At 41.3% G+C, this 144179-nt stretch overlaps 4 protein-coding genes and 3 gene segments (V, D, J or C); 4 read left to right on the top strand and 3 right to left on the bottom strand.

Moving 5' to 3' along the window:
• Nucleotides 1-5436: 5436 nt before the first annotated feature.
• LOC141803216 (fMet-Leu-Phe receptor-like) lies at nt 5437-12672 on the bottom strand. The gene is made up of 3 exons (XM_074687175.1): nt 12544-12672; nt 8155-8335; nt 5437-6988 (listed from the first exon to the last, which is right to left on the bottom strand). The coding sequence occupies exons 2-3, from the start codon at nt 8326-8328 to the stop codon at nt 6125-6127; spliced, it is 1038 nt and encodes a 345-aa protein (XP_074543276.1). The 5' UTR covers nt 8329-8335; nt 12544-12672; the 3' UTR covers nt 5437-6124.
• Nucleotides 12673-17502: 4830 nt separating this feature from the next.
• On the top strand, nt 17503-24575 carry LOC141803292 (myelin-associated glycoprotein-like). Its single transcript, XM_074687254.1, has 7 exons — nt 17503-17552; nt 17986-18067; nt 18178-18368; nt 18495-18648; nt 20559-20716; nt 20835-20988; nt 24424-24575. The coding sequence occupies exons 1-7, from the start codon at nt 17511-17513 to the stop codon at nt 24573-24575; spliced, it is 933 nt and encodes a 310-aa protein (XP_074543355.1). The 5' UTR covers nt 17503-17510.
• Nucleotides 24576-50620: 26045 nt separating this feature from the next.
• Nucleotides 50621-54086, top strand: LOC141803291 (uncharacterized). Its single transcript, XM_074687253.1, has 4 exons — nt 50621-50890; nt 50990-51085; nt 51186-51353; nt 53916-54086. Exons 1-4 carry the CDS (start codon nt 50621-50623, stop codon nt 54084-54086), a joined length of 705 nt encoding a protein of 234 aa, XP_074543354.1.
• Nucleotides 54087-64645: 10559 nt separating this feature from the next.
• LOC141803290 (serine/threonine-protein kinase SBK2-like) lies at nt 64646-67896 on the top strand. The gene is made up of 5 exons (XM_074687252.1): nt 64646-64735; nt 65386-65530; nt 65614-65816; nt 65910-66071; nt 67273-67896. The coding sequence occupies exons 1-5, from the start codon at nt 64646-64648 to the stop codon at nt 67894-67896; spliced, it is 1224 nt and encodes a 407-aa protein (XP_074543353.1).
• Nucleotides 67897-82855: 14959 nt separating this feature from the next.
• Nucleotides 82856-85711, bottom strand: LOC141803289 (Ig kappa-b4 chain C region-like). The segment is given in 3 exon segments: nt 82856-83452; nt 84654-84792; nt 85664-85711. Coding segments are annotated over 3 exon segments (510 nt in total).
• A 7908-nt stretch (nt 85712-93619) lies between these two features.
• Nucleotides 93620-128665, bottom strand: LOC141802778 (Ig kappa chain V-III region MOPC 63-like). The segment is given in 4 exon segments: nt 93620-94034; nt 95129-95162; nt 128181-128506; nt 128614-128665. Coding segments are annotated over 4 exon segments (735 nt in total).
• LOC141802779 (Ig kappa chain V-III region MOPC 63-like) lies at nt 112219-141940 on the top strand. The segment is given in 5 exon segments: nt 112219-112270; nt 112378-112668; nt 133240-133267; nt 140450-140487; nt 141585-141940. Coding segments are annotated over 5 exon segments (732 nt in total).
• The last annotated feature ends 2239 nt before the right edge of the window (nt 141941-144179 follow it).

Raw genomic sequence — 144179 nt, 5'->3', positions numbered from 1 at the left:
GAGGCCATGGCGGTGGAGTGTATTGCCTATTGTTTTCTCTGTAACAATTGTACCTGCTGCCTCCAAGTCTTTCTGGAGCACTTTCAGGGTGGTCCTTGGCTGGTTGAGTACTCTTCTGACTATCTTTCTGACTCCCTGGTCAGAAATCTTCAAGGAGCTCCTGTGCGTGGCCTGTTGATGGTGAGATGGTGCTTCTTCCACTTGTGAATAATGGCCCCAACGGTGCTGACTGGAATATTCAGGTGCTTTGATATAAGTCTGTAACCAGTTCCATTCTGATGCTGAGCAACAATCAGGTTGGTTTGCACTAATTGGAAGTTCAAGTAATAATTACTGACAGATTTCAGGTGGTATGGTGCATTTCCTTGCCAAAGTATACAGCCTTTCCATGGTGTGTTCAATACTTTTTTCCTGTGTTATCGTACTTAATTCCACATAATCATTATTTATGGACCTGAACGTTGTGATTTCTTTTCATGTGTGGATTATCTGAGTTAATACCAATGTCTGGTAGAAATTTTGTTTGAATTGCAGCTTTGGAAATAAATGTGATGAGAAAAAAGTTGACGTGTTCAATACTTATTTTCCCCACAGTATATATTTTTGTAAACTCAGACACCCCCTTTGGCCAGACATGAACTTGGGAGCTCAGCTGTAGCCAAACCCAGTTTTTAAAGGCATTTCCATCTCCTGCATGCCTCTCTTTATGTCACAGCTCCATTGTTTGGCTTTAATTGCTGTATTTAAACTATCACTGTTCTACTTTTGAAGGCGTGTTTGACTCTGAAACGATTGCTGAAAATAACGCTGAAGACTTCGAGGTCGAGAGGCATCACTGACGTATGATTTCAACATACGTGCAACTGTTTTGTTTATGTTGTTGTCCTCGTGCCTTCAGCCGAGTTTTTTTTTTTTTTTTTAGTTTTCTCCGTTCAACATTTCTGAGCTGTTCTTATTAAGAACTTCAGTGGGAAAAAGCATCTTTTCTATGTGTGTTTGTGTGTTTACTTCCTTAAAGCTGCTCCAGTTTAAAGAGGGTCATATCCTCTTTTTTATTTTTTATTTTTTGTAACCTAGTTTGTTTTTATATAATGTCACACTTCAGCTTTCCAGGGAAGTTAGATAAGATAAATTAAAACCTCGGCATGTTACCAAGTGTTGAAATATTCTGTTTACAGAAGTGGATCATCATCTTGTGAATGTTTTAGTTTTGCCAAAGGACTTTTTTAAATTTTGAGGGTCTCTTGAGACATTTAATTTGTCAGACCGTATTTGTCAGAATTTTACACAATCAAAGAGCATTTTTCTGTCCATCACATAAAGTTTTATTTTACAGTAAAGTACCTCCACCACCTCATTGAAATATACACAGAGTCATAATGTGTTAATATGTTACAGAAATGTACATTACCAAAGCAGATCTGAGCTTATTAACATTAACATTATTATCAGTCATTGCAGTGGTTTTTAATCAAAGTCAGCTCAGGTTATGAAACATCTGCTTCACTATACGACAAACCAAAATACCATAAAACATAAAGAACAAAGAGACTTAAAGATAAACAGTTTAAACACAGAGACATGTAACTCTGTGGCAGAACAAACACGCAGCAGCTGTGTTTTATGACCCGGTTGCTGAGGAATCGTGTCCATCATGCAGTTTATTATCTTTCTGCATGTGTTGTGCTCTGAACTTCTGTGTGGCACTGTCCAAGTCATCTTACCTAAAATGATATAAACAAGACGTGGTAACTTCCTGTCACTTGATGCTTTTTAAAATCTCAAATGCATGACTTGCTTTCTCATGAACACATCTTTGTATCACATAATTTTGACTGCTACTTTTTTTTTTTTTGATTCGACTGAATTTTGCAACAGATGAGCAAAATGACTGAGCCTTTCAGACGTGAAGATGATGTTAACCGGACGGTGAGAGACTGCAAAATCAAGGTGAATCTGAAAATGTATGGATGTGAACTACAGGCCCTGAGGCAGCACTGCATCAAAAACAGACATGACTCTGTAGTGGAAGTCACTACATGAGCTTTAACGCTACGAACAAAAAGCAGCCACAGATACAGGTTCAGATTGTGACATGCAAAGAGGAAACCACGTTAACATGAAAGACCAGAGAGTTCTCTAGGAGGTAGATAGTAAACTGTCCCATGGCGAGATGAATCAATGCTTCCCTTTGAATAGGAGGGATAAAATAATTTTTTCCTTTCTTTTTTCGTCATTTTTGTGTTTAGAGTGGGTCATTACCTCGTAAGGCTCATTTGTTGGTCACAGACACCAAACTGGTTTTGTCTTCAGGGATATTTTTCAGCTCCTGTGTCTGTCTGGAGATCCTACATGTAGCCATGGCTGCATTGTTTAGCAGTCTGTAGCATTTCAATGCTAACTGGTGCAAGGCCTGATGTTTCCCCACAAGGTGAGGAGAAAGAGGTGAGGACGACATACTGGTTCTCAGGTGAGTGACGACACTGGCCTGTCCTTCCATTCATTGTTATTGGGAACGTAGGATCTATCTTCATTAAGATGGACAAGCTAGCTGTGCTAACCCAGCAACAGAGAGAATACCAGAGGGCAGAGTAGCATCGTGCTATCCATAAAAATGGCCAATGGCTCTAACACCGTTGGAAGAACTTCACCTGCTGTGAGCAGACAGGATCCAGGAGACAGAGACTGAACAGACTGCTGAAGAAGCTCAGTCCTGGACCCTGTGGAGGTGGAGGCTGGCTGAACTGGACAATGATGGACAAGCTGTCAGCATCTATTTTCTTATAGTCCTTTTTGCACTTTCTATACACTTTCTTACTTTTGTTTTCTTGACTGCTGCTGTGACTCCTCCTGAATTTTCCCTCAAGGATAAATAAAGTATTTTCTATTCTAAACCACAACCACATTCTGCATGTCTTACAACAGCATGGCTCAGCAGTAGAGGAGTCCAGATGCTGAAGTGGTCTCCTTGTAGTTGCTACACGCCACTTCACTGAAAAAAAAAATGGTGGATTTATGAGGCAAGAGGAGGGAAACAAAAAATTTCAAAACACTAAAACTGGTCTTGGTTCCTCTAAAAATAACACTTTCTGTAAAAGAAGAAGTGATGCAAACACTAGTAAACATCCTGCTCTCCTACTGCATCAAATTCAATGAATGAAGATTTTTCAGGAAATAATACAGAACCTCTGCCCTCATGCACAAACTTAATAACACTCCCTGATAAGTCCTCCAACTGAGCCACACCCCTGCCTTTGTCTTGTTATCATGAGTGTAAATCACCTGAAAATGACTGAAACTGCATTTTTGTGACTTTTGAAGGATTAAATTTGACTATAAAAGACTTGGCTTTCATTTCTCGTTTCCTTTTCACAGAAAACTCTAAGGTAACACGAAGGTATAGATTCACTTGAAAGTTTCAGTTCATCTGTCCTTCATTGTGACCTTTTAAACTGCAGACAGTGGAATGACTAAAGAGATTACTTTTTCCTTTAACAGTCTCACTTCCCCCTGACCTCCTTCCTCTGCCTCCAGACTGCACACGGTTCCTCTTTTTTTTCATCTAAGACTTTAACCATGAACCATCGCTGGAAAATATGAGTCCAGATCTCTTCATGTCAACATCACAACTTCACAGCATTGTCGTAGAAGTTTCACTGGTACAACACAGCAAAAACTACTGTTACACAATGAAATACAGGTCTCTACATTTTATACAACATCAGTACTATATTTTTGTGCTAAAACATAAACAGAGCCAGCTCTTTTGATAAAAAAATCCAAACTGTGTGAACTCAGTGACATTACAATAGGGCCGGGTATTGCTAAGAACCTCACGATTCAATTTCAATTTAGATTCTTAAGGTTGAGATTTGATATTGATTTGATACTTCATGTTGCTTGAGATTCAAATCAGTATCAATTTGAATCACGACCCAAACAATCAAATTGCAACCTAAAGAATCAAATCAGGGTTGAATCCGATTGCAACCTATCCCCTTGGAATTAAATTTGATGCTGATTTTATCCATTGAATGTTGATTCGATTCTTCAGGTTGCAATTCGATATGATATTTATGCGATACTTAAGGTTACGATTTGATTCAATACTGATTTGATTCTTAAGGTTGCGATTTGCTTCGATTGGATCTTGATTTGATTCTTAAGGTTGCAAAAGAATAAAACCAATGTGCAATTGAATAACAACCTAAAGAATCAAATCAGTATCGATTCGATTCAATGCTGATTTTTATCCATAGGATATTAATTTGATGTTTTAGGTTGCATATCTGTTTGATATTGAAGTGATTCTTCAGGTAACGATTTGATTCAATATTGGTTCAATTCTTCAGGTTGTAATTTGATTTGATATTGATCTGATTCTTGTGGTCGTGATTCACTTCTATTCAATATTGATTTGATTCTTTAATTTGCAATTCGATTCAACACTGATTTGACTCTTAAGGTTGCGAAATGATTCGATTCCATATTGATTTGATTCTTTAGGTTGCGATTCGATTTGATATTGATTTGATTCTTCAGGTAACGATTTGATTCAATATTGGTTTAGTTCTTCAGTTTGCAATTTGATTCAATATTGATTTGATTCTTTAGGTTGCATTTCCCTTTGATTGGATATTGATTTGATTCTTTAGGTTGCGATTCGATTCCATATTGGTTTGATTCTTCAGGTAACGCTTTGATTCAATATTGGTTTAGTTCTTCAGTTTGCAATTTGATTCAATATGGATTTGATTCTTTAGGTTGCATTTCCCTTTGATTGGATATTGATTTGATTCTTTAGGTTGTGTTTCAATTTGGTACTGATTCAATACTTTAGATTACAATTCACTTCAATTAGATATCAATTCGATTTGATATCGTTTTCCATTTTTATGCTTCGAACCTTAATTTTCATGCCGATATGAACATATGTGGTATGTCACCTCACATTCTGGAACATTAAAACAGCCCAAATGTCAGACTTTCAGGCTGAAGGAGCCAGCTTTTGATTTGGCTGACATTTAGTTATTGTTTGGTCTTGTGCGGCCCTCGTCAATACAACTTGCCAGGAGGTGAATCGATTCAAAGGATTTGCTAAATTGATATTGAATTGGGCAAAGAAACATTGCGTTGCATTGATTCATCAATATTTTTATCCACTCCTACACAACAAACCTACAGTTTACAAAAAATATAATTTACATCCTAAAAATATAACAAAAGAAACAAACAAAAAGCAAAAGACAACAACAAAAAAAGAAAAACAACAAAACAAAACAAAAAACAAAAAACAAAAAAGTGTCTTGTATTCTAAGTTTTACAGTACTTACTTTTGTCTGAAAAATAATTCTTTGTACTCAAAATCTGGGAGGCTGTAGATGAATGTACAATATTTTTATAAAGTAAAGTGAAAAAATAAAAAGAACTTTTATATTATGTGAGATATACTGGAGACATTTTTTTGGTTTGCATTGATTGAATTTAAAAGTGGCTAGATTTACATGCAGTCAATATTCAGGTTAAGGTCAATATTCCAGTTTCTGAAACATTCAGAATAACCTGTTTACACTCGAGAGTAAACACGGTTATTCCTGTTTACAGCAAGGCACGGAAAACATCACACCCAACGTCATTTTCGCTTCTTCTTCCTGTATCCATAGCAACAGCAGCAACAACAGCAGCAGTCGCACGGTGGACTTCTTGAACTTAAAATACCAAGATTCCTTGCACACAGAACATGGGCAGAACACAAATTAATGTTCCTTTGGATGGGTATATCCTGATAGACGTATTCATGACCAAATATTCTGGTCAGAAAAGGCGTAACCCTGGGTTTTTTTTGGGTTATTGGTGTTAACATGGCTGTGTGTAACCTGGTTATTGCTAATATTCTGAAAATGAAAGGGTTGCATGTAAACGTAGCCACTGATGAAACAGATGTACTGTGACATTGTCAGTGCCATAAAGAAAAAAAAAAGTTTTTTTTTCTTCTCAGCATAAAACAATAAAGGTCCCTTAAATGCCTTTTTATGGTGACTTAAGCTGGTCAACCATGAAAACAAACCATTACAGCCCCTAAAGAGAAAAAAACTATTTGTGTTGAAGAACCTCAGGCAGCAGGTCAGACTTTATCCACCTCGTCTGACGCCTGAGTCCGTCCTTTTGATCCACAGCTGTCATCCAAAGAGCGGTCGTTGGATTGGGTGGTCTGCCCGTCCACGTCATCAGCCAGAGCCCTCTTATACACTCCCGCCAGACTCTGCCTGAAGCGCCCCCTCACCTCCAAGCCCATGCAGAAGTAGAGCAGCGGGTTCACGCAGCTGTTGAAGTAGGCGATGCCGGACGCCAGTGGGTGCCAGATCTTCACCACGAGGTTCTTACTGTTCACCATCTTCACCAGCAGGAGGCAGTGGTACGGCGCCCAGCACAGGAAGAATGCAACCACTAGTGAAGCTAATATGCGTAAGGGGCGGGACTTCCCTGAGAGACGGGTACGTCGGATGCCGAGTCCAGCCAGGATGTAGCAGATGAGGATGACCATGAACGGAAGCAAGAATCCGCACAGGAAGCGGATAGAGTACAGAGCCATTTTGGCGCTGCTGTCCGCGTCTTTGGTGTCCACAGAGCATTTACTGAGGTTGTTCTTCCCCAGGGAGATCTGGCGGTAGGCAAAATACGGCGTGCTGAAGATGATGGCCACAATCCAGACACACAACGCTACCAACCTGGCGACCCATAGGGTGCGATGTTTCTTGGTAAAGACGGGCTTCCAGACGCAGAGCACTCGGTCCAAACTGATGACGGCCAACAGGAAGACGGAGCAGAACATGTTGGCGTACTTGAAGAAGCCGTTGAACTTGCAGAGGAAGATGCCAAAGGGCCAGTGGTCGAAGAAGAGCTTCTTTATGAGGGAGAAGACTCGGGTGAAGCAGAAGATCAGGTCTGCCACTGCCAGGTTGACGAGCCACACGTTGGTGACCTTTGGCTGGGGAGGAGGAGAAATGAAAATGCAGGTGACGACAGTTAAAAAGAGAGAACAGAAGAAATAAACCCTTTTGATTGTTCTACAGTTCTACAGTTTCATTTAGCAGATGCTTTGTCCAAAGCAGCGAACAACACAAGCAAAAATGTAGACAGAAGGGAAACCTAGTTAGCACGACAAAGTGCTACAAGTTATTTGGCTTCAGATGTAAATAAGTGCAAGAATTTTGTTCCTCATGTAGAAAAAAGTGGCCATAACTAACCACAGTTAATGGCTGTGGAAATATAACTCAACCTTCAACAACATTCATCAATCAATGCCAAATATTGACTAAGAGCTGAAACCCAACACCAAGACAAGATAAGGAGTCTTATCTTATCTGAATCCACCATGAGTACAGGACTTTGCAGCATTTAGCAAGTTACAATGGCAAGGAAAAACTCCCTTTTAACGGGCAGAAACCGCGGACAGAACCAGACTCATGTTTGACAGACATCTGTCTCGACTGTGATGATCATTTGTCCTGACGCGTGCATTTGGCCCATCATATAAATAAATAAAAATAAAATATAAATCTTCAACCAATCAGTAAAGGATGGGCCAAATCCAAATTTGTTCAATGTTGCAAATAGGAACCTCCAGTTAACCCGGTCAAATGCCTTTTCTGCATTTAAGGAGATGATAGTGGATTCTAGATTGTGTGTGGTGGAATAATCTATCAGATTTATTAGCCTGCGCATATTAGTGGAAGATACTGTTTTGTTAGCCAGAAGAAGAGCTTTGAATTGGGTATTTGGGGGTTATTTTCTCTGGTAAGTATTTAGTTAAGTCTAGATTTTATTCGCAGACTTTAAACTTCATGGATGCATTCTCCATGGATTTTTGAAGCTAAAAACTTAAGAAACAATAAGTTATAATTACAATTACATACTATACAGCATGTGCTGATAGAGAAATGAGGTCCTCAGACTAAAAATGTTTTTGTGTCTGGCAGAAAAAATGTTATTATTTATGCTCTAAAGTTAGCGAGAAAGAGCGGGTATAAGGTTTCCCGTGTTTCTGCAGCCACCCCCAAGTTGACATTTGAAGAACTGTTTTTAACACTTTCACTAACACTGGCTATAATAGTTCTCCTCAGTGAGTGATCTAACTGTAAACTGTTGATCCACCTTGAGTTTGAATCCAGCCACCCAGATCACGATGGAGTTCCCCGTGATGCCGAGCACGACGGTCAGCGTGTACAGCACGATGCTCACGTTGTCCATAATGGCGTCGATGTCGACTGCCGTCATCTGGTCATCCTTGGATGTTTCCAGGTTGTGAAGAGAAACGTTGGGAGACATTGTGTAACTGCAAGAAACACAAGGATCTTTTGTATTATGACAACTTTCGACACCTTTGGTTTGAACACACTTAGTGAAGCAGTTTGTAGGCGTGAATAACAAATGTCTCAAGAAATAATCAATTGGAGGAAATGTTTTGAAATCACCAGATATCATCATAAAACTTTTCACTTAAAATATCGAACCTTCTGATGTTACTTGAAACTCTAGTGTTGTGTTGTTCCTGTTTTCCAGCAGCTCTGACAGGCCCTGAAAGTAGGCCACCGCTCAACCACGAGTTCTCTATTTCAGAAGCTTTTTTATGTCGGATAGGATGTGGTTTATTTCCTCTTTTAGATTAATACTAAAAACACCAAATGTGACTAAAATTCCTCCACTGCCTGATGATTTGTCAAGGTGAAAAAGTAGAGCGACAGGATTTGGAAAAACTCTCCTGATCATGAGCTTCCATCCTCACATGATGCTACACAGAGGGTAGAGGATGACTCTGGGAATAAACGGAGTGGACGAGTCAGAAATACCAAACTGAGTCACTGTGCATCAGAGTCTAACTGTAGATATGCTGTAAATGTGTTTGCATGTTAGAGTTTCTTGATAGTTTGGTCTGACTGCTAAAAATAAGACATGGGGATATAAGTTCAGTGTACTGCATACCGTTAACTACTGCATACTGATAAATCAGATTATGTTGATTTTATTTTGAATTTACCAAAATGGAAAAAAAGAGACAAACAATAAAACCAACCAAAATACAACAACAACAACAACAGCAACAACAAACAGTACTCTATATTTTAACAAATACTGTAGTTGATAGCCAGTAGCAGCTACTTGTTGCTTTCCAACATTAATCTGCTCCAACATATAACAGTTGCTTTTCTGAGTGAACAGCATCAATACTGAAGTTAGCATCATGAGCTCAAAGTAGCTACTTCTTTGATGTGCTGCTTGCCTTAGGCTAGAATGTCAACACCTTGCAGGCCGCCGCTAGCTAGCTAGCAGGAGTTACATGTTGCCGTTTCAAGTGTAACATAAACTTAATCTGCTCCAGCTCTTAGTTTTTCTCATCTGAACTTTAAATTAGCATCATAAAGGCCACTATTACTACTTGCAGGCAGTTGCTAGCTAGCATAGTGTCTAAATGGGCTAAATTAGTTGTAGGAGTTAGTGTAATGAGTTAAAAAAGGAGGCTACCTCTTTTATCTGATATGTTCCACAGGTAATTTTCCCTTCAACCATAGAGCAGATTTGTCTTTCTATGTTGTTTTTGCACATCTGATCTAGCTGTATTATTACCATGCTGTTTTTTCCTGGGCTGTGGGCTGCAGGCCAATAGTTGGTTTAGCTGTCCAGCAGCTGCTAACTAGCATAAGTTGTATGTGTATTGTGTTGTTTTGCTCACGTTTTGTTAAGGAATTGAATTCTAAGGGACAGTTGATGTTTTTTAGAAATGTAATTTCTACATTAAATAATAATAATAATAATAATAATAATAATAATAATAATAATAATAATAAAACATTTATTTTTTTTAATCAATTTTATTGTATTTTTTTATTGTATTTTTTTATTACTTATTTATTTATTTATTTATTTATTTATTTATTTTAGCTTTGAACACCAACAAAGGCAGAGTACAAAACATCTTGGAGGTAAATAAAATAGTTATGACCGAACATAACTGAAAACATAAAAAATAGAAGATTTGAATTGAATAAATAAATAGATAAATAAATGAATAAATAAATAAATAAATCATTAAATAAAATATTTTTATTATTTAAAAAATAAAATAAAATATCCTCACATGTAAGTGCATATAAATGCTGAATTGAGAAAATTTATCAGGTTCTTTTAGTTTAAAATGGGATACGTTTTTCCCAGGCTATTGTGAAGCCTCACACTCATGAGAAATATCAAGCCAATTTAAAAACAATGTCAAAAAGGTGACGTAGATGTTAGCTTTAAGAGCGAGGCCAGTTGTATAAGCTGTATCTTACAAACAAAACTTACTAAACTCTAGTGGGAAAAAGAAACCATTATCTAATAGTTTGTAATCCAAGTTTATTTTGCCCCAATCCTATTGGAACTCTAAGGCTTATTATTTTTTCTTCTAATCTGTAATAAATCCCAAACTAGGTGCCATCAAAAGTCTCCAAAAGTCACCAACATTTGCCCAAAAATTCAATCATGACGAAAACTTAATGACAGCTGTGCTTTTGTATAGATATGTGCTCTATAGAGCCCTCTTGTTTCCATTGATCTTCCATTTTATTCTGTTCTAAATGCAATGCAATGTGCAATAAATCAATATAAGCAAATTAAAGTTTCTTTACTGGACAGAATCACTGTTCTGTGCAACAAGCTGGGAATCTTTTATAAGAAGCAGATGTTTAAAATCTACAACCATCACTGTGTGCAGCGCATTGAGAGGAAGTACAAACCACAGACGGAAAACTTTAATGAGACCAATACTGCGAATCAAACACCACAGTTAAAACTCATTCTTAGTCAAAACCCCAAACCACAAACCACAACGTGAGGAAGATCATTTGAAGCTATTATGTTTTAAGCTCTACGGTGATAATTAATCTGTCTGAAGCAGAATCAGTGAGATGATCGCAGCCTTACAAGTTATTCAAGTCAGTTTGTCATCGCCTAACGCCCCGACCTAAATCCACAGATCATAACGCAGCTTCAGCTTTCAGGGTGAAAAGGAGAGAATAACCTGAGCTTAAAACAGCCTTCCTGTTTTCAACAAGTCTAACTTTGCACGGGAACATAAGCTGAGCAGCTCATTGCGTACGCATGAGAAAAAACTTCACAGTTTCAATCCTGAAGTGTTTATTAAATCAGAGCCAGTAACACTTTCAGATCTCGCATTTAAAAAAAATGTTGATGATTTGAGGCCAAAAGGGGTCAAAGTACTAACTTTTTCAAAATGACCAGATTCTTAATTCTTGCATTTAACTTCTTTCTGTCAAGTGATTGTGCATGTGGATGTATTTGGCTCAAATGTTTGTATTTTTGACAACTTTTAATTCCCTCCACAGCCACAATATGACAAGGTGTTCCACAGGGTTATGTTCCGGGTCCTTTGGCATTTTTTTTTTGAAGTCATATGGCTTCTTTTGTTGAAATAATCCACTTGCAGTGTATGATTTACACCAAAATATCAAATTACTGGATCTCTACACACAGCTAAAAACTCAAAGGGTTGCATAGTAGTGTATGATGATCTTTCATTTCTCTCTTACAGTAAAAATACAAAAAGAATAAAATAAAATAAATAAATAAAAAATCACAATGGAGACAAGTTATTGTAATTTCATGAACTACCTAGCCAAAAAATGCTACAAAGCTAGCTGCCAGAGACTCTGCACTGCAAACAGTGGTAACCCAGAGAACTACTTTAATAATGCATTAGTTCAGTAATTCAGTTTCTTTTAACAAGCAAGTGAACTTAATAACTGAATTTCAGTAACTCACTCTTATTTACTTACATGTAAAATCAACTGTTATGCAGATGATGTTAAAGTTTATGTTTCAGTGACTGATGAAAAATGAGATAAATAAATGCCTTTTTTTGTTGATTTAAAGATCTTTTAACAGAGTTAAAATCCTAAAATGTGTAAAAATGAAGGTCAATTATCCAGGACATGATTGGGTAAGGAAACATTTGGCCAATAATTGTCAATATTGAAAGCAAACGTCAAGACAGTTGGAAGCATTGATGCTTTTTCTTATGGTAATTATTTAATTATTTATGACCAGGTTTTGTAGTTTCTCGTTAGATAAACAGTCATCAGAAATTATCAAGAAACTGAATCAAAATGAAATGGGAGATAAGGCAAGAAAACTTTTCTCAGAAATAAATAATGAGAAAAGTTTCATCCACTAATAGCAGGATGGGTGTTAATAACCCCAGAAACTACGTCAGCTGTGGTCAATGAAAAACCACAGACTCTGCTTTAACAGAGGATGATATGACTCTAGGAAACTTCGTTCACAGCCTTGTTCACATCAGATCAAGTCTGACCACAATTATCTCTCTGTGGGTTACAAGATTAGATTAGATGAAGCCTTTCACACGAGAGCTGATACGTCTTTCTGCTTCTTTAGGTTTGAAAACTTCTTCATATTTTGATTTTTTTTCTTTTTTACCTTAAAAAAACATTTCTACAAACTTTAACAGCTGCTGTCTTGATGTCTTACCTGCTGGAGTTTCGCAGCGCTGAGGTCAGCTGCTTCAGGCTCAGCGGTCAGACGAAGAAGTGAGGACTCATTCTGATGAACCGTGTGCTTTTGTGTGTTCGTGCATCATTGTGTCACTGCTACTTTAAGTGGTTTCTCTGCATGTATGTGTGCGTCCTCCCTCCCTCTGTCTCTATCACACACACGCACATACACACACAGACCCTTCCTCTTTCTCTTTCTCTATTTTTAATATGTGTGTGTGTGTGTGTGTGTTTGGCCTGGTCTTCCTGTCTGGCTTCTTCTCGTTTTCTCACAGCCACACATTCTGTCTGTCTTTCCTCTACTTGACCCCCATACGCACACACACTGACACACACATGCATCAACACACACAGTGAACAACAATCTTGTGAGAAAAGAAAGACCCTCTCCGTCCTCGGCTTGTCCAACAGGGGCCAACGACCTTTTATCTTATTAGTACCGATAACGTCAAGCGGTCTTCGTTGTCTATGAGGGAAAAAACTCCATCAAGGTACAATGCTTGACTTGACCTGAGCCACATTTCTTCCTGATTTTCACTGGAACACTAAAACCTCCTTTTTATGGACCAACAGGTCATAAAATCCCAGCCTTTTATGGTGAATATCCTCCTCAGCTTGGAGACACTAATGACTTCTACAAGATAAAAAAGAGACAAAACGATGGAACGGGGAAACAAGGATTAAACCAACACAGACATGCTGGAGAGTTCCACTTAAGATTTTCCCAGCGCAAATACCCAAGAAAACTAAAATCTATCTTTATCTGTGACCATTTGGAGTTTAACCAACTCTCCTTTTCACCCCTGTTACTGAAATATTTCATAACGTCAGCCACTTCCCTTTCCGTCCTGTCCCCAGCTGATGGGGTCACTGGTAACAGATTATAACCTCCTGGTGTTGCAAAAGGTCAGGTCAGAAATCCCACACAGAGGGAAGTCGTGTTTCTCAAACCCTCTGGAAAGCGTGTTTAGTGAAGTCATACATCGCAGCCTGGGTACCAGGGGTGCAAAAGTTCACAGCTTTATGTGGTTACCGGATTAAAAACAAAACAAAACAAAAAAACTTACGCTGACTCGACTCTCAAGTCCCTCCCACATAGAAAAGTGATGCTAGAGGTCGGGGTGTCAAACTCATTCTCACTGAGGGCCACATCAGCAGAATGGTTTCCCTTGAAGGGCCTGATGTAACAGTAAGACAGTACAAAGTGTAGCTAAATGTAACCAAATTTGGTGGTTTTTTTTTAATTATTATTATACCTTTATTTAACCAGATAAAGACCCATTGAGATCAAGATCTCATTTACAAGGGTGACCTGGCCAAGAGGTCAGCAGCACACGTCATAATTATGCAAGTTCATGTTAAAGTTTAAGGCAATGAATAGCAAATCACAACAATAAATAAGGCAGGGCACTGACTAAATAAGTTGAAGGAGAACAGTAACAATTTAGATATATATAACAAAGGTATTGCTCATAGGATTAAAAAAAAACAACTTCATAGTGAAAGTAGTTTAAAGAACAACAGATTAAAAACACAAGCATTGCTCATATGATTCTCGCTGTCTTGTGAGTAAAATAGAACAAAAAGTTGTAAGTGACACCAGTTCTGACATTTTCAGTTCCGTCTGTATAGTATTCCAGGCTGTGGGGGCTGCATAGTTAAAACCCCGTTTCCCCAGTTCAGTTCGGACTCTGGGCACATTAAAGGGGAAGAATTGCACAAGAGCGGAGGGCATAGGTGCTCCTTGATTTCTGCAGAAGAGAACAGAGGTAGGAGGGAACCAGACTGAGGAGAGATTAATGAAACTACTGTTTCAAAAATGCACCCTCTTAAAAAGTCTTTGCAGCACAGGCGATGTCTTCAGCCATAATAAAGCTAGCTGTCACTGCCTACCGCATTGTTTTTGGTTGTGGCTTTCTTGAACACATCCTGCTGCGATTGCAGTTTGCATTTTAAATCTTGCTTTATTTCTTTTCTTTCTTGAAGACTCACTTTAACGCACTTGGTACCATGTTTGGTGTAAAATGCAGACCTACATTATACTCTTTGATAACCACCACGGCCTCATAACACAAAAGACATACTGGTTTTTCTCCTTGAAGCACAAACATACACTCACTGGCCACTTTATTAGCTATACCTTGCTAGTCCCGGGTCGGACCCCCTTTTGCCCTCAGAACTGCCTTAATCCTTGGTGGTATAGATCCAACAAGGTCCTGGAAACATTCCTCAGAGAGTTTGGTCCATATTGACATGATAGCATCACACAGTTGCTGCAGATTTGTCGTCTGAACATCCATGATGAGAATCTCCCGTTCCACCACATCCCAAAGGTGCTCTATTGGATTGAGATCTGGGGACTGTGGAGGACATTTGAGTACAGGGAACTCATTGTCATGTTGAAGAAAGCAGTCTGAGATGATTCCAGCTTTATGACATGGAGCGTTATCCTGCTGGAAGTATCCATCAGAAGATGGGTACACTGTGCTCATAAAGGGATGGACATGGTCAGCAACAATACTCAGGTAGGCTGTGGACTTTAAACCATGCTCAGTTGGTACTAAGGGGCCCAAAGTGAGCCAAGAAAATATCCCCCACACCATTACACCAGCAGCAGCAGCCTGAACCGTTGATACAAGGCAGGATGGATCCATGCTTTCATGTTGTTGAGGCCAAATTCTGACCCTACCATCTGAATGTGGAGCAGAAATCCAGACTCATCAGACCAGGCAACGTTTTTCCAATCTTCTATTGTCCAGTTTTGGTGTTGCTGTGTGAATTGTAGCCTCAGTTTCCTGTTCTTAGCTGACAGGAGGGTCACCCGGTGTGGTCTTCTGCTGCTGTAGCCCATCTGCCTCAAGGTTGGACGTGTTGTGTGTTCAGAGATGCTCTTCTGCAGACCTCGGTTGTAACCAGTGGTTATTTGAGTTACTGTTGCCTTTCTATCAGCTCCAACCAGTCTGTCCATTCTCCTCTGACCTCTGGCATCAACAAGGTATTTTGGCCCATAGAACTGCTGCTCACTGGATATTTTCTCTTTTTGGGACCATTCTCTGTAAACCCTAGAGATGGTTGTTGGTTAAAATCCCAGTAGATCAGCAGTTTCTGAAATACTCAGACCAACTACCATGCCACGTTCAAAGTCCCTTAAATCACCTTTCTTCCTCATTCTGATGCTCGCTTTGAACTGCAGCAAATCGTCTTCACCATGTCTACATGACTAAATGCATTGAGCTGCTGCCTTGTGATTGGCTGATTAGAAATTTGGGTTAACGAGCAGTTGGACAAGTGTGCCTAATAAAGTGGCCGGTAAGTGTGTTTTCACTTCCCCAACTGCACCAGCTTTTCTCTTTCTGGACATTCTAGGATCATTGCTTTATTTTTCAATTCCACTAGTTTGGGTGATGTGAAAACACTGCAATCTAGTGGCGGGATGTCCTTACTTCACGGGCAACATAATTGGTAGGTATCATGGGAAACAGAGTTTATGGTGAATGCACCCTTTTAACTCATCTATTATAAGAAAATCAGACCTTTTAAGCTCTGGCGAGCCACATAAAATGGCTTGGTGGGCCACATTTGACCTGCAGGCCGTGAGTTTGACACATATGCAAAAGGTGGTTGCTTGGCGAGTGAGTTTGTTCAAGTAGTCATGGTCGGAGGTAGTGGGTGTGCGCTGCCGCTGACACTGAGCCAAGGAGGAGGAGCTGAGTTTGAATGTGTGTTGAATGTTGTGTTGACTAACAAGTAACAAAAATTCCTGCAGACCCTACCTTTGACTTTGCATATCTTATCATTGATGAATGTTTTAATCCTCTGATGCATGCCTGTAACTTTCAGAAAAAAAAACAAATATTTAGAAGGGAAAAGAAAGAAAAGAATACTTTATTCTTCTTCATGCCCTAAGAAGAATGAATATACTGAAGGAATAAATCTTAACCCGGCTGATTTTTAAGAGAAAATAACTTTAAGACAGCTGTTCCCTGCAGGGACCACATTGTGCCACAAGATTCATTCAGTTTAGAGGATATGGTTATTTAATGCTACAAAGAGTTCAGTTCTGAAAACCAAACACCAGATGCAGGAAACTTCATCTGGGCTTTTGTGAAAAATGAACTTCTGTAAGTCTCAGAATCAGATTAAAGTTTTACTGCCAAGTACATTTGCACATACAAGGAATTTGACTTGGTGTGTTGGTGCTAACACTTAACAGGAAAATAATGAAAATGCAGACAGAATATAGAAAATGTTGAGACATAAGATATACAAATGAGCAAAAATATATATAAAAAAATGATAAAATAAAATAAATATAATAACTATATATATATGTATATATATATATATATATATATATATATATATATATATATATATATATATATATATATATATATATATATATATATATATATATATATATATGGGGATATTTAGAGAAAAATGAAATAATAATAATAATAATGAGAAACAATGGATATGAGGTGTAGCTGGAGCTGTGCAATTTAATGTTCAGTGGGCTCTGTGGTTGTCCTTACACATCATGCAAGAAAAACTCTTTAAAAACTACAACCAACCAAAGGAAAGGAAATGTATTTCCTGTTTATGTGCTCATCTGGCGCCCTCTGGTGGCTCAAACATGCAGTTATAAAAGTGTGTTTCAATAAGTGCGCCCTGTGTTTACATCTGATTCTCCTTCTTATGCTGCCCCCTGGTGGCTCCACGTCACGAACTGTAGCGCAAGCTTCTTTTAGGTTTGCTTTAAGAAAAAAAAAACAAAAACTGTCTCTCTGAACCTCAAACAGACACAGAAGAATTTCCCAAGCTGTGTTGCAGAATCACTTCTTTTTTTCAGCTTTTCCTTCATTGCCCCACGTTCCTGCCTGTTTGGTTCCTCCTTTAAATTTATTCCTCTTTCACTGAGTAAACAGGTGAACACAACTGATGAAGTCTGCTCACGATCAGCTGCTCCTCACCGTTCAGCAGGTTTGGCTTCACTTTGTAGATGTGTGTGTTTTTTTGTGTCGTGTAATATTTGGGGGAACTGTTTTCACATCAGTTATATCATACGTCTTTTTGTGTTTTACATAATGTATTTTTGTGGACTAGACTTCCTCAAACAAAAATCTGTTGAAACAGTGTTTCTTTGAAAAAAACTATGAATAGTGTCGTTTTCTGATTTTTCAATTTTTCTCCTTGGACTTTGTGCTTACAGAAATTTAGTGTGCGTTAGTTCAAGTTAAAGCCTCATCAAGAACAAGTTCAGTGTCATTTTTTGTCTGTTTTGATTCAATTTCACTGTTTCCTGTCTGGATGGATTGTGATTTTCAGATTCATTGTGAGAACGTAACTCTTCCTCAAGAAGAAAATGATGCTTTTGACTTGTTTTCTCGTTTTTTATCTTGTGTAAAACTTAAAGGTGCATCTCGTTTCCAAAGCCCTCTTATCTCCTGACATGGGTGTTGGTCTGCTGGTGATTTTGTTTGTTTCTCTGATGCAAGGTTTGTAGTTCCCCAATTGGACGTCTAAGCTTCCCTCTTAATGAAAAAAAGTGAAGTAACTGAACAAGATTTGTTATGGTTTTTGATTTGAGGCCATTGTTCCCCTCCAGGTGTCTCCTGCAAAACCTGGGAAGTGAATCTGCCCAGCAGACTTGAGGGTATCACTGAGTCCTGTATCACGGTCCCATGTGGTTTCATGGTTCCTGAAAGTTACGAACCAGAAGTCCTGAACTGCTCAAATGGAGTGGTTTGGCGGAGAGGAAGCAAATATGGTCCTCAAGTCTTTCCAAACAAGATACAAGTATGTTCTGTGTTTCTTTTTTCACCACCTGAGGACATGAAACTAATGGAGATGACCTCTCATAAAGGTAATATCTGCTGTTTGACCTTTTGTATCTAAATTCAGCTTTGTGCTTGTTTCTTTCAGGGGTACATAGCTGGAGATGTAACACAGAAAAACTGCACCACTGTGTTCCAGCTCATGCCAAAGAACTACAGCGACGTGTACTTCCTGAGGCTGGAATGTCCGAACACCGTTAAATACACGTATGATAAAGGAGTCATCATCAATACTCGCCCTGGTATGAACCATGTATTCATGGTACTAACTGGGTTTTCCTCCTGTCTAAATTCTTGCTTGTGTTGTACGTCACTTAAACTGTAAACTGTCAATCAAATCAAACCATGCTCCCCCAACAAGCTTTACCCCATCTGTGCCGACAACTTCACACAGAAAGCAACAAAGAAGCAGATAGTGTTTTGTGTGATCAAATGTCAACTGATGACAGGAAAAAAATGGTGTAAAGCTCCAGCTTATGCGGAATGTTGTAAGACTACAACTGGGAGGGCACACCTCCACCCTCTTTTATGAGCATACATGAAGAGCAAAGGCAGGCAGAGCAGCAGCAAAGACTCATGTTGTACCAAACATACTGAGCATCAGTTAGAAAACAAATGACACTGATCAAATCAGACACAGCCTGAGAGGAGGAGGAGCTGGGATGGAGGAAGTTTGTGAAGCGGTGTTACAGCCCTGGCCGTTTTGTGTTTCTTCTTCCTTTTGTTCTTGTTCTTCTGATGCGTGGTGTAAGAGTCAGGACAATGAGACCTCTCTATGTGCGTGATCTGGTCACTGCCACCATTGCTTCATGTTAGACTACACCTCTTGAAAACCATCTGCAGCGATGGTGACAAGCATTGTGCTCTGGCAGCAGTAGGATCCTGCTCTGTCGGCCTCCAACTCTCGTTAATATGTATTAGTTCAGCTTGAAATTTCTGAGACTGGAGTCTATTTTGTGTTGAATTTTGGTTTGAGAGGTAGATCATTACCTTTTCCTTCTGTGATTACTTTTCTTTTCAGTCTGAGGTTGTTTTGTTTAGTTTGGTTTAGGGTTTGACTTGTTTGTTTTTGCGTTTTGTGTGACTTAATAATGGTGTAAAGCTCACAGACAATCTTCTCTCCTTAGAAGATGATAAATAACTTTAGTAATGACGTAAAGTTTCTTATAGAGGACTCTCCTGATTTCAGTGTTCAGCCTTAAATGACTTCCAGCCCAGAAATTTATAAACAAAGCAAAGAACCTGTCAAATATGTCACTTATGTAGGGGGTCTCTGTTTCACTGTTAATAGAATAGAAAGGAATAGAATAGACAATACTTTATTTATCCCCAAAGGGAAATTCAGGAGGAGTCACAGCATCAACCAAGAAAATAAAAGTAAGAAAGTGTATAAAAGTGTAAAAAGCTCCATAAGAAAATAGATGCTGACAGCTTGTCCATCATTGTCCAGTCAGCCAGCCTCCACCTCCACAGGGTCCAGGACTGAGCTTCTTCAGCAGTCTGTTCAGTCTCTGTCTCCTGGATCCTGTCTGCTCACAGCAGGTGAAGTGTCTGGTGTTAGCTCTGTTAGCCATGTCTGTGAATAGCATGATGCTGCATGTTGCTGGGTTAGCATGGTTAGCTCGTCCATCTTATTGGAGATAGATCTTATGTTCCCAATAACGATGGATGGAAGGACAGGTCCATGTTGTCACTTCTTAGCTCACACCTGAGAACCAGCACGTTATCCTCACCTCCTTCTCCTCACCTTGTGGGGAAACATCTGGCCTTGCACCAGTTAGCATTGACATGCTACAAGCTGATTTCACATGTAAACAATGCACCTTCTAGGTAGTGCTGCTGATCTGTTACCAGCAAGTCTCAGTTTCACTGTAAACATTAAGTTACCTACAAGCTTCACCCTAAAGAAACTAATTCACCTGGTTTAAACCTCTGCGTTGATTCAACGCTGTGCCCAGCTCCACATGTTTCTGCTTTGATGTGGTGTTTGGTGACTTCATGTAAAAGTTTGAACCAAACTTTACTATGATAGATGTTTGTCTTTGGCTGAAGAGCCTGATGACAGAAAATGTTAAAATCAGACTGAATATCGACCTGCTGCTTTTCTGTTTTTCTAACTCTGCTGTCTCCTCCTTTCCATCCTCCCTGACAGTCCCATCTCCCCCCATCATGACCCCTGTGGGGCAGGTGTCAGAGGGACACCTGGTATCTCTGTCGTGCTCGGCCCCGGTGTTCTGCTCCGCCCTGCCTCCTTCTCTCACCTGGCTGCCCGCCGACATCACATGGCAAGAGACGACACAGCTGCAGCAGGTGGGGTATCATCACTAATTCATCAGTTAAAAACAGATCTGGATGCTACTCTTTAAAATCTCCAAGATTTAACAAATTTTTCTTTATTTGAGCTATTTTCTTTTATTTTGAAAAGCAGGTTTCTGATGGACTGGTGGTCATGGCGTCCACTGTGACCTTCTTCGCCTCAGCCCTACATCACAACCGGAGCGTCGCCTGCTGTGTTTCCTACCCACTGACAAAAGGGGGCAGCACCAATTCATCTGCAACCACTCAGAGACTCAACGTCCTGTGTGAGTCACTCTGTGTGTGTGTGTGTGTGTGTGTGTGTGTGTGTGTGTGTGTGTGTGTGTGTGTGTGTGTGTGTGTGTGTGTGTGTGTTACATTTTAAATCATGGATTAAAAACAGGCCAGTGTGTAAAAAGTAAGACTATTTCAGTATCACTGAGAAGGTCCTCAGAAGGCCTTTAAAACGAGCAAGTTGGTGCAATCTCAAATTGTTTTAGGGCGTTTTTGTTGAAGAGACAGGGAGTACTGTGGGAGTTGGTATATATATATATATATATATATATATATATATATATATATATATATATATATATATATATATATATATATATATATATATATATTTACAAATACCCAAAAAATCTAGAGGGTAAGATAAGTAAATTTGTACATATAATTTGTACGTATTATATTATGTATAATACATGAATAAATAAATAAAATAATATATAATATAATAATATAAAATAAAGTTGGATAAATAATGTGGTAAAATGAGAAAGTGTAACTTCAGGTGTATAGTAAAATGAGCTAAAATAGGATAATAAAAGGAAAAGCATTAAACAAAGAATAAAATCCCAATTAAAAACTCTGAACTGAAATGCAGAAATAAAAGAAAATAAAGGGGTTAAAATATTACTAATATATTAATATTACTTAATAATAAATACAATCAGCTCAAAGCCAGATTAAAAAGGTAAGTCTTGAGTTTTCTTTTGAAAATATGAACAGTAGGTGATGCTCTATGGCATGGAAAGGCTGTCTGTCTGTGCTCCACGGCACAGATCTCCTGTCTGTGCCTGGCTGCCTAGCTTAACTAGACTTGAGACAATTAGTCATATTTACTAAACTTTTTTAAGTACAATTGTTTTCCTTGATTCTTTTAAGTAAGCTCAACTTATCACATTTTTACTGTGCAATAAAGTATAAAAACACCTTGTCAGATTTTTCTTTTGGGTTTTGCAAAATTATTGAGTTGAAACAACAGAAAACTATAAGTTAATTGAACCTAACTTAATTTCAAAGATCCAAATTTATTTAGGTGTGACCAATTGAAGCGATTTGATTAAATTGGTCAAACTGTTTTCTTTTTTCACCGCAAACAAACAGCACCATAGTGGTTAAAAAATTATTTTCTTCTTTCTGAATTAAACCCAGATATCACTGAATGGTGTCTTCATCATCCTCCATTATTAAACCACACTGACACTGATTTACGATAAGTGTCACGACTTGTTTGAACACGACAGCCTGAAGGATTTTTCTCTACACAGGCGTAAGTGTTTCATGGATGGGAGAGTTTTTAAACTTGTTTAAACTTGATGCAGGCGGAAGAAAAGAAGCCCTTTGGTTGTGCACGCACAACAAAACCTTTGTCAGTGAGCTGCAGGCAGGGATGTGAAAGAAACGCTCTGTTCAGTGTCAGTCCTGCATCAAAATTACGTAAACAAGAGTGTCAGATTTTAAAATATGATCTGGATGACGCCTCAGTGGTGTTGACAGGAACTGTGCTGGACTTTTTGATGACTTGATCATACCTGAATATGGACGGATGCAATTCTGAAAAGCAAGCAGGCTATCCTGTCACAGTAAAAATGCAAGTATTTTCAGAGAGTAAGCCTAACAAAGCTGTAATGCATTTTTCAAGCAGTTTAGACTTGTTAGCTGGTACAAAAGATGTAAGATGATCAAAAAAGTGGGTCACCTGAAAAAAAGTTTCGGAAACACTAGCCATGGTTATAGGAGGAGTTTATCGTCTTTCTGAATGGAATCTCTCTGAATGACTTTTCCAAAAACAATAGTATACATGGAAAGGAATACTTCAATCTCTGGTCTACATGCGCTGCATAGTCAAACAGAATAGTCAATGGGGCACGCGCAAACAAACTTAAACTAATTGAGGAACGTCTCTTGTTGCGTCTTACATAATATCTGAGCATACACTGAAAGAACACACCTTGACTACTTTCCATTTGAGTGGATACATGATACCTCAATCAGTTTGGAGAAAGGAATATTCCACCCCTGTGAAACTTAAATGTCCATTCGGATTGGCACTTTTCTTTCGGAATGAGGTGTATACACAGGTTAAATTCTTTCTGTTTGAGCAAATAAACCGAATGCAAGCTGAATATTTGGGTCCATGTGTACCTGGCTATTGATCTAGCCAACTAAGCATGATTAATTGCTGCAGCAATTATTTAACCAGGTAAAAAACCCATTGAGATCATGATCTCTTTCACAAGGGTGACCTGACCAAGAGGTCAGCAACACACGTCATGGGAAAAGCATATTGTTAGAAACAATATACAACATAACAATGGTTAGAAATACATTTTTTGGTGAATTAGAGAAGTGCAGTAAAGGGCAGAAGATTATTAAACATACAAATGAAAAAAAATAAACATAGGATATACTTCAACCTTCAACAGCAGTTGGTGATTAGTGCTAAAAAATTCACTAAGAGCTGAGTCTGAGGTCTTCTGACTCAGGGGCCGTTTACACGACAACGGTTGAATGGTGAAACGCAAAAGTTTGTTGCGTTTCAGCCTCGTGTTTACATGGAAACGGCGTTTCAGTCGACCTGGAACAAACACTTTAAAAAACGGCCTCCAGAGTGGGATTTTTCTGAAACGCTCCCAACACCGTTGTCGTGTAAACAGTAAGCCGGTGTTTTCAGTGGAAACGCTGACGTCACACTCTGCCTCGCGCGTGCTCAGACAACAGCATCGTTGTTATGATCGTCGATGGAGATCTCCCAAAAGCGGCTTCTGGACAAGACAGTTGTAGCACCACCTACAGGCCTGGCATGCTTACTACAGCGTTTCAGTCCATCTGCGTTTCTGTGTAAACTGAGATTTTTTTCACTGCGTTTTAGCATTTTCGGATGAAACGTTGTCGTGTAAACGGGGCCCCAGTCTACCCCTGAGGACAAAGAGGAGAAGGCTCAGATTAAGGGCCTAAGTGTTCCCTGAACAGATGAGTCTTCAGACATCTCTTAAAGTAGAAAGGAACTCTGTGGATCGTATAGAGTTAGGCAATTCGCCATTTGGGAACAACTGAGGAGAAGAGTCTGGCTAGTGATTTGGAGCCACGCTGGGCTGGGAGCACCAGGCGTCTTTCACAAGCAGAGCGTAGTGGGTCAGAAGGAGTGTAGACCTAGATGAGGGACCCCAGGTAGGCAGGAGCTGTTCTTGTCAGTGTTTTGTAAGCCAGGAGAAGAGCTTTGAATTTGACTTGAGCTGCTACTGGAAGCCAGTGAAGAGAGATTGAGAAGAAGGTTGACATTTCTTTACCCCTTTATGTTACAAACCTGCTTCCCAAGAGGGGTTTGTAATGAACGGTTCAGATTTCCTTGCCTTAATATCTCTTCAATAACTAAAGATGTAGTTTGTTTTTATGATTTCACTTTGGCTCGATCCCTTTCTGCTTTCATTCAGATGCTCCTCGATCAACAACAGCAGCCCTCAGCCCATCTGGTCCTGTTTCCGAGGGCGACACTGTGTCCTTCTTCTGTTCCAGTGATGCAAACCCTCCTGTGAGCCTTTACACCTGGTACAGACTCGATGAAGGACAGGTAATCTGGTTTTAGAGCTTTGTTTTAGGATTACTGTCTCTTTATTATGTTAGGTCTTTAGTGGGGCACAGAAAAGCACTGAAAAAGTGAAAGTCCTGCCTCTCCGTGGTGACTGTTTTTCATATTAAAGCAGCTCTTGGTTTAGCAGCAGTCAGCTTTATTCCAGTGTTTTATAGTCCATGTATCATCTCCCCTCACAGCTGAGTAAGAGGGCTGAGGGAGAAATGCTGATCCTTCAGGTCAGACTGAATGACACAGGGGTGTATGTGTGTGAAGCCAGGACCAAGGCGGGCTCTGAGAGGTCCTCACCTGTGTTTCTGGAGGTCACCACTTCAGGTGAGCGCCGTCTCATAACTCCTCCATGAGTCATCTGTGTGTGTGTGTGTGTGTGTGTGTGTGTGTGTGATTTCTAGGCTCTGCAGTGAGGCTCGGGCTTTGACTCTGCTCTGAAAACGTTCTGCAGTTCGGCTCTCATGATTCAGAAACGGATCAATGATGAATCAGCGAACTGCGACAGCATTAGTAGTTCAGATTTAAATGGCCTAATCATGATTCACCAGCTGCTGATGCAGGAAAAATACAACAGAATGTAAACAAGGGAAAGTTTTCAGCAGCAGTAAGAGTCCAGTCAGATTTTCAGTGGTAGATGTAGATGAGTATGATGTCATGTGAGATTTTTAGTTTTAGTTTTATTATTCCAATTCATGTAAAGAAAGGGACTTTATCTCAGTTAAATTCATTATTTAATGTCAAAAACACTACTCATTCCTTGTGTCTTGCTGCTGTTTTCAGGTGGTGGTTATGACACTCTGGTTGGTTCCTATATTTTACATGGAGTGCTGTTGATCCTCTTGATCCTGGTTGTTGCTGTGGGTGTGACAAAGTATCAGAGGTAAGCTCAGAGCAATGTGCCTTAAAACCTTTTACTTCTGAAAACGCCAAGTAATGAAACAACACATGGGAAATCTAGATCCTGCATCATTAAGTGGCACATGGCTGTGACTGTTGAGCCCTTGACTCTGTAGTGGAAGTCACCGTATGGGCTCAAAATAACTCCAAAAATACCACAGTATGAGATCACGGTTGTCCCGGGAAAAGAGGAAACTTCAGGAATCATGGATTTGACCCAGACACACAGGCAACTTCTCTTTGCTTGTACAAGACTGAGATGAAGTGGAAAACTATCCCATGGTCTGACAAATCCAAATATGACATTCTTTTTGGAAATGATGACACTTCAATAGTTAAGTCCCACCAGATCTGGCTCAGATCTGATGTGTTTTGATATAGGTCAATACTGAAGATGAGTTTAATTTCTGGAACAAAGCATTGATTTGCACAGAGCAGGTGGACAAGCTCTAATAGGACAGGAAGTCAGGCATTATATCTACTAAACATCCAGTGACTTTCAAAATAAAATGATCTAAGTCAAACCAGAGTCTTTTAACTTGACTTTAACAACAAATCAACATAATGTGTGGGGCCAGACCAGAGTAACCTGACACACCAGACGAACAGTTTCATATATCCGCCACGGAAATATTTCACTAGTCCATCTGAGTAGCAACTCAAAAAAATTTTTTCAGAGGCGGGACCTTCAAAAAAATCAGCAGCTGGTGATTGGGTGACCGTTTTGATTGACACACTCACCACAGACCAATCCACACCAAGCCACGGTATGACGTAGCTTATGTGCGCCGTTGCTGAGAAACAATAGATGAACAACTACAGGAACACGAGAAACAGCTGTGATAATGGCGTTAGACGACTGCTGCCGTTTTTGTAAAGTTAACTTGTGAATCAAAGGAACACTGACAAGTATGAAAGCCTGCTGACGTCACATTTTCTCTTCACTTCCTTTGCCCCCGCCATTCTTCCCTGATTGGGCCAGTCAGAATTTAGCCCAGTGAAATTGTTGGTCAATGGAGCCTGGGAAGATGGATCTGCAGGATTTCAGAAACTGAATCAGGCAGGTCCATCTGCTCTGCTAGGTTAAGACCAGAGACCACGCAGCCAACAGCGTAGAGAAGGAATCTGGTGTGAGACCGTAGTTAAGAGGAGAGGAACCACCCATTCCTGGAGCCATCATTAGCTCCTGGGTCAAAAGCCAGCATTCCTGACAGTCTGGGGATCAGAAGTGTCCAAGATATTGGTTATATTATGAGCTTATCTGTGAAGACGTGTTACATACTAAACAATTTTTTCAGGTTTAGGAGAAATGAATGCCGCTATTCAGATCAGACATATCTCAACAAGAAGATGTTAAACTTTAATCTGCACAAATCACAACAGCATGGCTCTGTAGTAGGAGAGTCCACTTGCTAAAGTGTCTTATCTACAGTCTCGACTGTTTACCTCTGTTCACAAACGTTTACACGCTGCAAAACACTGAAATTTTACCAAGTGTTTTTGTCTTATTTTAAGTTGAAACTGTCTCGTTATACTTGATATGAGCCACATTAAACCAGTCAGTCCAGAAAAATGTCTTGTTTTAAGTCATTCAAAGACAAAAATGAGGTCTGAATTGCTTGTAACAAGTTGAAAAAAAAGCTTTTCTGTTTCACATATCTCTGTTTGTTTCTCTCCACACAGTCTTTCCAGGAGGCTGAAGGTAAGACCGCACTCCTCACCTCAGTCAGTGTCAGACGGACAGTCAGAGTAAAAACCTCACCAATGCAGACAGTCTGAAAAGAAGTTTTGACATCCTCAATTGATCATAAGCTCGTCACAGTCTCGCCTCCCAGACGTCTTCATCCTCTGTGACTGAAGGTGAAAGCTGTGATGACTAATCCTGAGACCTGCAGGACGTCATTAATCTTTTAGAGGGAGTCTGCTGACACTTTGAAACGAGAGCAATCAAGATTGTTTGTTGCGTAAAACATTCAAGGTTTTATCATCTTTAAATTCAAAGATAAAGATGATGAAACCTTTTATGGTTCTGTTCTGGGAGCCCCCTGCCCTTCCACATGCATACGTGGAACATTAGGGCCTGAGGCGGGCAGAGCACATCTTCCCTCTCTTTTTTTGCATATATATCAAAAACCAAAGCAGGTAGAGCAGCAGAAAAAGAGACATTTTTATTTGCCTAGGTTTATCAGATATTTCTTTGTTCTTCAGACGTTTGAGCTGCAGGGAGAACACACCTACACTAATCTGAGGACCAGAAGTATCAACTCCAACTACGACCAAATCCAGGTAAATGAAAGGCCCAGGTCATTCAACTTTTCATCTCTTTGTATCGTTTTTAATGAATCTTTTCTCTCCTGTTGTCTTTAATCTCAAGCGGCAGCCTCAAACGACGGCGACCCCTGATCTGTCGGACTATGAGAACTTGGAGGGAATAAAGATTTCTCAAATCAACAGCGGCCAGAGGGACTCTAAAGGACTCAGTTAAAGTTTTGATGACATGTCGAGACTTTGACTCTCTGGCTTTGTTTTCACACTCCATATTCTGTCATCAGAGTTTTTAATCTGTATCTCTGTTTAAACTCTCTCTGAAGATGTGAAGATCCTTCATGACAAAGTTTTAATTTCATGTTTTCACCTCGTCAGACTCTGGAGGGAGGTGAAGTTGTTCAGATATCCATTCTCTGATTTTAAAAACCTGTTATTTATCAATATGACACAGCTTTTTTGAAAACGCTATTCTTATTGGTTGTTCCTAGCCTTCGCCAGTCTGTTATTTCTGAATATCAAACCTTTAAAATGTGTAGAATGCTTCTAAACATGCGTATAAAACATAATTATTTGTGGTATTCTGGGTGTTTTTTATGTTAAGGATGCAGCTAAAGTGTCATGTAGTGTTAAGTCTGAATCCATGAGCATAAATACGTCTTAAAAACAGGAAACTGACATGAGACAGGTTGTCTGAAGAGTACAGCGGGCCCCACGACTTCATCATGTCAGACGTTATAAGATTTCACCCAGGGGCCCAAAGTTCCTGGCAGCTCCCCTGACCACAGATAAAACAAATACACAAGTTTCCAGAACCAGACTGGGAAAGACAACATGTTAGTGTCCACGCTGGAAAAAGTTACAGCTGCGTATCATAACTCTGGACCTCCTGCTGCAGAACCAGGGATGAGATCAGCGCCCGTCGTGTCGGGGTCTCAGACTGAACTTCAACCTCCCACGGCCTCAGGAATGCCGGTGGAAGCGGCGACGCGCCGGTTACTTCAGTCACAGCTTTGATTTCACGCCTCGGCTAGCGTCTATGGGGAGATGAGGCTGTTGTCTGGCTGTCACGCTGAATTCCTGCTAAATGTGAGGCTTCAAATTGGCGGCAGATTAGTCTCTGTGTTAGAAAGTGTTTGATCCCTAAAAATAGTCGATCTGTGTCAGAGCGTTCAAGGGCAAAACGCCAAAACGTGTCTTTTCATGCCTTTGTGGAGAGCGTGTGCAGGTGTCGGCCTGCATCTCCCTCATGTTTCTGAGCACGCTCCTTTACTCCCCGTCATAAACCTCTTCAGATTGTTCAAACTCTGTGTGTGAGCAGAAAGAAACCTGCGTCTGTCAGTCATTAGCATGCTGCCACCCCCACTCGCCCATTCACTGCTGCATTCCTCACATTCCTGCATTCAGCAGAGGTCAGAAAAATAAAGAGGGAGAGGAAAAAAGAGATCAAAAGTAGAAGATATCCGGGCGTGGGTGGTTGGGGAAATGATTTGCGAGTCTGTAAAAACCACTATTGAGGACAAGCCCCCCCTGCTCAGCCCCTCCTGACACACGCAGCCGCTTCATTACCCCATATGGGGATGTTTGATGACAAAAGGAGGCCGAACGAGTCAGCGCTGCAGCCGTTATGACGTCCCTCCTTCTGTTTCCATCAGCCAGCGAAAGCAGCTCTCATGACACAAACGTGTTGTTTGCAGAGACAGGGGGCGGGGCTTGGAGAGCGCATTAAGAAGAATTTAGGAATGAACTCTTTTTCTTATCCTGGTGGGTGGGTCATAATATTTCTCAAGAAGCAGGAAACAAGTAGCTTCTTGGAAACTCAGCAAACTGCTGCGTCACTCTTCAGATACAGCTCCAGCTCACTGACTGTTCAGCTTTCATACACGCCAAACAGTTTAAGTGAGTAACAGTAACATGCTCTCACAATAATAATAACAATTTAACAGTATTTGACGCTGCTGACACTCTTGTTCAGAGTGAGTAAGATGTGACTTATTGAACTCTCACTCTGCCCTGCGTCCTAAAATTTCCATTCAAACAACAACAGAACAGATTCTGCAGAAGTCACGGTGGAAAAATGAAAGTTTCTTGGTCTGTCTGTGCTCCTCAAGCACAGTACACTGCAAAAACTGGAATCTTATCAAGTTTTTTTTCTTACTTCAAGTAAAAATTGTTCTTATTATACTAGGCTATATAAATTCTATAATAGGCAAAAATCAGGTCTGAATTGCTTGCAATAATTAAAAAAAATTCTGCCAAGGGAACAGGAAAATTTGCTTAAAACTAGAATAATTTCTAAATACTTTTTCTTGTTCCATTGGCAGATTTTTTTGACAAACACTTGAGAGGATCTCAGTTTTTTTTTGTGGAGCTCAGTCAGCAGGCAAACAGAGTATGCATAGAGGTGAAAAACAGTCACGTCATGACATCATTCATTGATTTGTGTGATGTCATTTATTGATTTGGTGTCAGAGCTTCAGCTTCTCCATGTTTGTCCTTTTTTGGACCAGAGGTTGATGCACTTTACCTCAAAGCAAATGCTTTAACATTCATCTCACTTTAAAACAGACCATAAACTGTATAGAAAGCTCAAAACTGGATTAAGATCAGAAGCTTATCAGGAAAGTGTTTGCAGAGGTAATAAATCAGCTGAGAGGTAGACTTTTTTCTCCCGTAATTACCGTAAAATCTCGATTAGACATTTTTTTTTTAAAGGAAAAAGTTTGGACTGTGTTTCTGTGTCAAGACTTTCTTTTGTGTTCAGCAATGTGCTGTTTCTATGCAGATGTGTAGCCCTCTTTATGATAGACCGTCTGTTATCCCCAGGGCCCGTACACACGACCATTAGCCCTAGCGTTCTGTTATGGCACCCCCCGTTTGGCTGCAGCGTTAGCCACATGCACGACTGTAAATAATTGACCAATTTACTAATTACACCATGAAAGAGACGCAGGTGCAAATTACATCAAAATTGAGGGGAACCTCCTGGAAAACCCCATCAAACAAAGTGGCTGTGCGCATGCCTAGCCACTCATAAACAGTGATAAATCTGGCGAGTGGTAACAGTGTGACTGAGAAGATCAAGAAAAACATTTTTTAGCCGGAGAAATGGATATTTTATTACAAGAATACACAAACAGATGTTGTCAGTGAGTCAATCAGGTGAACAAAGAGAAAGAGAAAGTTTGGCGATCTTGAACAGAGTAAATGCGTGTGGTGTTTCTGAGCACACGGTAGAAAACCTCAGTGATAAAATCAGTAATATGAAAGCTGCTTTGAGGAACAAGCCCCACAGCAATGCTCCAGTACCTTGATGAATAACTCTTCAAGCAGTTAATGAACTCTGACATTTGACCACTCACATCTTGGAACGACCCAGACGTATAAAAGCAAAGAGTGAATCAGACTTATAAAACTGATGACAGTAAGTCTCTCCGGTTTGTCTCCCTTATCTCTTCTGTTCACAGAAAAAATGTGTCTCCTAAATCTAGATTTGCTGTATGGCTACACATCACCACCTTTCCAAAGGATTGTCCACTGTCTTTGTACATTTTTTCTCAAACGTTAACGCATTACATGATGTATGCCTTCTAACAGCCAAACAGGGGCTTTAGTCCTGCCGTTAGAGCCTGTAATGGTGGGGTCTACCTACATTGAATCTAAAGCTCTCTTGGCTCGTTAACCTGGCTCATGCATACCACCAATCAACTTTTTTTTTTTCACTCTTAGTACAAACGGTCCGTTTTGCCTGTCATGCATATGGGCCCTGGTCTTTTCAACCAAACCAGAACTCCACAGGATTATTAATGCACTCTGCAAAGATTCTAAACTCAAGAAGTAAAGTGAAAGTAAAAAAAAAAAAAAGTCTATTTAGACTTTGTATAAGCCACATTCACCTGACAAGACTAGAAATATGTCTCACTTCTAGATACAAGTCAAAACTGATGCCTGAATTTCTGGAAATGATTAATAAAAAAAGACTAAAGCCAAACAGGAAAAGAGAACAAACATCAGGCTGCATTCAGCAATGAGCTGTTTCTATGCAGATGTGTAGCCCTCTTTCTGAAAGACCATCTGTTATCTCCTGGTTTTTCCAACCAAACCAGCACCTACTGGATTATTCATACACTCTGCAAAAAATGCAAAACTTAGAAGTGAAGTGAAAAAAGTCTTACTAGACTGTAAATAAGCCACATTCATGTGACAAGACTGGGAATATGTCTTGTTTTGAGATATCATGAGTCCAGAATGACCCTCAAATTACTTAAAATGATCATTTGAAAAAATTGCCAAACAATACAAGAGAACAAGCATCAGGCTTTCTGGAAAACTTAAAATGGGACTGAGAGCAAAAACATATCTTACTTACTTAAAGTTTTTGCAAAGGCAATAATCAGCTTAGAGGTAGACCTTTTTTTTTTTTATTCAGGATTCCTTTTTATTTTTTTAAAAAAGGGACAAGGCTTGGACTGCGTTTCTGTGTAGACTTTCTTTTGTGTTCAGCAATGTGTTGTTTCTATGCAGATGTGTAGCCCCCTTTATGACAGACCATCCGTTTTCCACAGGATTATTCATGCACTCTGCAAAAGTTCTAAACTTAGGAAGTGAAGAGAAAGTTAAAAAAAAAAAAAAAAAAAAAAAAAAAAAAGTCTTTTCAGACTTTATATTAGCCACATTCACCTGACAAGACTAGAAAGATTGTCTCATTTTTAGATATCATGAGTCCAAAACAACGTCTGAATTGCTTGAAATGACCAAAGAGAAATCTGTGGAGTGGGAAAGGTTAATTTATTTGTGAAGCAACTAATTATTAACAAAAACTTCCTGATGTCAGTGATGGTTACTTTTACTTGACATCAGTTTTTGACTTGTTACATCCTTAAATGAGCCATTTTTCTGGAATCTTCCTTGAACAATTCAGGAATGCAAACTTTGAAAAGTTACTGGTTAATAAATCTTTTCAAACAAGCTAAAATCGATGCTGGAAGGTAACCTAGATTAGGATTTGATTAGTTAAAAACAGCTCATTAAACCCCATAAAAGTCGTAAGGAGCTGCAGATTCATGAGATATTTCAATCTGGTTTCATCAGGACAAATGACTACGTTCTCATTTCACACTGTCAGGAAAAAAGCTTTCAGTAAAAACAGGACTGGAGCGTCTTCAATCAGGCTACGTGCTGCATCAGACAGACTCAGATCTGAAACAGGAAGTTTTACTCAGCGGGTGCAGAGGTGAATCTCTGACGTGATCCTGCAGACGCATCACACAAAAACACCTTTGAAGTACAAAACCAAAACTCTGCAATTTACTCAAACATAACCTCAATTTCTTGAAAACAAGGATCCAATCTGTTAAAGTCATTTCCTTCCTCACTGTTTTTGGTGAGGACTTGGCGCAGGCCGGAAATTATACAACTGAAAAATCACAATTTTACCAAACTCCAGAAATTCCAAAAGAGTAAAAGTGTCAGAATGGGGAAGTGAGTTACATGTTATTTAACCACCAAATTTCCTGCTTGAGTGTTTCTTTCCTTCTGCCCAGGCTGGTTTTATTACACAGAGCGCTGGCGGGCGGCCACGGTGGAGGCTGTGGCTGTGGCCCAGTTTGACCACAGAGTGAAACTGGTGCAGCAGGGAGGTCAAGTGCATTTCCTCTGAAAGTATTTCCACTGAGAACGAGAGCAGAAGGAGGCTCTTTACTCTGCTTTAATCATTAATGAAACAACGCTGTTTTACTGGATTATGTTTAAATATTTATTATTCCCTTGCCTAAATTTTGGTGGTTTTTTTTTTTTTGTCTTTTTACTGTTTTTATCTGTAGTTCGAACATTTTACAGCTCAAAACTGAAAAAGTTGTGACGCTTTGTACAGAGAAATCAGAACTTGTTGGTTGGTCATGGCTAAACCAAAGGACGAAACATATCACAGCTTACAGCTCAGGTTTTTTATAATTGTTTAATGAATAATGCTCATTTGACCAAACTCTGTACGTATACAGTTTGGTCAAACAAGCTCCCGATGTTCCGATGTATCAGACGTCACTATGACATTTTTGCGTTATATTCCCGGATATCTTTGGAAAGCTTACTATCGCTTCTTTCAGGAATCGTCTGAATTTTCGCCCAAGGTTTAAAGCTGTGACAACAACAGCTTATAAAACAAGAACAGCCTGCATCAATTATTGCTTGTGATTGAAATGTTGTTGCATGTGAATTCCTACACAGTACTGTAACACCCCGGATATTGATGCAAACCCTGTCCAACCCAAATAAAGCAACCCACACCAGCACAGCGAAATATATACAAAACCCAGTCAAAATGTTATGGTAAGACATGAACAATTCAGAGGTTTAAAACGCCCCAGGAGAAAGTTTTTCTCCTTCTGAGCTTGATTTTAAAAATAGTGTTACTTGTAGTCTTACACTGATGGCTTGAGTTTTCTCCAGATGTGGTGCTGATGATGGACATGATGATCCAGAAAAGACTTTATCTGCTTTTATCAACATTTAAAGAAACTGAAGCAGGTGCACCCGGTTAAAATTAAGCAGCAACCTCCAGCTGAAAATAAGAGGCAACGCAGAGCTGCTAACACCTACACACAGGGTTAGGGCTAGGGATAGACTGATCATCGACCGGGCCAATTATTGTGCTGATATTTGGCATTTTGGGGCATAATGGCATCAGCTTTTTTTTATTATTATTATTATTTTTTTATCAAATGGCTGATATGAAACCCATTCAAAACTGTGTTGTTTTGACTCTGATGCTTCTTTGTACAGAGTTTCTCCCTGGCTACACTATGGAAGCCCTAAATGGTAATTTAAAATCAGTCATGTAAAACCAAACAGAAAACTAATTCAACTGCATTACATGCCCGTAAAAGGCAGCACAAACTCAATTCTGTCCAGTTTTACTGTAGTTACATAGCAATTTTCAAAGACTTTATTTACTGTAGAAAACTTTAGCCTTTAATTTTTTAAGTGTTGAGTTAACTTAAAAAAACATGCTGCTAAGCCTGGGAGCTAATTAATAAACATATGCTTAAAGGCATTTGAATGACGTTAAGTGTTGGAGTTTGTATTGTTCAAAATTTTGTACACCAGTATTTTCACTTTGACGCCGAATTAGTATCAGCTTCAAATATTGTTTATTGGACTCCTGCTTACTAATAATCAGTATCGATATCGGCCTCAAAAAATCCATAACAGTTTATTTCTAGTTAGGGCTAGGCTATGTAGCTAATGTCTGTACCCACACAATGCGCAGGGGGTGAATCCGTAGGGGTGCCAGACTAAAGGCCCATTCATGCTCAGTGTTACATGCTAATCCATAACCGTGTTTCTGCCGTGGGGGCAGTGTTGGTGTTACTATCTGATATGTAGCTTTAGTCAGACAAGAAAAAGAAATAACAATGGCGGAACTTCGTGATATATTTGACAGCCTCACTAACCACCCCCTCCTACAACAGTGCTTAAGTTTTTGTCTTTTATGCAAGCGGCACATTAGCAATACCTCCTCCATAGTTGCCATGTTTGTTTTTGAGTTTGTTGCTGTCATAAACTTTTGACTCTGGGAGCGGCTCCCCCTGGTGGATGTACTGGTTAACAGCAATGCCAATGTGAAGGGCGCACGGAAGTATAGGAGCAGTGACAGTTACATTGTTTGAAAAGGACAGATTCGTTTTGGTAGGTAAAGGAAGAAGAAGCAGACTGCTGCTATGGCGTCATGCTAATTGCATCGGACTTACACGCCACCTACCACGAGGTGGCATGGTTGCCTGAGGAAACAGGACCAGGCCTAACCGAGCCAACCTGTACTGATCTAAACCGGACCGCTTGGGCTTCAGATTGCTCAACTGTAGCTGCTAGTGAGGTAGTTCAAATCCCGTCCCATTTCCAGTAAGCTGTCCAACGACGATTTACTTCAAAACTCCTTATCAGAAACAGATGGGTGATGTCACAGAGGCTATGTTTAATTATCAAACAGCCTTTGGTTTGAATCCAACTTGCGGCACATTTCATGATCCACTCTTCCCATGTTTCCTGCTCTTCCCACTGCCCTCTGTAAAAAAAATAACCTTACAATTTTTATTTTATTTTATTTTATTTTTTGTACTGGGAGTTCCATGATGAGGTCACTGTTACACGCCCGATCCACTGGATAGGCACTCGTGGCATTTGTCACATTTCCACTGATTCTGCATTTTTTAATGTTTTATCTCCAACAGGGGGATGTGAGAGAGCACTCACGGGTGTCATTTGGACATGAGGGCACATGAGGTGGTGGTGTCGGTGTGGTGGTGTCGTGGGGGTTTGGCTACCCCCCTCCTCTGTACACCACTGATCTAAAACAGAAAAACCAAACGTAATCTGGTGAAACAAAAGAAAGCAGTGAGGCAACAGGGGAAGGAGGAGGAGGAAGCTGAGAGCAGAAATTGCACAATTTAGTTTTTTTTTGTTGCTGTTTGATTTCACCTCATTTCTGATCTCATTCAGAAATTTCTCCAATCAACAAAGACACTGTCAGCTCTTATAGATGAGGAGGGGTTAAAGGTGGGGAGTGGGGCAGGGAGGGGGGGTGTCTGTCCAGCGTGGGCGTTGATGCCTGAATGGCGACGATGGCTGATGACTCAAGGTGATGTGTCATACTATGCTATAAAAGGGAACTTTTACATTTGCCCACACACACACAAACAGTTTTACACAAATACAGTACACACACTCTGGACTCAGAGAGTTCACCGCAGCAGGAGAGGAAGCAAAATGAAAAGTAAGTTTATTTATGATACTTTTGTTACTGAGAGAGAAAATGTGTGTGTTTGTGGTGTGTGTGAAGGAGGAGAGGAGGGGGGGCTCGTACAGCACGTGGTCTTTACTTTTACTTTCTCCCTGAATGAGTGTGTGTGAGGTAATGAGTGAACAAACCGACTGATTAGTAACTGTCAAATCATTAATTAAGATGTTGAAGAACTGTAAAGTGCTTTTGATGTAAGGCTTCTTCTGATTGGCTGTTTGATTTTATTAGAGTTCATTCATTCATATGTATGTTTTGGGTTTCTCTGTGTCTTACTGCTTGAGTATTTGTGCTATTCTCTCATCTTTGCTCCCTGTTATCTTTAATAAGGAGCTAACAGCATGGTTTTGGAGGATTGTTTGACTCAGGTTTCACAGCTTTTCTGTATTTTGTGATGATAACTGTGTCAGAAACCCTCTTGAACTTGGTATAACCAGTATAACATCACTCACATTTGTGGACTTTCCCTCTTGAGCCTGAAGTTTCTTGTCACCTGCATTTTTGGCACCAGAAGTGACCATCTTTGGATGTGAGGGTGGAGCCAGGGAAGTTATCAAAGCTGAAAAGTCTTTGCTTGTGAGTTGTTCATTAACTGGCTAAACAAACAGTAGCTGCAGAGTTTCAAAGAGAGTCAGATTCTGTTTATGATCAACAAACAAAAGTTATCGCAAGTTGCATCTCTAAAGGGCAACATCTTTAACAAGAAATCCCCAACAGGAGCAACAGAAAACGGTTCTATTTTAGTGAACTGAATCATTAGAATCAGTAAAGTGAAATGATTCGTTCAAAAGATTCATTCAGTATTTAGCAGCAGATCTGCCTGCAAATCGGTATTTAATAAGTTAAAACACAGCTGAACATTCAGTTTTGTTCGTGATCGGACTGAGATGCTGAGAATCTTGTGGAAGAAAGGTACGGTTTGCAAACTGAATGCTGGGAAAACACATTTGCTTTCTCTTGCTGTTTGTTTACTCCGTTCAGCACACAGATCACTCACTGACTGATAATAAAAAGCAAACATTTTGCAACATCTAATGTTTAATATAATATTCGCTACTTTTTTTTGGATTTGCAAACTGAAGTTAAAAATGAACGAATCTTTTCAGTAAGTGATTCAGATCAGTTTGTCCACCCAGATGATTCGTTCGTTTTGAATGAATCATTCACGAACAACACATCACTACCCTGTGTTAGCATTAATACCAGCTAACAAACCAAAAAGAGACCAAAAACTATAAAAAATTGAGGAAATAAATTATCTGAAGGGCACTACAGACGCAACCAAAAGGCTAATTTAAGCAACTAAAATAGCAGCATGGCACATACCAGGCGGCTAACATATTTTGCTAGCTTTGGCCTTGACATAAACTGAAGACATGGGTGAGGAAAACAAGCTTATTTCCAGGATTTTATCTTAAAGTGGCCATAAAGTCAAATTCATTATTCCCTTCCAAGCTGTAAATTTGTTTATTTCTGTTGGTGATAGCATGGAGCCTAATTAGGATTGATTCACTTTTGGGCTCAGCCTCCAGTGGCCATTTGGGGAACTGCACTGCACCAAACTATGATTTATTTTTTTTTTCTTTTCATACCATGCTTTAATTTGTGCTGCGATGCTTGACATTTTGGTACAGACATGTTAGGGTTGAGCCACTTTTGGGGCAAGCCTCTAGTGGAAACTTTTGGTATTGCAGTTTTTTACCCTTAGAATTGATTTAACTTTTAGGGCATCTGTTTAGAGTCAAATGTTTTTATATGTGTTCTAAACTGGGGTGACTTGTCAGTAAACAGTGTTTTATTGTATTACTTTTTGAATCTAGAGGTTGTTTCTTGTCCAGAATTGGAAGTAACTGAGCTGAAAACTCTTGCCTGGACTCGCTGCTGTCAGATTTCAATCAGACGATTGGCTGCTCCTTGTTTCAACTGATCTCACAAGCGGAAGATGTTTGTGTGTGTGTGAAAACAAAGTGAGACAGATGGGCTCTGTCTATGTCCTGAAGAGTGAGTGTTATTGCATAACCCTCTATACAAATCAACCAGCCCATTACTAACTAATCACCATCTACAAAAACAAAACAGAAGCCATTAAACTCTGAGTGTGTTGGTAAGCGTGTGTAAACGTGTGTGTGTGTCTAAGGGATGAAACACATGAGTCATCATGCAGACGATGATGTCATCATTGCACATCATGAGGGAGCTTACTGTAATATAATCTGCACGGACGCTGTATGCGTGTAAATAATGGATGTGTCTGAAGATTGAATCTGCAGCAGACAAATGATATTAATATTTATCCGTCTTCGTTGATCTCTGTGGAGCAGCAGCGTGTAAAGCTGTGCGCAGCGTCAACGTGACTCATACAAGAGGAGTGAAAGTCTCAGCTTAGTGAACAGAGGACTCATTAGAGGCAACAGGGAACAAAAACAACAAAGTATTAGTTGAGCTTTGCTGCCTTTTTCAATCCCATCCCATTCCTTTTTTCTTCCTGTTTTGCTGACACCTACATCTTTATATCAGATGTTGTGATCATGTTTAAAGTGAATACTTTTTATATTTTCTTATAGGAAGTTTTTGCAGCTGGTTTGAGAAGCAGTGAATATATTCAAACTTGTGATTAAATTCTTTAGACTTTATTACAATTAGCTACAACAATATCCTGCATATGTGCACACAAAGTTAAAAACATTGTGATATTTTAAGGAGTTGCCTCTTTGGCCTTTAAGTTGCTGTGCGTCCCATCTAAACACCACAACCTTCAATCTGTGGCCCTTTTCCAGCACACTACAGTCTGAATACAGGCTTGAAAGACCAGAAATATTGCTGAAAAAAAAAAAAATCCCAAACTGTCTGAAATTGGAAGCAGCATTTACAAAACTGATATTGGACAAATTGTTAAAATTGTTTTGGCTAACAGACGCACATGTACACTTAGCAGAATGTCTCGCTGTAAAGCAAATCCAAAGATCCACTGAGGAACTTTCATTTCCTGTTGATTATAGTCTATAGTTGATCTTTAATTTATCTAGTTGTTATATAAAAAAATAAATACATACTAGACCTATCGATAGGTGCCAATTACCTTAATTTTGGAGGCTCAATGATTGGTGATTGGCCCATCCTCACATATGAAACTGATCTCATACACCTCCAGGAAGGTCTGACAGCCAGCCATTGTTGCTTTTTGCTCTGAGACCTAAAACTCAGGACACTTTATTGGTTGTTTTAGCGTGTATTCACACCAGTGGCTTTGTTCAGATTCAGGGGCAAAAATAATACAATTGTCGTGGTTGTCACTTGGTTCATTTGTGTTCACAAGGCAGAAGTCTGTTGGGGTCCAAAGTTGTAAACAAATGCTACGTGGGATCGATTCTTTTCTCTTATTGGTCACAAATCATACCTGGAAGACGGGGAGTTTCCTAATCTTCATGGAGCGTCAGCAATGTATGTGGCTGATTAGCGTTATAGCATTAATGGCTCACGTAACAGAGTGCGCTATATGATCAACATATGTAGTTCTACAGAGTCCCGACTGCGTTAAGACCAAGCGGCAACCTCCGGTTTAAGAATATGAGACCATGTGGAAGTGCTAAAATCTGCTGTTCATCGAGGTTCTGCTTGAGGCTGGCTCCAGAGGAAGCGGAAGTCACATACACACCAAGCCAAAAAAAAGTTGTTTTCAAAGCAGAAATTAACCTGTTTACAGCCTGGTTCAAAAAACGTCTCCTGTCTGAGTCGCTAATTTTACTACCGGCACTCACTGTATAGGGGGTAAATTTTTTTCGAATTCAGCCGTTCAGAGGATATTAAGATCACAAGCTCCCCCAATAAGAGCCACACCTCAAACCGCTTGTATTGTCCTGCATCCGAGCGCAATTGCTGTGTTCACATACGCCCACACGAACCGGGTTTCGGGGGCATGCTCACTGTTTCGGAACAACTGCCCCAAACAATCCAGGTGTGAATACACCCCAAGTTAAAACAAAGATTTTATTGTGCAATGATTTTCAATAAAATAAGATTGGAACATTGAAGGTTAGAAGGTGATCGGCCAGAAAATTGGGATCTGTGCACCCCATATATAATATAATATAATATAAATATAAAGGAAAAAAATCTTGAATAAATGAAAAGGAGCATAAAGAAGAAAAATAGTATTAGATCTCTTTGCAGGTCTCTTTGCAGACTTTTTATGGTGTATTTATAAGTGATGTTTTTAACCAGAAATCTGAGTTAGAATATCGCTAGTCATACGTTCTTCGAGAAATTTCTGTTCAGTTCTCACCTAAAACAAACCATAGAGTAAAAACATCTGTAAAGCAATAATAAGTTGTTCCTCTTTGATGGTCTTAAGTGCTTAATTTGGTCGGATAAAGGCATCAGATTGAACAAATGTCAAGTTTAAAATCTTAAGAAGAGTGTAATTCATTTGTCTTTTAGCTCGGTTTTTGGTCTCCACCATCACCTGGAGAGAAAACAAAGAAGCTACTTAGCTACATTTTCTTTCTTTCTTTTTTTTTTTTTTTACTTTTTTCTACCCTTGAATCATTGTCTAAATTTTTTTATGCTTGGCAGGTTGGATTAAATGGACTAAGAAGGACTGTTTACTTGATAAAACTGGTAAAATGGAACATTTGAAAAAAAAAAAAAAAAAAATCAAACTCCAGAGACGCCACGTCTGTTCAAGTCAAGATTTTCTGACGTGTGAAAGTCCAACATTTCCCCTTGTGGTTTCCCGGTTCCTGGGCGGTTGACAGTTCTTAGGTAACTGGTGGACTTGGAGGAAGCTGATAGGGCACGAGCAGGGCACTTCCTGCCTGGTTCACTGTAGTTCAAGTTCACCAGAAGTTCCTGAGTTCAACGAAAAAAAAAGTAGGTCCAGCTGGGGAAATGAGCAGTTTGCTGCGTTAGATTAAACGTAGTAAACTCTCACTGTCACGAAGTGGAACGGAAAGAGTGGAAGTGTGTGTGAATGTGTGAGTGGCTGCATGCGTGTGTGTGTGTTGATGTTTTCATGTGCTGATGAAATGACCCGTTAAAATCATCAAAGACGGATAATTCACTCTGCTTCTTAGGCAACTCTGCTCTGAGCCGTAGTGCTGTCACAGCTGTTTGCTCTGCCAGAAATCATGACTGTACTCTGCTGCAGGATGTTTTCGCAGCCCCACTCAGGCTTTCTGCTGAGCTCTTCTTCTGTACTTTTCCAAAAGATTCATGATGTTTCCCAGATTTCTGAGCAGAGTTTCTATCTGACGGAGAAAACTTTTCTGAAACTGTGTCTGGATGTAGAGAAACATTCACAAACAGCTCTCAGGGAACAGTTTCTTCTCACACAGTGTTTTTAATGTAGTAAGTAAGCTGTAAGATTCATGTAGTCTTTATACATAAGGTACCAGACACTTCAAACAAACCAAATTTTTTTAACAATTCAAAGTCCTTGTATTACATATTAACTAAAAAAGCACATGCAAGTAGCAGGATGCTTATCTGGGCCTAGTTTTTAACAATATTGAGCTACCAAAAAACAGATATTAGGACAAAAACAACATTATCAACACTTATATTTTCAAAAATAATTTTACAAAACCATTTTTTCAAAAATATAATGTGAATTACAAGCTTTAAGTTTATATTTGCTTCATTTTGCAGTTTAACCCCAACAACAGAAAACTTGCAAACGCCTCTTAAATCATATTGAGTCTATTGAATTGAAAATAACTTTTGCACAGCACCTGGAAGTGACTTCAGTTTTGGGGTGAACATTATGAGCATTATTTTGTGATATAACTAGTCAGAAAATGTCACAATGTGTGAATTCACAAATCAAGAAATAAAGATCTGGGCTTTCACTAAAATTTTCTGTCCTCTGATTTTCTCTTGCCTGGGATTATTCCTCTTTCTAAAGAAAATGAAGGCAGTTTCTCCCTCTGTTCATCATCCTTTGTTATATCTTTAGTTTCTGCTATAAGGTGAAAAAGCATAGAAAAAAACTCTCTCTCAAACCATTAAATAAAACTTGAACAGCTACAGTTCTTGTGCTTTTGGCTCATGCTCTGCTCTTGTCTTTTTTGTGGCTCTTAACTTTCTGTTTAAGTGTTGATAAACTAGATGCATTGCACAAACTTTCCTACAAACAAGGTGTAAACAAGTCCACAGGTTAGGAACAGCATCATAGTTTCAGTTTCAAAGTGATCTTGAAAAAGTCTTCCTTCTAGATATATGCCTGATCGTAATCCACACTTTAAAATCTGATTATCAGCCCCAATGTAGGTTATTTCAAAAAGCTACTTTGTAGCCAGTATCGAGTAGAAAAACACTGGATTGAATTACGGCACGTCCAAGTCTCTATGACAACACCACACCGGCTTACAAAATTTGGAAGGAGAGAGATCTGTGTTTTTCTCAGCTGAAAACGATTTCCGTGATTAATTTTGTAGTTATGGTGGACACAGGAGCCTAACTGTCAGGCAGAACAAGGACAGAAGAGCAGAAGAAAGCTAAACTGGAGAGTGATACGGCTGTAACATGTTTGTGCTAATGTTGATTCCAGCCCACAGTCAGCAGCTATTCTGCAGTGGTCTGTTCAAACTTGAGAGTCTATCAATAAAATGAGGAGTGAGGTTACGTTAGCTCTGATTGGTAGATGACTGGCAGGACATAACCAGGGTGCACTAATGTTACACATTACAGACATGTCTCACAGCACCAGGCTGTCAGTGCTACGTATGGACGGCGACTAAACTACAGTTTGCTTGTTGACACGTTAGCCAACGGACACATTGTAGCACCTGGCTAATTGGAGCGCTACATATAGCCGGCTACTGACGTACGGTACAAACTTACATGAGCTTGCTGTCACTCTTCAAACAACTGCATTGCGTTCAGCAGAAAGTACCCGCCTGATTAAAGGTCACATCTTTACGACAGTGCATGAAACTCCAGGCCAGAGGGTGGCGCTGCAGTCCAATTAAAACATATCCTCCTCATAGCATCTTCAAACTGTGAGATCTCACATAAAGACACTTCAGAAAAAAAAATACTATGAAGATCCTTGGATCAGACAGTTTGAGGTCTGGGGGAATAATTTCACAGACGTGAAGTCTCACACGAAGTCACATGTTAATACATGACTTAAGAAGATACATGAACACCGAGGGAAACTAACATGGTCAGCCATCCTGACGTGAATTCTGTCATGACTTCCTGTCCTGCTCACTCTGCTCTGTGCAAATCCAGACGTCAAGATCTTTTGCATCTAATTCAGAGCGCTCTGAAAGGCTGAATCTGTTTTTTTTTCTTGGCTCTGGGTACAGTATTCTTAACTTCTGCTGCCTTGCTCATGAGCTCCAACGTCTGCTTCTCTTATTGGTTTTTGTGGATGTTTATAACACACACTTTATGGATACTCAGACAAATTATTGGTTCCTAAATCCACATCTATCTTCATAAATCTGGTTTGAAATTGTATCGTGTGTCGCAGACTTTGATGATGAATTGAGGTCCAGTAATAATTAAAGAGGTGAATTCTGGGAGTTTGCATCTGATGCTTCGTCTCTCTGCTGCAGAGCTTTTCATGAGAAACTCTCTTTTCCACTTTACTTTATCTGATCTAACTGAAACCGTCTGCGGGGGAAAATCTCCCAAACACACCGGCTGTTATTGGCCGGAAGTCGGTGTCTGACTCAATATTATGCAACATCTTTTCCTCTGGTCGGCGTGGTTTGTTTTTCTCCCTCTTTTAATGAGACCCAAACATCTTTATCCAGGTTTATGTTTCTGCAGCTGTTCATGTTTCCTGTTTGGTAAACTCTGATGTTTTTTGCTGCTTCATGAAGACAAAATAAAGTTTATTTATTCTCTGATAAATAAAGCTTGATTAGAAGTAGTGAGTGAAGGTTGAAGGGTTAAATCAACAGGGCTGCTGAGGTTTGACCTTTGACCTTCAAACCTAGGTCGAGTCGTTCCTGCTGTGAGTGTGTGAACGACAGTAAAAGTGTTTTTAAGGCGCAGTGTGTCAAACACTTAAAACAGAGCGCGTGTTTTCTCTGTGAAAACCGCAGCCCGAGGCGCCCGCTGATGGTGTCATCACTCAGAGATTAATCTGTGTCAGACGGCTCCTTTTCCGACAGGAGGCCCGGAGGAGGCAGGAGAAGGGGAAAACCCGCAGCATACCTCGCATTCCTGCTGCCTGACCTCACAATGCGTCCTCACAGCTCAGCTCTTTGTCGGGATTTTTTTAAGTTGCACAAAGCGGCGGATAGATTTACAGGCCGAACCAATCCTGAGTGAAGTTTTGTTTTCTTGAATAAAGATCATCTTTTAGCGAGAAAGCTGAAGAGACAAAGGCTAAATAACCACAGAGGATTTGTGGGAAGTATTCGACCGCAGGTTGATTCAAAGAGACAAGGAGACGACAGATTTAGAAGCTTTTCAGGGATTTATCCAGCATAGAGGCTCGTTCATTGAAAGCAGGGTGAGGCAAGACACGGAAATAAATCTCACATTTAAGCTGCTTTTTAATGCATGGATTAAATTATCTCCAGTTTATGAAATTCAAAAGTGCACTTCTCAAAATGCTGATTTCAATAAATGATGAAAGACTCTGCAGGAGACCAAATTTCTTTGACTCTGAAGGCCTCACGATGTCCTTAAATAACTATCATTTCACATAAAAAATCATGTAGACCCCCACATGATACCCTTTTGTTTCTTTTAGCCTGATTGCTAGGCACCGCCCTATTGGTTGTGGCTTCCTCATCTTTGTACGTGGGGTGGATCATTACTTTGTATGGCTCATTTGTTGGTCATGGACCGAACTGGTTTTGTCTTCAGTGATATTTTTACTTCTTTTTCTCCTGTGTTTGTCTGGAGATCCTACATGTAACCATGGCTGCATTGTTTACATGTGGAATCAGCTGTTAGCAGCCTGTAGCATGTCAATGCTAACTGGTGCAAGGCCGGATGTTTCCCACAAGATGAGTAAAAGGACTTTTCCTTCCATTCATGGGTATGGGTAAATGTCAGATGTATCCCCAGTAAGATGGTCAAGCTAGCTGTGCTAACCCAGCAACAGAGGGAATACCAGAGGGCAGAGTTGCATCATGCTATTCACAGACATGGCTAACAGAGCTAACACCAGACACCAACGCCACATTGGAAGAGCTTCACCAGCTATGGGCAGACAGGATCCAGGAGACAGACTGAACAGACTGCTGAAGAAGCTCAGTCCTTGATTGCTGCTGTGACTCCTCTTGAATTTCCCCTCAGGGGTAAATAAAGTATTTTCTATTCTATTCGATTCTATCCAGTTTAGCCTCTCTGACGCCTTGTACCCACACAGCCGGGCATTTTCAAAAACGAACGTTTTGGCCGGAGTTTTCAGAAGACATCATTTTTTGTGACGTAAAGCTGTGGTTTTGTTGATGACAGGTGTAAACATAGAAATATATAGTTTCCTAGATACCCCCCTGGGTAGAAGCTGGGTAAGAACCAAGACCCAGAGTCTACAACCACATGGAAGACACTGCATAAAAGCTAAGAAAGGCACACACAGGAGAGTGCGGGGTGCTTGAGACGACACAAAATCCCAGCAAACACTGAAAGACACTGGAAAACTCAGAGAATTGACAAGCAACTGCTCACTACCTCTGGAGGTGAGACAATGAGCCAGTGCCAGGAGCTGGAGCCACAGAGCTTATAAAAACTTCCCACAGGTGCTCCAGATCGGGAGCAATCAGCCACACACACACACACATACACACCTGAATCTGCACTAAGGTGATTAGCCTGAGGCCATGTCCACACGTAGCTACGTTTTTTTTAAAAAAATGAATATACGAGACAATTCATTTTTTCAGTGTCTTCGATACGTTAAACTGGTGCTAGCCAATCAGAATGAGCCCCTGTCATTCCCATGTCACTGAGAACTAAAAAACTCAATTTACCGGTGTCCATATGAAACTATAAACCAGAGTTTTCCAAAATCTTCACTTAGGGCAAAGTTTTCAGAAAACATTGTTTTTAGTGACGTAAAGCTGCGGTTTTGTGTGGATGAAAGGGGTTAATGTATAAAAATATATACGATTCAATATATACGGAGCAGGTTCAGGTGTGTGTGTGTGGCTGGCTGATTGCTCCTGATCTGGAGCAGCTGTGAGTTGTAGTGTCCGGGTCTTGTTTCTTACCCAGCTCTGTGTCAGGCGTTCCTGTCCACCTTTAGTGTTTTCTTTATCAGGAGGGTCTCCTGTTTCACTTCCTGTTCAGCTGCTGAGCCCTGGTGTTTCTTTTGTTTCTCCTTTCAGGATCTAGTTCTTTAAGAAGCCTGTTTAAGTAAGCTCCATAGTATTATTTCACCTTTTTCCCCCCACCCCTGTGATCTTTGGTGATCTGAACGTTCAGAACCTCCTGTTTTGGTGTCTAAATTCCCCCGTTGTGACACAGAAATCTTCTCAGTTTCATTCTTTAAGAAAAGAAAAAAAATATTTGACAAAACGTATTACAAATAGCCAATCATGGATCAGGATTTTGTGGTAACACAAAATGTGGCTCCTGGAATCCGTGACTTTTATATGAGAAAAATAATGCATCTAGAAATAAGCTTTGTGCAACAAATTAAGTCCAACACACAAACATAAAAAAGATGCACCTTTTCCAAAGCTGAGGTAAACGAAGCCTACACTTCCTCAGACTCTGAACAGGTTGACGGTAAATTTGTGTCTGACCTATTTTGGTCTCTTACCGTCATTCACACCTCAGAGTTTGACGTCAGATCTGATTTTTACTGACTCCTCAGGTCTGGATGAAACTTTGATCTGACACTAGGAAAACCAACGCACGTATGATAACAAGGACTGCTGTGGTGAGTGACTGGCTTGTTTCTAGCATTTACCAGTCATGTCCAAAGTCAGGCCCAGGGGCCAAATGTGGCCCAAGATCCATTTCTGATGGACCCCAGCTTCCATCTTACAATGTCACAAACAAAACCAAAGAATATCTAGTAGCGTCTCACTAAACTACATCTGGACTGCACAAAGGATGGATGGATTTATTCTGTCCCTTTCGTTTGTAAAGGTCTGAACTATGCGACAGTTAGCTAAACAGATGTGATGGATCTTGAAAAGACTGGAATTAAGACTTAGATGTAGAGTTACAGTACAGTTGAGGCTATTTACTTGGTTGTCCTTGTCATACAGATTCCTTAAAAGATTATTCCAAACACGAGCCATGAAACCGAAAGAAATATACAATACAAAAAAATGTTCATAATGCATGAAAGAGCACAGGAAAGTAAGTTCTTACTAAGTTAAAGATACAGCATAGCTGCACACATTGCAAAAGTTTTAAAGCAAAATCCCTTAAATCTCTCCAACCATAAACCAAACATCCAAATTTATGTAACTATATGTATATGTATGTCAAAGATCTAAATTGAACTTGCAAACAAAGCTTTCCTGTAGGTCATCACAGCCAAATTTAACAGATTGACACAATGCCTGATTGAAGTTGCAAAATAAATCAGGATCAGAAATATTTGGGTCTAAAAATGTTGTTTGCAGGTCAAAATTGTCTGAATATGAAAAACAATTCTGATTAAGTCCAGGTCTTGATCCTGCCATAAAAACATCCTGTCATATTTTGCCCATATCGCCCCCTAATGGAGAACATGTTCTCTGGTCAGAAGCAGAGTTTGCTGATGTTTACGCAGCACGTAACACTGAAGAAAACTGACCACTGATCATCTGGTATTAGCAGACACCTGAGGGACAGGTGAGGGTTGATTTCATCAGTCTGTGATGATGTTTGAGCACATGCAGTGACTGATTTTTACACAAAAGAAAAAGTTTGACTTTTACAGTTAATGAATATGTAGATAAGTGCTGCTGATTTTTGGTTACTTCACAAAATCAAATGTGACCCTCTTTGAAAAAAGTTCAAACACCCCTGGTATAAACACTGCTGACCTTTGACCCTCGTCCCATGGAGTCAGTCAGCAGCAGGAGAGAGTTTAGCATCATAGGGTCAATCATCTTTGAATAACAGATCTTAATCTGGCCGTCATGTCTGCGGCGACTGTTTTGCTTGTTTTCCTTTTCTAAATCACAACATGGACAGCCGTCTCCAGTTACACAGGAACAGTGAATTAATTCAGTAAACAGCTGCAGCAGATACAGATCGAAGTATTCACCGAACCAGCTGACTCTGGATTAACTCAGCGTGACCTGTTTTCTTGTTGTTGTCTGAAAATGAGAGCGAGTATTCACATGGGGCTTTGTGGTTTCTCACTGATTCACTCCTCAGGTCACAGAGAGGGGAGGAGTGTTGCTTCAGCCTCCTCTGTGGAGCCACTGTGAACACCTGTTGTGTATGTGTGTGAGTGTGTGTGTGCAGCTGTAAACACTTCTGCTGGGTGTGTTTGTGCTGCATCATTCCCTTTGAAAATAAGAGGCTGTAAAGAGAGCACGGACATCTGCCGAGGTCAACGGTTTGGTCTGTGATGGTTTCATTCAGGAAGCTCAACTGCTCTTCTACACAATATCATCACTTAAGTATATTTAGGATAAAGGGATTTAAAATCACTTTAACTGTTTTCAGTGAGAGTACTTTAAGCTCTCCAGGCCTCACTGATTTTGAATATTTTTATTAAACATGTATGTCAGCAGCAGACAATTGGACTCGGGTTATAGAGACTCGACTAGATTGCGAGTCACAAATTTGACGACTTGAAACTCGACTTGACTTGAGAGTAAAAAAACTTCAGACTTGACTCGACTTGAGACAAGCTAAGAGGCTGAATAACCGCACTGTGTTGAGTGAGCCCATTGGCTGATTGCATGCTTGTAATCTCTCTACACGCCTGTATCCAATCAATTAATCAATCAATAACAGTGTGAACCTATAGTGTGGCAAACATGCCAAAGGTCATCTGAGTCAGCTTGTCTCAAGTCGAGTCGAGTCTGAAGTCAGTGTCTTGTGACTTGAGTCGGCTTTGACAATAGTGTGACCTGGGTCGACTTGAATTGACAACCACGTGACTTGAGTTGACTTTAAAAGGTCTCCTTTTAACTTGACTCAACTTGAATTGAAACCTTGTGACTTAAATTAACTTGAATTCACAACCTTGTGACTTGAGTTGACTTGAATTGACGTGTGTGACTTGAATTGAAAACCTTTGTGACTTGAGTTGACTTGAATTCACAACATTTGTAACTTGACTTGACTTAAATTGACAACCCTTGTGACTTGAGTCAGCTTGAATTAACAACCTTAGTGAATTGAGTCGACTCGAATTGACATCATTTGTGACTTGACTCAACTTGAGTAGAAATCTTGTGACTTCAGTCGACTTGGATTGACAACCTTTGTGACTCGACTTGACTTGAGTAGAAACCTTGTGACTTGAGGTGACTTGACTAGATAACCTTTAAATTGAGGCTTCTTGAATTGACAACCTTGTGACTTGAGTTGACTTGAATTGTCAACCTTGTGACTTGAGTTGACTTGAATTGTCAACCTTGTGACTTGAGTTGACTTGAATTGTCAACCTTTGTGACTTGATTTGACTTGATTTGACAACATGGTGACTTGAGTTGACTTGAATTGACAACATTCTGACTTGAGTTGACTTGAATTAAAACCTTGTGACTTGAGTTGACTTGAATTAACAACCTTGAGACTTGAGTCGATCTGAATTGATAACCATTGTGACTTGAGTCGACTGGAATTGACAACCTTTGTGACTTGGCTCAACTTGAGTAGAAACCTTGTAACTTGAATCTACTTAAATTGAAACCCTGTGCCTTGAGTTGGCTTGAATAAAAACCTTCTGACCTGAGTCTACTTGAATTGTAACCTTTGTGACTTGAATCGACTCAAATTAAAACCTTGTGACTTAAGTTGACTTGAATTGACAACCATGTAACTGGACTTAAATAGAATTGACAACCTTTGAGACTTAAGTTGACTTGATTTGAAAACCTTGAGACTTGAGTCGACTTAAATTCACAACCTTAGTGACTTGAGTTGACTTGAATTGAAACCTTGTGACTTGACTTTCCAACAACAGAAAAACTTGAGACTTGCTTGAGACTTGGACCAAATGACTTACTTCTCTCTTGGGACTCGGATCAGAGAGACTGGTACAATTGTTTTGTCAGCAGTTCAAAAGCACTTACAGTTTATTCTTCTCTATTGTCTTTCAGTGTTCCACGACTTCACCCCTTGTCTACTACACCTGCTCCTATTGGCTGAGCTGTTCGTCCTTTCATCCTCTCATCCCGTCCACAGATCGCCCCTCTGTGGCATGTTCACGTCGATGAGTAATCATCTCGACAAAGTGCTGTTTCTTTCTCCACAACTTCACGATTTGGTAAGGTCCATCACAAACAAGCTCAAGAAATGACCTTTACAACATGAATTAACGACACAAAGAAAAGACGTAATGAGCTCTGTATCATGTTTCTCACAGACGGAGGATGAACTCTCAAAATTTGAAGGTGTGGAACACAAACTGCAGGGTCTTCCTCTCTTAAACCACACAGCCGAACATTTCACAGCACTGCAGGTAAAGCTGAAATCATATAGATTTCTTTACGTTATCTTGATAAATGTTTGGAGTTTAAATTTAACATTTTCTCTTCTGCACTTTTTTTTTGTTTCTGCAGGTGAATAAATCTCTCTCTCAGCTGTTTGTCGACACTGAATCCTTCAGACTGCATGTCAACTGGTTAAAAACAGCCAAAGAAAACCTCAGTTTGCCCTCCCAGCCAGCAGAGGGAACCAGTTCTCACCTCCACCAGCTCTCCAACCTCATCAAAGGTTCTCTTCAGCATGTAAGATCCAGCGAGGTTTAAATTTTCAGGTTTTGCATTGATTTTTATTTTCTGGGTTAGGGTTTGATACACGTTGATTATTTCTCTAAAGTGTAATCTTTTTGCAAAGTGTGAAAGTTGTGACAAACTTTTAAAGGTCACATAACACTGGCTGAGAATTGAAATGTGATAACATTTAGATTTTTGGCTCGTTCATTTTAAGAGGCTGTGAGGATTTTAAAGTGATCTTGAAAAAGTCTCCCTTCTATCCCTGATCATAATCCGCACTTTAAAATGAGATTATCAGCGCCAATATTGCTGGTTACAGGTTATTTCAAAATGCTACTTCTCAGCTTCCTGATCCAGGACTGGATTGATTTACAGCACGCCTAGGTCTCTATGACAACACCACACCGGCTGAGGAAGTTTAGTAGAGAGAAGAGAGATCTGTGTTTTTCTCTGCCGAAAACGATTTCTGTGATTAATTTTGTGCCGATGGTGGACACTGGAGCCTAACTGTCAGACAGAAAAAGGACAGAAGAGCAGGAGAAAGATAAACAGGAGAGAGATAGAACACGAGCTAAAGGCTAATACAGAAGCTAAGCTGTTAGTGATAATGAGTCTATCAATAAAATGAAGAGTGAGGTTTCGTAGCTCTGCTTGGTAGATGACTGGTAGGACATAACCAGGATTCACTAACGTTACATGTTACAGACACGTCAGGAGCATCGAACTGTTAGTTGTGCTAGATATAAACGGCTACTAAAATACTTACAAACTGACAGTGTTTACTAGGGATGGGTACCTTTCACATTTGAAACGATACGGTACCTAAGCCCAGTACCTGGCAATCAGTACTGGTACTCAACAGTAGCAATTTTTGGTACTTTTTTGTGTTTATGTGGTAAAAAATATCAATTTGTTAGGTAATAAAATATATATTTTTTCAATTTAACATATTTATTTTTCAGTATATAACCTTGTAATGCTGTGTTCGTGTCCAGCATGGAAAATTACCTACTTTTCCACTCCCTCACAGCCACAAGGATGCATTCAGGTACCTAAACATGGTACATTTTGATTTTTCCGTACTGGGTACTTTTGACAGAATTCGGTCAGTATCAATAAAAGTACCTAATTTGGTACCCATCCCTAGTGTTTACTTGTTGTCACGATAGCCTACAGTTACGTTTGAGCACTGGGCTGCCGATAGCACTACATGAAGCTAGCTGCTACGTTTGCGCGATGTCACGTTTCAAACTGTTGCACTATGTAACTGTACTGATAAACACCTTACCTCGGCGTGTTGTACCCAGTAAAAAGTTGTCTTGAACAAAAAAATTGTTTTTATCCCATCTCCATTAAATTCCAAAACAAACACATGCCTAGCTAAAAGTCATTAACGACAGTGTGCGGAGACTCCAGGCCAGAAAGGTGGGGAGGGAGTTCAATTAAAACAGATCCTCCTCATAGCATCTTTAAGCTAAAGGATAATCATTATGGTGCAGCCACACCAAACGCGAATTTGCGGCGCGATTACATACAAAGTCTATGCAAAGACGCGTTTAGCCGCCGATTCGCCTCTCGCGGCGCGATTCGCGCGTTTGGCGCGGCGAGTTTGGAGCGTTCACGCGTTTGGGCGGTAGACGCGAATTCGCTCGAGTTCAAAATATTCCCCCACGACGTCATTGTTTTGACAACGTTGGGGGGCAACTGCCGCCTGCTCCGGCTCCAACTCCGCCGGAGGATGGAGGAGAAAACAATCTGTGCGGTGTGTCATCATCCAGAGTTATACGATACGACGTGTGTACTCTACAGAGACCGGGAAAAAAGGATCAGGCTTGGTTGAAAGTCTCTGAGGAGACAGGTTTTGAATGTAAGTTCTGAAAACATTCGTTCCCAGCTGGATCTGCCTGTACGGGCTATCACTGAGTCCGACTGTGTTTTCCTCAGCGGAGTTTTAAGCCTGATAGAGAGGAGGAAAGAGTGGGGCAGGGGCAGAGCGAGGGAAAAGATGGAAGTTCTCTGTGCTCCTCTCTTTCCTCCACCCCTTCATTATCCCCAGGGAGACCTCCGGGAACATGGGTCGGGGGTTCGGGTGGTCGGGGGTACGGGGTGTCGGAGGTTCGGGGGATCGGGGATGAGATCGCAGGGAACAGCCAAGCAGGGCTGGTGGATTACCAGGGAGAGGCAGCAGGTATTGATTGTGATCTCCAAAGCTTTCACACACTCTCCTGTCATGCTTTGGAAACCACAGCTCATTGTTTTTCAGCTGCTCTTTTGGACTTTCGGTCTTTAAATGAACGAGCTCTCTACTCCGCATGCGCAGTACCGCGCATTCGCGTGTTCGCGCCTCAGGTTGTCAAAAAAGTCCAGCGGCGAGACTCGGGCGTTCACGCGGCGCGTGACAGGCCATTCGCGCGAGTAAATTCGCGTGTTCGCGTTTGGTGTGGCCGCGGCATTAAAGGTACAGCACATTTGTTGACAACTGTAACTTTAAAGTGAAACTAACGTGGTTCGTTTTGATTGCTGTGCTTCTGCCTGAACCTTCAAACCTTAACTCTTCTTCCTCTCTGTCCTCAGATCAGTGAGGAGGTTCCGCCATCACCCTCTGCCTCCCTCCCTGCCGTGTCCTCAGCCTTTGAAGCGCTCCAGTACTCCTTCGAAATCTCAGAGCGGCTACAAGTCTTTGCTCGCTGGACCAAAAGAGTGCTGCGGCTCCTCGGGAGACAATCGCGCTGCCCGAGACATTAACTCACAGCGCTTCAGACCTGTAACGTCTTCTAGAAACCACTGAATGTCTTTAAGCATAGGACGGACTGCCTTGAAGTTTGGTTCATTCATCCAAACAGCTTTTGATTGTTTTGGCACATATTTTGGGACAAACATGTACGATCCCAAGAGGATGCACTCTACTGAATTCTGCATTTTCCCTTTTTGAGATGAAATATTTAAATATCTGTTGCATGAAATGGTTTTACATATTGTACTAACGTTCATGCTCCCATGGATAGATGATTCAAAATGCCAGTGACTTACTCAGAAGCTACTCAAGTCATAACTTATCTGCTAGCTACGATTTAAAGGGCTCATCATTTTCTACAAGCATTCATGCTCCACAGAGGTTAAACTCTCATTTGGTGACTTTACCTGAACCTTTTTAACTGAAATAGCAACAAATGTCCTCAGTTCATGAAGGCCTAGTTCAACATTTGTTGACATTCATTGGCAATATGCAGGTGAAATTTTTAGTTTTTATTGAGTTTGCTGACCAAGTTTCTGGAGAATTGCTCAGACATGACCTCGGATGTTGAACCCATCCTGTACACACATTCACAGAGGCTGTTAAACAAATCTGTTGAGCTATATCAGTATCAGAAACAACTTGACATGCATGTTCTCCAGAGGATGACGATTGAGATTTCATCATCTTCGGACTGAAAGGGCTTCTTATTTTATACAAAGCTCCACAGAGAGTTGTGGATTTCACCAACAGCTATTTAACTCATATGGTGAAATTTTTCAACCTCCTTTGATGGAAATGGTTCCAGTTTTTTCATCATTTTTTTTAAAGTTCTCCAGAGGATTGATTTCAAAGACTTGCAGATTGAGTCTTTTCTCTCAGCGCTCTTACAGCTTAAATACACCAGATGCGTCAGCAGTGCGTCTCCAAACAGGTTTCCATTCAAGCCGATGTGTCAACTCACTCTGGATCTCTTCTGTTGCGGTCATACTGTATAAAACAAGGACGTAGTCTCCCCGACATCACTATATCAGCTATATTAGAAGTGGCATAGGCTTAGTGTACAGCTACACATGACCTAAACTTTGCCTCTGATTGGGCGAGCTCACATTCTTAATATCCTTTAAACTGCCAAGTTAGAAAAAAATTCACCCCCTGTACAGCGTGCGCCGATCGCTAATGAAATTAGTGACTAACCAGGCTGTAAAAATGTTAATTTATGCTTTAAAAACATCTTTTTTGGCTTGGTAAAGGCAGGGTTGGCAGTCCTGAAAAACTAGCATGAGCTCGAATGTAGCATCTCGTCAGGACTGCGTCTAGCCCCTCCTCCCCCTCCCCTTGCAGCTCTTCCAACACAACGCCCTTGTCACATGCACGAGCGCCTCTGATTGGTGACTATGTTGTGAATGACTAAAAGACGGACTTTGCACATAATTTTGTGTTTTGCACTACGTCGAGTCATGTCTCATTTAGCGGCAAGGAAACATCAAAACTTTAAAACATAAAGCTAAAAAAACAACAGTTACCACTAATCGGGGTATGGGTAGTTTCTCTGCCATTCTTCTGCTGAGTGTGCTGCACGATTTGGGGAAAAGGTGCGATTTGCGATTAGGTGGACAATATTGCGATTGCGATTGTGCTTGCGATTTAATTAAAAAAGTTGAGTCATGATGAGTCTACAGACTTGCTTGGTTATCATGGAGAAAAATCTGAATTGCATGTGCTGACATTGCGATTGCGATTGCGATTGCGATTGCAATAATCGTGCAGCCCTAGTGTGAACCTATCCACCTCTAAACTCGGGAACATGCAGTGAGTCAGGGGCAGTGCGGGCCGGTGAAACGTACGCGCAGGAGGAGGGCAAAACAGCAGGACGAGCTTTGATTGGTTTAACAGATTGGATCCTAATCGATGTGATTGGCTGATGTTTTCCTGGGTTTTCTCCCGCTGTAGATAGCGGATATTATTCGCTCTTATTTAAGAACACATCATGTATTGCTTGCCATCGGGACATATAGATCATTTCCACAAGTATAACAAAAAGTGTATCTCAATCAAACTACCAATTATACCTTTAAGCAGATTTTAGCAGCATTGTCTCATATTCTTAGACCAGAAGTTGCAGTACATCTGCAAAGTGGCTGCTCTGTCATCTTGCAGGTAAAACCCAGCCATAGTATTTTTGCTGTGACGCATAAATCCACCTTAGGGAAGATCAAGCAGGAAAGGAAGTTGTCACCAGAAACTACTTGAAAACACTCAGTTCGTACTTAGATTGACGACGTTGACTAACAGACATAATGAGCGGAGCCAGACCAGGAGTCAAGAGGTTTGAGGTTTTACAGCCCAACATGAATGAAGAGAGACTTGTCGAGTGGAGTGGGAAGCGCGGGAACTTCACAGTCTGTGACTCCAGCTGTCGGGACGGAGTCGGACTGCAGACGTATCTGGTGTATTTGAGGCGTTGTTGTCACGATATTCAGTTCAGACATTCATTGTCCTTACAGAGTGTTTTAATCTTTGTGATGATTCCCTAACCCCAGAAATCATTCAGACATTTAAAGCATTTATTTTTTCCCACTTTTAAGGTGAAATATTTCACCTGTGTTCCTGTAGTCGTCAAACTTCTCTGGTGAAATGTTTCAACGCCTCCTGAACAAAGGGCTCATTATTTTCACACAGCACTCATGTTTCCCTGAGGATGAACCCAACTCATTTGCTGACTTTTGTTTTGTTTTTCCTTTTTGATCCTCTGGCCTCTGATGTAGCGCCACCACCAGGTCAAAAAAACATGTCTTCATCTTATTTAGCATGTAGCACTTGAAATGTACTGAAGCACTGTGCAGAGGTAACTCCACCTGTGACCTTTGACCTTACGTTGAGACTGTTTACATTCACAGTGCCTGCCAAGCATTCAGCGATGAGCTAAAAACGGAGAAAAGGTTGTGGGACAGTTGATATTTTTCTACAGTTGTTTTTGTAAGCGATTTAGGATGCTATTTATGAGCTTTTTTTTATTTCCATGTATGATATGAGATGCAGGCATCTCGCTTTTTCTATTTCTAATATTTAATAATAATAATATTAATAATAATGTATTGTCATACTGTAGTGACCATTACTGTTTTATTTATACGTCATGTTTTTGTAAATCTGTCATGAAGTCTTGAATAAAGTTTACACCTGAAACTTGAGACAGAGTGGTGACGCCTCTATGCTGATGATGTGTTCGTCTCTTTCTCTGATCTACTTTAAAATTTCTGATTTCCAGGGGTAGAAGTAATGGATTACAAGTAGTCAAATTACTGTTTTTAAGTAGTTCTATTTTTTTGGTACTTTCTTTTTTTTTTTTTAGTGAAATCGTTTCGGGTCTTTCTGCAGCCAGCCTCAAGCAGATTCTCGATGAACAGCGACTTTTAGCACTTCCGCATATGCTTCATTTTTACTGACCGGATGCTGCTCCTTGATCAAAGCCCCATTTCCTCCGAGCAGTCCGGTTTAGCTCAGTTTGGTATGGGTTGGCTTAGTTATAAATAATAGCCATTTGTTAAATAACAGCAGCGCAACACTGTACACCCTGGCAATAAATCCAACGAAGAAGAAAAACACGACACAGTAAACAAAGAGCAACGATGGAAGACATGCAGCATTTCATCCTCTCTGTGATTGACATGTAGCTCTTTGATACAAAGAACAATCAAGCTTTGTTTCAGAGAAGTCTGTGTGCCGCCAGGAGAAATGCAGCCGCTGTCAAACGGTAAGTGACAATTCTTATGACCAATCAACGGTCTGCAGTGGTGTAGCTCCACCTTCTGAGAGTGGATCGGTTCAGTCTGGCACCCAAACGAAAGGGTCCCAAAAAAGTGGGATGGCTCGTCTCGGTTATTTGGGGATCAGACCAGATGATAAGTCAGTGGAAACGCCACAAAATGCGTGCTGTACCGGGACGAACCGACCAGTCTGCTTGGTGGAAACGCAGCTATAGTGTTTCCTTCGTAGAGATCTTAATCCCCTCTGTCATTATTCCCAGTATACACGGCACTGGGCATTTCTGTTGCTCTTTATCAAGTACTTTGTTCAGAACTTTTTTTTTTCATTTTTTAAGATATACAGATTACAGAATTTAGAATGTGTAGGGAAATAGATTTTTTGCATGGTGCAAAATTTGTTTACACTTGTGACTTATCTGCAACGTTTAACCAAATTTACCATTATGTTGCCAAACAAGCAAAAATGAGCTCAAAGTGTTTCCCTGGTTGAATGAGTTTTTAAAATGTGTTTTCCTCTGGTGCCAAACACAGGTGAAATAAAGTTTGAACATGATATGTGATAGTTTACTTATCTTTCAGAGGAAACATCCATCAAACATCGAGCAGTACCGTGACATAATCTGACAGCAGCATCTCCTCAAATTGCTACTGACAACGCAATAAAACATCCCTCGTTTAAAAAGTAATTAAGACTCTGAGTAGATTTTAAGAAGAGTACTTTGTACTTTTACTGGAGTTTTATTTAAACGCTGAAGGGAAATTTGTCATGGACATAAGTGCAGTGCTGCTCATATTTGTTACAAATAACAGCAATGCTGATCACCAAATTCTGCAAATTTACTGGGCTCAGTAACCGCTGCTGAAATGCAAACACTCATAAAGCTCTGGGTCTGAAAGCATCTGCATAAGCAGATAGACACACATGTGAACACACAGACCTGGGTGACCTGTAGTAACACGCTGTGACTTGCATAATGTCGTGTTGACATGTGGCCTCAGACAGATGATCTCACACACACACACACACAGACTCAGACTGTGTGTAACTGATGCCGCCTGCAGGGACATCCTGAGTGAGCCTGCAGCCGTACGTGTGTGTATGTGTGTGTGTGTGTGTGTTAGTGGACCAAGCTGAAAAGGAGCAGCTGAGACCGGGATGTGCCTGACACGGCGGGTCGAGGTGTCAGAGGAAAATCCTTCAGCCTGAAATAGAAAGAGAGCAGAGAGGACAGAGGAGGGGTTTTGTGTGCTGAGAGTGAGAGTGACAAGTGATGATGAGTACACTGAGAGCTCGCCATCCAAACATCGCCTGGACGCCACGAAGAGACACAACAACACGGTGGAAATCCCCTCTTATGTTATCCACCACTTTAAAAGCGTCTCTTGAGGAGCTGCAGTTACACATCATCAGGCAGCATATGTAGGACAGACGGACGGTATGGAGAGCAAAATCAAGCAGAACGAACTCAAACAGCGTCCTTGCTCTCACAGGAAGGAATCCAGCAAGAAGACAGATTAAATTATTCCAATCTTCATTGCTCTTATTTTACAGACGGTTCCTTTCCTTTATTTAGAGGTGGCTCTTAGCCTTTTACTTATTTCTATATTTTGCCTTTCTTCAACCTCTGTTTTACTACTCTTTTTTACTGTTTGTTTTTATTATGCAAAACAATTTATAACATTGTTTTTTGTAAAGTGCAATATAAATAAAGTTTATTATTTTTATAATATTTATTATTATTAATATTTTATATTATTTAATTATTATTTTATATTATTATTATTATTATTATTATTATTATTATTATTATTATTATTATTATTATTATTATTATTATTTTCTTTTTATTCCATCTTTTTAAGCAGGTACCTATCTGGAAATGGAGCTAACAATGGAAACGAGAGCTATTTTGCTATTTTTAGACTTTATTCTGCCCCCTGCTGCCCCTTCTGTATCTTTACATGATTTAAAGCCCAGAAAAATCTCACTTTTCCCTCACTGGTGTTTTAAATTTTGGCCTTATTTGAGCCTCTGTCTAAAACATTTTGTTTCAGGTGCTGTGTCTCTAAAAGCTGGATTATGGTTTCTGCATGAGCCTGATGCATGTGGCATCCATTAGTGTCCAGGTAATAGAGTAGAAGAAGTTTGCATTTGTTTAAACTGTTTACAACATTTTTTTTCTCCCATTCCTCTTCTCTGGTGAGTGTGGCCACAAGGAGTTGATAATTACAAGGTTATCACTTTGATCTGTGTTTGATAAATCATATTAATGCCTGTGTATTTGTACAGAAGATACTCAGACTCCCTGTTCATCTTACATTTTGTCCATGTGCATGTGTCTCTGTCAGGTAGTTAGAAATGTTCAGAGGGATTGCATCAAGCATAAACAAAGCTTTAAGCTTCCTGCTCCACAAACCCCCTTCCCTCTGATTGGCCAGCCTTCTGGAGGTGTACGAGGCCTATGTACCAGTTAGGAGATCATTAAGTGATGACTCATTTCATTTCCAGGTAACTTGTTAAATGGCGTGTTTTGACCAACATATGACTATGTGGAGGTTTGAAAATCTGCACATGCTCAGTGTGAATACCCAGCATTGTTGCTTTAAATCTGCATTTAGACCATGAGAAAGCAAGAAAGCAGAATACCCCCTCTTTAACTCTGGATCTTAATGTTGGAGTTGGCAATCCCTGGGAAAGCTGATAATTTAACATTTTTTCCTGCTGATCACCTGAGAACAACGTTTACATTGAGTCTACTCTGACAGTGAAAGTGCCCCTCCTCTTTCTGCTCATTATTTGTAGGCCTCTGAACACTGGGTGCTGTCAGGGTGACAATGAAGACGCAGATGGCTCATCTGCACAGTCAGATTGGTTAGTGAGGTATAGTTTGTGAATCGTAATCAGCAGAACAGATAAATGCACTATTGACCCCCAAAAAATGACTGCATTTGTTTTCCAGACACAAAAGATGAAGCAACTTTTGATCTGACCTTTTTGTTGCCTCTCAAGTTGCATCAAGCAGAAAAAAAGAGTGCCCAACAACTCAGCTTTTCCAATATTATATATTTTTTACATCTGGGATTTCTTCGAGAAAAAAAAAAAAACAAGAGCTGTTGTATTGTGCAGTCCCCAGATTGTCTACATTTTAAGAAGAACAGAAAAGGCACAAAAAAGAGACATCTTACTCACAGACATCACTGAAAATGAGTCCCAGAAAAGTCTGTTAAATAAACTGAACTAGTGGGTGAAAAGGAGGAAAGTAGGAGGGGGTGAAACTCTCTCCCACTCCCTGTCACACACACAGCCCTCTCCAGGATCCAGAGGGAGGACAGGGGGGAGGAGTGGAGGTGAGGACAGATCTCTTTGGGATAAAAGTTGCAGCAGCAGCAGCTGCAGACATGAAATCCTCCTGCAGAGTTTCTGCACCGAGCAAAAACCAAACTTCGTCTGCAGCTGGTTGAGATTCACTCTGCTCCTCTGACTCGTGGATCTGAGAAAGATCTGCAAAGATTCCCCGACAGGTGCACCTGCTTAGAGACGAGCAGGACGAAGATTTACCTTGGACGATTTTTCTCTCTGAAGATCAACGACAGATTGACACAGCTGCAAGATGACAGTGAGTCAAAGCCGGAGATTCTCTATCTTTATCGTTACTTTTCATTTTTGAATACTTCAGGTTCAGCTTCTGACATTACTGAAACTTCAGAGTGAAATAATTGACACAGTTTCTTATAAGTGGGATTAATTTAACATGCAAAGAAAAACAATTTATTTAGATGAATTTGTAAGTTTAAAGCAAGAAAACTTCAACTATCCTGATGGATTTCAGTTGATGAGATAATCTTTCAACCTGCGTAGTTTTGTTAAGGCTTTGTTTTAGTGCCAGCTCAGCTTGCAGCCCTGAAATTAAATCAAAAGAAGGGAAAAGGATTCAAAGAAACATTTTTTTTTTATCTTTAATCTTTTTTATTCAGTGTTTTTTATTAGTTCTTTTAAAGGACTGCTTCATGGCACAAAGCAAAGACATTGTACATCAAAAAAAAGAAAGAATGAAAAAAGTTGCTTGCAGCTCAGCTCACAGCCCCCTATGACTGATTTATTTGTTTACCTGCCTTTGTTGTTTTAAAAATATACAGTTTAAAGACTGTTTAGCCAAATTTGAAACAGCACATCACCAGGACGCTCTTTAAAGATCAAATCCTGAGGTTGATAGTGTATCATGTTCCTGATTGAGAGCCGTATCTCTGACCGCCATATCTCTGTCTCACACACTCTGAGTATCTTGTCATTCATCACAGCGGTGTTGAGTTGGATTTCTATGTAGAGGACATGACATGTGGGGATTTAACCTTGTGTGAGTCTCTTATGTAACACGGATGTTCAGACCGGTGTCACCTTCTCATGCGCTAAACCCGACCAGCTCTGACGCGTCAGTTATGCTGCTCTGTGAATATCCTTCTAACCCCCAAACACACTGAATATTATCAGCATCTGAAAGAGGCTGATGGCCAAAATCTGGAGGTAGATATAAAAAAAACAAACAGATAAAAACATATTACTTCCTGTTGACAGTTAGGGGCACTGAAACAGGCATATAGATATGCTCAGGGGGACACACTTAACAAGTGTGTGCATTTTGGTCCTGATACAACACAATACAAGAGAGCTACTGAGGTTTTCCTGATACTGAAGAATTGGTCAACTTTGGCGGTGTTTTATGGCCAAACCCAGTGAGTTACAAAAAAAACTTAAATACATTTTCATAGTGAATGTGTAGCATATACAAGCCAAGTTTGGAGTTGATAAAATGAAAAACCTAGGACTAGATCAATGAGATACATTGACTATTAATTGCCAAAATGTGATGTTTACGTCCAAATTGCAAACTTCCTGTTTAGAATTCACAATGGTCTTTAGAGACTTTTTTGTAGGTCTAGGCATCACCGTTATGGGCGAAAAATTTCAGGACTGTAGCTCAAAGTCGGAAAGGCTTCAGTTTGAGCCCCTGGGTGGCACTATGGAGCGTTAGTGTGTGCAAAACCAGTGACAAAAATGCACTCAGGCCGTGATGGTGAACACTTCTGCATTTTGGTCCTGATCCAACATTGTAGAGGCGGGTATTAAGATTTCATGAAGCAACCGAAATGGTCAAATTTTGCGGTAATTTGTGGCCACGCCCATTGAGTTCCAAAAAAACATTTAATAACTTTTCATCGTCAAAGTGTGTAGCATAAACAAGCCAAGTTTGGAGTTGATTAGATGAAAAACCTGAGAGTAGATGGTTGAAATACGTAGCCTGTGACTGTAATTCTTCCTGTTGCCATTTGGGGGCCCTGTCCTTTCTGGTGAAAATAATTACATGGTTTTGTCAGGGCCGTTACACTAAACATGTGTGCCCGTTTTCGTGAAGATTGGACAAAGTTGAAAAAATGCCGAACTTTTAGCCCTTGACTTGGCCACGCCCACTAAGATTCTATAAATGTTTTCATGAATTTTAATCATCAATGTACCTAGTATACACAGGCCAAGCTTGGAGTTGATCTAATAAAAAACCTCGGACTAGTTCGTTCAAATACATACCCTATAAATTGTCAAAATACCATGTTTAAGTCCAAATTACGAACTTCCTGTTTGGAATTCACCATAGTCATAAGAAACTTTTTTGTAGATCTAGGCATGATAGTTACACCTGCAAAATTTCAGGGCTCTAGCACAAAGTAGCCCAAGGGGCTGCAGTTTTAGGCCACTAGGGAGCACAATGAAGCACATTTTTTTGCACTAATACTGGATTCATATACTTTCACAGCCGACTCAATTTTGTGGCTAGGTGGGTTTGCGTTTATCTTAAGCGATAGGGGAGAAATTTGGGGTTATAAAAGGGGTAAGAATAATCCGATCCCCGATTCTCTGGCCCTTAAAATAACTAAATGACATAAAATTCACAAATACCTGTTAACATAATGAAATATTCTCAAAAGTGAATATAGAAAAAACAGTGCATTTTTTAACTCTGGAGCCGGAGCAGGTGGCGGGAGTGTCACACGTCGTCAAATCAATGATGTCTGGGGGGAATGTCATCGCGGCACAGCCTCAAGAGAATTTGAGTAAAAAGTTTAATATTTTCAACTCGAGCATAGAGGCGTGTCTTTGCATTGACTTTGTATGTAATCTCGATGCCCATTGTTGTTTTTCCTGCAAAAATATGAACTCTTTTCGTATGTTAATCTCAACTCAAAATCATTTATTTTTAAACGTGTTTATTAAACGTGTCTCTAATCTTTTAAAACCAAATTATTAATTTTACATCTATTAAACTTTAAGGGAACTGAAATGGTTTCTGTTCTTAAGATTTTGTAAGAAAAGCACTGAAGGTTTGAGTCAATTAAATGTTTTTCATAAATGATAAATAACCACCTGAAGCAAGCTGTTGATTGTTGAGTTGCGTAACCACCTAAAGACAAAGTGAAAGTCAGGCTAACAATATGAATCCTTTGGTGTTGAAGTGTTTGTCCCAAATGGATGTGAATAACTCAATGAGAGGGCACGGTACACACACTCACAGGGTCAAGGTTCAGTTTCCTCTGAGACCACCCACACGGACACAGCCGACCTGTTGGACCCTGACTGTTTGAATGTAATGCTCAATCGTACATTCTGACGACTCTGTTATGATTCCTCACATTTCTCGGATTGTTGTCGTGAACAAAAGCCTCAGCAGGAATTCACGGTATCTGTGTGCCGCACATTCACGGCTGGAGTTATTCTCTAATGAGCTGTAATGGGCCGGACGCGTGTCTCGATGAATGGTGACACCAAATCCCAGCCTGGACCCGAGGGTGCCAGCTGTGATGGAAACATCAACGTCCCACCGGACAAAACACAGATCTGTGTGTGTGTGTGTGTGTGAGTGTGTGTGTAGAGGGATTTCAGGAGTCTATTAACAGACATGTTTATACCCGAGGATCAGTGTTGCCAGCATCACCGTGACTTCAGCCATCATTGCGACAGTTGTGGTACATTCCAAAGAGCTACAAACAACCCACGCTGAAAAAACAAACAGTTTAATGATGTGTTAATCCACATAACCATGCTTGAAATGATCTAAAATTAAAATAAATAAACAAATAAAATAATGTGCTTACGATTCTTACATGCAACAATGATGTGCTAAGTCTTCAAAGCAGCTAACGTTGGTACTTCTTTGCATCATCCTGTTGACACTTGCTAAGGGTACTGTTTATGATTTCATCTCTTCCTGACAAGAACACCAGTTTTCGTTAGCATTGGCTAACAACATTAACACAATAACATTGCTCTCATTCTTATACTTCCTGGTTTAAAATTTTGTTATTGTGATGGAAAACTTACAAGTGTTTATCTGAGTTTCTGATTTTTTTATGAACAGTTTCACAGCCCCAACAATCTTGAAGTCTTGATTTGTTTAGGATTCACTTGAAGTCTTTCAATTGAGAAATGTTGCACAACATGGGCCTCTACTATTGCGAAAACCTTAAACACCTCGTCTGTGTTCATGTTCAGGCAGCCACGAAGCTTCTTGACGAGATGTGCCACCTGACGGCTCAGTCCCTGACAGCGATGGACACATCAGAGCACTTTAACGTGCTGAAGCTCCTGGGTGAAGGCTCGTATGGTAAAGTCATGCTGGCTGTGCACAAGAAAGGAGGTAAGAAGAGGAAACTATGGGTGGGTAATGTCTAAGAACCTCAGAAAATGTCAACATCAGCGTCCTTTCGTCGTCTCCTCCAGGTACCCCCATGGCGCTGAAGTTCTTCCCTCGTGAGTCGACCTCTCTCCTGTCCTTCCTGAGGGAGTACAACCTCTCGCTGTCCTTCTGTACCCACCCGTCCCTGACCAGAGCTCTGGGGATCGCCTACTCCACACCTTCACACTACATCTTTGCTCAACAGGCAAGCCTCTTTGGCGATCTCTTCGATGTCATCGTGCCCGAGGTAAACAACATCAAAAAGCTGCTGTGGGACAAGTTTGACCTTCTGCTTCATTACAGTAGTTTTAATTTCTCTCCCTTGTCTTCCTTTCCTCAGGTGGGGATGGAGGAGGACTGCTGTCAGCGGGTGGTGTCCCAGCTCTGCGGCGCTCTGTCCCACCTGCACTCTCTCGGTTTTGTCCACAGAGACCTCAAACCTGAGAACGTGTTCCTGTGTGACTCTGGCTGTCGTTGGGTCAAACTGGGAGACTTTGGCATGGTCAGTAATCAACAAACCTGCTGCTGTATCACTTTGTATAATGGTAACATAAAAGAAACTCTTTGCACAAATCCCAAGCAAAGGAATTGGCAAGACAAGTTGTCTTCCTTAGATCTTGATCAAGCAAGACCTTTAATTCGGTCATTAGGCATCTGGTTTTCATCGCAGTCGACATATGATTTTCATTGGTAGTAGTAGATTTGAGTTGGATAGATCTTGGTACAGAACAAGGCCAAGCATGACCAAGTAGGACGCCAAGCTTGGTTTTGATAATCCTTAAACTTGCGCTGAAATTGGGAGTCGGTCCTTGAGAAGGCACCAAAGGTAGCTGGCCTACTTGCATCTTGTCAAAGCAGGATCTTATTCCCTGAGAAGGGGCCAATATTTGGGGGTTGGGCTTCTTAAAAGCAACAAATACCAACAATCCCTTTGAGACGGTGTCACCAAACTACAGTGAATGAAATTAATAAAAGCACAATTTATTAAATGAAGGACTGTAGAGTTTTACTGGTCATCTCTGTGGTGATCCAGCCGAGCTGACAACTTCTCCAAGTTGTTGTCCATCCTATCCTGCTTGCCATTAAGTTCGCATTTTGCTTGAGTCTGAGTGCTGACAGCCTTGCCTAATCCCCTAAAGATGGACAGCTTATTGTATCCCAAAAGTGCTGCCTGCGTCTTCTGAAGTTTGCGACAAGTCCAGAAACCGCCAGCTCCAAACAGCAGAAAGCTTGTTATCATAAATCCAAATATGTAGACATCTTCAATATCCTCGACGAAAAGGATTGACAGGTTTACAGTCCTCCAGGTATCCCAGGAGTCAATCAAATTCCCCTGCTGCAAATGTTCCACCGGAGCAGGTGGGCTCCGCTTTGCCCATTTTCCTAGTTGAGAAAATTTGATAAATCAAGTTGAGAGACCAACCGATCAAATCCATGATTTTAGGTTTTGGATAGGATACAAAGAGAGGCTCTGATAGTTCAGACAGAGACAGACCAAGAGCAAGCAGGGCTGATAGGGAGGAGGGAGCTAGACTTGAGTGTTTTTAATGCCAACTTGAGAAAGGTTGTGACGTTACACCTTGGTCAAACTTGTTACAAGATTTCTTGGTTGCATTTGGAAGGATGATACCAACATTTTTGCCAAGATGAGTCTGACTTCTTTGTTGAAAATGAGCCTCAAATCAGTGACTTTTTCTCACCAGGTAAAGGCCAAAGGCACCAGGGTCCCAGAGGTCTGGTACAGCTCTCCTTACTGCACCCCTGAGGCTGAAATTGCACGGGACAGTGAGGACAGCTGGAGCAGTATAAACGACGGTGATAAGACTGATGCAGAGCTGAAAAAGAAGAGCAGAGTTTGGGTGTCCGTGGAGCCCAGCACTGACTGTTGGGCGCTGGGGATCCTGACCTACGCCATGCTCACAGGCAGTCACCCCTGGGCTGAAACCATCGATGACTGCCGTGCATACCTGAAGTACCAGGAGTGGTTTGAGAGCACAGTCGGTCCTGATGACGGTCTGGACGTGTGGGTGGAGCCTCAGGACGCACAGGATGGTAGGGATGTAACTGCGGCAGAATTTGGGAAGAACGACCGCCCTCCTGTTGCACCTCAGTTCGCATCTTTCACCCCACTGGCTCATTCCTTCTTCCTGTCGTTCCTCGACCCGAGGCCGCGGCTTCGTGGCCGACCTGAGGATGGGCTGAATTACCTTGGAGGGGAGTGGTTGATGGAGAGGGAGCGGGTACGCCTGGAGGAGGAGAGGAAGAAAAGCAGAGGGGAGGGCGCCATCGGGAGCTTGAAAGACATGGAGGGAAGAGGAGAGCGATGAGATTTGTACAAATTCCTTTACTGTAATTCTTCATAAGTTATTTCAACAGGACTTACTGTGTTACATAACATCTGAGCTGACTGGTGGAAAGTGTAGCAGCTGCTGTTCTAATCTGAGGATTATTTGAGTGAAGTGGGACTGTAACGCTATCACGTCCTTGAAAAAGATACTGCACCCATCTTTAGCTCAATGCGTCTATACTGAAGTGCAGACTTCACAGTGTGTAAATCAGCAGGTCGTAACGGTATGGACGGCACAACCGCACAGTTTTTCAAGCCATAAACACGTCAGTGAGAGTCGTGCAAAGACCTCGGACCTCTTGTGTCATCCTATCTTTTTATACAACTTCAAAGGGCAAGAAATGTCATTCAAGGTTGCTTTCTTTAAGCTAATGTTCATGTTTATCATGTTTAATTGTTTTTTTTCTTGCATATGTAGCATTGCTCTGTAGCACTTCAACCCTTAGCCAGCAGTTTTTTGACTAACAAAAGACTTTTTCTGAGCTTTTTTGCTATTTCTGTTGCATTTTTTTAAGCAACATCACTGTGGCTGTTTTAAAACTCTAATGTATAAACTTTCTGCTTTCTAACATGTATCTATTTAATGATACTTCAGTACAATGTAACTGTTTTCAGTGTTTGTGAAACTGCACAGTTCAAGATTATATCTGAAATTTGTAAATAAAATGAGGTTAAAATGAAATCAAGTTTTCTTTGTAAGGCCCTTTATTCATCCTGACCTTGTAAAGTAGGCCGAAGCATATATCTGAATAACATCCATGAAAGGTAATACACCAATGCAAATAGACAGCACACATGCATGAAAGTCTACCATCTGGAGAGCTTACCCCAGATGTTTTTAAAATAGATCCACGGTCATAAATTTGACACTAAAGCCTTTCAGCACCGCGTATGAGCTGTGCCGCCTCAGACTTACAGTCCAGCCAAACGACACGCTGATAGCAGTCACGCCAATATAACCACATGAAAACATCCCTTACAGCACATACAATGAATCAGACATTAAAAAGAAATGTTTGATAAACAATGATCACTGTAACAGATGTTATCAACAGTCGAAATCTTCAGAACCGATTTTATCAAGGACTAGGGATGGGTACCTTTCACATTTGAAACGATGCGGTACGGATGCCCAGCCTACCTGGCAATCAGTACGGGTACTCAGAGGTAACAATTCTCTGTTACTTTTTTGTGTTTATGTGGTAAAAATATCAATTGTTTTAAAAATAAAGTATTTTTTTATTTAATTGAACATATTTATTCTTCAATATATAACTTTGCGATGCTGTGTTCATGTCCAGCATGGAAAATCACCTACTCTTCCACTCTCTGAATGTGACAAAAATGCATTGAGGCAACTCAACATGTTACCATGTGATTTTAAAGGAATCGGTACTCAATACTTTTGGTTGGTACTTAAAAAAGTACCTAATTGAGTACCCATCCCTATCAAGGACCTTTCACATGGATCGATAATATCAACATAAGAATTATACATTTTCAGATAATAAAAGGCCAAGGGGATAATGATAGTGAAAATTTGGATGAAAGTGAAGCAGTTTAATTTTCTTTTTTTTTTTTTTTATTTATTTTAAGCAGTTTAAAAAAAAAGAAAAGAAAAGAAAAATAATAAACAAGATAAAAGTGAAGCAGTTAAAAAATAAATAAATTAAAATAATAAACAAGATAAAAGTGAAGTAGTTTATAAAAATAAAAGAAAAAAAATGAAAGTGAAGCAGGTTTTTTGGGGAAAAAGATGAAAATGAAGCCGCTTTAAAAAATAAAATAAAATAAACAAGATAAAAGTGAAGCAGTTTTCAAATAAATAAAAAAAAAAGATAAAAGTGAAGCAGTTTAAAAAATAAAAGAAACAAGATGAAAGGGATGCAGGGTTTTTTTTAAACAATGTATTTATTGAGTTTTCAACATTTTTTGAGACACACAATTACAACTTGACAAATTCTCAAGACAAAAAAAGTTACAAAAAAGACAATTAAAATAATAATTAACCAAAATTTAAATGAAATTACAAAAGTTGTTACATGAAAATTAATAAATAATCCCCAGATATTCTCAAACAATTCTTGTTTGTCTTGGAGTGCAAACGATATTTTTCCGAGCCAAGCAGAGACACATTTTATTAAAACACCGTGTTATACTCAGCCTATCACTGCTTTTCCAAGCTGAAGCAGTTTGATAAACCCAGGCTAAAATGCAATACCAAACAAAACAATACATTAGAATGAAAAAGACACAACATACTCAACCACACCATTCAAATTATGTTTTTCATTTTTCCTTATGATACATTATGTTACATCCTGTCATGTTATGTTGTAGTACATCATGATAAGTCATTCCATGTTATATTACATTTTACTATGATACATCACATCACATTCTAGTCGCCTTGCTATGGTCTCTGATCTGAAACCCAGTTTGGCTGATGAGACACATTTGAAAAATGCAGCCTGGTTTGCAGCTGATGTACTGAATTTTTTTTTCTCATTCTTTTTGCTTTCTATATTGCGTAGATTGGACCATCGGACCATAACAGCCTCACAAATGGTTGCAATTAGTTCTTGTGGGCCACATAAAATGGCTTGGAGGGCCACATTTGGCCCATGGGCCTTCAGTCTGACATGAGCTAAAGTTATGTTACGTTACCTGAGGTAACATTTTGTTATATTTATCTATCACTAAGTTACATTTCAGTATGTTTCTTTCACCATGTGATCTTACATAACATTACATTTTGTTATGTAATGTTACATTACATTTCAAACAGGATCAACATGTTTTTCAGGTACCTTTACAACCTCATTATTCAATATAGACATAAATCAAAGTAGAACAAGTTCAGTGAACTGTAGCACTGTATTACTCTGTGTCACCATGTTTGTTTTTATGCTTGTTTTTAGCTGTTTGTTGTCTGAATGAATGTTTAGAGTAAGAAAACTTGTTTTGTGAATAACTTAAAGCACTCTGGGTGTATTTACAGCATGCTTTGATGAGTTATTACATAATCGCATGCTAGCAGGTTGTTCGTGCAGGTTTGTCTCTTCACAGATTTTACTTCTGGTCTCCGTTTCTCATGCTGAGACAGTTTCAGAGCAGCCTACTGTAAGATTAATCTGCTGGAGAACACTTGATCTTTAACACTCGTGTGGAAAAGTGAGAGTCAGCTGGACTCGCAGAGAGAGAGGACGGTGAGGTCAGAGAGGAAGAGCGCAGCGACAGACCGCAGAATGCTGAACGGCTGCCCAGTCTAATAAAAACGAGGAGTCGTAAATAACAAGCTTAGGTGACAACAAAACAACAAAAAGTGCTGCATGTTGAATTTATTAGGTCTAATGAAAGATAAACTGTGGTCATCTGGAGATCGCCTCAGGAAACCAGTTACATAATCAGAAGAAAAACTGCAAATCCATGAAAACTGTCACCTGCTGTAACCTTACACAACACATGAGTTTACTTTAGTCAGCTATACGAACAAGAGCAGACAATCTGCAATGGTCTGTATGATCTTTATTGGGTGAAACAAGTTAGAAATGCATAAATACACATCTTTAAAATGCACTAGACAAATGCAACAGTGGAAAAAGCCAAAACATCTGGACAGGAACTAAATGCATGATTCATCCTGCTTTTATTATTTTCCTGTAATGAATAAACAACAGAAATTTTGTGAATTTTTCTTTAACTTTTTCTGTCCCATCAACATTAAAGTTGTGCCACCCAGCGCCCCCTACAGGCCTGGAGTACTTCTGTTTTCAAGCCACAAATTGAAGCTTCTTTTTTCCTTAACTTTGCTGTTGTTTCATTGTTAACGTTTTGCCTTTTTGTGAGTCTTTGTGGTCTTATTTCTTTGAGTGCTCATTTTCATTTTTTAAACATCTTTTCAAATACCCTTTGCAGTACTCCAAAGTTCCACTAGGGGTAAAATACCAGTTTAAGAAGAACTTCCTCATTTCAGAATATGTTGCTGATTTTTCAGTCTGACAAAAAACGTTTTCATTGCACACATGGACAAATCCAAATGCAGCCTCATGGTGTTTAGTCCTGACTCTGGGCACCAGCAGTAGACCCCTCCTGAGGTTTTCAGAGTCCGAGTTGGATCATATAGGTCTAGCATGTCAGAGATGTACTTTGGTGGAGCTGTTTTAAAGTCTATTCTCTGAGCCACAGGAAGCCAGTGCAGAGACCTGAGAACTGGACTAATATGGTCGTATTTCCTGGTTCTGGTCAGACCTGAATGTACTGCAGCTGTCTTACAGCTTATATTGAGAGTCCAGTGAGCAGGCCGTGGAGACAAATGCAAGGATCAGTCTCTCTAAGTCAGGTTTAGACAATATTCCTTTAATCCTGTTTTTGAGATGGTAAAAAGCCGCTGATGTTATTGATTTGATGTGGCTGTTAAAGTTCAGGCCTGAGTCCAATATCACCCCTAGATTTCTAACCTGGTTACTCACATTTAGAAAGAGAGCCTGAAGATGACTGATAGGACACATTGTAGCTGCTTATTAGCTGACCATGGAAGCATACTGAACAATAGGGGTCCCAGGATTGAACCCTGGGGAACCCCACAGGTCAGGGCCATTTGGTCTGAGACACAGTTACCAATTTCAACAAAGAAAGTCCTGCCCTCAAGATAGGACTTCAACCAGTTTAAAGCAGTACCAGAGACTCCCACCCAGTTTTCTAACCTCTGTAATAAGATCACATGGTCAACGGTGTCAAAGGCAGCGCTTGAGTCCAGCAAAACTAAGACTGAGACTTTGCCTGCGTCTGTGTTCGGGTGGATATCATTTGTCACTTTGATCAGAGCTGTCACTGTGCTGTGGTGAAGTATCAAACACATTGTTCATTTACATTTCATTTCACATTGTTACGGGCTTCACATTTATTTTAGATTTCAAAGAGAAAAAAACAACAATATTTAAATCAGTCATTTAAAATGTATTTTACAAATGTAGAAGATGTCGTTATTTTTGGCAACAACAAAAAAACCTTGGAGTTTTATTTTGTGATGCTGGACCTGAGGGCACATGAGGCCTTGTAAACCTGATCTCTTCCACCAGCAGTGACAACACAACATGGTTCACATTCAGAGTCCTTACACACACATATCAGGTTGTAGCTAAAGCCACATTGTAAATTCAAAGTGAGACAGTGTCATATCTTGTATACCCATTAAAGTCTGCATGTGAAACCCTTTTCACGCCTCTTAGATAAACTCCAACAGATCTGGTCGTAAAGCTAAAATGAGGCTGGCTCCGTCTGTTCCTGGAAAGTAACTTTATGTTTGAGTTTAAAGGCTGATAGAAACTTGTAAAGCTCCAGTGAGGAGTTTTTATCTTGTTATGAAACAGATAGAAGTAAATACTGATGTCCCCACATAACCCAAAACACATACAACACTATTAAACTCTCAAAATGCAAAGTTTTAAATTCCATTTATGTTTTAAAATCAGAGCACATGAATTTAACATCACAGTGTTTGAGTTATTACATAAAAAACAACTGTCCAGAAGCATTGTTCTGAATTCTGATGATCTACCAGCAGGGGGTGCTGCTTCACTTGGTAAAGTTTGATCATTAAGTCACCAGGAGTCTGCTCCACTTTGTAACTTTTCTCTCTAATCTAAAAGTTGGTACTTTCCACTGATAACTACTGGAGCATATGAAGATATTTCAGTGGGGGGTCAGGGATCTGTTTTCTTTCTTATTGACAGAGTTTTAAGCTGTCTTCAGTTTTACCAGAGACACTTATCTTGTAAAAAGTTATCAGTTGGTAACAGATTTCACACCCTGTCAGAGGAAGTGGAGGAGTTCATGTACGTTTCAGTGGTGATTAGACAGCGTGACCGTGTGGCTTCCTCAACAACTCATTACCATAACGTACAAAGTAACAGAGAAAAACTGGCTTAAACAAAACATAGAGTGAAAAAAAGCAAAAATCACCGGAGTAAGTCAGAGAGTTTGCATCAGCAGCAGCATGCTCCAGTGCTCTGGGAGAGTTTATAGTCCTGAGAGTTGAACACTGGATGACTGACAGCTGTCCTTCATCACAACACAAGACAGACAAATCCTCCTCCTCCTCCTCCTCCTCCTCCTCCTCGTCTTCATCATCAAAGCATGACTGTGAGCTGCGTCCTCATCTGGACTCTCCTCTGCTGCTGCTTCACAGGTAAAGTCCAGAGAATCAAAGTCCTCTCCTCTATCAACATCCGTCCCTCTGAAATGAAGCCCACAAAAGCCTGACTCTGCTTTCTGTTTTTGTCTCTGTATCCTCAGAGTCCAGAGGACAGGTCACAGTGACTCAGCCTGCAGCAGTCAGCTCCAATCCAGGAGATACCGTCACCATCTCATGTAGGGTCAGTCAGGATATTTACAGTAATGAGATGGCTTGGTACCAACAGAAGGATGGAGAAACTCCTAAACTGCTCATTAGGTTGACAAGCACTCGACTATCAGGGATATCAGGTCGTTTTTCAGTCAGTGGATCTGGATCAAACTTTGCTCTGACCATCAGTGGAGTCCAGACTGAAGATGCAGCAGTTTACTACTGTCAGGGTGTTCACAGCATTAACAATCAGTGGACCCGCACCCAGTGAAAAAGTGTCGTACAAAAACCTCCCTCAGTCAGACTGAACAGAAACTGAACTGACAGCTGCAGCTGGAAGCTTCAGCAGAGACTGACACACTTCACTGAGGACACACACAAACACACCTTTTTTATGTTAAACAGCAATCAAATTAAAGCCCCTAACCCTTGAGATGATCGACTTTAATCTGAATTTATGCCATGAAAGTTGTACAAAGGAGAGATAATGAAAAATGTTTGCTTTCACCTGTCAAGTTCAATACACAGATTTAAATGTTAACAACTTTTATGACACATTAAAATGTGTTAAAAGTGTTTTTTTTTAAGTAGTCAACTACCCAACAATTAATCAAGACGGGATGTTTTTGTTTTCAATCTTGCTGACACTAAAGTAACATCCACACAGCACCTTTCCACTGAAGTGCTGAAAAACAGCCAAACTTTCTCTAAAGCCGCGTTTCCACCAAGCAGTCCAGGTCGGTTCGTCTCGGTACGGTGCGCTTTAAGCGGCGTTTCCACCGACTCATCCCGGGACGGATCCCTAAAAACCGAGACGAGCCGTCCCACTTTTTTGGGAATCTTTCGTATGGGTGCCAGACTGAACCGATCAGCTCTCGGGAGGTGGAGCAACACACTGCAGACGGTTGATTGGTCAAAAGAATCGTCACTTACCCCGACAGCGGCTTTATTTCTCCTTGCGGCTCACAGACTTCTCTGAAACGAAGCTTGGTTGCACTTTGTAACAGAGAGTTACGTGAAAATCACAGAGAGGACGAAATGCTGCATGTCTTCCATCCGTGCTCTTTGTTTACTGTGTCGCGTTTTCTTCTTTGTTGGATTTAATCGCGGGGTAAGCTGCTACGGCGTCGCGCTATTGTTTACCAGCTGCGGCTTCCGGCATGCAGCTTACACGCCGCCCACCACGAGAGGGCACAGTTTGCTGTGGAAACGCAAACGGGATGAGACTTAACTGTCCCAAACCGTACTGAACCGACCCGTACTGCTTGGTGGAAACGCAGCTTTAAGGAGACCTCAAACTTGAAGGCTCACTGATTTGAGAAAATGTACTTCTTACAAGTAAAAGTCAGAATTTTGTCCTTCTTGTGATTTAATGTTTGGCTGGATAGATAAAACCTCTCTTTGCTGTCACTGGTCGCAAAGCGAGGGATATCTTGAACAGGATTTTAGCTTGTTACAGATTGATTTGCACTCTATACGACCAATAACCTGGGGTAGCACTTGAGGTGTCCAGTCAGGATCTGGCGGTGAACAGTGCTAACCTAGCCATTCCTCTAGCTCTGCTCCTGTGCTGGAGGAAAGTGGAGTATCGGCAAAGGACAAACACAAAAACAAACACAGGAACACATAAAGTTTGTTGAGCTTTATGGTAATGTGGTAAAAAAGAAGGGAAAATTTTGAAAAAATAATAATAAAAAAATACTCTTAAAGTCAGAGTAAAGTCCCTGATGGAGTCAGTCAGAGCATTTCCATAGAGAGAGTTTGCATCAGCAGCAGCATGCTCCAGTGCTCTGGGAGAGTTTATAGTCCTGAGAGTTGAACACTGGATGACTGACAGCTGTCCTTCATCACAACACAAGACAGACAAATCCTCCTCCTCCTCCTCCTCCTCGTCTTCATCATCAAAGCATGACTGTGAGCTGCGTCCTCATCTGGACTCTCCTCTGCTGCTGCTTCACAGGTAAAGTCCAGAGAATCAAAGTCCTCTCCTCTATCAACATCCGTCCCTCTGAAATGAAGCCCACAAAAGCCTGACTCTGCTTTCTGTTTTTGTCTCTGTATCCTCAGAGTCCAGAGGACAGGTCACAGTGACTCAGCCTGCAGCAGTCAGCTCCAATCCAGGAGATACCGTCACAATCCCATGTACCATCAGTCAGAATGTTCAGTTTCACAGTAACACTCATCTTTTGGCCTGGCATCAACATAAAGATGGAGAAACCCCTAAACTGCTTTTTGCACGTACAAATTCTAGACGATCAGGGACTCCAGGTCGTTTTACAAGTAGCGGATCTAGATCTAACTTTGCTCTGACCATCAGTGGAGTCCAGACTGAAGATGCAGGAGTTTACTACTGTCAGAGTCAGCACTACATCAACAGTCAGGGAGTTTCTACACAGTGAAAAAGCGTCGTACAAAAACCTCCCTCAGTCAGACTGAACAGAAACTGAACTGACAGCTGCAGCTGGAAGCTTCAGCAGAGACTGACACACTTCACTGAATTATCTCAGGACTTAAAACCCTATCAGCCATTTTTTTTTGTTTTTCATATTATAATTTTACTTTAACACCAATAAAGTTAAAACATGTCCAATGAAGAGCTGCTCCCCTAATCAAACAAAAAAGATCAATAATAAAAATACTCAATAAGGACCCCAGTGTCTGAGCCACACTAACAGACAGATCATACTAGACAAAGATCAGCAACCACTGAAGCTAACACACAACCAGTCCTCCTTCAGATATGATAAAATGACACTTTGTTTGACATGCTCTTGGCTTAAGTTTAAGATAATTATTTTCTCCTGGTAGCTGATTAAAGCTGGTTTTCCTATTTCTAAATCACCGTTACAGCCTCCTTCAAAGTCAGACATTTGTTATTGAAAAAGAAAATATTTTCACTTTTTCCCAAGATTCACGAGAATGTTTAATTTTTATATTGCCAAAGATACCATATTTCTTACATGAGATTCAAAGACCATTTTTCCTCATGAAAATAATATTTTTTTCTTTAAAATCTATTAAAAAATAAAAATAATAAAAATAATAATAAAAAATAAATAAATGAAAAATTTAAATAATTAATTAATTAATGGATGATAAAAATAAATAAATAAATAAATTATAACTAACGAAACTTTGTTCATACCACTACAGGCAGGTGAAGATGTTATTTGGTTCTTTTCAAAACGGCTGCTCTTATGAAATCATCCACACACTTCCTCTCAGGAAAATCATTGCTGATTTTCAAGAAGTTGTGGTAATAACATCTAAATTTTCAACTCATTTTTTAAAATAAGTATTCTTTATATTGCACAAATGCAGGTTTACTGAAGACTAAACAAAATGATGGAGCAATATTTTTGTTGGTTTTGTTAAAAGGGTTTGTAAACATCTCAGTTCCAAAGAATGAGACTTTTCTGTCTTTTGATGGGTCCGGCTTTTCAGGGTTTGGTTTCATGAAATTGAATCTGGTTTCCAGTGAACGTCATCCTGAATTAAAAACTGACTTCTTGGTTTCAAACAGATGAGGCTGTTGGTTTTGTCTGACCACGTATGAGATAAAACTGAACTCATCATCGCTGAGCCGTGAAAACAGACAGGTTTCAGTTCTAAAGATACACACGTCAGAGTCTCGCTGTGCTGGACTTCCAGGTTAAAAAGCAAAGACACAAACCTCAAATGTCACATGAAGGTTAACCTTTGTTGTTAACCTTTTTTCTTTCTTTTTATCTGTAATAGTACATTAAAGTAATATGTCAAATTAGATCTATAACGCTCAGTTTAATCAAATACTTCTTTGGACTCAGTCAGAGCATTTCCATAGAGAGAGTTTGCATCAGCAGCAGCATGCTCCAGTGCTCTGGGAGAGTTTATAGTCCTGAGAGTTGAACACTGGATGACTGACAGCTGTCCTTCATCACAACACAAGACAGACAAATCCTCCTCCTCCTCCTCCTCCTTGTCTTCATCATCAAAGCATGACTGTGAGCTGCGTCCTCATCTGGACTCTCCTCTGCTGCTGCTTCACAGGTAAAGTCCAGAGAATCAAAGTCCTCTCCTCTATCAACATCCGTCCCTCTGAAATGAAGCCCACAAAAGCCTGACTCTGCTTTCTGTTTTTGTCTCTGTATCCTCAGAGTCCAGAGGACAGGTCACAGTGACTCAGCCTGCAGCAGTCAGCTCCAATCCAGGAGGAACCATCACAATCTCATGTAGGGTCAGTCAGGATGTTTATTATTCCAGCAGCTACGGCCACTACTTACACTGGTACCAACAGAAAGACGGAGAAATTCCTAAACTGCTCATTAAGTTTGCTAGCACTCGACAATCCGGGATATCAAGTAGTTTTTCAGGCAGTGGATCCGGATCAAACTTTGCTCTGACCATCAGTGGAGTCCAGACTGAAGATGCAGCATTTTACTACTGTCAGTGTGAACATAACATCAACAGTCAGTGGGTGTTAGCACAGTGAAAAAGTGTCGTACAAAAACCTCCCTCAGTCAAACTTAACAGAAACTGAACTGACAGCTGCAGCTGGAAGCTTCAGCAGAGACTGACACACTTCACTGAGGACAAACATTCTCTGAAAACAAGAAAACAGTTTATCTCATATATGTTTCGTGATAAACTATCATAAACATTGACAAATAAAATATCTTAATAATTCATCATCTGTTCATTCAATGTAGATATTATTTGTAGTCTCAGGTCCTTTTTGAACTTAGAGTCAAAACTTCCAAACTGCATCTTTGCAGATAAACTCTTTCTCAGCAGAGACAGAAAACTTTACTGTCAGTATGAACTCTTCATAGGATCCAGTCATCAGTACAGTTTGTTTAGCTTATGCTAACTGTGGTCGGTAGCTGCCCTCTGTAAACTCAATGACCTTCAGAATAAAAGCAGAGCTTCATTTAATCAGATCATAAGATCTGTGTGTTTGGAGATGAGCCTGTGTTTTACAGCTCAGTCTCCTCCAGCCTTCAGTCAGTATCTGATCCAGTCGGTGATCAAAGCCCATCCCTCCTACAGTTTCTACGTTACAACATTTAAGATTATCCTCAAATTCACTTTGAAAAGGGATTTCTGGAATCACTCGACATATTCCTCAAGAGAGACCTGATGAGGTTACGTTTCAGCATGTTAATGATGTGATTTAGCCGACACAGTCCTCCAGAAAATGAACATGAAGACAGATTTAAATCATCAGTATTAGACAACTTAGTAAACTTTAGCTACTGATAAGGATTAAATAAACAGTTTTAATAATCAAACTTAAAATATATTTGTTAAATATTTAGAGAAAGGCTTAAAAGTTCTTATTATGGCTCTCCACCATTTCTCAGAGAGGTGTTGTTGACATCCGTGAAAATAACTCATCAATAGACCAGATTTAATTTGTGCTGCAACAATTCAAAACTGAAGAAAACTGAACTGACTTCATAAAGAGAGCAGGACAAACCACTGCTCTGTTTTATAAATTAATAAAGGACAACAAAGAAATGGATCCAATGAAAGTCATTTAGTAAAAATACCTGGAATTTGTTTTTTATTTGGTCTGACCAATGAGTAAAAAATGATCCACTGAGATGAATCATTTCCATAGAGAGAGTTTGCATCAGCAGCAGCATGCTCCAGTGCTCTGGGAGAGTTTATAGTCCTGAGAGTTGAACACTGGAAGACTGACAGCTGTCCTTCATCACAACACAAGACACACAAATCCTCCTCCTCCTCCTCCTCCTCTTCATCATCAAAACATGACTGTGAGCTGCGTCCTCATCTGGACTCTCCTCTGCTGCTGCTTCACAGGTAAAGTCCAGAGAATCAAAGTCCTCTCCTCTATCAACATCCGTCCCTCTGAAATGAAGCCCACAAAAGCCTGACTCTGCTTTCTGTTTTTGTCTCTGTATCCTCAGAGTCCAGAGGACAGGTCACAGTGACTCAGCCTGCAGCAGTCAGCTCCAATCCAGGAGGGACCATCACCATCCCATGTACCATTAGTCAGAATGTACATGTTTGGAATAACCATCAGCTTTTAGCCTGGTACCAGCAGAAGGATGGAGAAACTCCCAAACTGCTCATTTACTGGTCTTCCACTCAACAATCAGGGACTCCAAGTCGTTTTTCAGGCAGTGGATCTGGATCAAACTTTGCTCTGACCATCAGTGGACTCCAGACTGAAGATGCAGCAGTTTACGTCTGTCAGAGTGAACACTGGATCAGCGGTCAACTTGTGCTCACACAGTGAAAAAGCGTCGTACAAAAACCTCCCTCAGTCAGACTGAACAGAAACTGAACTGACAGCTGCAGCTGGAAGCTTCAGCAGAAACTGACACACTTCACTGAGGACACACTTTATGCTGATGATATCCAGTTCCTCATATCAAACTCTCATTTCGTCTGATTCTCTCCATAATGTCTCCATCATTCATTAAAGCAGAGCTTTTCAGAGTAAGGTCTGGAAGAAGTCAGGGCTCCATTGCTGTGATTGTCTCATTATTATGGTGGTAGTTGGCAGCATTAGAGTCAAACACACATTTGGAAACAGCCAGTCGACCCAAAGCCATGAACTCCAATGGTCCTCTGACTCATGGTCAAACTACAGATGAAGTAAAAACAGAGAAGTGCAGAAAGTGAAATCCTCTGAACACATGAACATTTCCATGTTGACAGTAGAGACAAACTTTAAAGTGATTTATAGAAAATCATCTGGTTGGTGTTGTGCATGAACTGAACTGCTTGGTTAAAAACTCATGGGTGGGAATGTGAGAGCAGTTTACTCCTGAGGCAATGAACGGCTGCTCACAATCCAAGAGGTGCTGAGAAATGCTGAGGAAGATGTTTGATGGCAAAAGGAGTCAGATCTACTTCAACACAGTCAGTACAGTTAGCAGCAGCAGTCCATGTGATCCTGACGGAGGCTTTGAACATTTGCTGGTGTTACGTATCAACAAGTCTGGTGACGTGAAGGACAGGGGTCACAGACAGGAAACTAACAAAAGAAAATCTGCACCTTAAAAAAAAACAAAAACAAGAACTTTTGGTCTAAAATGTGGAGTGGAGGTTTCACTCTCCACAGTCAACCACTAAATCTACTGAGAGAGTCAACAAACTAAAGGAAAAAGGCCTCAAAAAAAGTGAAGTCGCTTGGTGGGAAGATAACAACTGTGCAAAAAGAAAATCTCCTTAGAGATCGACCCTCACATTTCTCTAAAAAATATCCTCATTCCCTCAACAAACACACTCAAACTTCTAAAACACTCATCACAAACCAAGAGAAACCAACTGAAGGTGTTGGATCTCTGGTGTCACACACTAACTGAGGGAAAGAGCCTCCTCTTATAGACTCCCCAGGCTGAGGAGCAGCAGCTGGGAGCACTGAGGACAGGTGAGCTGAGTGAGAGCTCGTTAGGAGAGCAGGAGGTCACAACACACCTCCTTCTGTTACAATAAAGCATTTAATTAGTTTCTCCCCAGTGTGTGTTGTGTGATGGGGTAAATGGTTTTCAAAGCTAAAACTTCCATCAGTCACTAAAAGGTTTCTAACCATACACCCACTGATCCACTGACATGAATCATTTCCATAGAGAGAGTTTGCATCAGCAGCAGCATGCTCCAGTGCTCTGGGAGAGTTTATAGTCCTGAGAGTTGAACACTGGATGACTGACAGCTGTCCTTCATCACAACACAAGACAGACAAATCCTCCTCCTCCTCCTCCTCCTCCTCGTCTTCATCATCAAAGCATGACTGTGAGCTGCGTCCTCATCTGGACTCTCCTCTGCTGCTGCTTCACAGGTAAAGTCCAGAGAATCAAAGTCCTCTCCTCTATCAACATCCGTCCCTCTGAAATGAAGCCCACAAAAGCCTGACTCTGCTTTCTGTTTTTGTCTCTGTATCCTCAGAGTCCAGAGGACAGGTCACAGTGACTCAGCCTGCAGCAGTCAGCTCCAATCCAGGAGAGACCGTCACCATCTCATGTACCACCAGTCCAAATGTGTATTATGACAGCAATGGCCACTACCTTGCTTGGTATCAACAGAAGGATGGAGAAATTCCTAAACTACTCATCAGGCTTGTAAGCAGTAGACTATCAGGGATATCAAGTCGTTTTTCAGCTAGTGGATCTGGATCTAACTTTGCTCTGACCATCAGTGGACTCCAGACTGAAGATGCAGCAGTTTACTACTGTCAGAGTTATCACTACATTAACAGTCAGGCTCTGCTCACACAGTGAAAAAGCGTCGTACAAAAACCTCCCTCAGTCAGATAAAGAGGAAGTGATCTGAATGAACAGCTTCATGAACTCTCAAACACTTGATATCTATTTAATAAAGCCTCATATTTCTGATGAATCACATTAATCCACATACACACTCTTCTCCTGTCAGCATTTCTGCTGCAGTTACTGGGTCAGCTCAAAAACCAGAGCTGAAAGTTTTATTAAATTTCTCTTTCAAATATGATTTGGATCAGTTTGTGTCTACTTTATACAGATGATACTCTGATTTATAACCCAACGAGAGCCATCTCATGTTTTCAGAGTTTAAACTGAAGAAACTCGAGGACATAACATCTGGATCTTCATGAAGGTTTGTTATCAGACAGGAATTGTTGGAGTTTGGACGTCACCTTACTTTGACTAAAGCTCTGAATATCTGACAGGAATGAAATGAGGTGAAAACACAGATCACTTTAATGATCAACAGGATCAAATCTTTATTCTCTGAAAAGACTGAATCCATCAGCAGAAGGAGAAACATTGAAATGTTGAAAGATGAAACGTGATGATAGAAAGAGAGAAGCAGAGACAGAGAGTTTAGACTGAGAGCAGAGAACAAACAGAATCAGGGCCCAGTCCATCACATCAGGACTAGAGACACTGGTCTCTGATCAGAGTCTCTGAGACCGGAGCCTGGCAGCCCTGGGTGGCCTCACAGGTCACTGAGGTCACCTTCTCCCACTGGTCTGCAGGGAGCCTCAGGGTGCTGCTCCAGCTGTATACACCGTCCTTCTCCAGCACAGCAGGGCTCCTGCTCTGCTCCCAGCTGATGCTGCTGCTGCCGTCCACCTTCCAGGCCAGACTCCAGCCTGAGGGGAAGCCCTTGTTGGCCAGGCACATGAGCGTGGCCTTCCCTTGCTGCTGCAGCTCCTCTGTGGAAGGGGGCAGCAGCGTCAGGGTGGGACGGACATCACCTAGGAGGGACAAAGCAATCAGCTTAGAGGACAGGGAGCACACAGCTGTCAATCAGCCAGCAGACACTGACACAGCTTTAATGTTCAACCTGGAATTTGTGCTTGAAGGAGTTTCTGTCAGATGTTGTTTCTGCTCCAGCACTCACTCACTCACTCACTCACTCACTCACTCACTCACTCACTCACTCACTCACTCACTCACTCACTCACTTGCTCACTCACTCACTCACTCACTCACTCACTCACTCACTCACTCACTCACTCACTCACTCACTCACTCACACATTGTTTCACTTCCCTTTAAGAAGCCTCTCATGCATATCAGCACAGAGACACTCATCATACACAAGCAGCTCAAACACAGCAAACTACACTGACAATGACAGAGAGCAGAGAAAAACTGGACTTGATGTCAATCAAAAAGACAATCTGCTTCAAAAATCGTATCTCAAGTCACATTCCACGCAAAAAGAGAGCCCCGATTTTTTTCCTCTCCACTTTCTTCAAAGTCTTCAAAGCTCCAAATGAGATCAATCTTTTTCAAAGCTCTCACTGCAGGCTCCAAAAGGGAGAGAAACATAGAAACAAGTCAATATTCTTTGGATCAACTTCAAGCTTTTTCACTTTCTTCAACTGATCAGGAGAATGAGTCCAAATAGGCTCAGTGTAGCTGTCCTGAATGAAGCTCCATGACACAGAAAGAAGGATTGAAAAATCAATGATTAAAGAGCCCAAAGTGAAGAGAAAAGCTTCAGTTAGCAAACAGAATGGAAACATTTCTTTGCTCTTAAAGATGAAGTCTTTAAATAGAAACTTACTTCCAACATGCAGTCTGGTTCCTCCACCAAACGTCCACCACAGTGATACAAAGTCATTGAGGCGCCGTACAAAAACCTCTGACTGTAGAGAGACACAGCTCTCTGACTCTGACTGAACTAAACCTACCATCACCTAAAGATACAACTCTACCAGAAGAATGGAAACAAGTTGGACTGATTCACATTTTCTCTCCATAGATATGACTTTAAAAACACTTTGTTCTTTCTAAAAACCTGCATCCTTTCAACTCCACTTTGTCTACTTTATCTGGAAAACATGGGTTTGAAAAAAGAAATGAAAGCAAATGTTATCCTCAGTCTTCAAGAGGAAGAATAGAAAAAAAGAAGTTCCTGATGTTCAAAAAGACAAATATTTGACTTACTTCCAACATCCAGTCTGGTTCCTCCACCGAACGTCCACCACAGTGATACAAAGTCATTGAGGCGCCGTACAAAAACCTCTGACTGTAGAGAGACACGGCTCTCTGACTCTGACACAAACAAAGTCTCCTCAATCACTCTCTGTCTCAAAGAATCATTAGAAAAAATAAAAATGAAACTCAAAAAACAGCATTTGTTTCCTTTAATTATTGTTTTTTTTAATTTACTTTGACAAACTGTGAATTAATGAAACAGACATTTGTCAAAATTCAACCAGAGGCCTGAATATAGAAGTTGAAATAAAGTGTCAATAAAAGTCGTCTTATCAACAGTTCAATGAGTAAATTCATCATTATAAATAACCAAATGAGAAACAGAAACTAGAAAAGCAATCTATAAAGAAATAGCGGTGTGAATGCAGAATGCTGGATCAGCTTGTGCTAAACTGCTAATGCAGAGTGCTGAAGGAGCCTGTCATGAACTCTTAGATGAAATGAAATTAATGGATGTTTAAATGGATTGGATAAATAAATTCAAAAGTTAAATTGTCTGAATTTGTTCAAAAATTAAAGGAATGAATTAAATCTAAAGGAACATCAGTGGAAATAATGATCTGACTGAGGGAAAATGGAAGTCTGACCTTGAAAATGCTGTATAGGTGTGATACTTTGTGTCGTGTATGTGTGAGTTTAATCATGTAAACCTGTCAGCTGAGGTCCATCTGAAGCCAGATGTTGCCATGGTGATCACTGTTTACTAACTGCCATCAGAGAGCTGTTGGAGTTTGTTGATTACCAAGACTTAACCACTGAAATCATGGTCTCAAACTGCATGGAATCGTAACTAAACCATAGGTGCGATCTGAAAAATGACGGGACCGTGAGAGTCCTGAGACCCTGAGGAAGATGTCCATGTCAGTTTTATGTCAGTAGACCCAGAAATGTGGTCATGACAGCGAGAGACAGATGAGTGATTCTCCACTGATATCTGAGAAAGACCCTCAGGAATTAACATTGGAGTAGATGGGGGCTGTTGCTGAGTTTTCCAGACAGTTGGCCATTTTGTGGTGAGGGGCTTCATCCTGTTGCTTTAAAAAACACTTTGTCAGACACAAGACAAGATTTCCTACATTTTGATTACTTATGTGTTGATAGCTCAAAACATGTGGCGAAAGGGGCAGTTTTCCCAGAAAGTTTCCAGGTTTTGTCTCCCCGTCTCCCCACTCTGTGGTTTGAATCTCCCACTCTGATCTGGAACATTCTGTCCAATATACACCAATGTTAAATGGATCGTAGGGCTGAAAAGCATCATGACCTTCGAAGGGTCATTGTGAAGAAACTATGAATGCTAGGAAGAATTTGAAACCTACTGAATAAAGCTGACAGATAGCTGATTAGTTTGAACTTTGAACTAAGTTTCTAGCTGAATGTTTGACTGAAAGAGAATGCTTTAAAGCAGGCAAAAAAATGTCCTGAAGGAAGAAAATTTTGAAAATTTCCCATTCATCTCTGTAGTACCAAAATGATGTAAAACTTGAAATATCTCTGAAAAATTGTGAAAAGGTCATGAAACATCATAGCCCCCATGTCCTAAATGAGTCACACATTTTGAAGTTTGAACTGTGAAAATCGGTTGAAGTTTGTAGAAGGAGTAGCGGACAAAAAAAATGTGCTGCATTCACAGCAATAAAAACCATCACTAGACAACAGATACGAGGAAAAACAAAAACACAAGTCTCGAATGCAAACAAACTAAGAAAAAAAAGGAAACACAGTTTCCTCAAAGAACAATCCAGAATGATTGTTGGATGGGATCTGGGAAAAAAAAAGTCCAAATGAAGACCTGATGTCCTGCACACAGTAACTTGTGTCTCTTTAAGTTCTAGTTTAATCTCTATCCCAGCAGCAGCCATGTGAGGTGCTTCATCCTGTGAACTCAAAGATCATTCAGTTTCTCGTTTTTAAAAAGACACACTTCTTCCCCTGCTGCTCTTTGATGTCATGGTTCTGAGACTGGCTGCTGCAGGTCTAGACCTGTGCTCTGCTTTAAATGTTCTGGTCCTGGTCCTGATGCTGGCCTAAGGCTCTCCTCTCACAGTCAGACTCTTCACTCACTGTTAAAAATCAATCCAAACACTCCAGAACAACCAACTTTCTACAGGTGAGATCAATGCTGTGAGTTTTTAAAAATGTTAAATAAACAAATCAGAAAAGAGAATTCATCGACGTCATCAGAAAAATCTGAGTCCCTGATGGAGTCAGTCAGAGCATTTCCATAGAGAGAGTTTGCATCAGCAGCAGCATGCTCCAGTGCTCTGGGAGAGTTTATAGTCCTGAGAGTTGAACACTGGATGACTGACAGCTGTCCTTCATCACAACACAAGACAGACAAATCCTCCTCCTCCTCGTCTTCATCATCAAAGTATGGCTGTGAGCTGCGTCCTCATCTGGACTCTCCTCTGCTGCTGCTTCACAGGTAAAGTCCAGAGAATCAAAGTCCTCTCCTCTATCAACATCCGTCCCTCTGAAATGAAGCCCACAAAAGCCTGACTCTGCTTTCTGTTTTTGTCTCTGTATCCTCAGAGTCCAGAGGACAGGTCACAGTGACTCAGCCTGCAGCAGTCAGCTCCAATCCAGGAGGAACCATCACAATCTCATGTAGGACCAGTCAGGATGTTTATTATTCCAGCAGCTACGGCCACTACTTACACTGGTACCAACAGAAAGACGGAGAAATTCCTAAACTGCTCATTAAGTTTGCTAGCACTCGACAATCCGGGATATCAAGTAGTTTTTCAGGCAGTGGATCTGGATCAAACTTTGCTCTGACCATCAGTGGAGTCCAGACTGAAGATGCAGCAGTTTACTACTGTCAGTGTGAACATAACATCAACAGTCAGTGGGTGTTAGCACAGTGAAAAAGTGTCGTACAAAAACCTCCCTCAGTCAAACTTAACAGAAACTGAACTGACAGCTGCAGCTGGAAGCTTCAGCAGAGACTGACACACTTCACTGAGGACAAACATTCTCTGAAAACAAGAAAACAGTTTATCTCATATATGTTTCGTGATAAACTATCATAAACATTGACAAATAAAATATCTTAATAATTCATCATCTGTTCATTCAATGTAGATATTATTTGTAGTCTCAGGTCCTTTTTGAACTTAGAGTCAAAACTTCCAAACTGCATCTTTGCAGATAAACTCTTTCTCAGCAGAGACAGAAAACTTTACTGTCAGTATGAACTCTTCATAGGATCCAGTCATCAGTACAGTTTGTTTAGCTTATGCTAACTGTGGTCGGTAGCTGCCCTCTGTAAACTCACTGACCTTCAGAATAAAAGCAGAGCTTCATTTAATCAGATCATAAGATCTGTGTGTTTGGAGATGAGCCTGTGTTTTACAGCTCAGTCTCCTCCAGCCTTCAGTCAGTATCTGATCCAGTCGGTGATCAAAGCCCATCCCTCCTACAGTTTCTACGTTACAACATTTAAGATTATCCTCAAATTCACTTTGAAAAGGGATTTCTGGAATCACTCGACATATTCCTCAAGAGAGACCTGATGAGGTTACGTTTCAGCATGTTAATGATGTGATTTAGCCGACACAGTCCTCCAGAAAATGAACATGAAGACAGATTTAAATCATCAGTATTAGACAACTTAGTAAACTTTAGCTACTGATAAGGATTAAATAAACAGTTTTAATAATCAAACTTAAAATATATTTGTTAAATATTTAGAGAAAGGCTTAAAAGTTCTTATTATGGCTCTCCACCATTTCTCAGAGAGGTGTTGTTGACATCCGTGAAAATAACTCATCAATAGACCAGATTTAATTTGTGCTGCAACAATTCAAAACTGAAAAAAAACTGAACTGACTTCATAAAGAGAGCAGGACTAAACACTGCTCTGTTTTATAAATTAATAAAGGACAACAAAGAAATGGATCCAATGAAAGTCATTTAGTAAAAATACCTGGAATTTGTTTTTTATTTGGTCTGACCAATGAGTAAAAAATGATCCACTGAGATGAATCATTTCCATAGAGAGAGTTTGCATCAGCAGCAGCATGCTCCAGTGCTCTGGGGGGGTTTATAGTCCTGAGAGTTGAACACTGGAAGACTGACAGCTGTCCTTCATCACAACACAAGACAGACAAATCATCCTCCTCCTCCTCCTCGTCTTCATCATCAAAACATGACTGTGAGCTGCGTCCTCATCTGGACTCTCCTCTGCTGCTGCTTCACAGGTAAAGTCCAGAGAATCAAAGTCCTCTCCTCTATCAACATCCGTCCCTCTGAAATGAAGCCCACAAAAGCCTGACTCTGCTTTCTGTTTTTGTCTCTGTATCCTCAGAGTCCAGAGGACAGGTCACAGTGACTCAGCCTGCAGCAGTCAGCTCCAATCCAGGTCACTCTGTCACTATCCCATGTACCATTAGTCAGAATGTACATGTTTGGAATAACCATCAGCTTTTAGCCTGGTACCAGCAGAAGGATGGAGAAACTCCCAAACTGCTCATTTACTGGTCTTCCACTCAACAATCAGGGACTCCAAGTCGTTTTTCAGGCAGTGGATCTGGATCAAACTTTGCTCTGAGCATCAGTGGAGTCCAGACTGAAGATGCAGCAGTTTACGTCTGTAAGAGTGAACACTGGATCAGCAGTCAACTTGTGCTCACACAGTGAAAAAGCGTCGTACAAAAACCTCCCTCAGTCAAACTGAACAGAAACTGAACTGACAGCTGCAGCTGGAAGCTTCAGCAGAAACTGACACACTTCACTGAGGACACACTTTATGCTGATGACATCCAGTTCCTCATATCAAACCCTCATTCCCTCTGATTCTCTCCATAATGTCTCCATCATTCATTAAAGCAGAGCTTTTCAGAGTAAGGTCTGGAAGAAGTCACGGCTCCATTGCTGTGATTGTCTCATTATTATGGTGGTAGTCGGCAGCATTAGAGTCAAACACACATTTGGAAACAGCCAGTCGACCCAAAGTGATGAACTCCAATGGTCGTCTGACTCATGGTCAAACTACAGATGAAGTAAAAACAGAGAAGTGCAGAAAGTGAAATCCTCTGAACACATGAACATTTCCATGTTGACAGTAGAGACAAACTTTAAAGTGATTTATAGAAAATCATCTGGTTGGTGTTGTGCATGAACTGAACTGCTCAGATTAAAAACTCATGGATGGGAATGTGAGAGCAGTTTACTCCTGAGGCAATGAACGGCTGCTCACAATCCAAGAGGTGCTGAGAAATGCTGAGGAAGATGTTTGATGGCAAAAAGAGTCAGATCTACTTCAACACAGTCAGTACAGTTAGCAGCAGCAGTCCATGTGATCCTGACAGAGGCTTTGAACATTTGCTGATGTTATGTATCAACAAGTCTGGTGACGTGAAGGACAGGGGTCACAGACAGGAAACTAACAAGAGAAAATCTGCACCTTAAGACAAAACAAAAACAAGAACTTTTGGTCGAAAATGTGGAGTGGAGGTTTCACTCTCCACAGTCACTAAATCTACTGAGAGAGTCAACAAACTAAAGGAAAAAGGCCTCAAAAAAAGTGAAGTCGCTTGGTGGGAAGATAACAACTGTGCAAAAAGAAAATCTCCTTAGAGATCGACCCTCACATTTCTCTAAAAAATATCCTCATTCCCTCAACAAACACACTCAAACTTCTAAAACACTCATCACAAACCAAGAGAAACCAACTGAAGGTGTTGGATCTCTGGTGTCACACACTAACTGAGGGAAAGAGCCTCCTCTTATAGACTCCCCAGGCTGAGGAGCAGCAGCTGGGAGCACTGAGGACAGGTGAGCTGAGTGAGAGCTCGTTAGGAGAGCAGGAGGTCACAAAACACCTCCTTCTGGTACAATAAAGCATTTAATTAGTTTCTCCCCAGTGTGTATTGTGTGATGGGGTAAATGGTTTTTAAAACTAAAACTTCCATCAGTCACTAAAAGGTTTCTAACCATACACCCACTGATCCACTGACATGAATCATTTCCATAGAGAGAGTTTGCATCAGCAGCAGCATGCTCCAGTGCTCTGGGAGAGTTTATAGTCCTGAGAGTTGAACACTGGATGACTGACAGCTGTCCTTCATCACAACACAAGACAGACAAATCCTCCTCCTCCTCCTCCTCCTCCTCCTCCTCCTCGTCTTCATCATCAAAGCATGACTGTGAGCTGCGTCCTCATCTGGACTCTCCTCTGCTGCTGCTTCACAGGTAAAGTCCAGAGAATCAAAGTCCTCTCCTCTATCAACATCCGTCCCTCTGAAATGAAGCCCACAAAAGCCTGACTCTGCTTTCTGTTTTTGTCTCTGTATCCTCAGAGTCCAGAGGACAGGTCACAGTGACTCAGCCTGCAGCAGTCAGCTCCAATCCAGGAGAGACCGTCACCATCTCATGTAGGACCAGTCAGGATGTTTATTATCACAGTAGCTGGGGCCACTACTTATTCTGGTACCAACAGAAGGATGGAGAAACTCCCAAACTGCTGATTAGGCATACTAGTACTCGAGTATCAGGGATATCAAGTCGTTTTTCAGGCAGTGGATCTGGATCAAACTTTGCTCTGAGCATCAGTGGAGTCCAGACTGAAGATGCAGCAGTTTACTACTGTCAGGGTCAGCATCTCATCAACAGTCAGTGGGTGTTCACACAGTGAAAAAGCGTCGTACAAAAACCTCCCTCAGTCAGACTGAACAGAAACTGAACTGACAGCTGCAGCTGGAAGCTTCAGCAGAGACTGACACACTTCACTGAGGGCACACTTTAAGCTGATGACATCCAGTTCCCAATATCAAACCCTCATTTCCTCTGATTCTGTCCATAAAGAAAAGCAGAGCTTTTCAGAGTAAGGTCTGGAAGAAGTCAGGGCTCCATTGCTGTGATTGTCTCATTATTATGGTGGTAGTAGGCAGCATTAGAGTCAAACACACATTTGGAAACAGCCAGTTGACCCAAAGTGATGAACTCCAATGGTCGTCTGACTCATGGTCAACTACAGATGAAGTGAAAACAGAGAAGTGCAGAAAGTGAAATCCTCTGAACACATGAACATTTCCATGTCAGTACAGTTAGCAGCAGCAATCCTTGGATCCTGACGGAGGCTTTGAACATTTGCTGGTTAATGTTTCAACAAGTCTGGTGACTTGAAGGACAGGGGTCACACAGGAAACTAACAAAAGAAAATCTGCACCTTAAAGCAAAACAAAAACTTTGCATCTAAAAGGTGGAGTGGAGGTTTCACTCTCCACAGTCACTAAATTCACTAAAAGAGTCGACAAACTAAAGGAAAAAGGCCTCAAACAAAAGTGGAGTTGCTTAGTGGGAGGATAACAACTGTGCAAAAAGAAAATCTCCTTAAAGATCAACCCTCTCAAATCTGTAAATACCCTCATTCCCTCAAAACACACACTCAAACTTCCAAAACACTGATCACAAACCAAGAGAAACCAACTGAAGGTGTTGGCTCTCTGGTGTCACACACTAACTGAGGGAAAGAGCCTCCTCTTATAGACTCCCCAGGCTGAGGAGCAGCAGCTGGGAGCACTGAGGACAGGTGAGCTGAGTGAGAGCTCGTTAGGAGAGCAGGAGGTCACAATACACCTCCTTCTGTTACAACAAAGCATTTCATTAGTTTCTCCTCAGTCAGGTTTCTCATGTAATGGGGTAAATGGTTTTCAAAACTAAAACTTCCATCAGTCACTAAAAGTTTTCTGACTGTACACCCACTGATCCACTGACATGAATCATTTCCATAGAGAGAGTTTGCATCAGCAGCAGCATGCTCCAGTGCTCTGGGAGAGTTTATAGTCCTGAGAGTTGAACACTGGATGACTGACAGCTGTCCTTCATCACAACACAAGACAGACAAATCCTCCTCCTCCTCGTCTTCATCATCAAAGCATGACTGTGAGCTGCGTCCTCATCTGGACTCTCCTCTGCTGCTGCTTCACAGGTAAAGTCCAGAGAATCAAAGTCCTCTCCTCTATCAACATCCGTCCCTCTGAAATGAAGCCCACAAAAGCCTGACTCTGCTTTCTGTTTTTGTCTCTGTATCCTCAGAGTCCAGAGGACAGGTCACAGTGACTCAGCCTGCAGCAGTCAGCTCCAATCCAGGAGAGACCGTCACCATCTCATGTACCACCAGTCCAAATGTGTATTATGACAGCAATGGCCACTACCTTGCTTGGTATCAGCAGAAGGATGGAGAAATTCCTAAACTACTCATCAGGCTTGTAAGCAGTAGACTATCAGGGATATCAAGTCGTTTTTCAGCTAGTGGATCTGGATCTAACTTTGCTCTGACCATCAGTGGAGTCCAGACTGAAGATGCAGCAGTTTACTACTGTCAGAGTTATCACTACATTAACAGTCAGGCTCTGCTCACACAGTGAAAAAGCGTCGTACAAAAACCTCCCTCAGTCAGATAAAGAGGAAGTGATCTGAATGAACAGCTTCATGAACTCTCAAACACTTGATATCTATTTAATAAAGCCTCATATTTCTGATGAATCACATTAATCCACATACACACTCTTCTCCTGTCAGCATTTCTGCTGCAGTTACTGGGTCAGCTCAAAAACCAGAGCTGAAAGTTTTATTAAATTTCTCTTTCAAATATGATTTGGATCAGTTTGTGTCTACTTTACACAGATTATACTCTGATTTATAACCCAACGAGAGCCATCTCATGTTTTCAGAGTTTAATCTGAAGAAACTCGAGGACAGAACATCTGGATCTTCATGAAGGTTTGTTATCAGACAGGAATTGTTGGAGTTTGGACGTCACCTTACTTTGACTAAAGCTCTGAATATCTGACAGGAATGAAATGAGGTGAAAACACAGATCACTTTAATGATCAACAGGATCAAATCTTTATTTTCTGAAAAGACTGAATCCATCAGCAGAAGGAGAAACATTGAAATGTTGAAAGATGAAACATGTGATGATAGAAAGAGAGAAGCAGAGACAGAGAGTTTAGACTGAGAGCAGAGAACAAACAGGATCAGGGCCCAGTCCATCACATCAGGACTAGAGACACTGGTCTCTGATCAGAGTCTCTGAGACCGGGGTCTGGGAGCCCTGGGTGGCCTCACAGGTCACTGAGGTCACCTTCTCCCACTGGTCTGCAGGGAGCCTCAGGGTGCTGCTCCAGCTGTATACACCGTCCTTCTCCAGCACAGCAGGGCTCCTGCTCTGCTCCCAGCTGATGCTGCTGCTGCCGTCCACCTTCCAGGCCAGACTCCAGCCTGAGGGGAAGCCCTTGTTGGCCAGGCACATGAGCGTGGCCTTCCCCTGCTGCTGCAGCTCCTCTGTGGAGGGGGGCAGCAGCGTCAGGGTGGGACGGACATCACCTAGGAGGGACAAAGCAATCAGCTTAGAGGACAGGGAGCACACAGCTGTCAATCAGCCAGCAGACACTGACACAGCTTTAATGTTCAACCTGGAATTTGTGCTTGAAGGAGTTTCTGTCAGATGTTGTTTCTGCTCCAGCACTCACTCACTCACTCACTCACTCGGTCACACATTTGTTTCACTTCCCTTTAAGAAGCCTCTCATGCATATCAGCACAGAGACACTCATCATACACAAGCAGCTCAAACACAGCAAACTACACTGACAATGACAGAGAGCAGAGAAAAACTGGACTTGATGTCAATCAAAAAGACAATCAGCTTCAAAAATCTAATCTCAAGTCACATTCCACGCAAAAAGAGAGCCCCGATTTTTTCCTCTTCGCTTTCTTCAAAGTCGTCAGAGCTCCAAATGAGATCAATCTTTTTCAAAGCTCTCACTGCAGGCTCCAAAAGGGAGAGAAACATAGAAACAAGTCAATATTCTTTGGATCAACTTCAAGCTTTTTCACTTTCTTCAACTGATCAGGAGAATGAGTCCAAATAGGCTCAGTGTAGCTGTCCTGAATGAAGCTCCATGACACAGAAAGAAGGATTGAAAAATCAATGATTAAAGAGCCCAAAGTGAAGAGAAAAGCTTCAGTTAGCAAACAGAATGGAAACATTTCTTTGCTCTTAAAGATGAAGTCTTTAAATAGAAACTTACTTCCAACATCCAGTCTGGTTCCTCCACCGAACGTCCACCACAGTGATACAAAGTCATTGAGGCGCCGTACAAAAACCTCTGACTGTAGAGAGACACGGCTCTCTGACTCTGACTGAACTAAACCTACCATCACCTAAAGATACAACTCTACCAGAAGAATGAAAACAAGTTGGACTGATTCACATTTTCTCTCCATAGATATGACTTTAAAAACACTTTGTTCTTTCTAAAAACCTGCATCCTTTCAACTCCACTTTGTCTACTTTATCTGGAAAACATGGATTTGAAAAAAAGAAATGAAAGCAAATGTTATCCCCAGTCTACAAGAGGAAGAAAAGAGAAAGAAAAAGAAGTTCCTGATGTTCAAAAAGAGAAATATTTGACTTACTTCCAACATCCAGTCTGGTTCCTCCACCGAACGTCCACCACAGTGATACAAAGTCATTGAGGCGCCGTACAAAAACCTCTGACTGTAGAGAGACACGGCTCTCTGACTCTGACACAAACAAAGTCTCCTCAATCACTCTCTGTCTCAAAGAGTTTTTAGAAAAAAACAGCATTTATTTTCTTTTATCAATGTTTTTTAGATTTACTTTGACAAACTGTAAATTAACAAAAAAGAAATTTCTCAAACTTCAACCAGAGGCCTGTATAAAGAAATTGAAATAAACTGCCAATAAAAAACGTCTTATTAACAGTTCAATGAGTAAATACATCATTAGAAATAATCAAATGAGAAACAGAAACTAGAAAAGCAATCTCTAAAGAAATTGCGCTGTGATTGCAGAATGCTGAAGGAGCCTGTCATGAAACCTTGGATGAAAGAAAATTAATGGATGGATAAATGGAATGGGTCAATGAATTTCAAAGTCAAAATGGCTGAATTTTTTCACAAATTAAAGGAATGAATTAATTTAATCTTAAAGAACATAAAGGGAAATAATGATCTGACTGAGGGGAAATGGAAGTTTGACCTTGAAAATGCTGTATAGGCGTGATACTTCATGTCCTTATGTATGAGTTTGATCATGTAAACCTGTCAGCTGAGGTCCATCTGAAGCCAGATGTTGCCATGGTGATCACTGTTTACCAACTGTCATCAGAGAGCTGTTGGAGTCTGTTGATTATCAAGACTTTACCACTGAAATCATGGTCCCAAACTGCCTGCAATTGTAACTAAACCATAGGTGCGATCAGAAAAACGACGGGACCGTGAGAGTCCTGAGACCCTGAGGAAGCTGTCCATGTCAGTTTTATGTCAGTAGATCCAGAAATGTAGTCATGACAGCGAGAGACAGATGAGTGATTCTCCACTGATCTCTGAGAAAGACCCTCAGGAATTAACATTGGAGTAGATGGGGGGCTGTTGCTGAGTTTCCCTGACAGTTGGACATTTTGTGGTGAGGGGCTCCATCCTTTTGCTTTAAAAAGCACTTGGTCAGAAGCAAGACAAGATTTTTTACATTTTGTTTACTTATATGTGTTGATAGCTCAAAGTATGTGGCAAAGGGGGCAGTTTTCCCCGGAAGTTTCCAGGTTTTGTCTCCCCCTCAGCCCACTCTGTGGTTTGAATCTCCCACTCTGATCTGGAACATTCCGTCCAACACACACCAATGTTAAATGGATTGTAGGGCTGAAATGCATCTTGACCTTTGGAGGATCATTGTAAAGAAACTATGAATGCTAGGAAGACTAGGAAACCCAATGAATAAAGCCAAAAGATAGACAAATATTTTAAGTTTGAATTAAGTTTTATTGAATTTAAACAAACTAAGAAAAAACAGGAAACACCAGTTTCCTCAAAGAACAATCCAGAATGATTTTTGGATGGGATCTAGGACAATAAAAAAGACTAGATGAAGACCTGATGTCCTGCACACAGTAACTTGTGGTTCTTTAGGTTCTGGTTTCATCTCTATCCCAGCAGCAGCCATGTGAGGTGCTTCATCCTGTGGACTCAAAGATCATTCAGTTTCTCATTTTTAAAGAGACACACTTCTTTCCCTGCTGATCTTTGATGTCATGGTTCTGAGACTGGCTGCTGCAGGTCTGGACCTGTGCTCTGCTTTAAATGTCCTGGTCCTGGTCCTGATGCTGGCCTAAGGCTCTCCTCTCACGTTCAGACTCTTCACTCACAGTTAAAAATCAATCCAAACACTCCAGAACAACCAAGTTTCCACAGGTGAGATTAATACTGTGGGTTCTGAAATGTTAAATGAACAAATCAGAGAAGAGAATTCATCAACATCATCAGAATAATCTGAGTCCCTGATGGAGTGAGTCAGAGCATTTCCATAGAGAGAGTTTGCATCAGCAGCAGCATGCTCCAGTGCTCTGGGAGAGTTTATAGTCCTGAGAGTTGAACACTGGATGACTGACAGCTGTCCTTCATCACAACACAAGGCAGACAAATCCTCCTCCTCCTCCTCCTCCTCCTCGTCTTCATCATCAAAGCATGACTGTGAGCTGCGTCCTAATCTGGACTCTCCTCTGCTGCTGCTTCACAGGTAAAGTCCAGAGAATCAAAGTCCTCTCCTCTATCAACATCCGTCCCTCTGAAATGAAGCCCACAAAAGCCTGACTCTGCTTTCTGTTTTTGTCTCTGTATCCTCAGAGTCCAGAGGACAGGTCACAGTGACTCAGCCTGCAGCAGTCAGCTCCAATCCAGGAGGAACTGTCACCATCTCATGTAGGACCAGTCAGGATGTTTATTATCACAGTAGCTGGGGCCACTACTTATTCTGGTACCAACAGAAGAAAGGAGAAACTCCCAAACTGCTCATTAGGCATACTAGTACTCGAGTATCAGGGATATCAAGTCGTTTTTCAGGCAGTGGATCTGGATCCAACTTTGCTCTGACCATCAGTGGAGTCCAGACTGAAGATGCAGCAGTTTACTACTGTCAGGGTGAACACTGGATCAGCAGTCAACTTGTGCTCACACAGTGAAAAAGCCTCGTACAAAAACCTCCCTCAGTCAGACTGAACAGAAACTGAACTGACAGCTGCAGCTGGAAGCTTCAGCAGAGACTGACACACTTCACTGAGGATACACTTTATGCTGATGATATCCAGTTCTTCATATCAAACCCTCATTTCCTCTGATTCTGTCCATAAAGTCTCCATTCATTCATCAGAGCTTTTCAGAGTAAGGTCTGGAAGAAGTCAGGGCTCCATTGCTGTGATTGTCTCATTATTATGGTGGTAGTAGGCAGCATTAGAGTCAAACACACATTTGGAAACAGCCAGTCGACCCAAAGTGATGAACTCCAATGGTCGTCTGACTCATGGTCAAACTACAGATGAAGTAAAAACAGAGAAGTGCAGAAAGTGAAATCCTCTGAACACATGAACATTTCCATGTTGACAGTAGACACAAACTTTAAAGTGATTTATAGAAAATCATCTGGTTGGTGTTGTGCATGAACTGAACTGCTTCGATAAAAACTCATGGATGAGAATGTGAGAGCAGTTAACTCCTGAGGCAATGAAAGGCTGCTCACAATCCAAGAGGTGCTGAGAAATGCTGAGGACGATGTTTTACAGCAAAAAGAGTCAGATCTACTTCAACACAGTCAGTACAGTTAGCAGCAGCAGTCCATGTGATTGTACCGAGGCTTTGAACATTTGCTAGTTTTATGTTTCAACAAGTCTGGTGATGTGAAGGACAGGGGTCACAGACAGGAAACTAACAAAAGAAAATCTGCACTTTAAGGCAAAACAAAAACAAGAACTTTTGGTCTAAAATGTGGAGTGGAGGTTTCACTCTCCACAGTCAACCACTAAATCCACTAAAAGAGTCGACGAACTAAAGGAAAAAGGCCTCAAACAAAAGTGAAGTCACTTGGTGGGAGGAAAACAACTGTGCAAAAAGAAAATCTCCTTAGAGATTTACACTCTCAAATCTCTGATAAATATCCTCATTCCCTCATTCCCTTAACTCACTTATACTTCCAAAACACTCATCACAAACCAAGAGAAACCAACTGGAGGTGTTGGCTCTCTGGTGTCACGCACTAACTGAAGGAAAGAGCCTCCTCTTATAGACTCCTCAGGCTGAGGAGCAGCAGCTGGGAGCACTGAGGACAGGTGAGCTGAGTGAGAGCTTGTTAGGAGAGCAGGAGGTCACAAAACACCTCCTTCTTTCACATTAAAGCATTTAATTAGTTTCTCCCCAGTCAGGTTTCTTGTGTGATGGAGCAAATGGTTTTCAAAACTAAAACTTCCATCAGTCACTAAAAGGTTTCTAACTGTACACCCACTGATCCACTGACATGAATCATTTCCATAGAGAGAGTTTGCATCAGCAGCAGCATGCTCCAGTGCTCTGGGAGAGTTTATAGTCCTGAGAGTTGAACACTGGATGACTGACAGCTGTCCTTCATCACAACACAAGACAGACAAATCCTCCTCCTCCTCCTCCTCCTCTTCCTCTTCATCATCATCAAAGCATGACTGTGAGCTGCGTCCTCATCTGGACTCTCCTCTGCTGCTGCTTCACAGGTAAAGTCCAGAGAATCAAAGTCCTCTCCTCTATCAACATCCGTCCCTCTGAAATGAAGCCCACAAAAGCCTGACTCTGCTTTCTGTTTTTGTCTCTGTATCCTCAGAGTCCAGAGGACAGGTCACAGTGACTCAGCCTGCAGCAGTCAGCTCTGATCCAGGAGAGACCGTCACCATCCCATGTAGGGTCAGTCAGGATGTTTATCATCACAGCAACTTGGGCCACATCTTGCACTGGTACCAACAGAAAGAGGGAGAAACTCCGAAACTGTTTATAAAGTATGCTAGCACTCGACTTTCAGGAGTATCAAGTCATTTTTCAGGCAGTGGATCTGGATCAAACTTTGCTCTGACCATCAGTGGAGTCCAGACTGAAGATGCAGCAGTTTACTACTGTCAGGGTCAGCATCTCATCAATAGTCAGTGGGTGTTCACACAGTGAAAAAGCCTCGTACAAAAACCTCCCTCAGTCAGACTGAACAGAAACTGAACTGACAGCTGCAGCTGGAAGCTTCAGCAGAGACTGACACACTTCACTGAGGACACACACTTTGATATGAAATAACTACTTACATGGAGCTTCATGAAGTAGGGTGTGTTTTGGCTGGTCTTTCTTTGACCAGGAAAAATTTTTTTAAAGGTGATCTGACCAGACCCCTCAGAGGAGTTGGCATTTAAAGGATACTTGAAAACTTGTATCAGGGTTAATTTTCTGTTTCCCAAATACTTTACTTCCTGTGCACATGTCATCAAAGTGATGAAGACCTTTTCTTTCAGGTGAGAGTGAATCAAATCTCCCAACTCATTTATCATTTCACTTCTGATCTGATGCCCACATAAAGTTTCATGACTCTGACTGTTTGAGCCTGTGAAGTTCCTCAGTTCACCAGTTTACAGAGAATAAAAATCATTAAGATGTTCAGTAGAGTTTAATCAGCTTTAGTTCTTTTGGCGGTGTGGGCAGGAGCCAAGTCCCACATTTCCCCCCGTGTGGACTGAATCTTTACACTTTGGGTTTCACTTGATAATTTGAGTAACTTGAAAAAAAAAAAAAAAACTTTCCACCATGTTCTAAATAAACTATGATGCTCTTTTCGATGAAACCTTTTTATGTTTTAATCTTAAAATAAATCACAGTTAAGATTTCTGAATGCAGATTAAACATAAGATAACCTGTGGACTCCCTTAAAGTAAAGTTACAGCAGAAGAAGCATTTGACTCAGCTTTGAAAAAAAAAAGACTTAATTTGTCTGAAGTTTTACAATGATTGATGCTTGATTCAACTTTGAGCATCATTTCCTCAAATTTTGTAAAAGCAAAACAACATCATCTTACATACAATTATTATGTTATGTTTAAGTATTATTACCTTAAAGGGGTAGTTCAAATGTAAACATAAACATCAGTGGCTTAAAACACCCTGCTGTAATCAGCCAGAGCATTTCCATAGAGAGAGTTTGCATCAGCAGCAGCATGCTCCAGTGCTCTGGGAGAGTTTATAGTCCTGAGAGTTGAACACTGGATGACTGACAGCTGTCCTTCATCACAACACAAGACAGACAAATCCTCCTCCTCCTCCTCCTCCTCTTCCTCTTCATCATCATCAAAGCATGACTGTGAGCTGCGTCCTCATCTGGACTCTCCTCTGCTGCTGCTTCACAGGTAAAGTCCAGAGAATCAAAGTCCTCTCCTCTATCAACATCCGTCCCTCTGAAATGAAGCCCACAAAAGCCTGACTCTGCTTTCTGTTTTTGTCTCTGTATCCTCAGAGTCCAGAGGACAGGTCACAGTGACTCAGCCTGCAGCAGTCAGCTCCAATCCAGGAGGAACCGTCACCGTCTCATGTAGGACCAGCCAGAATGTTCATGGTAATAACCATATAACCTGGCACCGACAAAAGGATGGAGAAACTCCTAAACCGCTTATTTATCATACCAGCACTCGACTTTCAGGAGTATCAAGTCATTTTTCAGGCAGTGGATCTGGATCAAACTTTGCTCTGACCATCAGTGGAGTCCAGACTGAAGATGCAGCAGTTTACTACTGTCAGAGTCTCCATAGCATTAACAGTCAGTGGGTGTTCACACAGTGGAAAAGTGTCGTACAAAAACCTCCCTCAGTCAGACTGAACAGAAACTGAACTGACAGCTGCAGCTGGAAGCTTCAGCAGAGACTGACACACTTCACTGAGGACACACACACTTGTTTTAGACATTACTTTGTGATCCTCCACAGTCTTTAAAATCCTTTCCCACCAAGTCGTCCAGTATGGATCAGTACAATTTGGTTGGGTTGGATCAGTACCGTGCCCCTCTTGATAAGTGGTGTGTCAGCACATGTCAACAGCCGCGTCAGCTACATTATAGTGTGATTTAAACGTGGCAGGGTTATGTGTTGTTCTTTATTATTGCTGTCACACTGAAAATGACAATTTTTTAGACCAATCAACAGACTGAAGTGTATCTAGCTCCACCTTCTGGGGTCAGATTGGTATGTCTGGCACTCCAACAGAGAGGTACCAAGAATAGGCATGGTCGGGGTTGATAATTCTGGGAACCTGTCCGGGTTTTAATCCAAAGAAAATGCCACAAAACGTGTGTCATGTGATTTTTAAATCCAGGTCTGAGTCCATGATCCCGCAGGTTTCTGCTCTAGTCAGTGGTTTTTGACTTGATCATCTGACTGTGTTCTCCATGATTGGCTTTACAATGCTGATAGTGGACTGTGGGGCGCAACTACTCGCAGTCCCAGTTTTGTTTCAGAGTGTCCTTCTACTAGATGGGTTTCCATCCAAGGTTATGAGCCCCATCTACCCATGTTATTTACCCATAGCGCAGGTAATGATGGGCCTGAGCGGCATGCCTCTGGGGCCCACTGCTGCTCCAAGATCCCCTATTGTTTGGCCTGGGACCTACTGGTACCCAGTTACCATGTGTGGCCACGGGGACACACAGTAGGAGTCTTGGTGAGGGAGAGGCTATGAACTGACCTCAGAAGATTTACGCCCTTGGCTTCCTTTACCGAAGTTGGGTTGGCCAGTGGCAGGAACTAAGGGAAGGGGATCACATGCATCTCTCCATACAGCGTCTCTCTAGCATGCTGCACAAGACACATCCCTACACCCTATTAGAAGAGCTCGGAAGAGGCCCAAGGATGGAGTTACCCATAGACACAAAGTAGTCTTTGTTGTTTGGTTCCATTAAGACCACATGAGTCCCGTACCAGAAAGTCCCACCCAGTTCTCCAGTTGGTAATCATGGTGGACTGACTCAAAAGCAGCACTGAGGTCCAAAAGTCCTACAACTAAAACTCTTCCACTGTCAGAGTGCAAGAGGATGTGATTAATCTCCTGAATCAGAGCAGTCTCAGTGAAAACGTCTTCATCTTTAAAAGGTGTTCACTGATCCACTTACATGAATCATTTCCATAGAGAGAGTTTGCATCAGCAGCAGCATGCTCCAGTGCTCTGGGAGAGTTTATAGTCCTGAGAGTTGAACACTGGATGACTGACAGCTGTCCTTCATCACAACACAAGACAGACAAATTCTCCTCCTCCTCGTCTTCATCATCAAAGCATGACTGTGAGCTGCGTCCTCATCTGGACTCTCCTCTGCTGCTGCTTCACAGGTAAAGTCCAGAGAATCAAAGTCCTCTCCTCTATCAACATCCGTCCCTCTGAAATGAAGCCCACAAAAGCCTGACTCTGCTTTCTGTTTTTGTCTCTGTATCCTCAGAGTCCAGAGGACAGGTCACAGTGACTCAGCCTGCAGCAGTCAGCTCCAATCCAGGAGAGACTGTCACCATCTCATGTAGGGTCAGTCAGGATGTTTATTATCACAGTAGCTGGGGCCACTACTTATTCTGGTACCAACAGAAGGATGGAGAAACTCCCAAACTGCTGATTAGGCATACTAGCACTCGACTATCAGGGATATCAAGTCGTTTTTCAGGCAGTGGATCTGGATCTAACTTTGCTCTGACCATCAGTGGAGTCCAGACTGAAGATGCAGCAGTTTACTACTGTCAGAGTGAACATAACATCAACAGTCAGTGGTTGTTCACACAGTGAAAAAGTGTCGTACAAAAACCTCCCTCAGTCAGACTGAACAGAAACTGAACTGACAGCTGCAGCTGGAAGCTTCAGCAGAGACTGACACACTTCACTGAGGACACACTTTATGCTGATGATATCCAGTTCCTCATATCAAACCCTCATTTCCTCTGATTCTCTCAATAATGTCTCCATTCATTCATCAAAGCAGAGCTTTTCAGAGTAAGGTCTGGAAGAAGTCAGGGCTCCATTGCTGTGATTGTCTCATTATTATGGTGGTAGTCGGCAGCACTAGAGCCAAACACACATTTGGAAACAGCCAGTCGACCCAAAGTGATGAACTCCATTGGTCCTCTGACTCATGGTCAAACTACAGATGAAGTAAAAACAGAGAAGTGCAGAAAGTGAAATCCTCTGAACACATGAACATTTCCATGCCAGTACAGTTAGCAGCAGCAATCCTTGGATCCTGACGGAGGCTTTGAACATTTGCTGGTGTTACGTATCAACAAGTCTGGTGATGTGAAGGACAGGGGTCACAGACAGGAAACTAACAAAAGAATATCTGCACCTTAAGACAAAACAAAAACAAGAACTTTTGGTCTAAAATGTGGAGTGGAGGTTTAACTCTCCACAGCCAACCACTAAATCTACTAAAAGAGTCGACGAACTAAAGGAAAAAGGCCTCAAACAAAAGTGAAGTCGCTTGGTGGGAGGATAACAACTGTGCAAAAAGAAAATCTCCTTAAAGATCGACCCTCACATTTCTCTAATAAATATCCTCATTCCCTCAACAAACACACTCAAACTTCAAAACACTCATCACAAACCAAGAGAAACCAACTGAAGGTGTTGGATCTCTGGTGTCACACACTAACTGAGGGAAAGAGCCTCCTCTTATAGACTCCTCAGGCTGAGGAGCAGCAGCTGGGAGCACTGAGGACAGGTGAGCTAAGTGAGAGCTTGTTAGGAGAGCAGGAGGTCACAAAACACCTCCTTCTGTAACAAAAAAGCATTTCATTAGTTTCTCCTCAGTGTGTGTTCTTGTGTGATGAGGTAAATGGTTTAAGAAACTAAAACTTCCATCAGTCACTAAAAGGTTTCTGACTGTACACCCACTGATCCACTGACATGAATCATTTCCATAGAGAGAGTTTGCATCAGCAGCAGCATGCTCCAGTGCTCTGGGAGAGTTTATAGTCCTGAGAGTTGAACACTGGATGACTGACAGCTGTCCTTCATCACAACACAAGACAGACAAATCCTCCTCCTCCTCCTCCTGGTCTTCATCATCAAAGCATGACTGTGAGCTGCGTCCTCATCTGGACTCTCCTCTGCTGCTGCTTCACAGGTAAAGTCCAGAGAATCAAAGTCCTCTCCTCTATCAACATCCGTCCCTCTGAAATGAAGCCCACAAAAGCCTGACTCTGCTTTCTGTTTTTGTCTCTGTATCCTCAGAGTCCAGAGGACAGGTCACAGTGACTCAGCCTGCAGCAGTCAGCTCCAATCCAGGAGGAACTGTCATCATTTCATGTGTGGTCACTCAGGGTGTTAATTTTTATAACAACAACTATGAATTGGACTGGTTTCAACAGCAGGATGGAGAAACTCCTAAACTGCTAATCAGGCACACTAGCACTCGAGAACCAGGGATATCAAGTCGTTTTTCAGGCAGTGGATCTGGATCTAACTTTGCTCTGACCATCAGTGGAGTCCAGACTGAAGATGCAGCAGTTTACTACTGTCAGAGTCAGCATCTCATCAACAGTCAGTGGGTGTTCACACAGTGAAAAAGCGTCGTACAAAAACCTCCCTCAGTCAGACTGAACAGAAACTGAACTGACAGCTGCAGCTGGAAGCTTCAGCAGAGACTGACACACTTCACTTAGGACACACACTTTGATATAAAATAACCACTTACATGTGTTCAGGGCTGGAGCCTCATTAAGTACGGTGTGTTTGGGCTGGTCTCTCTTTGACCAGGAAAAAGATTTTCAGGTGATCTGACCAGACCCCTCAGAGGGGATGGCATTTAAAGGATACTTGAAAACTTGTATCAGGGTTAATTTTCTGTTTCCCAAATTCTTAACTTCCTGTGCACATGTCATCAAAGTGATGAAGACCTTTTCTTTCAGGTGAGAGTGATTCAAATCTCCCAACTCATTTAACATTTCACTTCTTATCTGATGCACACATAAAGTTTCATGACTCTGTCTCTTTGAGCCTGTGAAGTTCCTCAGTTTACAAGTTTACAGAGAATAATAATCATTAAGATGTTCAGTAGACTTTATGCAGCTTTGGTTCTTTTGGCGGTGTGGGCAGGAGCCAAGTCCCACATTTCCCCCCGTGTGGACTGAATCTTTACACTTTATGAGTTTCAATGTTTAATTTCAGCAACTGGAAGAAATGAAGTTTTCCACCATGTTTTAAATAAACTACAATGCTCTTTTTATGAAACCTTGTTTATGTAGTAATCTTAGAATGTATCACATTAAATATCAATGAATGCAGATTAAACATATTCTAACCTGTGGACTCCCTTAAAGTAAAGTTAGAGCAGAAGAAACATTTGACTCAGATTTGAAAAAGACTGAACTTGTCTGAAGCTTCACAATGCTTCATGCAGCTTTCGGCATTTCCTCAAATTTTGTTAAAGCAAAACTACATGATCTTATAAACAAATATGTTAGGTTTGATGATCGTTACCTTAAAGGGGTAGTTCAAATATAACATCAGTAACTTAAAAGAAAAAACAGCAGGACTCAGTCAGAGCATTTCCATAGAGAGAGTTTGCATCAGCAGCAGCATGCTCCAGTGCTCTGGGAGAGTTTATAGTCCTGAGAGTTGAACACTGGATGACTGACAGCTGTCCTTCATCACAACACAAGACAGACAAATCCTCCTCCTTCTCCTCCTCCTCCTCCTCCTCGTCTTCATCATCAAAGCATGACTGTGAGCTGCGTCCTCATCTGGACTCTCCTCTGCTGCTGCTTCACAGGTAAAGTCCAGAGAATCAAAGTCCTCTCCTCTATCAACATCTGTCCCTCTGAAATGAAGCCCACAAAAGCCTGACTCTGCTTTCTGTTTTTGTCTCTGTATCCTCAGAGTCCAGAGGACAGGTCACAGTGACTCAGCCTGCAGCAGTCAGCTCCAATCCAGGAGAGACCGTCACCATCTCATGTAGGACCAGTCAGGATGTTTTTAATAACCACGACCTGCACTGGTACCGAAAGAAAGATGGGGAAAGTCTTAAACCATTTATGTTCTTTATAAGCAATCGACAATCAGGGACCCCAGATCGTTTTTCAGGCAGTAGATCCGGATTAATCTTTGCTCTGACCATCAGTGGAGTCCAGACTGAAGATGCAGCAGTTTACTACTGTCAGAGCGCTCACTTCATCAACAATCAGCGCGTGTTTACACAGTGAAAAAGCGTCGTACAAAAACCTCCCTCAGTCAGACTGAACAGAAACTGAACTGACAGCTGCAGCTGGAAGCTTCAGCAGAGACTGACACACTTCACTGAGGACACACACACACAGAGTAGATCTGTCAGGATCTTACTTTTACATGTTCACAGAACTGGCAAGAAAAACTGTAAATCAGTTGAAAACAAAGCTCAACAAGGAAAACTACACAAAACATACAGAGTATAGAATCATGAAGAGGGTCTTTTTAAAGAAAGTCTGATGTTTGGAGTTCGTTTTATTTCAGTAAACTGTGGTCATAAATCTGTAGTTTGAAAAAAGGACTTTAAAGACTCCAGAAACTGGTCTCTCAGATTTTTAAGTGATTTTCTTATAAAAGTGAAGGATTTAAATATTTTTCCACTGTGAGGTGCATGGCTGAGGTCCCACCAGTGAATAAAAAGCAGAGGAAGAAGAAGAGGAAGCAGCTTTTATTTCTGCACACAGACAGTCTGACAGATCCACAGAGATGGAGGAGATAACCTGTTCAGGATCAGGTCTCACCACTTTCCCTGAGCCCTTCCTGTCCTGGACCTGGACTCCAGACTGTGTATTAATGTGTTTATGTGTGTATCATTTCCACCCCCTGTTGATCTGGAACGCTTCGTGATCTGTAAGTGACACTGAGCAGCTCAGCCCGGCACCAAAACACCATCACACATGTCAGTATGATTGATTTTTCAGGATCTGTGTCACAGCCAAACATATATTAAAGGGAAATTCAGGACTTTTTCTGTACTTGATACCTGTCCTTCCATCATGATTTGTTTTCTTTTCCATCTATCATGATCAGGGAGGAGAGGGATCAGATTTAAAGGCTCAACATAAAACTCAAACTCATCCTGTCTCTGTCATAAACACCAGACAACTGAAATCACAAACTTAAGATCTTATACTCAGGATCCTCTTGAAGACTGTCTTCTTTATAAAATAAGATTATTTCATGAGTCTGTCAGATATCTCATACATGTCTGACTTTTGAGAGCTTTGTTTTTCTTTCACAAAGAAACAGCACAAAGAAAAGTCTGTGTTACCAAAGCCATGGAGTTTGTCCTCTGTAGAGATATTTCATAGTTTAAAGTTTTAAAGCATCTGAGCCACAGATGTTGCTGCTACACGCAAGAAATGCAAAAACGTGCATTAAGGAAATGTCATCTAGATAAAACCCTTTATCCTCCAGCTGACTTGTTTTTATTTTGGGCTGTTCTGATAATTTTTTGACCTTTCCTTCTGCTCTACAACAAGCCTTGAAGTTTGGCCTGGTTACAGCAAAAAGAGCTGTTCTAAGTGAGAAGAAGTCAGCTACTCCTTTTTTTAAAGCCTGGCTAAATAACATGGTTTCTTGCTTGTACTTAGAGGAGATTTGTGTCTGTGCCCATGTGACATGAATTAACCAATGAATGATGACTTGTAAAAAGCCACCTGTCATCTCCTGTTCCTTTGTCACAATGGTGAAGACAAAGGAGCTGTCTGAGGACGTCAGGAGTGTGATTATTCACAAACACAAAGCCTCCAAAGGGTATAAGGCCATCTCCAAAGACATCGATATCCCTGTTTCAAAAGTGCGTAATGTGGTTAAGAAGCTTCACGAGCATGGAGCCGTCAAGACCCTCCCTGGACGTGGAGAAAAGAGAAAAACTGATGACAAAAGTCTTTGAAGGTTGGTGCGAATGGTTGAAAAAACATCACGTCAAACATTCAGAGACGTGAAGGCCAACCTGTAACAGTCTGGGGTCATGGTTTCAACAAGTAGCATACGCTGCACATTAAACCAAACAGGGCTCCATGGGCGAAGGCCAAGGAAGACACCATTCCTGAGGCAAAGACACAAGAAGGAACGACTAATCTTTGCCAAGGAGTACCTGGACAAACCACCATCCTTCTGGGAAAAAGTTCTGTAGACCGGTAGGAAGCCTTGATCATATCACAGGAATCATGAAATCAGAAAATTATCAAGACGTTTCAGAGCGAGATGTCCCACCCAGTGTTAGAAAACTTGGTTTGAGTCGAAGGTCATGGGTCCTCCAGCAAGACAAAAACTCCAAGCACACATCCAAAAGCACACAGGAATGGTTGGTGAGGAAAATATGGGCTATTTTAAAATGGCCAGCAATGAGTCCTGTTCTCAGTCTGATTGAAAGTCTTTGGTATGAGCTGAAATCTGCCATTGGGGAAAAGAAACCTGCAAACATTCAAGAGCTTGAGCAAATTGCAAAGAAAGAGTGTGAGAAAATACCAGCTGAGAAGTGCAAGAAGCTTAGAGATGGCTACAAGAAACGTTTGGAAGCTGTCATCACTGCCAACGGGTGTGCAACCAAGTATATATGCTGTGTTTTGTGTTTCTTCTTTGAATTTACAATAAGTGAGTTAAAATAACAACTTCCTTTGTTAAATCAATTTGGACCTCTAACTGAAAGATCCTGATGATATAACTTTGGTAAGCTTCCATTTATTTCTGAAGATATTGTAGAGACTATGCAAAAAATGAAGGGGTGCCAATAATGGTGAGCAGGACTTTTCATCCTCGCTCCATGTTCCCAAGACAAGGTCTTCCCTTCTTGGAATCAATATTGCAGACTTTGGACTTGGACCGTCATCTAATCTTGGACATTAGGACTGAACTGTCATCCCACTTTTTTAATTGTTGTACTGTGTATGGTAGGGTGCATACTTTTTTTTTTGTTTGTTCTAATTTATTTTTCCTTTCTGTCTCTTGTTTTTTTTTATATTGTTAAAAGAAAAATCATAAATAAAGTTATTAAAAACATACGTGGAGGAAACGAAAGATATCTATTTCTATTTTATCTAAAAGCTGCAAAATGCAGAAGAGTTTCACAGAAGTCGGTCGCTCTCACAGTCTGGTCTCTGTTTTGGGTCTGACATAGAGACAGAGGAGTGAGCTCACCCTCTCCTGGAGGTCACTCAGTCTAATCTTAGCTTAGCATCACTTTCACATACATCAGCACTTCATAAAATAAATGGACGGTAAATGTTTTCTCTGGTTTGTGATGAGAAGCATTCAGAGCAGCTGCCTGGAGAAGAGAGGGGGCCTCAGTCAAACAGCGTCTCATTCCCGTTACAGGAGATCCGTTTGCCTTCTTCACATTCAGACAGCGCTCCAGAACGTGTTCACGCGCCTCTCTGGAGCTCCAACGACAGAAGAAATCACAGCTCCAGAGAAGTCAGGCGCTGGAAAGCAGCAGTGAACAGTTTAATGGACACATCAGTGTGATGGTGTTGGTTTGATCTTTGCTGCACTTTGGTTTGGAAGAAATAGATTTAGTAAGCGACAGAAATGATCCATGATTTTCACAAATTTATTATCAAAGACATTATATTGTTTGTTTTATTGTATCCAAGACACAACCCTTGGTCTAAAAACATAAAACTGATGCAGAAATGTTAAAACTGCAGTTCTTTGAGCGTCCACTAGAGGCTGGCTGCAGAAACACCAGAAACCACAAACACTCCAAGCCAAAAAAAAAAGTGAGTTTAAGAGTTTTAATGAACATGTTTACAGCACGTTTGGGTCTGAATGGCTCATTTCAATTTATTTCACATCTTTCAACAAGTTTTGCCCATATAAGGGCGTAGCTGCTTTGATTGACAGGTGGGCACCCTGTGGCTGTCTTCCAAGACCGGAGCTCCCTAACTTAGCTCTGCCAAACCCCCCTAAACAGCATCTGCTTGTGGTCAACGTTTCAAGATATATAAAGAAATGTCAACTTTCAAAATATATTTTCAAACTTTTATTCACTTTTCAATAACTCTTACATTTGTTTAGAACAGGAAACTATTATCAAACAAAAGCCAGACGCACACAAGTAGAGAAAAAGCCTCAAAGTTCTGTTTATTTTTTTTTAAATAGCTTTATAACAGGCGCAAACCGCCAGGTTGACACGGATCATGACATCATCATACCAAAGTTTCAGCTGTCACAAGGTGCTGTTAGGTACAATGGGACACTTGAGAATCCAACAATTAAGATATTTTGTGTGTTGTTTATTCAGGACAAATGGTTATAAAAAATAGTTTGAAAAATAAAATAAAATAATAATGAAAAATTGAAAAAAGGAAAATAATAATAATAATAATAATAACAATAATAATAATAATAATAATAATAATACATTATTACCATAATTAATTAATAAACAAGCAAAGTAAAGTTAATTTTGGCAATTTCCCTCAAATGACAGACTCCAAACTCTAAATCAGAAAGAAATGGATGACATCACAGACGCTACATTCATATATTTCATAGTCTATGGTCCCATTGTATAGTGTTGTGTCCTGTTCTGTCATTAAACATCACCTTATCAAATGTCACATGGACTTTTTTTGTATCATACTGCACTGATTTTTGCGTGGTGTCTTGTCATATGGTCATATCATGATGCATTGGACAGGACGTCTCATGTTTCTTGTTATTACTCCACCCCTCCATGTATCTCTGGTGGAAAAAAGCTTCAGTTTTTACTCTGGCTGCTTGTTTAAATAAAAACGGTATCTGTTGATTTCAGGCTCATATTGCTGCATTAAGCCTGATAAAAACTGAACTGTAACACGCTGAGAGTCAAACTCATTGGAAACGGTGTTTACTTCTGCATACACGAAGAATACAGCTGCCTTAATCTAGAGCTTTATTTCCTTTTTCAGTCAGATTTTGTTTTCTAAGTTTTCCTTTAAAATGATTATCCATCAGTGATCCATCCTCGTGTCTCCTCTTCCCTCATCCACCTTCTCACTGAGTTTCTGGCAACACAAACACACATAAAGCCCCGTTGACTGTTACACAACCAGCTGGCGTACTTGAAGAGACACATAGCGATAATGAAGCGTATCAGGTTAAATGTCAGGAGAGGAATCCAGATCGGAATAGTTCACAGGCCAGCGGCCAGTCTGCCCCCAGGCGGGCCCTCGGCCTCCCCTCATACGATACCCCAATCAAACTGTCTCCGTTTAACTAGCGCGCTAATTCATGGGGTCTGGCCCAGGACGGTTTGTGAAACAACTCTGAAGCTTTTTATCCTCCAGGATGATCTCTTTATTCCTAATCTGCCACTTTGATCATAACAGGAAGTAGAAGCTGCATGTCAGGGTGGTGCTGGGGTAGAGCAGGAATGCACATGAGGACAGAGGTCAAAGGTCAAAGGTCAGAGCCAATCGTGATTAATAATTGCTTTAAAGTGCACAAAAACCCAAGCCAAAACTTTGACATCATGATTTGTGTGTGTGTGTGTGTGTGTGTGTGTGTGTGTGTGTGTGTGTGTGTGTGTGTGTGTGTGTGTGTCATTTGTCAGAATACAAAGATTGTTGAGTTTTATTATACTACAGAAAACAAGTAGAGAAAATTTTAAAAGACAAAAAGAAACACTCTTGAAGTCAGAGTAAAGTCCCTGACAGACAGATCCTCCTCATCCTCCTCCTCCTCCTCCTCGTCTTCATCATCAAAGCATGACTGTGAGCTGCGTCCTCATCTGGACTCTCCTCTGCTGCTGCTTCACAGGTAAAGTCCAGAGAATCAAAGTCCTCTCCTCTATCAACATCCGTCCCTCTGAAATGAAGCCCACAAAAGCCTGACTCTGCTTTCTGTTTTTGTCTCTGTATCCTCAGAGTCCAGAGGACAGGTCACAGTGACTCAGCCTGCAGCAGTCAGCTCCAATCCAGGAGAGACCGTCACCATCTCATGTAGGACCAGTCCAAATGTGTATTATGACAGCAATGGCCACTACCTTGCTTGGTATCAACAGAAGGATGGAGAAATTCCTAAACCACTCATCAAGTTTGTAAGCAGTAGACTATCAGGGATATCAAGTCGTTTTTCAGGCAGTGGATCTGGATCTAACTTTGCTCTGACCATCAGTGGAGTCCAGATTGAAGATGCAGCAGTTTACCACTGTCAGGGTGCTCATGACAACAACGGTCAATGGCCTCGCACACAGTGAAAAAGTGTCGTACAAAAACCTCCCTCAGTCAGACTGAACAGAAACTGAACTGACAGCTGCAGCTGGAAGCTTCAGCAGAGACTGACACACTTCACTGAGGACACACTTTATGCTGATTTTATTCAGTTCCTTATATCAAACCCTCATTCCCTATGATTCTCTCCATTATGTCTCCATTCATTCATCAGAGTTTTTCAGAGTAAGGTCTGGAAGAAGTCAGGGCTCCATTGCTGCGATTGTCTCATTATTATGGTGGTAGTCGGCAGCATTAGAGTCAAACACACATTTGGAAACAGCCAGTCGACCCAAAGTGATGAACTCCAATGGTCCTCTGACTCATGGTCAAACTACAGATGAAGTAAAAACAGAGAAATGCAGAAAGTGAAATCCTCTGAACACATGAACATTTCCATGTAAACAGTAGAGACAAACTTTAATGTGATTTATAGAAAAGCGTCTGGTTGGTGTTGTGCATAAACTGAACTGCTTGGTTAAAAACTCATGGATGGGAATGTGAGAGCAGTTTACTCCTGAGGCAATGAACGGCTGCTCACAATCCAAGAGGTGCTGAGAAATGGTGAGGACGATGTTTTACAGCAAAAAGAGTCAGATCTACTTCAACACAGTCAGTACAGTTAGCAGCAGCAGTCCATGTGATGCTGACGGAGGCTTTGAACATTCGTTGGTTTTACGTTTCAACAAGTCTCGTGACGTGAAGGACAGGGGTCACAGACAGGAAACTAACAAAAGAAAATCTGCACCTTGAAACCAAAAAAAAAGAAAAAAAAACAAGGCCAAAAATGGCTCTAAAATGTGGAGCAGGGGTATAACTCTCAAGAGCTAACGACTAAATCTACTGAAAATGGAGACAAACTAATGGAAAAGGCCTCAAACTAAAGTTTAGTGGGAGGATAACAACTGTGCAAAAAGAAAATCTCCTTAGAGATCAACTCTCTCAAATCTGTAAATACCCTCATTCCCTCAACACACACACACAAACTTCCAAACACTCATCACAAACCAAGAGAAACCAACTGAAGGTGTTGGACCTCTGGTGTCACACACTAACTGAGGGAAAGAGCCTCCTCTTATAGACTCCCCAGGCTGAGGAGCAGCAGCTGGGAGCACTGAGGACAGGTGAGCTGAGTGAGAGCTCGTTAGGAGAGCAGGAGGTCACAACACACCTCCTTCTGTTACAATAAAGCATTTCATTAGTTTCTCCTCAGTCTGTGTTCTTGTGTGATGGGGTAAATGGTTTTCAAAACTAAAACTTCCATCAGTCACTAAAAGGTTTCTAACCGTACACCCACTGATCCACTGACATGAATCATTTCCATAGAGAGAGTTTGCATCAGCAGCAGCATGCTCCAGTGCTCTGGGAGAGTTTATAGTCCTGAGAGTTGAACACTGGATGACTGACAGCTGTCCTTCATCACAACACTAGACAGACAAATCCTCCTCCTCCTCCTCCTCCTCTTCATCATCAAAGCATGACTGTGAGCTGCTTCCTCATCTGGACTCTCCTCTGCTGCTGCTTTACAGGTAAAGTCCAGAGAATCAAAGTCCTCTCCTCTATCAACATCCGTCCCTCTGAAATGAAGCCCACAAAAGCCTGACTCTGCTTTCTGTTTTTGTCTCTGTATCCTCAGAGTCCAGAGGACAGGTCACAGTGACTCAGCCTGCAGCAGTCAGCTCCAATCCAGGAGGAACCATCACTATCTCATGTAGGGTCAGTCAGAATGTTCTTGTTTGGAATAACCATCAAATTGTACACTGGTACCAACAGAAGGATGGAGAAAGTCCTAAACTGCTTATTAGATTTGCCAGCACTCGACACTCAGGGATATCAAGTCATTTTTCAGGCAGTGGATCTGGATCTAACTTTGCTCTGACCATCAGTGGAGTCCAGACTGAAGATGCAGCAGTTTACTACTGTCAGAGTCGTCACGACATCAACAGTCAGTGGGTGTTCACACAGTGAAAAAGTGTTGTACAAAAACCTCCCTCAGTCAAACTGAACAGAAACTGAACTGACAGCTGCAGCTGGAAGCTTCAGCAGAGACTGACACACTTCACTGAGGACACACTTTATGCTGATGATATCCAGTTCCTCATATCAAACCCTAATTTTTTCTGATTCTTTCCATAATGTCGTCATTCATTCATCAAACCAGAGCTTTTAAGAGTAAGGCCTGGAAGAAGTCAGGTTTTTTCCTGACCTGCATTTCTTAACATCATCTTCATTATAATTAATCACAAGAACTCATTGGGGTTGAGAGCCGTTGGGCATAGGCTGGTTCATCAGGTGATCATCTTCAAAGTCCTGAGAAGCCGACCAGTCTTGGAAATAATGTGAACCATGTGATAGTTTATTGTTGTCAATGCAGAAAGGCATTTGCAGCATTCTTCTGCGTCCAAATTCTTTATACTTTCTTTTTCTTCCGTCTGTTTTTTTTTTTTTTCAAACTGCTAAAACTTCCACAAAATTCAACCGCTTCAAACCAATCAAACTTGAAAACATTTATCTTATTTAGGACCATGGAGCTATGACTTTCCATGACCTTTTCACTGCTACTTTCAGAGATATTTCACTTTTTTCCTAATTTCAGTTCCATTAAGATGAATGGCAAATTTTCAAATTTTTCTCCTTTCAAGACGTTATTCAGCCTCATTCAAACCCTTCTCATTTAGTCGTACATTCAGCCAGAAACTTGATTCAAACTTTGAAACATTCATCTTTCTTTTGGCTGTCTTCAGTGGGTATGACATTCTTTTAAGAATTCATAGTTCTTTTACAATGAGTCGCCAAAAGCCATGATGCTTTTTAGCCCTTCAAGCCATTTAACATTGGTGTGTATTGGATGGAATGTTCCAGATCAGAGTGGGAGATTCAAACCACAGAGTGGGCTGAGAGGGAGACAAAACCTGGAAACTTTCTGGGAAAACTAACTCCCACTTTGGCCACATTTTTCACTCCACCAACACATATAGGGCATCAAGATGGAGGTAATCTTACTGTGCTCCTGTCAAAATGGTTTTTAAAGCTAAAGAATTGAGTCCCTAGTCACAAAATGGCCAACTGTCAGGAAAACCCATCCACAGCCCCCATCTACTCCAATGTTAAATCCTGAGGGTCTTTCTCCGAGATAAGTGACTGACTTCTCATTTTCATCCCTCCATCATGGTCATATTTCTGGGTCTACAGACATGAAACTGACATGGACAGCTTCCTCATGGTCTTGGGGTTCTCACTGTCCAACCGATTTTCTAAAAGCCACTGTGGTCTTGTTATAAATGCAGGCAGCTTAAGACTATGACTTCAGTGGTGAGGTCTTGAAAATCAAAAGTCTGAACCAGCTCTCTGATGGCAGTCGGTCAACAGTCATCACCATGGCAACATCTGGTTTAAGATGGGCCTTGACTGACAGGTTCACATGATTAAAAACACATAAAACAAAATGCCACACATTAACAGCATTTTTAAGGTCAGACTTCCATATTTCCTCAGTCAGATCAATACTTTCATAGATTTTTCCTTCAATTTTTAATTTATTCCTTTAATTTTCAGATTCATTCAGCCATTTAAACTTCTAAATTCAGTCATGATGATTTTTCTGTCTCTTATATCATTTAAAGATTCCCTCTATCTCTGGGTCTTGAAAGTTTGACTCTTTCTTATTGTTCAGGTCACTTTTCTTAAAGATGGTAAGGGCTAAATATGACTTTCATAATAAACCATGTGGTTTGTCATAAAAGATATAAGAATGCTTTGCAGATTCAAAAAGAAAGATTCTTGTAAAGACATTGAATGAATCATGACAAAGACCTTTTTTGATGAACAGCAGCCTCCAAGATGTTGAGGACAAGATCCCTAAAATCATGAAAAAAAAAACCCAGTGTAAAACAATTATGAACTTTGAAATCATCGACATGAATCAACCTGCAGGAGTGAGTCAGAGCATTTCCATAGAGAGAGTTTGCATCAGCAGCAGCATGCTCCAGTGCTCTGGGAGAGTTTATAGTCCTGAGAGTTGAACACTGGATGACTGACAGCTGTCCTTCATCACAACACAAGACAGACAAATTCCTCCTCCTCCTCCTCCTCGTCTTCATCATCAAAGCATGACTGTGAGCTGCGTCCTCATCTGGACTCTCCTCTGCTGCTGCTTCACAGGTAAAGTCCAGAGAATCAAAGTCCTCTCCTCTATCAACATCCGTCCCTCTGAAATGAAGCCCACAAAAGCCTGACTCTGCTTTCTGTTTTTGTCTCTGTATCCTCAGAGTCCAGAGGACAGGTCACAGTGACTCAGCCTGCAGCAGTCAGCTCCAATCCAGGAGAGACCATCACCATCTCATGTAGGGTCAGTCCCAATGTTTATAACAATGACTTCTTAAACTGGTATCAACAGAAGGATGGAGAAGCTCCTAAACTGCTTATTTACCGTGCTGGCACTCGACACTCAAAGACATCAAGTCGTTTTTCGGGCAGTGGATCTGGATCTAACTTTGCTCTGACCATCAGTGGAGTCCAGACTGAAGATGCAGCAGTTTATTACTGTCAGAGTCATCATAACAGCGGGAGTCTTTGGGCATTCACACAGTGAAAAAGTGTCGTACAAAAACCTCCCTCAGTCAGACTGAACAGAAACTGAACTGACAGCTGCAGCTGGAAGCTTCAGCAGAGACTGACACACTTCACTGAGGACACACACACACACACATTTTTTAATGTCAAACACTATCCAAATAAACCCCCTTACTCCTCTTTGATTTAACAGTATCTTAACTCATGTCATTTATGTCAAACAGAGATTTCTACGACAATAGTTAGGTCACTCCTGTAAAGTCCTCCCTAAAGGTTTTGACATAATTCACTTAACGAACAGTTTTGTCCCAAGAGACGTACAACACCAACAAGAATTTAGATTAACCATAACTTATATTGGAGCACCAGGAATTTTTCTCAAGCAGAGCGTAGTGGGTGAGAAGGAGTGTAGACCTGGATGAGGGACCCCAGGTCGGCAGGAGTCGTTCTTGTCAATGTTTTGTAAGCCAGAGGAAGAGCTTTGAATTTTATTGAAGCTGCCACTGGAAGCCAGTGAAGAGAGATCCACAGCGGGGTGGCACGTGCTGTTTTGGGCTGGTTTAAGATCAGACGTGCTGCTGCATTCTGGGTAATCTGCAGAGGTTTAAATGTACACGCAGGGAGGCCTGCTAGAATAGAGCTACAGGAGTCAATGTGTGAAATCACAAGGGCCTGTACCAGAAGCTGTGTGGCCTGTTGTGTCAGGTAGAGTCTGATCCTCGTGATGTTATAGAGGGCAGATCCACAGGCTGAGCAATCGAGGTCACATGAACCTTAAAGGTCAGCTGATCATCAACCAGGACACCCAGATTTCTGGCAGAGTTTGTGGCACAAGTTGATTGGACTCAGGCAGGACACTGATTTGTGGTTGAACCGAGGGACACACTGGACTGAAGGTGACGTTCCTTCATCCATGTGCAGATATCAGCCAGACATGTTGATATCCGAGTTGAGACAGTTGTGCCATCAGGAGGTAAAGACAGGGGAAGCTGAGTGTCGTCAGCATAACAGTGGTAAGAGATGTCATGAGAGCAGATCACTGCACCAAGTGAGGTGGTGTATAAGGAAAAGAGTCTGGGACCAAGCACTGACCCCTGGGGTACCCCTGTTGATAAACCATGTGAGTTAGACACTCCTCCTCACCATGACACTCTGAAGGATCAATCTGAGGCAGGACTTGAACCACAACAGGACAGAAGCTGAGATGCTGAGTTCAGAGAGTGTGGAGAGAAGGATTTGATGGTTCACTGTGTCAAAGGCAGCAGACAGATCCAGCAGTAGTTGAACAGAGGACTGACCAGAAGCTCGAGCTGGATCAAAGGATTTCTCTGCAGCCTGGAAGCAGGAAGTGAAGGATACAAGTTTAAGCTGGTAAGAGGAAATATCAGTTTGTTTTAGGGGATTATGCCAATTTCTTTCTGCTGCCTTAGGCCCTCCTTTTTGTTCTCTTGAAACTTTAGAGTACCATGGACTTGGTGGATTTTTCTTGGCTGGTTTTGACACAAGGACACAGTTCGTCCAGAGATGAGCAAAGTGTTTCTGTCTGGAAAATCTTAAAGCTTGCAAACACCTCAGCTACAAAATATAGGGGAAAAAAAAAGAAAATAATTCAACATTGTATTTAACTGTTTATGAGGGTTATTCTATTATTATTCATAGTACTTTATAGTAATATGTCAAATTAAAATATTACTCTTAGTGTAATAAAATGACTTGATGGAGTCAGTCAGATCATTTCCATAGAGAGAGTTTGCATCAGCAGCAGCATGCTCCAGTGCTCTGGGAGAGTTTATAGTCCTGAGAGTTGAACACTGGATGACTGACAGCTGTCCTTCATCACAACACAAGACAGACAAATCCTCCTCATCCTCCTCCTCCTCCTCCTCGTCTTCATCATCAAAGCATGACTGTGAGCTGCGTCCTCATCTGGACTCTCCTCTGCTGCTGCTTCACAGGTAAAGTCCAGAGAATCAAAGTCCTCTCCTCTATCAACATCCGTCCCTCTGAAATGAAGCCCACAAAAGCCTGACTCTGCTTTCTGTTTTTGTCTCTGTATCCTCAGAGTCCAGAGGACAGGTCACAGTGACTCAGCCTGCAGCAGTCAGCTCCAATCCAGGAGGAACCGTCACCATCTCATGTAAAACCAGTCCAAATATTGATACTAAGTACATGTGCTGGTTCCAACACAAGGATGGAGAAACTGGTAAACTGCTCATTAATGCTATTAGTACTCGGGCATCAGGGATTTCAAGTCGTTTTACAGGCAGTGGATCAGAAGGTGGATCTAACTTTGCTCTGACCATCAGTGGAGTCCAGACTGAAGATGCAGCAGTTTACTACTGTCTGGGTTCTCACAACATCAACAATCAGTGGAGTATCACACAGTGAAAAAGTGTCGTACAAAAACCTCCCTCAGTCAGACTGAACAGAAACTGAACTGACAGCTGCAGCTGGAAGCTTCAGCAGAGACTGACACACTTCACTGAGGACACACTTTACATTTTACACTTAATGCTGATGATATCCAATTTCAATCCTCTGATTCTCTCCACAATGTCTCCATTCATTCATTCATCAAAGCAGAGTTTTTCAGAGTCAGGTCTGGAAGAAGTCAGGGCTCCATTGCTGTGATTGTCTCATTATTATGGTGGTAGTTGGCAGCATTAGAGTCAAACACACATTTGGAAACAGCCAGTCGACCCAAAGTGATGAACTCCAATGGTGTAATGATCATTCTGTCTTTTCTTGCTCCCTGTTCGTCTAGTCTAGAAGACAGGATCTGAACTGATGGATCCTTATTGCACTGATCATGTTGTCTTCAATCTCAGACTGAAGAAGAAATGTCCCTCAGGTGAAGTTGTTTCTTGGTTTTCTAATGATCCTGATACGTCTCACAGTGTTTGGTCTGATGGTCTCTGCTCTGACAGAATCTCTGTCTATAAAGGTGTTCCTCAGGGCTCTGTGTTAGGCCCAGTTTTATTTCCTTATTACATGAATCATGGGAGTCAAAATGTGTCCAAAGCTACTTTCCATTTGTACTCTGATGACTCTGTTTATTGTTGTGTGTCAGCACTTGCACAGGGAGTTAAGTTCTTTCATCAGGAGTTTGGTGTTATTCAAAGTCAACCGCTTGATTTAAACTTGGGCAGGGAAAAAAAATCATGTTTTTTTTTTTTTTTTATCCAACTCAAAGGCTCAGTCTCAAAATAAACTAATGGTTTCACAGATTATAAGGAGGAGGAAGAGGTGGATTTTTCTTGTGATCAGAGGTTTATGTTGCTTCAACAGTTGCAGCACTGAGAAATCTGACATGAATCATTTCCATAGAGAGAGAGTTTGCATCAGCAGCAGCATGCTCCAGTGCTCTGGGAGAGTTTATAGTCCTGAGAGTTGAACACTGGATGACTGAAAGCTGTCCTTCATCACAACACAAGACAGACAAATCCTCCTCCTCCTCCTCCTCGTCTTCATCTTTAAACATGACTGTGAGCTGCGTCCTCATCTGGACTCTCCTCTGCTGCTGCTTCACAGGTAAAGTCCAGAGAATCAAAGTCCTCTCCTCTATCAACATCCGTCCCTCTGAAATGAAGCCCACAAAAGCCTGACTCTGCTTTCTGTTTTTGTCTCTGTATCCTCAGAGTCCAGAGGACAGGTCACAGTGACTCAGCCTGCAGCAGTCAGCTCCAATCCAGGTCACTCTGTCACCATCCCATGTACCACCAGTGAGGACGTGCATGTTCATAGCAGGTATGGCTACTACCTACACTGGAACCTACAGAAGGATGGAGAAAGTACCAAACTTCTGATTTCCTGGGTTAGCACTCGGGCATCAGGGATATCAAGTCGTTTTTCAGGCAGTGGATCTGGATCTAACTTTGCTCTGACCATCAGTGGAGTTCAGATGAAAGATGCAGCAGTTTACTACTGTATGGTTGACCATAGCACCAACAGTCAGGCTGCGTTCACACAGTGAAAAATCATCGTACAAAAACCTCCCTCGGTCTGACTGAACAGAAACTGAACTGACAGCTGCAGCTGGAAGCTTCAGCAGAGACTGACACACTTCACTGACACATCAACCTTGTGAGCTGTGATGCGTCCAGCTCAGGGGGAACCTACAGAGATCATGAGAGGTGACCCTGACTTCTCTTCCTCCAAAGAATTGCAGATAAAATGATCTTTGGACGTGAGGAATACGCCACAAAAACACACAAAAGTTTTCTCAGTGTACCCTTAATTTCCTGTTTAGGAAACAGTTGCTTAGAAGAAAGACAAATATCTGAGCTGAATTCCTGAAAAAAAAGGAGAAATTGGATCAGTCAAAAGGAGCCTCACTCCCACCCTGCACAACAGACAAACTAACAAACTGTCAAGAGATCTAGAAATCAAAATACAAACACAATTCAGACACACTTTCAAGAAACAAAGACAAAGATTTTTCACACTAAGCCCAATTTTTTAATCTCAGCCTTGATTGGTTATTTTATCTTTGTGTTTTAGGTAATTTTCCTGTTGGAAGACCCTGAGACCAAGCTTGATGATTCTGGGCTCTGAGATGCCTTTATAGTCTTGAGATTTCAGTGAATTTTCTGAATTATCAAAATCATTTGACACAGTGATATTTTAATAACTGAGGTTTGATAACTGAGTTTAACTGGTTTGAAACATCCTCTTTATCAGGAATCAATGAGTTGGAACAGAGCAAACTTATCTTACAGCCACGTACAGCGTGGTGTTCCACAGGGCTCTGTATTAGGTCCTCCTTTTATGATGATATTCTATAAGTAATGAGGTTTACTGATGAGTAAGAAAAAAAATAAAATAAAAAACATGGGCCACACCATGTAGTGCTAAAGAAGTAAAACCTTAAAAACACCCCAAACAGCTGGCAAAGCTTAACCAAACAAAAGTCTGTCCTTGAAGACTTCTTAGTTATTTCTGGACTGAACTCTGAGGGTATTAAAATGGAAGTTAAGGGAAAAACTAAAAATGAGAGCTGTTCTCAGCTGCTTCAGTGAAGTGTGACGAAAACTTCCAGCTGCAGCTGTCAGTTCAGTTTCTGTTCAGTCTGACTGAGGGAGGTTTTTGTACGACACTTTTTCACTGTGTGAACGACCAAACACTGTTGATGTAATGACGACGCTGACAGTGGTAAACTGCTGCATCTTCAGTCTGGACTCCACTGATGGTCAGAGCAAAGTTAGATCCAGATCCACTGCCTGAAAAACGACTTGATATCCCTGGTTCTCGAGTGCTAGCAAATCTAATAATCAGTTTAGGACTTTCTCCATCCTTCTGTTGGTACCAGTGTACAATTTGATGGTTATTCCAAACATGAACATTCTGACTGGTCCTACATGAGATGGTGACAGTTCCTCCTGGATTGGAGCTGACTGCTGCAGGCTGAGTCACTGTGACCTGTCCTCTGGACTCTGAGGATACAGAGACAAAAACAGAAAGCAGAGTCAGGCTTCTGTGGGCTTCATTTCAGAGGGACGGATGTTGATAGAGGAGAGGACTTTGATTCTCTGGACTTTACCTGTGAAGCAGCAGCAGAGGAGAGTCCAGATGAGGACGCAGCTCACAGTCATGCTTTGATGATGATGAAGAGGAGGAAGCAGAGGAGGATTTGTCTGTCTTGTGTTGTGATGAAGGACAGCTGTCAGTCATCCAGTGTTCAACTCTCAGGACTATAAACTCTCCCAGAGCACTGGAGCATGCTGCTGCTGATGCAAACTCTCTCTATGGAAATGATTCATCTCAGTGGATCAGTGAATGTTGAGATATGAACCTTCCTCACTCTCTGCTCCCATTGTTGAAGCTACATTGAGCCTAAAGGACAAGAAGCTCTTGTTATCATCATATGTATGATTCTCTATTTGTTTTTCAGTAAATTATTGTTTGTGATGCACATGAGGGCGGAAACAGGAGAGAAACCCTTTAGTTGCCCCGTTTGCGAAAATACTTTCTTACAACATGGACCTAAAAAAAAAATGTTTCTGTTTTGTGGAGTTTCTTTGTGATTCTTGTCTTGTGTTTTCTCTCTTTCCTGTTTTCGTCTGTAGTTTTTGCTCTTTTTGGTTTTTGTCATGTTATGATCCTTTTCTTACGTTTGTTCTTCGTGTTTCAGTGTTTTGGATTTATCTTGTCTCAGTCTTTAGTTTCTCTTTGGTTTTGGCCATGTCCACTTAGTCAGGTATCTGGGAATCACAAATCGTTAAATATGTTTATTCATGTCGTTCACACCAAACTGCGAATTTTATGTCACCAAAAACTGCATTTTCTGAAAGCTCCGGCTAAAGTGAAGATTTTGGAGATCTCTTGTTTAATGGTTTAGCGTAAACACAGAGAAAACAGAGTTTTAGTTTAAACATCAGAGCTGAATGACAGGGGCTCATTCTGATTGGCTGGCATAGGTCCTACATCTAAACAGCCTATGTAAATATGGGTTTAAGATACTTTGAGCCGGACTTGTCAGTGGATTTTCCCGCTGTATGTCAACGAAAGAATTTGTAAAAACGGAGAGAAGAGGTCGTTGTTTTTAAAAATACCCAGCTGCGTGAGGACAAGGCATCAGTTCTCCTTGTGTTTCCCTCCTGTTTGTTTTCCCCTCATGTTTCCTATGTGTCTTGTTTCTCACCTGTGTTGATTGTCCCTGTGCCTTTATGGTCTCTGTGAGTCTTAAGAGCTTTGTCTCTTCCTTGTTTGCTGTCTGCTGTCAATTCTCTCTGTATGTGCAAGGTAACATTTATTCATGCTGCTCTGGTTTGCTGACTGGGCTGGTTCAATGTCTCTACACAGCTGCTGATTCAGATCACTTCCTCCTTATCTGAGGGAGGTTTTTGTACGACACTTTTTCACTGTGTGAACACATACGGACTGTAATAACCCTCACAGTAGTAAACTGCTGCATCTTCAGTCTGGACTCCACTGATGGTCAGAGCAAAGTTAGATCCAGATCCACTGCCTGTAAACCTATCGAGAGTCCCTGATTCTCGCGTGCTTGTGTGCCTAATGAGCAGTTTAGGAGTTTCTCCATCCTTCTGTTGGAACCAGAACAGATGGTTACTGCTATAAACATTGTGACTGACCCTACATGAGATGGTAATGGTCTCTCCTGGATGGGAGCTGACTGCTGCAGGCTGAGTCACTGTGACCTGTCCTCTGGACTCTGAGGATACAGAGACAAAAACAGAAAGCAGAGTCAGGCTTTTGTGGGCTTCATTTCAGAGGGACGGATGTTGATAGAGGAGAGGACTTTGATTCTCTGGACTTTACCTGTGAAGCAGCAGCAGAGGAGAGTCCAGATGAGGACGCAGCTCAGAGCCATGCTTTGATGATGAAGACGAGGAGGAGCAGGAGGAGGAAGATTTTTCTGTCTTGTGTTGTGATGAAGGACATCTGTCAGTCATCCAGTGTTCAACTCTCAGGACTATAAACTCTCCCAGAGCACTGGAGCATGCTGCTGCTGATGCAAACTCTCTCTATGGAAATCATTCATCTCAGTGGATCAGTGGGTGTACGGTCAGAAACCTTTTAGTGACTGATGGAAGTTTTAGTTTTGAAAACCATTTACCCCATCACACAACACACACTGGGGAGAAACTAATGAAATGCTTTTTTGTAACAGAAGGAGGTGTTTTGTGACCTCCTTCTTTCCTAACGAGCTCTCACTCAGCTCACCTGTCCTCAGTGCTCCCAGCTGCTGCTCCTCAGCCTGAGGAGTCTATAAGAGGAGGCTCTTTCCCTCAGTTAGTGTGTGACACCAAAGATCCAACACCTTCAGTTGGTTTCTCTTGGTTTGTGATGAGTGTTTTGAAGTTTGAGTGTGTGTGTTGAGGGAATGAGGATATTTATTAGAGATTTGAGAGGGTTGATCTTTAAGGAGATTTTCTTTTCGCACAGTTGTTATGCTCCCATCAAGAGACCGCACTTTTGTTTGAGGCCTTTTTCCTTAAGTTTGTCGACTCTTTTAGTAGATTAAGTGGTTGACTGTGGAGAGTGAAACTTCCACTCCACATTTTAGACCAGAAGTTCTTGTTGGTTTTTTTGTCTTAAGGTGCAGATTTTCTTTTGTTAGTTCCCTGTCTGTGACCCCTGTCCCTCATGTCACCAGACTTGTTGATACGTAACACCAGCAAATGTTCAAAGCCTCCGTCAGCATCACATGGACTGCTGCTGCTAACTGTACTGACTGTGTTGAAGTAGATCTGACTCTTTTTGCTGTAAAACATCTTCCTCAGCATTTCTCAGCACCTCTTGGATTGTGAGCAGCCGTTCATTGCCTCAGGAGTTAACTGCTCTCACATTCCCACCCATGAGTTTTTATCCAAGCAGTTCAGTTCAGGCACAACACCAACCAGACGCTTTTCAATAAATCACATTAAAGTTTGTCTCTATTGTCAACATGGACATGTTCATGTGTTCAGAGGATTTCACTTTCTGCACTTCTCTGTTTTTACTTCATCTGTAGTTTGACCATGAGTCAGAGGACCATTGGAGTTCATCACTTTGGGTCGACTGGCTGTTTCCAAATGTGTGTTTGACTCTAATGCTGCCGACTACCACCATAATAATGAGACAATCACAGCAATGGAGCCCTGACTTTTTCCAGACCTTACTCTGAAAAATCTTCTTTGATGACTGAATCGAGACATTATGGACAGAATCAGAAAAAATGAGAGTTTGATATGAGGAACTGGATATAATCAGCATAAAGTGTGTCCTCAGTGAAGTGTGTCAGTCTCTGCTGAAGCTTCCAGCTGCAGCTGTCAGTTCAGTTTCTGTTCAGTCTGACTGAGGGAGGTTTTTGTACGACGCTTTTTCACTGTGTGAGCACAAGTTGACCGCTGATCCAGTGTTCACTCTGACAGACATAAACTGCTGCATCTTCAGTCTGGACTCCACTGATGGTCAGAGCAAAGTTAGATCCAGATCCACTGCCTGAAAAACGACTTGGAGTCCCTGATTGTCGAGTGGAAGACCAGTAAATGAGCAGTTTGGGAGTTTCTCCATCCTTCTGCTGGTACCAGGCTAAAAGCTGATGGTTATTCCAAACATGTACATTCTGACTAATGGTACATGGGATGGTGACAGAGTGACCTGGATCAGAGCTGACTGCTGCAGGCTGAGTCACTGTGACCTGTCCTCTGGACTCTGAGGACACAGAGACAAAAACAGAAAGCAGAGTCAGGCTTTTGTGGGCTTCATTTCAGAGGGACGGATGTTGATAGAGGAGAGGACTTTGATTCTCTGGACTTTACCTGTGAAGCAGCAGCAGAGGAGAGTCCAGATGAGGACGCAGCTCACAGTCATGCTTTGATGATGAAGACGAGGAGGAGGAAGCAGAGGAGGATTTGTCTGTCTTGTGTTGTGATGAAGGACAGCTGTCAGTCATCCAGTGTTCAACTCTCAGGACTATAAACTCTCCCAGAGCACTGGAGCATGCTGCTGCTGATGCAAACTCTCTCTATGGAAATGATTCATGTCAGTGGATCAGTGAACACCTTTTAAAGATGAAGAAGTTTCCACTGAGACCGCTCAGATTCAGGAGATTAATCACATCCTCTTGCACTCTGACAGTGGAAGAGTTCTAGTTGTAGTACTTTTGGACCTCAGTGCTGCTTTCGACCCAGTCCACCATGATTACCAACTGGAGAACTGGGTGGGACTTTCTGGTACAGGGCTCATGTGGTTTTAATGGAACCAAAGAACAAAGACTACTTTGTGTCTGTGGGTAACTCCACCCTGGGCCTCTTCTGTTTAACATCTATATGCTCCCACTGACTCAGATCATAGAAAACAACAAAGTCAGTTAGCATCATTATTCGGACCACACACAGTTCAACAGTTCATCAATGAGGGGATGAGACTAAATGTTCTCCAGCTGAACGTTGATCCCAGTCATCTCTGAGGTGTGTGAGCTTTTCTAATAGGGTGTAGGGATGTGTCTAGTGCAGCATGCTAGAGAGACGCTGCATGTAGAGATGCATGTGATCCCCTTCCCTTAGTTCCTGCCACTGGCCAACCCAACTTGGGTAAAGGAAGCCAAGGGCGTAAGTCTTCTGAGGTCAGTACATAGCCTCCTCCTCACCAAGACTCCTACTGTCTGTCCCCGTGGCCACACATGGTAACTGGGTACCGGTAGGTCCCAGCCCAAACAGTAGGGGATCTCAGAGCAGCAGTGGGCCCCAGAGGCATGCCGCTCAGGCCCATCATTACCCCAGCTATGGGTAAATAACATGGGTAGATGGGGCTCATAACCTTGGATGGCAACCCATCTAGGAGAAGGACACTGAAGAAAAACTGGGACTGCGAGTAGTTGCGCCCCATAGTTCACTATCAGTATTGTAAAGCCAATCATGGAGAACAAAATTATCAACCCCTACCATTGTAAAGGATTTCCCAGATGCAAACATACATATATCAATGACGAGACAACAGAATCAACACCATCCCTATGCTTGGTACCTCTCTGTTGGAGTGCCAGACATACCAATCTGACCCCAGAGGGTGGAGCTAGATACACTTCAGTCTGTTGATTGGTCTAAAGAATTGTCATTTTCAGTGTGACAGCAAAAATAAAGAACAACACATAACCCTGCCACGTTTAAATTATCGGCTGTTGTCGTGTGCTGACACACCACTTACCAAGAGGGGCACTGTACTGATCCAACCCAACCCAAATGTACTGATCCATACAGGACAACTTGTTGGGAAAAGGACTTTAAAGACAGTGTGGGGGATAACCGAAGTAATGTCTAAAGAAAGTGTGTGTGTGTCCTCAGTGAAGTGTGTCAGTCTCTACTGAAGCAGCTGCAGCTGTCAGTTCAGTTTCTGATCAGTCTGACTGAGGGAGGTTTTTGTACGACGCTTTTTCACTGTGTGAACAACCACTGATTATTGATGTAGTGAATACTCTGACAGTAGTAAACTGCTGCATCTTCAGTCTGGACTCCACTGATGGTCAGAGCAAAGTTAGATCCAGATCCACTGCCTGAAAAACGACTTGATATCCCTGATGCTCTATGATTAGCACTTTGAATCAGCAGTTTAGGAGTTTCTCCATCCTTCTGTTTGTACCAGGCTAAACGGTGATATTGGTTTTCATAAACATAAACATCCTGACTGGTCCTACATGAGATGGTGACAGTTCCTCCTGGATTGGAGCTGACTGCTGCAGGCTGAGTCACTGTGACCTGTCCTCTGGACTCTGAGGATACAGAGACAAAAACAGAAAGCAGAGTCAGGCTTTTGTGGGCTTCATTTCAGAGGGACGGATGTTGATAGAGGAGAGGACTTTGATTCTCTGGACTTTACCTGTGAAGCAGCAGCAGAGGAGAGTCCAGATGAGGACGCAGCTCACAGTCATGCTTTGATGATGAAGACGAGGAGGAGGAGGAGGAGGAGGAGGAGGATTTGTCTGTCTTGTGTTGTGATGAAGGACAGCTGTCAGTCATCCAGTGTTCAACTCTCAGGACTATAAACTCTCCCAGAGCACTGGAGCATGCTGCTGCTGATGCAAACTCTCTCTATGGAAATCATTCATGTCAGTGGATCAGTGGGTGTACAGTTAGAAACCTTTTAGTGACTGATGGAAGTTTTAGTTCTGAAAACCATTTACCCCATCACACGAGAAACCTGACAGAGGAGAAACTAATGAAATGCTTTATTGTAACAGAAGGAGGTGTTTCGTGACCTCCTGCTTTCCTAACGAGCTCTCACTCAGCTCACCTGTCCTCAGTGCTCCCAGCTGCTGCTCCTCAGCCTGAGGAGTCTATAAGAGGAGGCTCTTTCCCTCAGTTAGTGTGTGACACCAGAGAGCCAACACCTCCAGTTGGTTTCTCTTGGTTTGTGATGAGTGTTTTGGAAGTTTGAATGTGTGTGTTGAGGGAATGAGGGTATTAACAGATTTGAGAGGGTTGATTTCTAAGGAGATTTTCTTTTTGCACAGTTGTTATCCTCCCACTAAGCAACTCCACTTTTGTTTGAGGCCTTTTTCCTTTAGTTTGTCGACTCTTTTAGTAGATTTAGTGACTGTGGAGAGTGAAACCTCCACTCCACCTTTTAGACCCAGAGGCCTTGTTTTTTTTTTTTTTTTGCCTTAAGGTGCAGATTTTCTTTTGTTAGTTTCCTGTCTGTGACCCCTGTCCTTCACGTCACCAGACTTGTTGAAACGTAAAACCAGAAAATTTTCAAAGCCTCTGTCAGGATCACATGGACTGCTGCTGCTAACTGTACTGACTGTGTTGAAGTAGATCTGACTCTTTTTGCTGTAAAACATCGTCCTCAGCATTTCTCAGCACCTCTTGGATTGTGAGCAGCCTTTCATTGCCTCAGGAGTTAACTGCTCTCACATTCTCATCCATGAGTTTTTATCGAAGCAGTTCAGTTAATGCACAACACCAACCAGATGATTTTCTATAAATCACTTTAAAGTTTGTGTCTACTGTCAACATGGAAATGTTCATGTGTTCAGAGGATTTCACTTTCTGCACTTCTCTGTTTTTACTTCATCTGTAGTTTGACCACGAGTCAGAGGACCATTGGAGTTCATCACTTTGGGTCGACTGGCTGTTTCCAAATGTGTGTTTGACTCTAGTGCTGCCTACTACCACCATAATAATGAGACAATCACAGCGATGGAGCCCTGACTTCTTCCAGACCTCACTCTGAAAAACTCTGCTTTGACAGATGAATGGGGACATTATGGACAGAATCAGAGAAAATGAGGGTTTGATATGAAAAAATCAATATCAAAAGCAAACAAGTGTGTCCTCAGTGAAGTGTGTCAGTCTCTGCTGAAGCTTCCAGCTGCAGCTGTCAGTTCAGTTTCTGTTCAGTCTGACTGAGGGAGGTTTTTGTACGACGCTTTTTCACTGTGTGTACACATGCTGATTGTTAAAGACATGACGACTCTGACAGTAGTAAACTGCTGCATCTTCAGTCTGGACTCCACTGATGCTCAGAGCAAAGTTAGATCCAGATCCACTGCCTGAAAAACGACTAGATATCCCTGATGCACGGGTGCTAGCATAGTGAATAAGCCTTTTTTGTGTTTCTCTGTCCTTCTGTTGGTACCAGGATAAATGAAGGTAGTTGTTATAAACATGTACGTTCTGACTGACCCTACATGAGATGGTGATGGTCTCTCCTGGATTGGAGCTGACTGCTGCAGGCTGAGTCACTGTGACCTGTCCTCTGGACTCTGAGGATACAGAGACAAAAACAGAAAGCAGAGTCAGGCTTTTGTGGGCTTCATTTCAGAGGGACGGATGTTGATAGAGGAGAGGACTTTGATTCTCTGGACTTTACCTGTGAAGCAGCAGCAGAGGAGAGTCCAGATGAGGACGCAGCTCACAGTCATGCTTTGATGATGAAGACGAGGAGGAGGAGGAGGAGGAGGATTTGTCTGTCTCGTGTTGTGATGAAGGACAGCTGTCAGTCATCCAGTGTTCAACTCTCAGGACTATAAACTCTCCCAGAGCACTGGAGCATGCTGCTGCTGATGCAAACTCTCTCTATGGAAATGCTCTGACTGAGTCCTGCTGTTTTTTCTTTTAAGTTACTGATGTTATATTTGAACTACCCCTTCAAGGTAACGATCATCAAACCTAACATATTTGTTTATAAGATCATGTAGTTTTGCTTTTACAAAATTTGAGGAAATGATGCCCAAAGTTGAATCAAGCATCATTCATTGTGAAGCTTCAGACAAGTTCAGTCTTTTTTAAATCTGAGTCAAATGTTTCTTCTGCTCTAACTTTACTTTAAGGGAGTCCACAGGTTAGATTATGTTTAATCTGCATTCATTGATATTTAATGTGATACATTCTAAGATTACTACATAAACAAGGTTTCATAAAAAGAGCATTGTAGTTTATTTTAAACATGGTGGAAAACTTCATTTCTTCCAGTTGCTGAAATTAAACATTGAAACTCATAAAGTGTAAAGATTCAGTCCACACGGGGGGAAATGTGGGACTTGGCTCCTGCCTACACCGCCAAAAGAACCAAAGCTGCATAAAGTCTACTGAACATCTTAATGATTATTATTCTCTGTAAACTGGTGAACTGAGGAACTTCACAGGCTCAAACAGTCAGAGTCATGAAACTTTATGTGGGCATCAGATAAGAAGTGAAATGTTAAATGAGTTGGGAGATTTGAATCACTCTCACGTGAAAGAACAGGTCTTCATCACTTTGATGACATGTGCACAGGAAGTTAAGAATTTGGGAAACAGAAAATTAACCCTGATACAAGTTTTCAAATATCCTTTAAATGCCAACTCCTCTGAGGGGTCTGGTCAGATCACCTGAAAATCTTTTTCCTGGTCAAAGAGAGACCAGCCCAAACACACCGTACTTAATGAAGCTCCAGGCCTGAAAACATGTAGTTGGTTATTTTATATCAAAGTGTGTGTCTTCAGTGAAGTGTGTCAATCTCTGCTGAAGCTTCCAGCTGCAGCTGTCAGTTCAGTTTCTGTTCAGTCTGACTGAGGGAGGTTTTTGTACGACGCTTTTTCACTGTGTGAACACCCACTGACTGTTGATGAGATGCTGACCCTGACAGTAGTAAACTGCTGCATCTTCAATCTGGACTCCACTGATGCTCAGAGCAAAGTTTGATCCAGATCCACTGCCTGAAAAACGACTTGATATCCCTGATTGTCGAGTGCTAGTGTGCCTGATTAGCAGTTTAGGAGTTTCTCCATCCTGCTGTTGAAACCAGTCTAATTCATAGTTGTTGTTATAAAAATTAACACCCTGAGTGACCCTACATGAGATGGTGACGGTCTCTCCTGGAGCAGAGCTGACTGCTGCAGGCTGAGTCACTGTGACCTGTCCTCTGGACTCTGAGGATACAGAGACAAAAACAGAAAGCAGAGTCAGGCTTTTGTGGGCTTCATTTCAGAGGGACGGATGTTGATAGAGGAGAGGACTTTGATTCTCTGGACTTTACCTGTGAAGCAGCAGCAGAGGAGAGTCCAGATGAGGACGCAGCTCACAGTCATGCTTTTATGATGAAGAGGAGGAGGAGGATTTGTCTGTCTTGTGTTGTGATGAAGGACATCTGTCAGTCATCCAGTGTTCAACTCTCAGGACTTTAAACTCCCAGAGCACTGGAGCATGCTGCTGCTGATGCAAACTCTCTCTATGGAAATGATTCATGTCAGTGGATCAGTGGGTGTACGGTTAGAAACCTTTTAGTGACTGATGGAAGTTTTAGTTCTGAAAACCATTTACCCCATCACATGAGAAACCTGACTGAGGAGAAACTAATGAAATGCTTTATTGTAACAGAAGGAGGTGTGTTGTGACCTCCTGCTCTCCTAACGAGCTCTCACTCAGCTCACCTGTCCTCAGTGCTCCCAGCTGCTGCTCCTCAGCCTGGGGAGTCTATAAGAGGAGGCTCTTTCCCTCAGTTAGTGTGTGACACCAGAGAGCCAACACCTTCAGTTGGTTTCTCTTGGTTTGTGATGAGTGTTTGGAAGTTTGAATGTGTGTGTGTTCGGGCAAAGCGGAATTTTATTTGAGATATTGAGGGTTGATCTTTAAGGAGATTTTCTTTTTGCACAGTTGTTATCCTCCCACCAAACTTTAGTTTGAGGCCTTTTCCATTAGTTTGTCTCATTTTTAGTAGATTTAGTCATTAGCTCTTGAGTTAAACCCCCGCTCCACATTTTAGAGCCATTTTTGGCCTTGTTTTTGTCTTTTTTTTGCTTTCAAGGTGCAGATTTTCTTTTGTTAGTTTCCTGTCTGTGACCCCTGTCCCTCATGTCACCAGACTTGTTAAAATGTGACACCAGCAAATGTTCAAAGTCTCCGTCAGCATCACATGGACTGCTGCTGCTAACTGTACTGACTGTGTTGAAGTAGATCTGACTCCTTGTGCTGTAAAACATCGTCCTCAGCATTTCTCAGCACCTCTTGGATTGTGAGCAGCCTTTCATTGCCTCAGGAGTAAACTGCTCTCACATTCCCACCCATGAGTTTTTATCGAAGCAGTTCAGTTTATGCACAACACCAACCAGATGATTTTCTATAAATCACTTTAAAGTTTGTCTCTACTGTTTACATGGAAATGTTCATATGTTGAGAGGATTTCACTTTCTGCACTTCTCTGTTTTTACTTCATCTGTAGTTTGACCATGAGTCAGAAGACCATTGGAGTTCATCACTTTGGGTCGACTGGCTGTTTCCAAATGTGTATTTGACTCTAATGCTGCTGACTACCACCATAATAATGAGACAATCACAGCAATGGAGCCCTGACTTCTTCCAGACCTTACTTTGAAAAACTCTGCTTTTCATTATGGACAGAATCAGAGGAAATGATGGTTTGATATGAAAAAATGGATATCATCAGGATACAAGTGTGTCTTCAGTGAAGTGTGTCAGTCTCTGCTGAAGCTTCCAGCTGCAGCTGTCAGTTCAGTTTCTGTTCAGTCTGACTGAGGGAGGTTTTTGTACGATGCTTTTTCACTGTGTGAACACCCACCGACCGTTGATGTTATGTTCACTCTGACAGTAGTAAATTGCTGCATCTTTTATTTGGACTCCACTGATGGTCAGAGCAAAGTTAGATCCAGATCCACGACCGGAAAAACGACCTGGAGTCCCTGATTGTCTGGCGTTAGCATCACGAATGAACAGTTTAGGAGTTCCTCCATTCTTCTGTTGGTACCAGGCTAAACGCTGATGAGTGATATGAACATAAACATTCTGACTGGTCCTACATGAGATGGTGACAGTTCCTCCTGGATTGGAGCTGACTGCTGCAGGCTGAGTCACTGTGACCTGTCCTCTGGACTCTGAGGATACAGAGACAAAAACAGAAAGCAGAGTCAGGCTTTTGTGGGCTTCATTTCAGAGGGACAGATGTTGATAGAGGAGAGGACTTTGATTCTCTGGACTTTACCTGTGAAGCAGCAGCAGAGGAGAGTCCAGATGAGGACGCAGCTCACAGTCATGCTTTGATGATGAAGAGGAGAAGGAAGAGGAGGAGGATTTGTCTGTCTTGTGTTGTGATGAAGGACAGCTGTCAGTCATCCAGTGTTCAACTCTCAGGACTATAAACTCTCCCAGAGCACTGGAGCATGCTGCTGCTGATGCAAACTCTCTCTATGGAAATGCTCTGACTCACTCCATCAGGCTGTTTCATGTCACTGATTAAAATGTTTATTGTTCCACACTGAACTTTATATCATAACTCAAGTGATGTTTTCCTTAAAAATTCAAAGGCTGCTGTCCAGAAAAGAATGTTTTAGTCACGATGAATTATGGGTCTCAACAATAATCTTTTTTTTTTTTTTTCTTTTTTCCTTTTTTTTTTTTTTAATTTACAAAGCTTTCTTATGTCTTTTATGACAAACAGCATGGTTTAAAATCAGACACTCTTTATAATGAAAGACATATTCAGCTCTGACCAACTTAAAAAAAAGTGTCTTGAACAATGAGGAATAGAGTCAAACTATCAAATCCTGGAAAGAGAGAATCTTTAAATGACATAGGCAAGACACGGTGTAGCGGGTCCCAGCCAAGCCTCCGCCAGACAGATGTATAGATAATGTGGTTGTCAGGAGTGCCCTGTAAATATCAGAAGTTTTGTAAGGCATCAGAGAAACTATATCTCTGTTGCTCATCGTCCGTTTAACTGGATTATGATTTATTTACATATAGACAATGTTCAACTGCAGTCTTAAATTATTCTCTCTTCTTTTTTGTGTATTAAAGTATCAGTTTTATCCTCAGATAACAATAAATATTTCTTTTTACATAAATTTTCCCTTCTACATCTGTAACAGCATCTAAACATACCTAAATCATTCCCATGAGACATTACTTTACAGCTTTACATTCAATTGTGTGATCTTTCTTGCCATTAGCTATGTGTCCACTTCTCTGTTAAACATATCTATATTGGACACACATCTTTGCCTTTACATACATGTCTGTTTCGTGTGACTGCATTTCCTTGTGTGCATCTCTGTGGTTCTTATTCTAAATAAACCAGACATCATAAGAGGACATATCACATTTATGATAAACAAAAAAGTGACACTAAAAGGAAACAAATTATAAAACATCAGCAAAATACTTATTTTGTGAGTATCACACACAGCAAAACCATCATGACTTACATTAAATGTTAAAATGGATGAATGAGTTCAAGAATTAAAGGAATGAATTAAAATCTTAATTAAAAATCTATAAAAGTATTGAGCTGTCTGATGAAAAATGGAAGTCTGACCTTGAAAATGCTGTTAAAGTGTGACATTTTGTATCCTGTGTGTGTTTTTTAATCATGTAAACCTGTCAGTCAAGGCCCATCTGAAGACAGATGTTGCCATGGTGATCACTGTTGACCAACTGCCATCAGATAGCTGGTTCAGACAGTTCAGTTTCAAGACCTCACCACTGAAGTCATAATCTTAAACTGCCTGCATTTTTAACAAGACCATAGGAGCAATCACAGAAACGGCTGGACCGTGAGAACCCCAAGACCATGAGGAAGCTGTCCATGTCAGTTTCATGTCTGTAGACCCAGAAATATGACCATGATGGAGAGATCAAAATGAGAAGTCATTCACTGATCTCTGAGAAAGACCCTCAGGATTTAACATTGGAGTAGATGGGGGGCTGTGGTTGGGATTTCCTGACAGTTGGCCATTCGGTGACTACAGGTTCAATCCTTGTGCTTCAGAAACCACTTTGACAGGAGCACAACAAGATTACCTCCACCCTGATGCCTTACATGTGTTGGTGGAGTGAAAAATGTGGCCAAAGTGGCAGTTTTCCCAGAAAGTTTCCAGGTTTTGTCTCTCCCTCAGCCCACTCTGTGGTTTGAATCTCCCACTCTGATCTGGAACATTCCGTCCAACACACACCAATGTTAAATGGCTGGAAGGGCTGAAAAGAGCCATGACCTATGAAGTGTCACTATGAAGAAATTATGGAAACCATCACATGCTTCACATTATTTCCAAGACTGATCAGCTTCCCAGGACTTTAAAGATGATCACCTGATGAACCAGCCTATGCCCAATGGATCTCAACCCCAATGAGTTCTTGTGATAAATAATTATAAGAGATTAAGGTAAGCAATGCAGGTCAGGGAGTCAACTGACTTCTTGCAGACCTTACTCTGAGAAGCTCTGCTTTGATAAATGAATGGAGACATTACAGACAGAATCTGTGAAAATGAAGGTTTGATATGAGGAACTGGATATCATCAGCATAAAGTGTGTCCTCAGTGAAGTGTGTCAGTCTCTGCTGAAGCTTCCAGCTGCAGCTGTCAGTTCAGTTTCTGTTCAGTCTGACTGAGGGAGATTTTTGTACGACACTTTTTCACAGTGTGAACAGCCACTGACTGTTGATGTAATGTTCACTGTCACAGTAGTAAACTGCTGCATCTTCAGTCTGGACTCCACTGATGGTCAGAGCAAAGTTAGATCCAGATCCACTGCCTGAAAAACGACTTGATATCCCTGATTCTCGAGTACTAGCAAACTTCATGAGAAGTTTAGGTCTTTCTCCATCCTTCTGTTGGTACCAGTGTAAGTAGTGGCCCCAGCTACTGTGATAATAAACATCCTGACTGACCCTACATGAGATGGTGATGGTTCCTCCTGGATGGGAGCTGACTGCTGCAGGCTGAGTCACTGTGACCTGTCCTCTGGACTCTGAGGATACAGAGACAAAAACAGAAAGCAGAGTCAGGCTTTTGTGGGCTTCATTTCAGAGGGACGGATGTTGATAGAGGAGAGGACTTTGATTCTCTGGACTTTACCTGTGAAGCAGCAGCAGAGGAGAGTCCAGATGAGGACGCAGCTCACAGTCATGCTTTGATGATGAAGACGAGGAGGAGGAGGAGGAGGATTTGTCTGTCTTGTGTTGTGATGAAGGACAGCTGTCAGTCATCCAGTGTTCAACTCTCAGGACTATAAACTCTCCCAGAGCACTGGAGCATGCTGCTGCTGATGCAAACTCTCTCTATGGAAATGCTCTGACTGACTCTTTCAGGGACTCAGATTATTCTGATGATGTTGATGAATTCTCTTCTCTGATTTGTTTGTTTAACATTCTAGAACTCACAGCATTAATCTCACCTGTAGAAAGTTGGTTGATCTGGAGTGTTTAGATTGATTTTTACCAGGACCAGGACATCAAAGAGCAGCAGTGGAAGAAGTGTGTCTTTTTTTAAAATGAGAAACTGAATGATCTTTGAGTCCACAGGATGAAGCACCTCACATGGCTGCTGCTGGGATAGAGATGAAACCAGAACCTAAAGAACCACAAGTTGAATTTAATGAAACTTCATTCAAACTTAAAATATTTGCCTATATTTTGGCTTTATTCAGTGGGTTTCAAATTATTCCTAGCATTCATTGTTTCAGTGAGTCTTCATAGGTCATGGCTCTTTTCAGCTCTTTGAGCCATTTAACATTGGTGTGTGTTGGACAGAATGTTCCAGATCAGAGTGGGAGATTCAAACCACAGAGTGGGCAGAGGGGGAGACAAAACCTGGAAACTTGAAAACTGCTCCCTTCGCCACATATTTTGACCTATCAACACATATAAGTAATCAAAATGTACAAAATCTTGTCTTGCCTCTGACAACGTGGTTATAAAAGCAAAAGGACAGAGCCCCTAACCGCAGAGTGGCCAACTGTCAGCAAAACTCAGCAACAGACCCCATCTACTCCAATGTTAATTCCTGAGGCTCTTTCTCAGAGATCAGTGGAGAATCACTCAACTGTCTCTTGCTGTCATGACCACATTTCTGGGTCTACTGACATTCATTGGGCTAACACTTCCTTGCTTACATGTCACCCTGGGGTGAAACGAACAGTGTTTGTTATTAAGCAGAGGTTCTGGTGGCCAGCTATGGAGAAGGCGGTGGGAGAGTATGTGGCTGCCTGTCCTATTTGTGCTCGAAACAAGACGACCTCTACTGCTCCTCATGGGTTACTGCAGCCTCTCCCGATTCCCACCCGGCCCTGGTCAGACATCTCTCTGGACTTCGTCACTGGTTTACCACTATCTCAAGGTAACACTACAGTATTAACTGTGGTGGACAGATTCTCTAAGATGGTACATTATATTCCTTTGCCTAAGTTGCCCTCAGCTAAGGAAACAGCTGAAGTTATGCTTCACCAAGTGTTTTGTGTTCATGGATTTCCTAAAGATTTAGTGTCTGACTGGGGCCCACAGTTTGTTTCTCGTTTTTGGAAGGAGTTTTGTTCCCTGATAGGAACCAAGGTGAGCCTTTCCTCAGGTTATCATCCTCAGTCCAACAGACAAACTGAGAGACTGAATCAAGAACTGGAGACCTGCCTGAGGTGTTTGGTCTCTCAGAATCCTGCTTCCTGGAGTTGTAAACTTATGTGGGTGGAGTTTGCACACAATTCTCTTCCCACATCTGCCACAGCTCTCACCCCCTTCCAGTGTGCCTTCGGATATCAGCCTCCCCTGTTTCCTGTGAATGAAAAGGAGGTGGAGGTCCCTTCGGCTCATGCCCTTATTCGTCGTTGTCACCGGGTCTGGGCTGCGGCCCGCAGGATTCTCATCCGCAGTGCTGCCCGGATGAAAAGGGCAGCCGACCGTCGCCGGGTCCCTGCGCCCATCTACCAACCGGGACAAAGAGTTTGGGTTTCCACCAAGGACTTAACACTTCATGTGAAATCTAGAAAATTGATACCAAGATTTGTTGGACCCTATCCTATCTCCAAGATTGTTAATCCTGTTTCTGTCTGTCTTCGCCTTCCCAGGTCTCTCCGGGTCCACTCCACGTTTCATGTCTCCAAGATCAAGCCGGTAAAAGACAGCCCACTGGTGCCGGCGGTCAAGCCTCCCCCGCCTCCTCAAATGATTGAGGGGGGTCCAGTTTATGCCGTCAAGAGACTTTTGGCTGTCAGAAAGAGAGGTCGGGGTCAGCAGTTTCTGGTGGACTGGCAAGGGTACGGACCGGAGGAGAGATCCTGGATTCCTGCAAGCTTCATTGTGGACAAATCTTTGATAAGAGACTTTTTTGCTAAACAAGTGATTAGCTCAGGGTCGTCCAGGGTTCGACCTTCGAGGGGGGGGGGGGGATACTGTCAAGCCTGATTTCATGTCTTGTCTTGTCCTCTGTGTGTGTGTGTGTGTGTGTGTGTGTGTGTGTGTGTGTGTGTGTGTGTGTGTGTGCGTCAGCTTTTATTTTGTAGCTCACCTTTCAGTTTGCGTTCAGCTTTACTTCCGGTTTTGTTGATTACCCTGATTGTTTCCACCTGTTCCCCTTTCCTTTTGTGTATTTAGTGTCTATGTCGTCCCTTGTCCTGTGCCAGTTCGTCTTGTTTGTTACCAAGTACCTGTGCCTTAAAAACTCTTGTCCTGTCGGTTTCATCAAGTTTTGTATCGTGAGTTTTTCCTTGTTTTAGCTTTCCAGCCATTTGCTGTGATTTTGTTTTGTATTTTAATGATTCTGTGTTCCAGCCTTTTGCTGAGGTTTTGTTTATCCGGAGATTTTCTTAGTTTTTGTTACTCTGCCTTTTTTGTGTGTGTTAAGAATAAAACTTTTTTTGAAAAGAACTTCATTGAGTCTTGCATGTGGGTCCGTTATCTGAGCCTTGTCAAGATCATTATTTCCATTGATGTTCTTTAAGATTTAATTCATTCCTTTAATTTGTGAACAAATTCGGCCAATTTAACTTTTAAATGTATTTATCCAATCCATTTATTCATCCATTGATTTCATTTCATCCAACAGTTCATGATAGGCTCCTTCAGCATTCTGCGTTCACAGTGCAATTTCTTCAGAGATTGCTTTTCTAGTGTTTTTTTTCTCATTTGGTTATGATGAGGAATTTACTCATTGAACTGTTAACAAGACATCTTTTATTGACACTTTCTTTCAGTTTCTTTATTCAGGCCTCTGGTTGAAGTTTGACAAATGTCTGTTTCAATAATTAACAATTTGTCAAAATCAATCTAAAGAATTTTTTTGATTAAAGAAAACAAAGGCTGTTTTTTCATTAAGTTTTTTTTATTTTTCTAAAAACTCTTTGAGACAGAGAGTGATTGAGGAGACTTTGTTTGTGTCAGAGTCAGAGAGCCGTGTCTCTCTACAGTCAGAGGTTTTTGTACGGCGCCTCAATGACTTTGTATCACTGTGGTGGACGTTCGGTGGAGGAACCAGACTGCATGTTGGAAGTAAGTCAAATATTTGTCTTTTTGAACATCAGGAACTTATTTTTCTTTCTCTTTTCTTCCTCTTGAAGACTGAGGATAACATTTGCTTTCATTTCTTTTTTTCAAATCCATGTTTTCCAGATAAAGTAGACAAAGTGGAGTTGAAAGGATGCAGGTTTTTAGAAAGAACAAAGTGTTTTTAAAGTCAAATCTATGGAGAGAAAATGTGAATCAGTCCAACTTGTTTTCATTCTTCTGGTAGAGTTGTATCTTTAGGTGATGGTAGGTTTAGTTCAGTCAGAGTCAGAGAGCCGTGTCTCTCTACAGTCAGAGGTTTTTGTACGGCGCCTCAATGACTTTGTATCACTGTGGTGGACGTTCGGTGGAGGAACCAGACTGCATGTTGGAAGTAAGTTTCTATTTAAAGACTTCATCTTTAAGAGCAAAGAAATGTTTCCATTCTGTTTGCTAACTGAAGCTTTTCTCTTCACTTTGGGCTCTTTAATCATTGATTTTTCAATCCTTCTTTCTGTGTCATGGAGCTTCATTCAGGACAGCTACACTGAGCCTATTTGGACTCATTCTCCTGATCAGTTGAAGAAAGTGAAAAAGCTTGAAGTTGATCCAAAGAATATTGACTTGTTTCTATGTTTCTCTCCCTTTTGGAGCCTGCAGTGAGAGCTTTGAAAAAGATTGATCTCATTTGGAGCTTTGAAGACTTTGAAGAAAGTGAAGAGGAAAAAATCGGGGCTCTCTTTTTGCGTGGAATGTGACTTAAGATTTGATTTTTGAAGCAGATTGTCTTTTTGATTGACATCAAGTCCAGTTTTTCTCTGCTCTCTGTCATTGTCAGTGTAGTTTGCTGTGTTTGAGCTGCTTGTGTATGATGAGTGTCTCTGTGCTGATATGCATGAGAGGCTTCTTAAAGGGAAGTGAAACAATGTGTGAGTGAGTGAGTGAGTGAGTGAGTGAGTGAGTGCTGGAGCAGAAATAACATCTGACAAAAACTCCTTCAAGCACAAATTCCAGGTTGAACATTAAAGCTGTGTCAGTGTCTGCTGGCTGATTGACAGCTGTGTGCTCCCTGTCCTCTAAGCTGATTGCTTTGTCCCTCCTAGGTGATGTCCGTCCCACCCTGACGCTGCTGCCCCCCTCCACAGAGGAGCTGCAGCAGCAGGGGAAGGCCACGCTCATGTGCCTGGCCAACAAGGGCTTCCCCTCAGGCTGGAGTCTGGCCTGGAAGGTGGACGGCAGCAGCAGCATCAGCTGGGAGCAGAGCAGGAGCCCTGCTGTGCTGGAGAAGGACGGTGTATACAGCTGGAGCAGCACCCTGAGGCTCCCTGCAGACCAGTGGGAGAAGGTGACCTCAGTGACCTGTGAGGCCACCCAGGGCTGCCAGGCTCCGGTCTCAGAGACTCTGATCAGAGACCAGTGTCTCTAGTCCTGATGTGACTTGGTGACCCTCTGCTGCTGGTCTCATCCTGCTTCTGCTCTGTTTCTGTTTCTCTTCTTTTAAACATGCTCTCATGATTTTTCTACAGTGATCATTTCAGCAGCTCAACATTAATAAAATTATCATAAAGTCATTTTGTTTTGTGTTTATTTTTAATTTATAACATAACAGAACCAGTGGTGAGTTTATGAGTACAAACAGGTCCTAAGAATATATATTAGATGTTATATTTCAAACTTTAACCATCAGGAAAACAGTTTTTGGATGGTTTGGTTCAACAGGCTCTAAAAGAAATTAATGTGTGTGTTCAGTATTGTGTTATGTCCTGTTAACTCGTCATTATGTCTTCACAAAACAACCAGAGAAATGTTCTGATAAAGTTTCAGACACTGTGAGCTCTTAATGTCAGAGAAAAAAAATCTTTGAATAGAAATTTCAAGGGTATGTAAACCGATCAGAAACAAAAAACTGAGATATCATCAGCATAAAGTGACCACATGAAAAAAAATCTGACACTTAAAGAAAATCAAGAGTTGAATTAGAGGAGAAATATGAGAGATCAAAAAAAAAAAAAAAATCTACACATTTACAAAAGACATTGCAAGTTTGGAAAAACGTTTGAGGCACAGTTGTGGAGAAAATCTCATCTGTTAGTTGGCACTCTACATGATAGAAAAATAAAAAGTGTGTCAGTGTAATGTTATAATGAGATGGGACTTTTTGTTATTCAGTACAATCAACAAACCAAGACAAGCAGCAGAAAATTACTGTTTGAGCCTTTGAATGTGTCCTCAGCGAAGTGTGTCAGTCTCTGCTGAAGCTTCCAGCTGCAGCTGTCAGTTCAGTTTCTGTTCAGTCTGACTGAGGGAGGTTTTTGTACGACGCTTTTTCACTGTGTGTACACCCAATGATTGTTGATGTAGTGAAGACTCTTACAGTAATAAACTGCTGCATCTTCAGTCTGGACTCCACTGATGGTCAGAGCAAAGTTAGATCCAGATCCACTGCCTGAAAAACGACTTGATATCCCTGATTCTCGAGTGGTAGCCAAGGAAATGAGCAGCTTAGGAATTTCTCCATCCTTCTGTTGGTACCAGTGTAGGTAGTGGCCATACCTGCTGTCATAATAAACATTCTGACTGGTCCTACATGAGATGGTGACGGTCTCTCCTGGATTGGAGCTGACTGCTGCAGGCTGAGTCACTGTGACCTGTCCTCTGGACTCTGAGGATACAGAGACAAAAACAGAAAGCAGAGTCAGGCTTTTGTGGGCTTCATTTCAGAGGGACGGATGTTGATAGAGGAGAGGACTTTGATTCTCTGGACTTAACCTGTGAAGCAGCAGCAGAGGAGAGTCCAGATGAGGACGCAGCTCACAGTCATGCTTTGATGATGAAGACGAGGAGGAGGAGGAGGAGGATTTGTCTGTCTTGTGTTGTGATGAAGGACAGCTGTCAGTCATCCAGTGTTCAACTCTCAGGACTATAAACTCTCCCAGAGCACTGGAGCATGCTGCTGCTGATGCAAACTCTCTCTATGGAAATACTCTGACTGACTCCAACAGGTTGATTCATGTTTAAGATTAAAATGTTCATTCATAGATGGCACTGAAACCTCCTCTGGAGCAGAAAGGGAACAGCCCGCTTGATCCAGATCTTTTATTTGAATACCAACTGTAGTCCCTTACGAAGGAAAAATGTTTGTACCAATATATTTTTGAAATGTATTGTAATATATTATGGATATATTTTGATATACATGGTATAATATATTGAGGGCACATATAGAATATATTATATATTCATGAAATAGTTTGCAGTATATTGCAAAATATACAATTGATTGTCGCTTTCCATATAATGCAATATATTGGAAAATATAAATACTTAATCTCATATATGGGAATATATTTCCTAATATATGACATGATATTTTCCAATATACTGCAATATATTTTTCTTTCGTAAGGGGTAGCAGGCTTCCATGTTTTGTTTTGTTTTGTTTCTTTTTATTTTATTCTATTTTTATTTAAGTGGGATGTGTCGGAAAAGTTTCCACACTCATAGAGGATTTTTGTTTTTGAGCTTTTGCAATAACAACAATGAGCTTTACGTGCATACAGGAAAAACTATCCAACTTAGGTTTAATGAAGGCTGGGAGCCTCCTTTTCTTAAGCTTACTTTAAAGAGATCAACATGTCAGCCCATGCCGTGTTAAATTGCTTAAAAAAAACATACAAAATGCAAACATCAAGTATTCA

Source organism: Halichoeres trimaculatus, unplaced genomic scaffold, assembly GCF_033239565.1.
Source record: "Halichoeres trimaculatus isolate MK-OKI-2021-1 unplaced genomic scaffold, fHalTri1.1 fHalTri1_scaffold_14, whole genome shotgun sequence".
NCBI classification, from domain to species: domain Eukaryota; kingdom Metazoa; phylum Chordata; class Actinopteri; order Labriformes; family Labridae; genus Halichoeres; species Halichoeres trimaculatus.
This window is presented reverse-complemented; position numbering and strand designations above follow the sequence as displayed.

What these genes read in the sequence shown, in the direction of transcription:
- LOC141803290 (XM_074687252.1), top strand. Translation starts at nt 64,646, where the DNA reads ATGAATGGTGACACCAAATCCCAGCCTGGACCCGAGGGTGCCAGCTGT. An exon ending in GGCTGTGCACAAGAAAGGAG is followed by an intron (nt 65,531 to 65,613) that starts GTAAGAAGAGGA and finishes CGTCTCCTCCAG; the next exon opens with GTACCCCCATGGCGCTGAAG. An exon ending in TCGATGTCATCGTGCCCGAG is followed by an intron (nt 65,817 to 65,909) that starts GTAAACAACATC and finishes TCCTTTCCTCAG; the next exon opens with GTGGGGATGGAGGAGGACTG.
- LOC141803291 (XM_074687253.1), top strand. Translation starts at nt 50,621, where the DNA reads ATGACTTACTTCTCTCTTGGGACTCGGATCAGAGAGACTGGTACAATT. An exon ending in AACATTTCACAGCACTGCAG is followed by an intron (nt 51,086 to 51,185) that starts GTAAAGCTGAAA and finishes TTGTTTCTGCAG; the next exon opens with GTGAATAAATCTCTCTCTCA. An exon ending in TCAAAGGTTCTCTTCAGCAT is followed by an intron (nt 51,354 to 53,915) that starts GTAAGATCCAGC and finishes CTCTGTCCTCAG; the next exon opens with ATCAGTGAGGAGGTTCCGCC.
- LOC141803216 (XM_074687175.1), bottom strand. Translation starts at nt 8,328, where the DNA reads ATGTCTCCCAACGTTTCTCTTCACAACCTGGAAACATCCAAGGATGAC. An exon ending in TGGCTGGATTCAAACTCAAG is followed by an intron (nt 6,989 to 8,154) that starts GTGGATCAACAG and finishes CCTCCTCCCCAG; the next exon opens with CCAAAGGTCACCAACGTGTG.
- LOC141803292 (XM_074687254.1), top strand. Translation starts at nt 17,511, where the DNA reads ATGAAGTCTGCTCACGATCAGCTGCTCCTCACCGTTCAGCAG. An exon ending in TGCTCCTCACCGTTCAGCAG is followed by an intron (nt 17,553 to 17,985) that starts GTTTGGCTTCAC and finishes TAAAACTTAAAG; the next exon opens with GTGCATCTCGTTTCCAAAGC. An exon ending in AGACGACACAGCTGCAGCAG is followed by an intron (nt 20,717 to 20,834) that starts GTGGGGTATCAT and finishes TTTGAAAAGCAG; the next exon opens with GTTTCTGATGGACTGGTGGT.